Source organism: Aquarana catesbeiana, linkage group LG12 (assembly GCF_042186555.1).
Source record: "Aquarana catesbeiana isolate 2022-GZ linkage group LG12, ASM4218655v1, whole genome shotgun sequence".
Classification (NCBI taxonomy): Eukaryota; Metazoa; Chordata; class Amphibia; order Anura; family Ranidae; genus Aquarana; species Aquarana catesbeiana.
In genome coordinates this window covers 185514893-185659071 of record NC_133335.1, presented here as the reverse complement: position 1 = coordinate 185659071, position 144179 = coordinate 185514893, and the positions used below count along the sequence as shown (strand labels likewise).

Genomic DNA, 144179 nt, shown 5'->3' with positions numbered 1-144179 from the left:
GTGTTTACTATTTTTTTAATAAATACCAATTGATTTTACACTATGGGAGCCTTCTTCTGTTTCCCCTTTATGATGTCTACACTCCATTGAGGACCGAGTTTTGCCTTTTCCTGTGGATGCATTCGCAATACAGCTTTTACAGCATTACAGTCTCAGAGGTTCCAATCTGGTCATCATTCTGGTTCCCGAGCTGTCCGAAGCAGCAGGACTACAATGCCCATTTAGACCCTCTGTAAGCGGCCAGGCACTTCATTTATGGTGGTGGACCCACACATCTGGGATTTCATTTATATTGGACTTTTTTTGCCCCTTTTTTTGCATTATCACAGCACTTGTAGGGTGGTTTTTGTATATGGACTTTCCTCTTTTTTACATTTTTTCCTAAATAAGTTATTATTTCTTTTTATATACTGCAATACTTCACGGTTTTATGTATGAATTTGATTTGTTATTGAATATATTCCTTTAAGGGGAAGTGGGATCAACCTTCTAACCTAGTATTTAGTTGGTCACATTTATCATACATTTATATTTATTTACATCCAGGCTGAGTACTCCTCTTCAGTCATACATATGTTAGTTTCTTTTGAGCGCGAGTCAATTCTTCTTTTTTTCACTTGATTTTTGTGTGTTTGTGTCACATATAGGACTCTGCAGCATAGATGGTTTACATTATTTATTTTTGATGCGCAGTTATTTATTCAATTTTTCCTGCTACCACAGATAATCTGGTGAGGCCAAGTGAGATTTGCCCTCATCTGTTGCGAATAGTTCTTGTTGGAGTATCGCACTCATCCCTTCTCCCATCCAAGTTCCAAATAAATACAAAAACTCAAATACCTTGGACTGGTAAGGACTGGTAAGGAGTAAGGGGTAAGGGGTGGAAGAAGTAGGAGCCAACAGCAAAAGCAGGAATCCTTAACAACATAGAGGGTAAATTCTTAGCAACCCAATGAGAATCTCCCTAGCAACAGTGGAGACCCCCAGTAACCAAGCGGGAAAATCCTCTGCACATAAGTAGGAACCCTCAGCACCCATCTGGGGAGTCCTCTGCATCTGAGAGGGAATCATTGGCAAGCAGCTGCAGGTAACCAGGGAGAGACCTAAGAAGCCAACACTCAGCAAGCCCTACAGGGACAGTGCTACATAAATATGACGTTCATGGGAGGAGCAAGGAGTTCAAGGGTCACCAGAAACAAGATAGAAATTACATTTGTCCAAGGGATTAGGCAAGGAGCTGTCTAGCATCTCAGGTGGGTCAGCAAGAAGACCTACTGCCAAGCATAGCAGAGGTCCTGGTTCAGATCCAGGTCCTGAGACCCTCTTGGGTGGACTGGTCCTTTTATCATGTAGAACATGAAGAATCTCCACAAGCTTATAAAATAAATTACTTAAAAGAATAAATACACTAAGACTGAAAAAACTCAAAAACGAGTCATCTTCATAGAGGGGCACTTTTAAAATGATTACTACTAAGAGTCTGTGCAGAATAGGGACTAGGGATGGGCGAACGGTTCAGCCTGAGCATAAGTTTGGGCCGAACTTTCGTTGTTCAGTCATTCGGCGAACAGCCGAACAAATGGGTCGCTCGACCGTTTGTTCGCCCCCCCGAACTGACCACAGTGCATTGCGGCGCTGAACAGTGCATTGCAAGTCCTGATTGGCTGAAGCAGTGAAAGCTTCAGCCAATCAGGGCACAGAGCACTGTCAGAGTCATGATTGGACACTGTCATCATGGCTCATTCCCGCCCCACAATATAAAAGTATTCTTTCAATGGCAGCCATTTTCAGTGTGATTTCAGCATGGAGAGTGATAGAACAGGGCTCTGTTCAGTGCTATTAGTTAGTTAGTGTGCTATACTGTGCTATTTTGCTTCAATTGTCAGTGTACAATATTAGTTTAGTGTCAGTCTAGGGATAGTGTGAGTGTAGTGAGGAGGACCATCATTCAGCTTTGCATAGTGTGCAGCTAGAGTAGGGACAGCCCAGATAGTTACAGTGTAGTGTAGCGAGACCGTGTCAGTAATCTTTACATTAGTGTATAGCTAGAGTAGGGACAGTTCAGATAGCGTCAGTGTATTGACGGTTAAACATCGTCTATTTGATTGCTTACTGCCAGTTTAACGACATTTACTTCTGTGTGCGTTACTGCCAGTTTAACGCCATATGGTTTTGTGTGCGTTGCTGCCAGTTTAGCGCCATATCATTTTGCGTGCGTTTTTGACAGTTTAACGCCATATAGTTCGGTGTGCGTTACTGCCAGTTTAACGCCATAAAGTTCTGTGTGCGTTACTGCCAGTTTAACGCCATATAGTTCTGTGCATCACTGTACGTTTGGTGCATTATATTGCAGTAAATGAATGAATGCATGAATGATTTGTAGAGCGCTGCAAATGCAAACTGAATCGCCTCAAGGCGCTAGATGTGATCTGTGTTGTCAGCTTCTTAGAATAGGTAGGTCTTGAGTTTCTTCCTGAAGGCCTGATGGTTTTCTTCCAAGTCGGAAGAGCGTTCCATAGCCGAGGTCCTTGGACTGCGAATCTTCGTTCTCCCTTTGCTTTGTAGCAATATTTGGGAATGAGGAGGAGGTTTTGGTAAGATGATCGAAGACTGCGATTTGGTGTGTAGTGTTTTATTTTCTCTCGAAGGTATAGAGGAGCGTTTCCTTGTATGCATTTGTGGGTAAGGCAGAGGGTCTTGAAAGTGATCCGATTCCTTACGGTTAGCCAGTGTAGGCTCCTCAGGGATGGGGAAATGGATGGCAGTATGGCAGTATATTATAGTGTATCCATGGAGTGTGTCTGTGTAGTGTGAGTACTCAAATTATAGTGCACCAAACACCTCTTTACATTGATTAAAGTGCATCTACATACAGATTTCATCTTCTTCTTTACATTTGCTTATAAGCACCGCCCCGTGCCTCCCAATAATGTCTGGGAGGACAAGGAGAGGCAGACGTTCCCTTGGCACTGTAAGGGGGCCAGCAAAAAATGTGTCCACAGTTAAAGGTGGACCTGGTGGTCGGTCCTCAGGCAGGGCATCATTTCCTCTGTTTAGTGAGTTTGCCCGTGCTATCCAGCCACAGCATGCAGAGGAGGTGGTTGACTGGCTTACTAAACCTTCCTCATCCTCCTCATCCTCTGTCACGCAAGCAGAGACAAGTGTGCAGTCCCCTGCAGTTGCCAAAGTGGATAAATCTGCCTCCTTGTTCACATCTATTCCTGCCATAGCCCCAACATCAGCCATTGAGGAGTCAGCTGAGTTATTGGACCACAGCATCAGCCACCTGCTCCTTGATGATGCCCAGCCATTACTGGATTCAGATGTTGGTTCTGAGGTTGAGGATGACAGGATGACATGAGCCTAGAGAGAGGGAGTAACACTGGTAGAAAAATTGGCATTCATGTTCCCCAAACCGCAACATATTGCCAAGTTGTCTTCAGTGGTAATGATGAAGATGGAGGAGATGGAGATGATGATGAGGTCACTGATGTGACTTGGGTGCCAGATAGAGCAGAGGAGGAAACTAAAGGTGAGGCGGCACAACCCCAAGGAGGCCGACATCAAGAAAGAGTAGAGAGCAGCCAGCCCACTAGCCAAAGCTCAGCTGTCTGGGCCTTTTTCAGCCCACCTGCAGCAGATCGCACTGTTGCTATCTGCAAACTATTTCTCAGGCACATCAAACATGGCAAAAACACCAACCATTTGGGTACCACATGCTTAACAAGGCATTTAATGCCCAACCACTCAGCCCGTTGGCAAGAGCACCTAAAAGCCACACAAAAGGGGCACAAATCTGTCCGCCCTCCTCCTTACCCACTTCAGTCTGCCCCTGCGATACCGAGTCATTACAGCAGCCTCCACTGACAGGGATAATGGTATAGCACAGGGTGTCCCAGGTCCTAGCAGCACATCTGCCAGCAGCACACCACCAGCTGTAGACTGTAGCCGGCAAATTTCTTTGCCCCATCTGCTGCAGCGGACAAAAAAAATACAGTCCCTGCCACCCACATGCCCAGCGTCTGAATGCAAGCTTGTCAAAGCTGTTGGCTCTTCAACTTCTGCCTTTCAGCCTGGTGGATTCTGCCCCCTTCCATGAATTTGAATTTGAATGTGCTGTACCACAATGGCAGGTTCCCAGTCGCTACTACTTTTCACGTAGGGATGTTCCATCTCTCTATCATCACGTGGAAGGGAATGTTCCAGCATCGTTGGGCAAGGCAGTCAGCAGTAAAATCCACCATAATGCTGACACGTGGTCCAGCAAGCATGGGCAGGCACAATATATTTCGTTTATAGCACACTGGGTAATGCTGTTTGCAACTCGAAAGGATGCGTGGACAGGGCTCGGTGCTGCAGCTTGTTGTGCCCCCATGTCTCCATAAAGCTGGTGGTGATGATGCCAGACCTGTGAGCTCTACCCCCTCATCCTCCTCCGCCACCTCCATGCCCCCTTCTGCAGGATTGTCCTATGAACATCAGGTAACCCCTAAGCGTTCAAAGGGCTATTCCCAGAGTCAGGCTAAAAAGGTGCCATGCAGTGCTTCAGCTGGTGTATTTAGGCGACAGGAACCACACCGGTGCAGAGATTCTTGCAGTTCTGCAGGGACAGGCCCAGCGGTGGTTCACACCATGCCAGCTGGAGCCAAGAATGGTGGTGTCCGATAATGGCTCAAACCTCCTGTCTGCCCTTAGACAGGGAAAGTTGACACATGTGCCATGCCTGGCACATGTTATCAATTTGGTGGTGCAGCGTTTCCCAAGTATGTACCCAGGGTTGCAAGATGTACTAAAGCAGGCCAGAAGAGTCTGTAGCCATTTCAGGCAGTCATACTCAGCCAGTGCGCGGTTGGCTGAAATTCAGCGGGAATTCCACCTGCCCATAAACCGCCTGATTTGTGACATGCCCACCAGGTGGAACTCAACTTTGGGACTGCTGCAGCGGCTATACATGCAACAGAGGGCCGTCAACCAGTACCTGTGCCAGTATGTTATTGAGTTGTTGGGCTGCCCTGCATCCAGCATGCTTTCAGAATGGAAATTCAGTGCTGCAGGAGGTTTTGTTACTGATCATAGAACGCGTCTGTCCACAGACTCCGTGGAACGTTGACTTTTATAAAAATGAATGAGTCCTGGATTACCAGCTATGAAGCCCCTGATGCCGATGTCACTGATTAAGTCTTTTTGGGATGTGGAATCTCTGCAGGACTTCGAGGCTGCCTAACTTTGAGGGTGTTCAATCATTTCATCTGGAAGAATGTTTTTGGAATAGGTTTCATGGGCACAATTAACACCCAAAGACCAATTTTTCAGCATCTGTTTGACAGGTGCATATCATTGCAATTTTTTACAGCAAGGCCAATTTTTTCTTTCATCAAGATTACCTCTATAGGGTGACGGTGGGATGGCGCCACCGACACCCAAAGACCAATTTTTACGCACCCGTTACTTCTATCCAAAGTCAAAGTGACACCAGAATGTATCCAAAAAATCTCTAATCTTGTTCCCAGTGCACTACATTGATGGCCTCATGATACACGCTGGCTCCCCAGCTGTTGCTGAGCAAAATAAAGGCAGCTTGCAGGGAAAATTAAATTTTTTTTGGCTTTATAAATGCAATTATTGCTACAGCAGATTCTAGACATGGTACAGATCTGCCACTTTACAGGTAGACTAAGGGGACTCCTAGGCACTATATTGGAAGAAATTTTTCACTTTATGCCTTCACTTTAAAAATCAAAAAAATCACTGCTCATCTAAAAATTAAGTTTTTCACAAACTTTTTTTTTTATTGATACATGTCCCCCAGGGCAAGACCCTGACCCCTATAACCATTGTATGCCAAATTACTTGCATATAAGCCTTCAAAATGGGCACTTTTGATTTTGACATTTGGGTCCAATTGACTTTAATGGGGTTCGTTATTCGGATCCGAACTGTCGCGGTGTTCGAAAGTTCTGGTGCGAAATGAACAGGGGTCCGTTCGGCCCATCCCTAATAGGGACTGTACAGCATGGCATATGGAATGAGGCAGTATGGAATTAGGAATGTATAGCATGGCATATGGAATAGGGAAATCAGGAGGTGTCAGTAAAACTATGCCATTTTGGCAAAATGCGTTGGAGTAAATAGGGAAGATGAAATTAAGGTGATTTCTGGTTTATTTAAAGCGTACATTCAGGTCCATAAATATTGGGACATCGACACAATTCTAATCTTTTTGGCTCTATACACCACCACAATGGATTTGAAATGAAACAAACAAGATGCGCTTTAACTGGAGACTTTCAGCTTTAATTTGAGGGTATTTACATTCAAATCAGGTTAACGGTGTAGGAATTACAACAGTTTGTATATGTGCCTCCCACTTTTTAAGGGACCAAAAGTAATGGGACAGATTAACAATCATCCATCAAACTTTCACTTTTTAATACTTGGTTGCAAATCCTTTGCAGTCAATTACAGCCTGAAGTCTGGAACGCATAGACATCACCAGACGCTGGGTTTCATCCCTGGTGATGTTCTGCCAGGCCTCTACTGCAACTGTCTTCAGTTCCTGCTTGTTCTTGGGGCATTTTCCCTTCAGTTTTGTCTTCAGCAAGTGAAATGCATGCTCAATCGGATTCAGTTCAGGTGATTGACTTGGCCATTGCATAACATTCCACTTCTTTCCTTTAAAAAACTCTTTGGTTGCTTTCGCAGTATGCTTCGGGTCATTATCCATCTGCACTGTGAAGCGCCGTCCAATGAGTTCTGAAGCATTTTGCTAAATATGAGCAGATAATATTGCCCGAAACACTTCAGAATTCATTCTGCTGCTTTTGTCAGCAGTCACATCATCAATAAATGCAAGAGAACCAGTTCCATTGGCAGCCATACATGCCCACGCCATGACACTACCACCACCATGCTTCACTGATGAGGTGGTATGCTTTGGTTCATGAGCAGTTCCTTTCCTTCTCCATACTCTTCTCTTCCCATCACTCTGGTAAAAATTGATCTTGGTCTCATCTGTCCATAGGATGTTGTTCCAGAACTGTGAAGGCTTTTTTAGATGTTGTTTGGCAAACTCTAATCTGGCCTTCCTGTTTTTGAGGCTCACCAATGGTTTACATCTTGTGTTGAACCCTGGTATTCACTCTGGTGAAGTCTTCTCTTGATTGTTGACTTTGACACACATACACCTACCTCCTGGAGAGTGTTCTTGATCTGGCCAACTGTTGTGAAGAGTGTTTTCTTCACCAGGGAAAGAATTCTTCGGTCATCCACCACAGTTGTTTTCCGTGGTCTTCCAGGTCTTCTGGTGTTGCTGAGATCACCAGTGCGTTCTCTCTTTTTAAGGATGTTAACAGTTGATTTGGCCACACCTAATGTTTTTGCTATCTCTCTGATGGGTTTGTTTTGTTTTTTCAGCCCAATGATGGCTTGCCTCACTGATAGTGACAGCTCTTTGGATCTCATATTGAGAGTTGACAGCAATAGATTCCAAATGCAAATAGCACACTTGAAATGAACTCTGGACCTTTTATCTGCTCCTTGTAAATGGGATAATGAGGGAATAACACACACCTGACCATGGTACAGCCGAGCAGCCAATTGTCCCATTACTTTTGGTCCCTTAAAAAGTGGGAGGCACATATACAAACTGTTGTAATTCCTACACCGTTCACCTGATTTGGATGTAAATACCCTCAAATTAAAGCTGAAAGTCTGCAGTTAAAGCGCATCTTGTTTGTTTCATTTCAAATCCATTGTGGTGGTGTATAGAGCCAAAAAGATTAGAATTGTGTCGATGTCCCAATATTTATGGACCTGACTGTATCTAAACTCAAAAGCAAAACATTTATCTATTGCAGCTTACCAATCCTTAGATTTTTTTTCCTTTATTTTTGCTGGGTGATCTGGCCAGTAAAATAATACTAATAATAATAAAGTCCTCTTCTATCTATGGAGGTGCAATGGAGATGCCCTTGATCAGCAGCATTGTTGTAAGAGGGTAGTGTTAGGTGGACTAGTAGATTTAGATTGACTTTTTATAAGTGACTTGCAAATTAAAGCCGAACTCTAGCTAACACTTTTTAAGAAATGACAGAAATATTTTTTTTTTTTTTCTTTTGGGTTAAATGTTTTACATAAATGAATAAAGACTGACCATTGTAAGCACCCCTGGTACATGGCTTATCACGACATTCTAACTTTTTCTCCAAAGCTTGTTATGTTAATGGAAGTTAAAAAATAACAACAACAGTAGGATCAACAAGTTACAGGGGAGTTTAAAAAAAAAAAAAAACACAATATACGGCTGTGTTAATGCTGACTGCATCATAAATAATGTATGCCATTTTTGATCTTGTCTTGAGCACCACAAGGGTGCAGCGGGACTTTAAATAGCTCCTGAAACCCTCTTTCAACTATCTTGGAAGGGCTTGTGCACCAAACACCCCTCGTAGGCCTCATTAGTTATTTTTACAGAAAGAGAAAAAAGCGGTCAGAAAAACAAAGTTTAAAAATTTAAAATCGACAGTATATGAGTAATCAAATACACTAGAAAAGGAAAAAAAAAAACAAATAACACTAAATCAAATAAGCTAAACCATTCTAAGTACACACCCACTTTTTTATATCAAGAAATTTAATCCAAGCAGCTCAGTGTATAAAACTTTTTGCTAATTTCAAGGCTAAATTGAATTTAAACAAATACACTTATCTCATCCCTAGCTGAGAGGTATACTGTAACAAAATTGACCCAGGGTAGTAATTATAGGAACCGTTTGCATTATGAATAAACATATTCATGCTTCCCACAATTTTTCTTGCTTTGATCATGGTCACCGATATTTTTTGTTGTTGGTTTATGTTGTATCCCAGCAACACTGGGTGTATAGCCATCAACTATACATCATGATGACTTGTTTCGAGTTTATTCAATCAGAATCTCAGCCTTCTAATCACTTTGGTATTCCATGAAGATCTGGGTGCAAGTAATATCTATCAATCATAATGTATCACTGGGGTGTGGTCTTTACTGAAAAATCTACTGCTTGGTCTATTAATGCAGAACTCCAGCCAAATCTTCTTATTTGAGTTGGCTAGAGTGAGAAAATATTACAGCCTCTCAGATAGGGTGACCACATTTCCAAACTGCCATTCAGGGACAATTTTGCCAAGGACCGGGGGGGGGGGGGGGGTTATGTTGAATGTAGTCTATGGCTTGATGGGATTTTGGCGGCGGGTTATTGGCTGGTTTTAGCACTTATATCATCCCAATACCGCACTTGATATGTATTTCTATTACTACATTAAGTATAGACCTCGCTCCCTCAGTACACACCCCCCTCTCCATTAACTATAGATCCCCTCCCTCAGTACGAACCCCCCACCCCCCTCTCCACTAAGTATAGACCCCCTCCCTCAGTACGGACCCCCTCTCCACTAAATACAGACCCCCCCCCACAGTACTGACCCCCTCCCCTTCCACTTGTGCTTGTAGAGAGGTGGAGGTCAGAAATGTGCTGGGGGGGGCTGTTTACCTTTTTCCTGATCACTGTCCCTGTCCCCCTCCTCAGTCCATCTATATACATAACGAGAGAAAAAGAGAAAGAGGGCGCACCAGCCATGTGCATTATCTTTTGTAAAATATTTATTAAATGAATAATAAAAGGAAATTACTCACAAGCAGTAGTAGAGTAGGGCACAATGTGAAAATGCACCAAATAGCAGCATACAGTACTATGGTGAGCGAAACCTTCCAAGGGTCATGGAGGAACACACAAGCATCACTACCAGCTGACGCTTTTCGAAGGGAACATCCCCTCTTCATCAGAGCTCAGCAGTCATCTATATACATATAATAATATAAGCTTAACAACAGACCTCAGATCAGAGAACAGCACAGGGGGGGGGGGGGGGCGAAGAACAGCACGGGGGGGGGGGGGACATACAGTACTATGGTGAGCAAAACCTTCCAAGGGTCATGGAGGAACACACAAGCATCACTACCAGCTGACGTGTTTCGAAGGGAACATCCCCTCTTCATCAGAGCTCAGCAGTCATCTGGGGGGGGCTGGATAACAGCACAGAGGGGACCGGAGAACAGCACGGGGGGGGTCTGGAGAACAGCACGGGGGGGGGACCGAAAAACAGCGAAGGGGGAGGACCAAAGAACAGCACAGGGGGGGACCAGAGAACAGCACAGGGGAAGGGGCGGAGAACAGCAGGGGTGGGGGACTGAAGAAGAGCACAGGTGGGACCAGAGGACAACAGGGGGTTGGTGAAGGGGGGGTGGGGTGGGAGAGAGCAGAAAGTTGCTGAGGAAGATCACAGAGGGGCCAGGAGAGCATTGATGGACCTGTGGGCAGCAGAAGTTAAAAGCATAGGAGGGGCAGCATATAGAAGAACTGATGCCCTCCATGTTCTTCTTGCAGCCACTGAATGCCCGCTTTTCCTCCTTTACCACTTGCAGGCACTCAGTGGCTTCAAGAAGAACATGGAGGGCATCAGTTCCTCTATATACCACCCCACCTATACAGGTTTAGAGGGAAACTGCATGGGCCCCCTGGAGTATGAGGCTGGGTTGCAGTGGCTACCCCTGTAGTTACACCGCTGCAGTGGAGAAAAAAAAATTCTGGCAGGTTGAAGGAGCAATGAATGGAATGCTGGCAAGATTCTGAGATTAGAGATGGGCCACTGCTGAGAGGATTGCTTAGCATACAGAGGGGTTAAGAAGACTAGTAGGTTAAAAAGTGGCAGAACATGAAAGGCTGAGGATGAAGGGGGGGGGGGGGGGGCTGCAGGTGTAGTGAGAGGCAAACAAGTAGTGGGAGAGAAGAGACAGTGAGCAGCTGGACAGAAGGGCCGGGTGTGAGGAGTTGTTATGTGTGCAGTGATGCAGGAAACATCTTCAGCTCTGAGGGGGTTCATGCTGGGACCTGTAGTTCTTCACTTTTGGGGGGGTCGCATCCCCCAAAAGTGAAGGATTTCAAGTCCCAGCATGAACCCTGCCCTGATACCTTAGGATGTGTCCTCCTTTCATCCAGGGTGTAATCTCATCTGTTAGTGTCCTCTCCTGCCAACCCTTATCTGCCGACCCTTATCTCTGCCATAGGTGTGCGCAGCCTATTGCATTAGGGTGTGCACCCCTCAAAGCTCAAACACACTTGCATATATATATATATATATATATATATATATATATATATATATACACTGTATTACCAGAAGTATTGGAATGCCTGCCTTTACACGCACATGAAATTTAATGGCATCCCAGTCTTAGTCCGTAGGGTTCAATATTGAGTTAGCCCACCCTTTGCAGCTATAACAGCTTCAACTCTTCTGGGAAGGGTGTCCACAAGGTTTAGGAGTGTGTCTATGGGAATGTTTGACCATTCTTCCAGAAGAGAGTATGTGAGGCCAGGCACTGATGTTGGATGAGAAGGCTGGGCTCGCAGTCTCCACTTTAATGTGAAGGCCAGTCAAGTTCCTCCACCCCAAACTCGCTCATTCATGTCTTTATGGACCTTGCTTTGTGCACTGGTCCAAATCATTTGGTAGAGGGGGGATTATGGTGTGGGGTTGTTTTTCAGGGGTTTGGTTTGGCCCCTTAGTTCCAGTGAAGGGAACTCTTAAGACATCAGCATACCAAGACATTTTGGATAATTTTATGCTCCCAAATTTGTGGGAACAGTTTGGGAATGTCCCCTTCCTGTTCTAACATGACTGTGCACCAGTGCACAAAGCAAGGTCCATAAAGACATGGACTGAGCAAGGGTGGTGGAAAATTAACTTCAAGCACAAAAAAATCACATTATAATAGTAACTAAAACATACAAAAGTAAGTGTAACAATCTAAACAATAAACATTCCAAAGTGCTATAATGGTGTGAACCTGCCAACTAAAAATCTGTTGCACTTGAAGTTAATTTGTATTGCAAGTATCTGTAGAGGGGTTTCCACCATCCCTGCTAAGTTAAAAAAAAAAAGATGTCTTATTATCATTTTGATGTGTATTACATGTGAAATCACATATCACTGGAATTATTGCACTTGTAGTTAATCTGTATGGCAAATATCTATAGGAGGGGTTTCCACCATCCCTGCTAAGTTTCATTTTTTATTTATTTTTTCCGTTTGATGTGTATTATATGTGATGTTACATATCATCGGTATTGTGGTAATATTGACGTTTATTGAGATTTCCATACATTAGAGGGTTTCACAATTATTGTTAAGTTATTGATTAGTAAGTTAGCGCTGCACTTTTTTTTTGTGGTGTGGGAACACATAACAGTGCTTAGTGGCAGGCCTTTTACTGACACTTTTTTAATGTACCTCCAGTAGTTTATTGTAAATAGTAGTGTGGTGGTTACATATTATACTAAAGATCGGCATGGGGCATTAATAAACAGACAGATTTCAGTTGTGCCCCACCAGGCCAGCCCCCATAGACAATGTGTCTAGCTGCTGAGTTCAACTGCCCATCCCTGCACTCAGTGCACTGATTGGAAGCACTGATAGGCAGCACTCATAGGCACTGATAGGCAGCACTGATAGCCAGAACTGATTGGCATTGATAGGCAACACTGATTGGCAGCACTGATGGGCACTGCATGGGGGCTCTGATAGTTGGCACTGATTGGCACTAATTGGCAGCACTGATTGGCACTGATAGGCAGCACTGATTGGCGGCCCTGATGAGCATTGATAGGCAGCACTGATGGGCACTGATAGGCTGCACCGATAGGCAGCACTAATGGGCACTGATTGTCACTAAAAGATGGCACTGCTAGGCAACACTGATTGGCAGCACTTATGGGCACTGATAGGCAACACTAATGGGCACCGATAGGTGGCATTGATAGGCAGCACTGATTGGAAGCACTGATTGGCACTGATAGGCAGCACTGATTGGCACTGATAGGTGGCATTGGTTGGCATTGGTTGGCACTAATAGGCTTCACTGATTGGCAGCACAGGTGGGCACTGATAGGCAGCACTGATGGGCACTGATTTATGGCGTTGGTTGGCACTGATAGGTGGCACTGATAGGCAGCTCTGATGGGCACTCATTGGCAGCACTGATGGGCACTGATTGGCACTGATAGGCAGCACTGATGGGTACTGATAGACAGCACTGATGGGCACTGATAGGCAGCACTGATAGGTGGCACTGATTGGAAGCACTGTTGGGCACTGATTGGCACAGATAGGTAGCATTGGTTGGCACTAACTGGCAGCACTGATTGGCACTGACAGGTGGCACGGATTGTCTCTGATAGGTGGCATTGCTTGGCACTGACATGTAGCACTGATGGGCACTGACAGGTGGCACTGGTGGGCACTGATTGGCACTGACAGGTGGCACTGATGAGCAATGATTGGCACTGACAGGTGGCACTGGTGGGCACTGATTGGCACTGACAGGTGGCACTGATGGGCACTGATTGACACTGACAGGTGGCACTGGCGGGCACTGATTGGCACTGACAGGTGGCACTGATGGGCAATGACAGGTGGCACTGATTGGTGGCACTGATAGGTGGCATTGGTTGGCAATGATAGGTGGCACTGATGGGCACTGATCTAGGAGAGGGGAAGTTTTCCTTTGAGCAGTCAGCTAGGCATGTAAGAGCCGCTCAGTGCGTGAAACTGTAATGTAATGTCACTGCTTGCAGAGAGGAGCTGTCAGAACTCAAAGCTGATGTCGGGGGTGGGTGGGAACGAACAGCTACCCTATCAAACAGAAGCCAACGGGATAGGGGCTGGGTGGGCCGCTCCGTGTATGTGGCTCCGCCCCTTTCTATCAGCTATCAAACACCAGCCAAAGGAATAGGGGCTGGGCGGGCTGCTCCGTGTATATGGCTCCGCCCCCTTTTTTTAAGCAGCCAAATCACTGGCTGGTGTTTAATAGCTGATAGAAAGGGGGCGGAGCCACATACACGGAGCAGCCCGCCCAGCCCTTGACATCAGCTTGTTTGATAGGCTAGCTGTTTGGTCCCGCCCACCCCCGACATCAGCCCCGAGTTTTGACAGCTCCTATCTGCAAGCAGTGACATTACATTACAGTTTAAAGCATTAAGCGGCTCTTCCATGCCTCCCTGACTGCTCAATAGAAAACTGTCTCACAGGCAGCTCCCTATACAGTCTCTTGCAGCATCTTACAGCAGATCTCCAGACACACATTAGGGTGTGCCCAGGCACACCTGGCACACCCCCTGCGCACGTCTATGAATTCTCTGCACAGTGCACTGAGAGGCTTGCTCACTCCAGCCTGACACACACACACCGAGCTCCTGTGAAGTGCTGAGAGTTCAGCACAGAACTCTGGCTGCTGGGGGAGAGCTGACAGGATTTTAACCCCGATGGATCTGTCATATTGGTGAGTGTTTAGCATTTTACTTGCCTTTCTACCGTCTCTCCTTTCGTTTGTGCACTGCAGTCTGTCTTAGAAGTTTCTTCTGCATGCCGCTGCCTGGCTGGACTCAAGAACATGCAGGGAGGAGGTGGGTGGAGCTAAACAGTAGGCGCGGAGGAGGAAGTTAAATCTCCTCCGCTGTGATGGGTCTCTGCCTCTCTCCTGTTCATGACGTCACTGGTTGCTACACGCCAAGCGGGCAGCAGGTAGCAACCAGTTTGGGCATTAAGCCAGCGGCGGTGATGAATTAAGTAAAAAGGGTCTCTGCCAGCTAGGGGTCCACCACAGGCTGAGACAGTGAGAGACAGACTATGCAAAGGCTATTTTAGGGGGCATTAGATTGACCCAGGACAATTCCCGGACACTGTATTGTCCCAGAATGAGGGTGCCCGGGACCCGGGACAGACCTGCTAATTGCAGGATTGTCCGGGGCAATCCGGGACACGTGAGCCCCCTACTCTCAGATTGTCCCTGATTTCAGAGGAAATAACCCTAAAAAATTCCACTATTAGACCCCTTTCACACCGAGGACGTTTTGCGGGCTCTATAGCGTTAAAAATAGCGCCTGCAATCCGCCCTCAAACAGCTGCAGCATTGTCTCCAGTGTGAAAGCCCGAGGGATTTCACACCGGAGCGCTGCGCTGGCAGGACATCAGGAAAAGTCCTGCCAGCAGCTTCTTTGGAGCGGTGAAGGAGCGGTGTGTTTACCGCTCCTCCACCGCTGCTCCCCATTGAAATCAGTGGGGCAGCGCTGGGATACTGCCAGCAAAACGCCTTTATTGCGGTGCATTGCGGGCGGTTTTAACCCTTTCTCGGCCGATAGAGCGCCCCGCTAGCGGCCGAAATGCGTTTTACCGCCGACGCTATAGGCGGCTCGGTGTGAAAGGGGTCTTAATATAATAATTAATGCATTGTACTGGTGGATTGTTCAGTTATCCATTAGATTAATACATACCAATAATCTTTATTTATACATAAACCAGCTATTCAATATATTACATTATTACCACCCCACCCCCCAAACACACACACATACAGTGCATCCGGAAAGTATTCACAGCTCTTCACTTTTTCCACATTTTGTTATGTTACAGCCTTATTCCAAAATGGATTCAATTCATTATTTTCCTCAAAATTCTACAAACAATTCCCCATAATAACAACGTGAAAGAAGTTTGTTTATTAAAATTTTATTAAAAATAAAAAACAAAAAAAAAAATCACATGTACATACAGTAAGTATTCACAGCCTTTGCCATGATAATCAAAATTGAGCTCAGGTGCACCCTGTTTCCACTGATCATCCTTGAGATGTTTCTACAAATTGATTGGATTCCACCTGTGGTAAATTCAGTTAATTGGACGTGATTTGGAAAGGCACACACCTGTCTATATAAGGTCCCACAGTTAACAGTGCATGTCAAAGCACAAACCAAGCCATGAAGTCCAAGGAATTGTCTGTAGACCTCCGAGACAGGATTGTATCAAGGCACAGATCTGAGGAAGGGTGCAGAAAAATTTCTGCAGCATGGAAAGGTCCCAATGAGCACAGTGGACTCCATCATCCGTAAATGGAAGAAGTTTGGAGCCACCAGGACTCTTCCTAGAGCAGGCCTTAGTCAAGGAGGTGAACAAGAAACCGATGGTCACTCTGAAAATTCTCTGGTCTGATGAAACAAAGATTGAACTCTTTGACCTGAATGGCAAGCGTCATGTCTGGAGGAAACCAGGCACCGCTCATCACCTGGCCAATACCATCCCTACAGTGAAGAATGGTGGTGGCAGCATTATGCTATGTGGATGTTTTTCAGTGGCAAGAACAGGGAGACTAGTCAGGATTGAGGGAAAGATTAATGCAGTAATGTACAGGGACATCCTTCATGAAAACCTGCTCCAGAGCCTTCTGGGCCTCAGACTAGGGCGAAGGTTCATCTTCCAACAGGACAACGACCCTAAGCACACAGCCTTGAACCAGTCTTTTTTTTGTTCAATCATTCCCCCCCCCCCCCCTTAAGACCATTGGGCATCCAATGGTATGGAGCGCCGAGTGGGGCCATCTTTCCCTCACTTGACTCCATGCCTCAGAGGCGAAAGGACCAGATCGTCTCCGCGCCTACCGACGGCTGCAGTAAGCGTCAGAGACCACCGGGGAGCGGAGGGCGTGGGGGGCACCTCTCCCACCGCCGATAAAAGTTATATCTCGGCGAATCCACCACAGAGACCACTTTAATCTGAAAGTGGACCGCCCCTTGTTTAAAAAGATACCAGGGTTATTGCAGCTATCTGCTGCCATAACAATGGTATTTAACCTCAAACAGCCGACATATAACAACGGCCGGCGGTCCGTAAGTAGTTAAACCCAAAAACAAAAATGTAATATACAGTATGCTGCTTACCACTCCTTGTATGTGATAGCTACATTCATTTTCTTTTTTGAGCGTTTTTTTCCCTTTTTGTTTCACCTGGTGATCTAGTGAATAACACATTTCCATACTTGGGTAGCTATGTTTACTCATCAATTGTATCTATGGAGGGAGCCATTGTTGCCACCAAGGCAGAACATCAAACATATTTGCAGGGCTGGTGCAAGGATTTTTGACACCCTAGGTGAAACTTAATTTTGCCACCCCCCTTGGCCCCACCCCTAACTCCACCTCCTTTGCTCTGCCCATGTATACCCCACCTTTTTAATGAAGCGCCCATCAAATGCAGCCTACCAGCGCCCATCAAATGCAGCCTACCAGGGCCCATCAATACAGCCTACCAGCGCCCATCAAATGCAGCCTACCAGCGCCCATCAAATGCAGCCTACCAGCGCCCATCAAATGCAGCCTACCAGTGCCCATAAATTAATGTTTGCTTGCTTCCATTCATTCAAGAGTTGGGACACAGACACAGTCCTCCACCTCCGCCTGCTGATGCTGAGACTTAGTTGCTTGTTGCAGAGAGAAAAGAGTAGGGACACCAGTGGCCGGGCGCCCTAGGCAGCAGTGCGCCCTAGGCGGTTGCCTAGTGGTACAAGAAAAAGACAATTCCATAGCTCAACTCACCAACCAGTCTGCTGACCAACCAAATTTACCTGTCTAACCGTATGTTAAAAGCAGGGGTTTAGTTAGCACACATTTGCAAACGCATGTGAAAGCTGCAAGGCCTCGTCAAGGCACCCTGTATTACTTGCAGTCCTAACACTAAATTTATAAGTGTCTCCACAGTGGAAGCACATGCATTGAATGGATAGGTGTGAGACAGGTGAGCCAGGAGGCCGCCCTAGCCCCCTTAAAGGGACAGGACACACACTGGACACCCAGCAATAGCAGCAGAGGCGTCCAGTGTGTCCCCGACCCAAATATACAAACGGTAACAAGACACTGGTCACCGCCCACACCCATAACTGGCCTTCACAGTAAGGAGCACATGGAGGGCATATACATACAAGAAAAAGACAATTCCATAGCTCAACTCACCAACCAGTCTGCTGACCAACCAAATTTACCTGTCTAACCGTATGTTAAAAGCAGGGGTTTAGTTAGCACACATTTGCAAACGCATGTGAAAGCTGCAAGGCCTCGTCAAGGCACCCTCCTGGCTCACCTGTCTCACACCTATCCATTCAATGCATGTGCTTCCACTGTGGAGACACTTATAAATTTAGTGTTAGGACTGCAAGTAATACAGGGTGCCTTGACGAGGCCTTGCAGCTTTCACATGCGTTTGCAAATGTGTGCTAACTAAACCTCTGCTTTTAACATACGGTTAGACAGGTAAATTTGGTTGGTCAGCAGACTGGTTGGTGAGTTGAGCTATGGAATTGTCTTTTTCTTGTATGTATATGCCCTCCATGTGCTCCTTACTGTGAAGGCCAGTTATGGGTGTGGGCGGTGACCAGTGTCTTGTTACCGGTTGCCTAGTGGTAGCACCGGCCCTGCATATTTGTACTCAGAAACCAGTGTACTAGAATCGATCAATAAAAACTCTAAATTCAGCAGCTGGAACTGATCTGCCACCCCTAGCAGAACCAAATCAACTCTACATTCAAAACCAGCTCTTGCGAACAATACTCCCAAAGAAGTCCATAAAGTGTACTTTATGTAAAAACCAAAATGTAAATCAATTGCTCTTATGTCCCAATAAAGTGCATAAATGCAAGTTCTCAAACTTCTCTTGCTTTTTAAATGTATATTTATATCTCACATGAAGGAACACCAGTTTTACATGATGGTCTCTCCTTTTTCTTGGTGGCAGTCTACAAAAAAACTGAAAACTATATAGTGTGTACTGTAGTATGTTTCTTCACAAACTTACCATTAAAATAATACTATATGTGCTCACATTATAATTAGGTGTCAAAAAACATTTCTATATAATCCACTTGTGTGGTCTCTTCCGATATACTCTTACCCTCCACCATCATAAGAAACCCTTCAGTGTAACCCTCTTGTTTTTAGTGTGTTCTCCCAATTGTGTATCCTCCTGGGAATGTTTCTCCATTTCCACTCCAGAGTGAGCATTTATTGTCAAAAACCGTCTCTTGTCTTTTTTAACATTTTTGACACTTTTTTTGTGAAATGGTAGGGGTACATTTGTACCCCATTACCAATTCACACAGTGGGAGCAGGATCTGGGGGTCCCCCTGTTAAAGGGGGCTTCCAGATTCCGATAAGCCCCCCGCCCGCAGACCCCCACAACCACCCGGCAAGGGTTGTGGGGATGAGGCCCTCCTCCCCATTAACATGTAGCCCCCCAAAGCACCCTCCCAATGTTGAGGGCATGTGGCCTGGTACGGTTCAGGAGGGGGGGCGCTCTCTCTTCCCCCCTCTTTTCCTGCGGCCTGCCAGGTTGCGTGCTCAGATAAGGGTCTGGTATGGATTTTTGGGGGGAACCCACGCCATTTTTTTTTTATTTTGGCGCGGGGTTCCCCTCAAAATATATATACCAGACCCTTCAGGTCTGGTATGGATTTTGAGGGGACCCCACACCATTTTTTTTTTTAATTTTGGCGTAGGGTTCCCCTTAATATCCATACCAGACCTGAAGGGCCTGGTATGTAATTTAGGGGGACCCCCACGCATTTTTTTTTAAATTTTGGTTCAGGGTTCCCCTGTGGGGGAATCCCATGCCGTTTTTATCAGTCAACTTTTATGTGTATTGCCGGACCGACAATTCATTATAGCCAGCACTAGGGCTAGCACTTTCAAATGATTTTTTATTCCCCTTTAGAAATGTCATTTTGCTGTCAGACTGTTCTAAACACGGGAAACATGCGCCACTTTACAGGCATACTATAGACACACCCCCCCCCCCACCGGTACGAAATTTAAAGGAATATTATACTTTTATTGTTTCACTTTAAGCATTATTGCTCCCAAAAAACTGCTCCCAAAAAAACGGCAGTTTTTAAAACTTTTTTTTGCATTGATACATGCAGGGCCGGACTGGGCATAAAAACCAGCCCTGGAAATAATTTCATAGCAGCCCCAGTGGCGTAGCGTTGGTTGTCCGCACCCAAGGCAAGTAATTTGCGCCACTAACCCACGGACATTTAGCACTCAGAGTCCCTTCCACTCATATAGTATATTTAGCATAGGGTACCCTTATGGTACCTCTTAGGATGTACCGCTTTTTCTCTTTGTTCTCCTTTCTTTCCCTTTTATTACTCTCTATCCTAATGTCTTGCTTTTATTCCCTATATATCGCTCTCTATCCATCTGTCATGCTCTTTCTCACCCGCTTTCTTTGTTCCTCCCCCTATTTTTATTCCTTCTCCTCCTCCTCTTTGTTTTTTTTCCCTCTCTCACCTCTATATCTATACACACACATACACTGTATGTATTTACACCTATATGTATATTGCACCTAATGAATAATTGTCTTTTGGGAGAGGGTGGATTCCAATGTGAAATGTGCCTTGGCCATAGCGCCCACTATAAAGCATTCTCCCTCTGTACTGGTCCAGGACTGGGGGATGTAATATACTTCTGCTGTGGCAGATGGGGAAGTGTATACAGTGTGTGTGTGCATCATGTGTGTGTCCTCTCCTGCAGGGATTGCAGACACATTACAGGAGATGGTCAGAGACTGCAGACATAGTACAGGAGATGGTCGGAGACTATAGATATAGCACAGGAGATGGTCAGAGACTGCAGTCTTACCACAGGAGATGGTCAGAGACTGCAGACATATTACAGGAGATGGTCATAGTCTGCAGACATAGTACAGGAGATGGTCAGAGACTACAGACATAGTACAGGAGATGGTCAGAGACTGCAGACATATTACAGGAGATGGTCAGAGACTGCAGACATAGTACAGGAGATGGTCAGAGACTACAGACATATTACAGGAGATGGTCAGAGACTGCAGACATAATACAGGAGATGGTCAGAGACTATAGATATAGCACAGGAGATGGTCAGAGACTGCAGTCATACAACAGGAGATGGTCAGAGACTACAGACATAGTACAGGAGATGGTCAGAGACTGCAGACATAGTACAGGAGATGGTCAGAGACTACAGACATAGTACAGGAGATGGTCAGAGACTGCAGACATATTACAGGAGATGGTCAGAGACTGCAGACATATTACACGAGATGGTCAGAGACTGCAGACATATTACAGCAGATGGTCAGAGACTGTAGACATAGTACAGGAGATGGTCAGAGACTGCAGACATAGTACAGGAAATGGTCAGAGACTACAGACATAGTACAGGAGATGGTCAGAGACTACAGACATAGTACAGGGGACGGTTAGGGATTGCGGACATGATTGATTCAGGAGATGGTCAGAGACTGCATTTAAAGCTGAACTCAGTGTACAGGTATATAGTATCGCAGGGTTGCTCCACTCTATTTAAACCATCTCTGCAAGAGAGAGAGAAGAGAGTCATTTTCCTTTGAAAGTACAACCAAGTGACAGAAGAAAACATCACACCCAGTTTCCAAAATACAATTTTTCTTGCAAACACTGAACTGCTCATGATTAGATGAGGACAGTAACCATTTAATGGGTCTGTGAAGATTTTAGCCTGATCCAGCAGTAAATCCTCCAAAACAAACCCATCAAACAATCTGTGCAGCACACACAGAGCTCTGGCTAAATAGCTGATTATAAGCTGAAATGGTTAACAGCCATGTGTCCCTGGTCTCATAGAATGCTGCTGCAGAGTCTTCCAGAGATCTTATCAGTGTGATCAGACAATGTGCAGATAAAAAAAAGTAACCATCATGTTGACCTGGTTATTGTTGCTAACTATGAGATGCTATGACAGAACATATATCTCTATGCTGACATGATACTAGTAGAAATGTATACAGGGGTTCCCCTTTTCCCTCCCCTCCTTACCCTTCCCAATCCCCCCCCCTTTCTTCCCTCCCCTCTGTTCCTTACAACATACATTATTCCCCCTGTACAAGTCATTCCTAATGCTATCAGTTAAAGTGGAGTTTCACCCAGTTTTACAACTCTTCAGCATCCCTCACTAAACTGTGCACTGTAAACAAATTGGATATTTTTTTATTTTTTTTCTCAGCACCTACTGTATATCTGCTGTATTCATTTTTCACTTCCTCCTCCCTGGCCGCGGCCCATGGCATCATTTCCTGTTTGCAATGCCTTCTGGGAAGGGGCGGCAACTTCCTCTGAAACTGCTGTTGCTATGGAAACCTGACCTGAAACCTATTACACTGCTTGTGCTGCACCGAGCATGTGCGAGATTTGCAAGGATGAGATCCAGGAAGAAATACAGTCTGGCTTCAGATGCCCACATTTAAAGCGGGGGTCCACCTATCTATCGTTTTTTTTTTTTTTGAGTTCATTCAAAAACTTTTCTTCTCAGCATTACATACTGACATATTGTGTGTAATATGTCCGCCTGTGTCAGATTTCGTTGGAAAGAATAACTTATATTATTCACTGCAGGCGGTTTCCATCTTCATTGTGGGCATTTGAAGCCCACAAGCATTTATTTCCTGGATGTGGTGAATGCTGTGCTCCCAGCATTCACTGCTCGTTCCCGCACATGCTCAGTGGCATCCTGGGAAGCCTGAGACTAGCTCCCAGGAGTCTGGGAGAGGCTAGAAACACGCCTACTCCCTCGGGAGGAGAACCAGGAAGTGCAAAGAAGAATAGAAAAATAAAAGGTAATTACGGCGATTTAAATTTTTTTAAACGGCATGTCAGCATCTAGGCAAGGAAGAGAATACATACAGATATTGTTCAAAATTTGGGTGGAACCCCGCTTTAAGATGGCCACAGCCTGCTGTAAGTTTATAAAATAACAAACTACTGCTATAAACTAACAAAACAGACCTTAGTTTACAGACTAACTTTACTAGAATACATTAAGCTTGTGTATTATAGGGGTATTTTTATCTAAAAAGTATAATTTCGGCCGGAACACCACTTTAAAGTAGCTTGAGTCAACCTGTAACCGGTCCCTACTCGGTTAGAAATGTATTATTTTTTCTTTTCATTTGATTCTACAGTGAATGACCTAATATTTTGGGCTATATATTATGTTACATGGTTAAGTTAATTGGCATTTCCGCCAAACACATTTTGCATTAAGTTTGCTCTGTTTATTATCTAAAAAGGAGCACTATTCGTGGGTGCTCGATACTCATTCCTGTTTTTGTCACTTGTGCTTTATACAACATTGATACTTCAATAAAAATATTGAAAAAAATAATAAAATAAAACAAATTAACCAGGGAGACAAGAATGAGGGGAGGCTGATCGGTAACCTGCACACTGCCTGATCACATAGATATCTGGAATACTCTGCAGCTGGCCAGCAACATGTCACTGTGCTCCAGACGATCCTGTTTTTTCCATTCAGCCAGAGTTGTGTGTCCTGAAGCACTTGCATTGTTGTAGTCATACCTCCTTGTTCCTTGTAGCTCCCTCCTGGCGTCCCCATTCAGCCTCACTTCAGCACTTGCAGTCGATGTGAGTGGGGGAGGACTACACTGCCTGCTGATTGGCTGTAGATGGATGGGAGGAGGAGCAAGTCCTCCCTTGTACTCCCCTAAGCAGCGTTATTGGCTGTGGGTTCCCTACTAAACCTAATACGAGAAATGATCAGTCCACTGCCCAGAGAACACACAGTGTCCATGGTCCCTCCCACCTGCATTATCCTCCTGAACACCCTAGACCTGCCTGCCGCATGATAGCCACATGCTCCTCTGTCCCTCTGCTGCTAGAATTCATTTCCTCAGCCAGCCCCGCCTCCTCTTCAGAGCTCCTAGCTGATAGCGGCCACAGGGCAGCCAGCCTACCAGGAAATCTCCCGCTATCCCGGTAGGCCAGTCCGGCCCTGGATACATGTCCCCTGGGGCAGGACCTGGGTCCCCAAACACTTTTTATGACAATAACTTGCATATTAACCCTTAAAATTAGCACTTTTCCGCTAATACTTCATGACTTTTTTTCCCTTTAGAAGTGTCATTTTGCTCCCGAAAAGGCAGTTTTTAAAACTTTTGTTTGCATTGATACATGTCCCCTGGAGCAGGACCCAGGTCCCCAAACACTTTTCATGACAATAACTTGCATAATAACCCTTAAAATTGGCACATTTGATTTCTCCCACAGACAATTCACTATAGCCGACAATTCACTATAGCCGCTATTACTTCATGACTTTTTTTTCCCTTTAGAAATATCATTTTGCTGTCAGACTATTCTAAACACGGGAACAAAGCGCCACTTTACATGCATACTATAGACACCCCCCAGGTACGAAATTTAAAGGAATATTTCACTTTTATTGTTTCACTTTAAGCTTTATTAAAATCACTGCTCCCGAAAAAACTGACATTTTTAAAACTTTTTTTTGGATTGATACATGTGCCCTGGAGCAGGACCCAGGTCCCCAAACACTGTTTATGACAATAACTTGCATATAAGCCTTTAAAATGAGCACTTTTGATTTGTCCCATAGACTTTTAAAGGGTGTTCCGCGGCTTCCAAATTTGCCGCGAACACCCAAATTGTTCGCTATTCGGCGAACGGGCGAACAGCCAATGTTCGAGTCGAACTCATGTTCGACCCGAATATAAAGCCCATCCCTGCTTGGAAAAAGTCTATTGAACAAAACACATCAAGAAGTGATGTCAGACTGGAAATGACATCACCAGAAGTACTATGGTGGCCATCTTAAGTAAGGTTTATATGCTTATTAATATACAGTGGAAATAAAAAGTCTAGACCCCTGTTAAAATTCCCCTGGTAAAGCCATTCTTTTGTTGATTTGGATGTACGCTTTGGGTCGTTGTCATGCTGAAAGATGAAGTTCCATTTCATGTTCAGCTTTATAGCAGAAGCCTGAAGGTTTTGTGCCAATATTGGCTGGTATTTGGAACTGTTCATAATTCACTCTACCTTGACTAAGGCCCCTGTTCCAGTTTAAGAAAAACAGCCCCAAAGCATGATGCTGCAGCCACCATGCTTCACTGTGGGTATGGTGTTCTTTTGGTTATGTGCAGTGTTTTTGCGCCAAACATATCTTTTGGAATTATGGCCAAAAAGTTCAACCTTGGTTTCATCAGACCATAACACATTTTCCCACATGCTTTTGGGAGACTTCAGATGTGTTCTTGCAAAATTTAGCCGGGCTTGGATGTTTTTCCTCGTAAGAAAGGGCTTCCGTCTTGCCACACTACCCCATAGCTCAGACATATGAAGAATATGGGAGATTGTTGTCACATGTACCACACAGCCAGTACTTGCCAGATATTCCTGCAACTCCTTCAATGTTGCTGTAGGCCCCTTGGCAGCCTCCCTGACCAGTTTTCTTCTTGTTTTTTCATCAATTTTGGAGGGATTTACAGTTTTTGGTAATGTCACTGTTGTGCCATATTTTCTCCACTTGATGATGACAGTCTTTACTGTGTTCCATGGCATATCTAATGCCTTGGAAATTCTTTTGTACCCTTCTCCTGACTGATATCTTTTAACAATGGGATCCTTCTGATGCTTTGGAAGCACTCCGCGGATCATGGCTTTTGCTGTAGGATGCGACTAAGAAAATGTCAGGAAAGACCTACTAGAACAGCTGAACTTTATTTGGGGTTAATCAGAAGCACTTTAAATGATGGCAGGTGTGTACTGACGCCTATTAAACATGTGTTTGAATGTGATTGCTTAATTCTGAACACAGCTAGATACCCAGTTATAAGAGGGTATGCACACTTATGCAACCACATTATTTTATTTTATTTTTTTATTTTTACTCCTTCCCACCCCAAAAGATTTCAGTTTGTTTTTCAACTGAGTTGTATAGTTTATAGGTCACATTAAAGGTGGAAAAAGTTCTGAAATTATTTTCCTTTGTCTCTTTTTTTACATCACAGAAACCTGACATTTTAACAGGGGTGTGTATACTTTTTATATCTACTGTAGTTTATTAGTGAGTGCATTTTAATGGAATAAATATTGTTTTTTATTTAAAATAATGGAAACCACCACTCAGGTTGAAAAAAGACACAAGTCCATCTAGTTCAACCCCCCCAAAAATATATATATAATATAACACAATCCCCTATACACAATCCTTCACCCACAGTTTATCCAGAGGAAGGCGAAAAACCCCAGCAAAGCAAGCTCCAATTTGCTACAGTTGGGTAAAAAAATACCTTCCTGATCCCCCGAAAGGCAATCATCCAATTATCCCTGGATCAACTTTACCTATAAATGTTAGTACCCAGTAATATTATGTACATTTAGGAAAGAATCTAGGCCTTTTTTAAAGCAATTTACTGAGCTTGCCAGAACCACCTCTGGAGGGAGTCTATTCCACATTTTCATAGCTCTTACTGTGAAGAAACCTTTCCGTATTTGGTGATGAAATCTTTTTTCCTATAGATGTAAAGAGTGCCCCCTTGTCCTCTGTGATGACTTTAAAGTGAATAACGCAACACCAAGTTCACTACCACTTATGCATTTGTACATGTTGATCATATTCCCCCTTAATCTCCTCTTTTCAAGAGAGAAGTTCAGTTCCTCTAATCTTTCCTCATAGCTGAGCTCCTCCATGCCTCTTATCAGTTTGGTTGCCCTTCTCTGTACTTTCTCCAGTTCCCCGATATCTTTTTGAGAACTGGTGGCCAATCTTACTAATGATTTGAACAGGGGCAAAATGAACTCTCTCTCTGGAGTCCATACCTCTCTTAATACAAGAAAGGACTTTGCTCGCTTTAAAAACCACAGCTTGGCATTGCATGCTATTATTGAGCTTATGATCTACCAAAATCCCCAAATCCTTCTCTATGGATTCCTCCAGTTGTACTCCCTCTAGTATGTATGATGCATGCATATTCTTAGCCCCTCAAGTGCATAACTTTACATTCATCAACATTAAATTTCATTTGCCACTTAGTTGCCCAATTAAATGGGTGCAGTGAGGTCATCTTGTAAATTGGAGACATCCTGTAAGGACATTAATCCACTGCATAGCTTGGTGTCATCTGCAAAGATAGAAATGGTACTTTTAATCCCAGACCCTATATCATTTATAAAGTTATTAAAAAGTAAGGTTCCCAACACTGAACCTTGGAGTACACCTCTGATAACCTTAGACCATTCAGAGTAAGAATCATTAACCACTACTCACTGAATTTGTTTTTTTGCCAGTTTGCTATCCATTTACAATCTTTCCAAGCCTGTAGACTTTACCTTACATATTAGCCGTGTGGGGAACTGCGTCAAGCACTTTTGCAAAATCCAAGTATACCACGTCCACAGCCACCCCTTTGTCCAAGGTTTTACTTACCTCCTCATAAAAAGAAATCAGGTTTGGCTTGTACGACCCAGCCACTTCAGGTTAGGCTTATCAGACTCCATTAAGGACTCCTTATTACAATACCATGAACCAAAGTCATTAAATGAAGCCATGCAAATCACCATCTGTATAGACAGACGTTATAGGAAAGGTGTATTGAGAGATTTGTTCCTCTGGCCCCTAGTACTCTGCCCACTTCTTCTCTATCAGCAGGGCCAGATTAAGAGCATCATGGGCCTGGTGCTGAGGATTTTGGTGGGCCTTTTTATGGAAACAAAATGAAAATGCAAACAATTTTTCACTAAAACAAATTAAATATACTCTCACCAGTAATACCAGCCATGCAGCCTTTGAGCAGCAGCAACACCACCAATACCACCTGCTATGCTGTCTCTCACCAGCAGCAACGTAGGGAGACCACATTTCCTAACTGCCATTCAGGGACAACCCCCCTTCCCAAAAAAAGATGAGGGTGGGGGATGTAGTCTCGGGGTTGATGGGGAAATTGGCAGTGGAGGTGATTTGTCAGGCAAATGGAACGTGTTAGCACTTAAAATCATCCTGACACCATGCTTGATATGGTGTCAGGATGATCAAATTTCATTATTTCTATTACTTCATTGTAATATATAGTGAAATAGTTTAACTCACCATCATGCAGAATCAGTGGGAACCAGAGCTTGTCACTTCCCACCAGATGCAGCTTGTTACTTGCCACCATTGCTTGCCACCAGATGTAGCGTATCACTTTCCACAGTTGCCTGCCACTAGATGCAGCATGTCACTTGCCACCAGTAGCCTGCCACCAGATACAGTGTGCCACTTACCACTAGCAGCCTGCCACCAGATACAGCGTGCCACTTGCCACCAGCAGCCTGCCACCAGATACAATGTGCCACTTGCCACCAGCAGCCTGCCACCAGATACAGTGTGCCACTTGCCACCAAAAGCATGCCACCAGATACAGTGTGCCACTTGCCACTAGCAGCCTGCCACCAGATACAGTGTGCCACTTGCCACCAGCAGCCTTCCACCAGATACAGTGTGCCACTTGCCACCGACAGCCTGCCACCAGATACAGTGTGCCACTTGCCACTAGCAGCCTGCCACCAGATACAGTGTGCCACTTGCCGCCAGCAGCCTTCCACCAGATACAGTGTGCCACTTGCCACCGACAGCCTGCCACCAGATACAGTGTGCCCCTTGCCACCAACAGCCTGTCGCCAGATACAGTGTGTATTTTTTTAAATGTCACTGCCTACTACCAAACTGTCATTTGAAGAAAAACACATAGCCAAGTATTATTCTCCACAATTTTTTTATTGTGCATTAAAAAAAGAAAAGAAAATTAGACATGCTATCTGCCAATAGAACTTAACCAAAAAGTGCATCCTATGCATCCAAAAATATAGAAAATATAACAAATCAAATCATTATTATTCAACCAAAAAATAAAATAAAAGCCTCATGCATGTGTCCTGCTTCTTAATATAGGAGGTCAACAATGCCAAAAGTTGGTGAAAGCAGGGGTCCGTCATCCGGAGATAATTCCGTAAAACATCTGGATTATTCTCCTGGAGCTCCCGCAGCAAAGGCATATAACATAATTGGTCACGATTAATAAAGCAACCAAGTTTTGGTCCAAGAAATCCTCCTCTTACTGTTCCTGGACTGGACTTGGGTCAAAGCAGTAACTCCAAGGCCAATAATAAATAACACGTTATCTCCTCCGATTCCGCAACATGTCTGGTTTGACGAATGGCCGTTCAGAAACTAACTGAAAAGCGTGTCATGAAAAGCGCGAGTCAACAATCAAACTTCTACTAACGCGAAATTAGCAGAAGGAGCCCAAAGGGTGTCGCTAAAGAGCTGAAAAACCATGTAGTACGTCACTACGTTCGTGTTTGTTGGCCAACTCCTTGCCATTTGTATGCAAGACAAAATCCAGGCACGCGCCTTCAGACAAGAGTCCAAGGTCTTGCCTGCGGAAGATCCGATCGTGTGTACGAGCCTTAACTTGAATTTTCCCTAAATGTCTTTGAGGACAGCACCTGAGAGGATAGCCAAGACCTACCCCATTAGGGAGGGACAACAGCTTGCAGGACGTTTCTGCCGAAGGCCTGATCACTTGCTGATAAAAGATCCAGCCTGGAATGACAGGCAAACACCAAAAAAACTTGACCACATGGCCGCTTTGCAGTTTTGTTCTGGGGTGGCAACAGCTTTCTCTGCTCAGGTGGTTGCAAGAGCTCTAGTAGAATGCACTCTGATCCCTGGTGGAGGAGACAATTCCATCTTTGAATATGCTTCCGAAGTTGCCAACCCAAGCCACCTGGTTATCGATTCCTTAGATGCTCAGTGACCTTTTTTTTACCAGCAAAGAGAATAAACAGTGAATCGGATGACCTGAAACCTTTTGTTACCTCTAGGTAATACAAAAAGCGTCCTTCTTACTTCTAGATTTTGAAACAGTCTCTCTTTTTTTTTTCCCCTCGAGGGATTTGAACAGAAAGTTGGCGGGACAATGTCTGGAGAACGGTTCTGGGCTGTTGCCACTTTTGGCAGAAACTTTGGATCCATTCTGAGGACAGCCCTATCAGTGAATATGGATAGAAAACTTTCCCTCACCGAAAGAGCATGAAGCTCACTAACTCTTTGTGCGGATGTAATGGCCACTAGGAAAACCATCTTGAGCATCGGATTCTTCAGGGAAATTGATTCCAAAGGTTCAAATGGTTCTTTCATCAATGCTTGAAGAACTAACGAAAGATCCCATTTTGGAAAGCTCTTCATTTGGACTGGCCTAGCCCAGGCCAAAGCCTTAAAAAATCTTGCAACCAAAGGCTCTGAGGCAATAAATCTTTCCAAGCCATTTGTTTGCGCCAGCCTGCAAAAATTGCAGAAATGAGGTCAAGTCTTTTAATGGTTGACCTTCCAAATGACACCATGAATTGAAAACCTTCCATGCCTTTGCATAAATAGCCCTAGTGACCTTTTTTGTACTGGAAAGCAGGGTGGCTATAAATGGTTCTGAAAAACCTTTATTTTTCAGCAGCTGTTCCTCAGATACCAAGCGGTCAGCGTTAGCCTAGCTACATCCAGGAAGTTTACTAGGCCCTGAGACAGTAGATCCTTCCTGAGAGTAAGATGCCAAATCGGTTTGACCGATAAACAAAGAATCATAGAAAACCAGGCACTCTTTGGCCAAAAGGGAGTAATGAGAATCACTACAGCTTTCTCCTCCTGTACCTTTAACACCCTCGGAATTATCTGAAATGGTGGGAAGCGTACCCTAGCCAAAACTCCCAGGGATGCGCCAGGGCATCTGCCCCTAGGGATCCATTTTGTCAGTGAAGAGAGAAGAATAGAGGGAGCTTCATATTCTCCCTGGAAGCAAAAAGATCCACTTGGGGCTTCCCCCATTTTTCAGTAATCAGGGCAAATAGCTCCAGGTTTAGGGCCCAGTCTGCTTCCTGTATTACCTAACCTGACAGTACTTGAGGTGATAGTAGCCAAATTAGTGCAATTTTTTGTGAAAACTTTTTGAATCAGTACTGCGTGGACCTTGAAGAAGGGGACACACCCCGAAAGCTCATCCATGAAAAATTATATGTTAGTGCAAAAAAAAAAAATGTCACAGACAGTACTCAATTTTCTCTAACTGGACAGGAAATCCGCTACCTCGTTCAACGCGTCTTTGAGGTGGACTGCTGACAAGCATAGTAAATGACTCTCTGCTCATTCCAGAATCTCTGTGGCCAGTAGTGGCCAATAGTGTGGCAATGTGGGCGGACAGATGGGACACTTTTGACAATCTTTGGGGACCATTGACATTTATACAGCAAACAGAGCTAAAAATAACCACTGATTACTGTATAAATGTCACTGGCAGGGAAGGGGTTAACACTAGAGGGCGATCAAGGGGTTAAGTGTGTCTTAGGGAGGTGTTTCTAACTGTGGGGGGAGGTAGACTGACAGGGAGTAGAGAGAGAGATCGCTCTTCCTGATCACTAGGAACAGCAGATCTCTCTCTAATTCCCTGACGGAATGGGGATCTGTCTGTTTACATTGACAGATCCCCGTTCTGCCTCTCTGAGGAGTGATTGCGGGTTGTCGGCGGACGTTGCGGCGGCCGGCCACGCGCATCGGCTCCGGCATGCCCCCTAGAGCCCTTAAAGCAGCTGTTGTACAGCTACAGTGATTTGCGCAGGGGAGCCAACCTGCCGCCGTATAACGACGGCGGCTGGTTGGGAAGTAGTTAATCTATGACATCATATGATATTTGATAACTCCTTCAAAAACCCATTGCTTGCATCAGGTAATAGGGTTTTTGGGAGTACTGAGGCAAAGTGATGTCATTTTTGCAGGAAGCTATATATATAGTGCCCTCCTGGCCCCTCCCACTAGCCATGATCTGTATGCATTGCATAGAGAACCACAGAGACCCCATCACTGGGTCTAAAATAAGGTATGTAATGAAAAAGGAAAAAGTTATATTAAAAATGTCATGAAGGAGGAAGAAAACAGGCAAGACAAAATATAAGACAAAACCAGAGAAAATTCATAGCTCAACTCACCAACCACTCTTACTGCTTACCAATCAAATTAACCTGTCCAACAGTATGTGTTAAAACAGCACACATTTGCAAACGCATGCGTAAGCTGTAAGGCCACTTCACAGCACCCTGTATCACTTGCAGTCCTAACCTTCTAAATTTATGAGGTCTCCACAATGGAAGCACATGCATTCTAATGGATAGATAAGGGGCAGGTGGGCCTAGAGGTAGCCCAATCCTCCTTAAAGGTACAGGGGACACATTGGACACCCAGCACATAGAATAATGGCATCAAAAGGTGCCCAGTGTGTCCCCTGACCAAATTTACACCAGTAACAAATAGATGGCAAAATATAAGCAGATTTAATTATGTTTTCTTAGTAATATTGACCCCCCCAGTGTTATCTGTATATCAAGGCACAATAATTAATATACAATCCCATTATTTGGTGTCAGCTCTGCTTTACTGCACACATGTTCTTTTATGTGTTTTTCCAGTGGCACAAAGCCTTTTTGTTCCACTGTTGGCTGATTGCAGCATTTTAAAAACAAACTCTTAATTGTATAGAAAATGATCAACAGCTCTGGAATGAATAACAATTTACATAAAACACTTGTGGCTTTTCATTACACAAATTATAGGCTATGAATTTACAATGTATACTTTATTTTTACAAGTGCTTTTGTCATAGCATAGCACTTTCATGTGAGTTTCACAATTTTCTTGTTTTAGTGTCCGATATACAAACCTATTTGGTAAAATGTCTTCAATATTTTTGAAATGGGTAAATGAGAGGCAACAGTTATAAAATTATTTTTCATAAAGTATCCCCTTTATCTTCACAAATCACTGTTATATAGAAGCAACCTAATATTTTTAACCTCGATCCTCCATTTCTCAAGTGGTGTGCCACACTGACTATACTGTTTGTTCCTTGTTTTGACATCTAAATGGATAGTTAGGTCAACTACGCTGTATGTATGTGAGAATGACTTTTTGAGTTGCCGATGATACGTGGTAGAGTTTTTTTAAAAGCTGATCAACTCTTGGAGGAGACTGGTAAGTAGGGCAAGTCAGTATTTACAATATACATAGTTTATGTAGGTGAGGGGCACCAGAAAGTCCAAAGGTAAAAAACTTTATGAAAAGTTCTATTTTTTTATGGTATCAAGCAAGTGTCTTGACCCGGGACTACTATGATAGTATCTTGCAGGCAAGATATTAATGATGCTGTCTGCTGACTTGTGGAAAAAATTGCCAACGATAGAAATGTAAAAAAAAGTTTTAAACAAGACCCCTCGGGTCTAGTATCATACCAAGAATGTTTACGGATGTGAGAAAGTGGCACATGGGAGAAATCTGCACTATTTGGCACCGTGTGCCTTTTACAAATGGCATTAACTCACTTCTTAAGTGTTCCCTTATGATGTTTTGGCTTTTTTTCCAGCTCTGGAAATCAATTTTCAGTCATTGCATAAATCCCCAGCACATCACATGCTTCTCTTAAAATTTTTAATAATTACATTTTTATTAGTAAATATCATCACTGTTTGCCTGGGGAAGGGGCTTGTGTTGGCCAATGCCATTAAACATTGCAAAAAATTCCTTGTGATGGTGGTTGATCCAATATGTGGATTTGTATACAATACCATCCATTGGCAACAACTGAAGCACTGACATTTTATGGTTGTACATCTGTTTGAAGTGCACCATGCTCTCTCTTCTTCAGTCTTCATCCTTCTCTGGAGTGCACCATGCTCTCTCTTCTTCAGTCTTCATCCTTCTCTGGAGTGCACCATGCTCTCTCTATTTCAGTTTTCATCTTTCTCTGGAGTGCACCATGCTCTCTTTTCTTCAATCCTCATCTCTCTGTGGATTTTGTCATGCTCTCACGACTTAAGTCGTCATCTATTTCTGGCATTCACCATGCTCTCTCTTCTTCCGTAATTGTCCTTCTCTGAAGTGCACCATACTCTCTCTTAATCCTTCACTAGAGAGAACCATACTCGTTTTACATTAACTTCCTTCTGTGGAGTGCACCAACACTTCACACATAAAATAGATATTTTTGGTATGTCTATTCACACGATTTCAGAAAAAATAAATTTCAAATGCTGGCATGATATAATTAATTGTCTCACATTGACCAAGCTTGCAGTACGAAGGGTAAATTCTAAAGTTCTCCTTGGTTTAATAACCTTACAGTAGAAGATTACTAGAGAGGAGGAAGGGTAGGTGGAAGTATGATCACATTGTTTCATATACTGTATATTGCCTAATATTGCTCTTTAATTTAAAACACATGGCAGGATTGCTGCCATGCGGAAGCGTGTAGTATGGGAAATGTTATCAGCAATATAGGCAAAGAATTTAAAAAAAATAAAAAAAAACAACACGCTAACCAACAATGTTAAAAATACCACTTAATTCAGTGATCTACTCCTAAAAAGTATTTTATATACATCTAGTGTAAATATTTTAATATGTACAGCTTTGTTCCATGCACATTTTCACAGGAAGAGCAGAGAGATAACCTCATGAGTCTACCCCTTTATTGTCTAATCCCAGTCTAGGGAAGGCTGGTGACCAAGCCGTATTGCTTAACTGCAGCAAAGAACAGTGGGGTCCAGCCTAGCGATAACATCTAACAGGGTTAAAGAGATACTGTCACCTTCCCCATTTAGAAGAAAGTAACAGAGTTTTTGTAAATGCTCCTAGCCCCCTTGAACCCCTGATACTTACCTTGCCAGTGGCGGAAGTACCAGGGTCGCAACAGTCGCAGTTGCAACGGGGCCCCGCATTCCGCCACTGTGGGGGGGGCAGCGGGGTTGCTCTTCACACACGGCTCTGAGCGGAGATCGTGTGTCATAGAACAATAGCACAGAGACACCGGCGGCATTAACGTTCTATTTGCCCGTCCGTCCTCTCCGTCCGTCCCCTCTGGCAGGGGATGAGAGAGGACACACAGCTGATCTCACGGCTCCCCCTTCTCCACCCTCCCTCTCCTGTGTGCTCTGCGGGCAGTCAATTGTGAAGCTAAGGAGCTCACATTTCCCACGGAGCACACAGGAAAGGGAGGAGGGATAATGGGGAGCCGTGAGATCAGCTGTGTGTCCTCTCTCATCCCCTGCCAGAGAGGACGGACGGGCAAGTAGAACATTAATGCCGCCGGTCAGGGGCGTTGCTAGGTCTGCAAAAGATCTGGGGCTAGAGCAGTGGTTACCAACCTTTATGCATGCCAGCGGGGGGGGAGACCGGTGGTAAGTAATTTTTCACAGGCGATGGCTGGTGTTGGCGCTTCATCATGGCACCATGGTTGATATGGTGTCAGGGTAATTGAAGTGCATTATTTCTATTGTTACATTATAATATATAATGAAGTGGTTCAACTCACCATACTGCAGAATTAGTGGGAGCCCTGGGCGTATCACTTGCCACATCTCCCACCACCAGATGCAGCGTGTCACTTGCCACCATCACCTGTCACCAGATGCAGCGTGTTACTTGCCACCGTCACCTGCCACTAGATGCGGATTGTCACTTGCCACTTTCACCTGGCAGCAGATGTGGATTGTCACTTGCCACATCTCTTGCCACCATTTGCAGATTGTCACTTGCCACGTCACCTGCCACCATTTGCAGATTGTCACTTACCAACTGATGTGGATTGTCACTTGCCATGTCAGCCAGGGCCACCAAATGTGCACTGACGCTGCACTGGTGGCAGGCTGACAGCACTGGTCCAATTAGTGAGAGCAGGGGAGAGGTGATGCAGGGCGGGCAGTGAGAGATGATGTCATCTCGCCGCTCCCCACCGCACCTCCGACATTGAAGCAAGGGGGTCTGGCTGCAAAGTGGAGCTTGACAGGAAGCAAGTGACTTCCACTCCACCATGCTGTGAGGGAGCGCTGATGTGTGACGGGCAGTGAGAGATGATGTCATCTCTCTGCTGCTCGCCGCACCTCTCTCCCAAATTGAAGAGGCCCGGCTGTGAAGAGCGCTGATGTGAAGCGGGCGGAGAGAGATGTCATCTCTACTCATCCGCCTGCTAGCTTCTCTCCTCTCCTCCGCCTCTCTCATGCAGCCAGCCCACCCGCCGCAGCCCGCTAGTTAGGCAGGGACCCTGCTGCAAGAGACTCGGGGCTATAGGCCCCAGATTCGGGCTGTTGCCCCAATAGCCACCCCCTAGCAACGCCCCTGCCGCCGGTGTCTCTGTGCTATTGTTCTATGACACACGATCTCCGCTCAGAGCCGTGCTGTCCTGAGAAGGCAGACGGCACTGATGGAAATTAATAGCAGGCACTGATGAGCACTAATAGAAGGCACTGATGAGCACTAATAGAAGACACTGATGAGCACTAATAGAAGGCACTGATGAGCACTGATGAGCACCAATAGAAGGCACTGATGAGCACTAATAGAAGGCTTTGATGAGCACTGATGAGCACTAATAGAAGGCACTGATGAGCACTGATGAGCACTAATAGAAGGCACTGATGAGCACTAATAGAAGGCACTGATGAGCACTAATAGAAGGCACTGATGAGCACTAATAGAAGGCACTGATGAGCACTGATGAGCACTAATAGAAGGCACTGATGAGCACTGATGAGCACTAATAGAAGGCACTGATGAGCACTAATAGAAGGCACTGATGAGCACTGATGAGCACTAATAGAAGGCACTGATGAGCACTAATAGAAGGAACTGATGAGCACTGATAGAAGGCACTGATGAGCACTAATAGCAGGCACTGATAAGCACTGATAGAACGCACTGATGGGCACTGGTGGGCACTGATGAGCACTGATAGAAGGCACTGATGAGCACTAATAGAAGGCACTGATGAGCACTGATAGAAGGCACTGATGGGCACTGATAAGCACTGATAGAAGGCACTGATGAGTACTGATAGACGGCATTGATGGGCACTGATAAGCACTGATAGAAGGCACTGATGAGCACTGATAGACGACACTGATAAGCACTGATAGAAGGCACTGATGGGCACTGATGAGCACTGAAAGACGGCACTGATGAGCACTGATAGAAGGCACTGATGAGCACTGATAGAAGGCACTGATGAGCACTGATAGAATCCACTGTTGGGCACTGATGAGCACTGATAGAAGGCACTGATGAGCACTGATAGACGGCACTGATGAGCACTGATAGAAGGCACTGATGAGCACTGATAGAAGGCACTGATGGACACTGATAAAAGGCACTGACGGACACTGATAGGAGGCATTTATGGGCACTGATAGGAGGCACTGATGGGCACTGATAGGAGGCACTGATGAGCACTGAAAGGAGGCACTGATGAGCACTGATAGGCCACATTGATGAGCACTGATAGACAGCACTGATAGGAGGCACTAATGTGCACTGATAGGCTGCACTGATAGGTGGTACTGATGGGCACTGAGGAAGACTGATAGGCAGAACTGAAATGCAGTATTGATGGGCTTTGATGGGCAGAATTGAAGAGTACTGATAGGTGGCACTGATGGACGCTGTTAGGCGGCATTAATGAGCACTGATAGGTGGTGCTGATAGGCAGAATTGATGGCACTAATAGGCGGCATTAATGAGCACTGATGGGCAGCACTGATAGATGGCACTGATGATTGGGGCACTGATTATCAGTGTAAACAATTTACTGACATTCATGACAGTTAACGGCAGTCCTTTCCTAACACAGACACAGCGTGTGAGGAAAGGGCTGTGGATAACCGCAAGTCTGTTTACAAGTGATCAGCTGATCACATGGTAAAGGGCCGATGTGATTGCACTGGATGCATGTCCCAGGGGTCATGCAGGAAGCACGGTTTTGGGAGGATGTCCATGGACACCCTCCTAAAATTGGAAGCCTGGGGCTCAGAAGGAAGGGGGGCCCATCATGGTTTCTTGCACCGGGGCCCTGAAGGTTCTAGTTACGCCTCTGTACCTTGCCAGTGCTTCCTTGCCACTACTCCTGCATCTGTTACAGCCTGCAGTAAAATCCCTAGTGACAGTTGGTGTTTGTCATGTCTACCTCAAAGCAAGTGGTCAGTCACTGTAGCTGGCTACTGTGTTCTTCACCTATAGCAGCCCCCTTTCCCATAAGACAAGCAGGCCTACCGGTACTTGGTTGCCCCCAGGACTTATACACAATGCCATAATCCCTGGCTATCACAACCGGGCAGGCACAAAGTAAGCAAAGAAATCCAGTACTTGTGGTAAGCAGGCAGGTAGCGTGGTTCAATGACAGTCCAGGTAAAAGACAGGCTGAGTTCAGGGAATAGCCCAAAATCCGGTCCGAGATCATATACAGGGAAATCCAATCTAGCAGAGCAGGGCAGACAGACAGGGGGGCTTGATCAGGAATAACACACCTATCACTCTCTATCACAAGCATCCAAGTGAGGGTTTAGCTGGCTTATAGCAGGTTTGAGTTTCCACCCAGAGAATGACCACATCAATCAGCTTGCAGGTGGTCAAAGACAGGGAGAATGCCATAGCCAAAACCCGGATGCTGGAAGGGGGAGGAGCAGGAGCGCTAGTTGGGTGCTAAGAGTAGCTGTGACATCACTACCCCGATCATGTGACAATGCTTGGGTCTAGCAATTGGATGCTAGACCCTAGCATTGTCAAAGGGTTAGAGTCGCTGAACAGAATTACAACTATATGGCATGTAATATCCTTCAAATATTTGTTTTTCAGCTTAGTATGTAGCCGTTTCCCTAGAGTTTATCCATAAAGTAATATTGTGCTTGTGCGGCACGTTGATACAGGAATGTGACTCACACTTGTATTTTTAGTTGCTCTGGTGCGGTTTTAAAAGGCGTTCCCTCACAACACAATAGCTGCATTCATCACAAGAAGGAAGAAGGGGCACAGAAGAACTTCCATGATTCATTGGGAATGGATACACTGCATGAAGATAGGAGGTGAGTGCTAGATTTAACACACAACACAATCAATAAAATGTGCAATGAACTTTAAGGTAGTCAGAAAACAAGCACAGCATGTCTGCATGACATGATTTTATAATCTTCAACCCTGCCCATCAATATGTAAAAACTAGCTCTACAAAATTCCTTACCAGGAAAGATAATAATCATATAGTAGAATATGTTAAATTTAATAAGGTTGAACTTTTTGAGAGCTATGAAATGTGACTGTTGAATTAATCATGGTACAATTACGAATTGCCCTTCATATGAACTTGATGACACGTGCTGATCTTGTGGAACATACATGCGTCAGGTTTTATGTAATTTACATTTGCAACACAAGTCGTTGCATACATCAACCTTATAATTTTTTTAAAAATTCTTTATTTTTGGTGACAAAATAAAGAATTTACACAGAATAGGAGAAACCATCTTCAAGTCACCAACAATGGTTCGCATACAAAGAAGTTGCATAGTAATAGTTGTATAAAATGTCACCTCAGAGAAGTAGGAAGGAGTACAAATGAGTGTGCTGCTTTAAGGAACAACTGTCCGAGGTGGGACCGCCCATCATAGGTCTGCAAAGGGGAAGTATGAAGTTCCACTTGTGGACTGAACGCATGTCAACGGAGGGGAGGCTTAATGCCCTCTGCCAAAAAATCTCCCTAAGAGAGAACTTAGAGATATGTGAAACTACAAAACTGGGAAAGGGGAAAAAGAAGAAAGATAGGGGAAAATAGGGTGTGGGAGTGGGGGGGGGGACTACCCCCTTGGTCTAGTACGGTGTAGCACTCAAGGAGCTCTTTATAATTATCAGAGAAAGTGAATTGGGACCAGGAGAACTATGTTTTTTTGAAGTGGGCCTCCTGTCTCCTCAAAGAAGAGGTAGGGCGCTCCACCTGCATAATACTGATATCAGCCATTGATCTACAGTGGGGGTGTGGTTGATTTCCAGTGTGCCAATATACAGGGCCTGGCTGCACTGACCAAGTGTTGCATCAGAGAGTGGTGATATTTCTGTTTACAAAGCGTGCTAAGATGCAGTAGACAGACGGCTGGGTCCTGGTCCAAAGTTAGGGTTGTGTGGTTCTGGGTTAGGGCGTAGAAATCGTCCCAGAAGGGGCAGATCCGTAGACGTGACCGAAAAACTTTGAGTAAGGTGCCTCACGAGATTCTGCACCTCCAGCCAGTAGGATCTACATTCGGGAACATGTGATACAGTTTCACCAGATCCTTATACTATCGGGTTAGGTGCTTATAACCAGATTCTTGTAGTCTCAAAGAGATAGAGGACTTGCAAGATAAACTCCTTCCGGTCCATAGCGGAAGGAGTCTCCTAGTCTGAGATGAAGGTAGGAGTGTATCCATCCGGAGAGGTGCGGAGCATAAAACAAGGGGAGTGAAACACTGTGTCGAAAGCCCGAGGTGTGTGTGTAAAACTAAGTTTGAAGGGTGTGCAGGGATGACCTTCTGCAAATGGAGGGATGAGGTGGTGTATGACTTGAAATGCCTGCCATGAAGGTAAAGAGGGGTCCACATCAACTGTATGGCTTGAACAGGTTTCCATGTGGCATCGGCATGAAAATCTTTCAATTGAAAGTGGTTTGCCATAAAAGTTGGCTGAAACTTGAGGTCACTAAGCCTGGGTGGGAATTCTGGGTTTCCTATGATGGGAAACATAGGCAAGGTGACATACGCATTATTCACTTTAGGGTTGGTTTAAAAAAATGACTTTGAAGGTGGCTCCAATGATCGATTGATCTCTGAAGGCAGTGGGACAAGAATCTGACAACCATGAGAATGCTTGCAGGGGAACAGGAGACAGAGCTCTTAAAGTTTGCGTGCTTGCATCAGTCTAGAACCCTGACCAAATGGAAAAATTAAAAGTAAGGCACTGGGTAGGAAATGCCCATTCCTTCGAATTGTTTCGGCATACTGAGGTTATCTGCCTTGATTGGGGCTGGGCAGTCCGCCCATAGAAACTGCAATTCCCTTTAACCAGGTGTGCAACGCCAGTTGCCACTTTCACAAGTCCTTACGAATAGAGGAGAGCAGGGGAGGAAAGTTTTCTCTGAACATTGTGGCCAGGGTTTGGGTGAGAAAAATCCCCAAATATTTCAGTTTCCCCATACCCCTTTTAAATGGAAAGTTTGATTGCAGGTTGCTTAATCAGTGTGTGTGTGTTGGGGGGGGGGGGGGGGGGGGGGTGACCATAACATTCATAGCCTCGGATTTTGAAAAGTTAATTTTATATAGTTAGAGAGTTGGGCATATACATCCAGTTCTTTAATAGGATTTGGAATCGACCAACCTTATTATTTTCAGCGTGAAAGGTTTATGGAGCTTTTATGGAGAAAGGCAAGCCAAATCAAAAGGGATAATTTCAGAAATTATAGATTGTTCCATAAAAACGTTAATGTTGGCTTGGAAATAGTTATTTGTTCAAAATGGTAATGGTTTAAAAGCAGTGATCCTAGTGCACTATGGCCAAATGTGGAGCTAACGGTTCTGCAGTTTTATAGTGACAGACTTGCAGGGATATTAAATTAGCACTGTGGTTTAATAGTGACAAGCCTTCAGTGAATGAAAGGCAGAGCGGGGAAGAGGCTAATAGCTGCAATGGTATAACATTGGCACAAACATAACCTTAACCAAATATGAAGCTAACAGTGTTGCAGTTTGGTAGCGATAGGCCTGCAGAGAATAAAATTGTGGAGTCATATGGTCCTCCAAGCACATATAGCTAAGTTGACAATATGAAAGAAAAAAAATAAATAAAAAATGAAGGAGACATTCTTGACAAAACTTGGACTACAAACGAGCAATTATTTGAATATGTTGCACCAAATAGACCATAGTAGCTATACATGGGCAACAAATGGGCAATCCTGAGAATATTTGGGCAAAAAACAGGCAAACTTAACAGCATCAACTGAGCAATTGTAACAATATGAGAGACAATAACAGTGACAACTGTGACAATAAGAATGACAATAGTGATAATAATAGTGACATTAATAGAATAACTCAATAAGCTCAGTCTCCCCCCTCCCTCCTTCACTTACCTTTACTCCAGGCCAATACTCATTTCATGGAGATGCGGCAAGGCTGCATGGACCACTCATGGTCAGAGGAAGGAGCTGGCGGAGGACTGAACAAAGCCTGCATCTCTCTCCAGCTCTCTTCCCCTCCCCACTGCTTTCTAACCACCTCCAGCTCCTAGTTAGCAGGAGAAGTGACACTGCTATCGCCACTCTTATCATCCAATAGTGGTAAAACCAAATGGAGCCCTTAACAGGCAAAGATTCGCATGGCCAGAACTAGAGAGTGCCCAGCCAGGGCCATTAACAAGGGGGGACCATCAGTCCACCTGTAGGGGGTCCGGGCACACAGGGGGGCCAGGTGTGACATTACGGGAGGGCAGTTACAGAATGATACACTGTCTCTCCCTCCAGCAACTGGAAGCCGATTTCTCCCCCTTTCCCTTCCATCAGCTTTCAGCTGCTGGTGGAGGAGACACAGAGTGCATTGTTCTGTAACTGTCCTTTCGACCTGCCCCACAATCCCCATCCCTGTGCTGCCCACATTCCCCCCTATGTGCCCAGGCCATGTGTTTACTCTGCTTCAGTTTATGAATGAACTGGAGACTCTGTGTATTGTTAATTCATCTTCAGTGCAGCTGAGGCTACAGAGAAAGGAACTGAAGAATCTGTGTCCTCAATTTTTATCTCTTGTTCAAAGGGGAGATGTCAGAGGTCTAATTCCCCCTCACCCTGTAAAAAAAGGTTAAAAAATGTAAAGGTAAATTTTTAAAATACATTTTAAAAACATTGTAAAGAATCATTTAAAAACATTTACAGTGTGAATGAGAGATTTGTTTGCGCAGTTGGAGCCGCCTGTTGTTCTATGATGATGCAGTGGCTGCATGAACACAGCCACAGGTCCTAATTTGATAAGTGTGCAGATGTGGCTAGTTAGTGGCCCCAAGTGCATACCCGTGGCTGTGTTTGTACAGCTTCTGCATCCCCATAGTGTAACATAGGCTGCATGCACACAGCAACAGCCAAATAAACCACTCAAGCCCCGGAAGGATTTACCCCCTAACAACTTCCAAACCGCCCGCCGTCCTCCACCCCTTACCGGAGCCGTCGGTATCAGCGGAGGCGATCGTGTCCTGTCCCTGGCATGGCATAGAGACAAGTGAGGGGAAGATGGCCCCCACCCATCTCCATACCACTGCATACCTCTTAAAAGATTTTTTTATTGCATTTTAGTGTAAATATTTAAGAGGTCCTGTCATGCTTTTTGTCTATTATAGGGATGATTACATTCCTTGAAAAAGGAATAAAAGTGACACCATTTTTTTTTAAAAGAACAGTGTAAAAAATAAAATAAAAGGTAAAATAAATAAGAAATTTTTTTTTTTTAAAAGCGCCCCGTCCCGCCGAGCTTGCGTGCAGAAGCGAACTCATAAGTGAGCAGCACCCGCATATGAAAACGGTGTTCAAACCACACATTTGAGGTATTGCCGCAATCGGTAGAGCAAGAGCAATAATTCTAGCCCTAGACCTCCTCTGTAAATCTAAACATGCAACCTGTAGAATTTTTTAACCACTTCAATACCAGGCACTTAGACACCTTCCCGCCCAAGCCAATTTTCAGCTTTCAGCGCTGTCGCAATTTGAATGACAATTGCGCGGTCATGCTACACTGTACCCAAACAAATTTTTTTATCATTTTGTTCCCACAAATAAAGCTTTCTTTTGGTGGTATTTGATCACCTCTGTGGTTTTTATTTTTTGTGCAACAAATAAAAAAAGACCGATAATTTTGAAATAAAACAAGTTTTTCTTTGTTTCTGTTAAAATTTTTTGTAAGTAAGTACGTTTTCTTCTTCAATGTTGGGCACTGATATGGCTGCACTGATGGGCACTGATACGACGGCACTGATGGGCACCGATGAGGTGGCACCAATGAGGTGGCACTGATGGGCACTGATGATAGGCACTGATAGGCGGCACTGATCGGCACTGATAGGCGGCACTAATGGGCACTGATAGGTGGCACTGATGGGCACTGATAGGCGGCACTGGTATGCGGCACTGATGGGCACTCATAGGTGGCACTGATGGGCACTCGTAGGTGGCATTGATTGGTACATATGGGTGGCACTGATGGGTACTTATGGGTGGCACTGATAGGTGGCACTGATGGGCACTGATGGGCACAGATGGGCACAGATGGGCACTGACAGGTGATACCGATGGGCAATGACAGGTGGCACTGATGACACTGATTGGTGGCACTGATAAAATTTATTGGTGGCATTGCTGGGCATAACTGAAACATAATGGTGCCAATCAGTGCCCATTTGTGGGCACTGATTGGCACAGTATGGGCACATTGGACACATGTGAATGGCCATGGGGTACATACCTGGCCATCCACATGTTGCCCCTTCCCTGGTGGTCCTAGTGGCGATCCCTGGTGGTCCAGTGTGGTGATCTGAGGGGGCTGCGCTGATAAACAATCCCCCCTGTCAGGAGAGCCGCCGATCAGCTCTCCTCTACTCGCGTCTGTCAGACGCAAGTGAGGAAAAGCCGATCAACAGCTCTTCTTATTGTCATCGTGATCAGCCGTGATTGGACACGGCTGATCACGTGATAAAGAGCCTCCGCCACAGGCTGACACACCGATCCACCGATCGCCGCGATGCGCGCCCAGGCTCGCGGCGGCATGTTATCCTGCTGGACGTCATATGACGCCCAGTCAGGATAACGGAACCACTTCCTTGACGTCAATCCGCTATAGGCCGGGCGGGAAGAGGTTAAACGTTGCTTATGGAGGTTTTTAAGGGTAAAAGTTTGTCGCCATTCCACGAGCGGGCGCAATTTGAAAAAAAAAAATTGGGCTAACTTTACTGTCATCTTATTTTTTAATTCAAAAAAGTGCGTTTGTAAGACTGCTGCGCAAATACGTTTTGACAGAAAGCATTGCAACGACCGCCATTTTATTCTCTAGAGTGTTAGAACAAAATATATATAATGTTTGGGGGTTTTAAGTAATTTTCTAGCAAAAAAAAAAAATGGTTTTAACTTGTAAACACCAAATCTCAGAAAGAGGCTCGGTCCTTAAATGGTTAATGACCAGGCCATTTTTTGCAATACAGCACTGCGTCGCTTTAACTGACAATTGTGCGGTCGTGCGACGCTGTACCCAAACAAAATTCATGTTTGTTTTTTTCCCACAAATAGAGCTTTCTTTTGGTGGTATTTGATCACCTCTGCGGTTTTTATTTTTTGCGCTATAAACAAAAAAAGAGCGACAATTTTGAAAAAAAAAAAAAAAAACATTTTTTTTTTTTTCTGCTATAATACATATACAAAAAATATATATATAAAAAAAACAAAAAATGTATTCATCAGTTTAGGCCAATGTGTATTCTGCTACATATTTTTGGTTAAAAAAAATCACAATAAGCGTATATTTGATTGGTCTGTGCAAAAATTATAGAGTTTACAATATAGGGGAAAGATTTAGGGACTTTATTTTTTTATTGTTTTTACTAGTAATGGCGGCGATCTGCGATTTTTAGTGGGACTGTGACATTGCGGCAGACACATCTGACCCTAAGTAACACTTTTTGGTGACCAGTGACACCAATGCAGTGATCAGTGTTATAAAAATGCCCTGATCACTGTGTAAATGACACTGGCAAGAAAGGGGTTAACACTAGGGGGAGATCAAGAGGTTAAGTGTTCCTTAGGGAGGTGTTTCTAACTGTATGGGGGACGGACTGGCTGGGAGAAGAGAGATCGCTGTTCCTGATCACTAGGAACAGCTGATCTCTTTCTCCTCCCCTGTCAGACCAGGGATCCGCCTTGTTTACAAAAAGAAGAAAACCAAACTAAGACCCCTTTCATATGGGCTGGACTCCAGTTGACTCTGGTTTGCTCAGCGGGGATCTGTCCACTGATCCGCTGCTAAGCAGAGCAGAACGGGCGGATGACAGGTCCTTTTCCACTCCTTTTCTACACTATGAGTGGCCGGGTGTAAGCAGATCGGCTGTCCACCGATCAGATCTTCTAGATGGAAGGGGAACGGATCCCCTTCTTTTTTATTTTAGCGGACTGGTTTGGCTTGGAAGTAAGTGGGTATAAATTGACACAAGTCCATTTACATCTGCCTCTCCATAGAAACGAATGGAAGGTTCGATCAGGTCCACCTGAAAAACAGACAGGTGGATGCAATTGGACTGATCACGTGAAAGAGGCCTAATGCAGGCCATACATGGTCAAATTTCAAACAAGTTTTCTTTTGAAAATCTGAAAGCTTTTTTTTTTGTGATCCGATGATGCCACCATTGATTTTCGAAATTTGGCCGACCAAGCCTTCAATTTTACCTCATGTAGCTACAGAAAAGAATATTTGTGGGTGGGAATCTTCTTTTCTCTCTGTACATTTTATTTTCTTATGACATTTCTCGAACGATTCACCCACCATTGATTAGAAAATGGTTTGTTTTTCAAAAAATTTCCAACATGTCCGATTCCTCAAATTTGATTGCGGCACGAAAATTGGCCGTTGTTGCAGCCCATTATTGGTGCGAAATTTGTACGAAAATTCTTTGATACGATTTTCGAAAGAAAATTCTTTCGAAATTCGAACCGTGTATGGCCGACATAAGGCTGCAAGTTGGGTGGAGAAATCCTCCCTGCCGCGCCATTGTATTCTGACAATGGGAACTCCTCCGTCTGAATACACTGATCAGCGGTGCAGCCAATTGCCTGCAGCCACAGATCAAATTAAAATTTTCCAACATTCCCATTTGACAAAAGTAATTTGTTAAGATCAATCTCTGTCAAGCAGGGCCAGCCAAAGATGGATCAAAATTTGCTCAGCCATTGTACATACAGCATCATGAATGCATCTAATAAACTTCAACACTGAACTCTCAACAAGATATGGAAAGCCAGTATGTGATTCAATAAGACTATTTCATCTGAATTAAAAAAGTTTTGGGTGGACTGTTTTCCATTTCAGAGATTTCAATCGGTGAGGTATATAAACTATATTATTCATAACAAATCACAGCAACAACAAAAAGGATTTGAGATAGATGGATCAAAGCATAAGAACAATATCGCAACCAGCCAATTCATAACAACAACTGAAATTTAGGTTGGGCCAGCAGCTTTTTTGAGACACACAAACATATTTACTGAACCCATGAAACTCTTATACACCAGTATATTCTGTATTACCTTACAAAGAACATTGCACCATTCAATTCCTAACCAAGAAGAAGCTTACAATCTAATATTCCTACCAGGGGCGGACTGATAACTCATGGGGCCCCCGGGCAATAGGAGATCATGGGGCCCCCAGGCAATCAGAGATTATGGGGCCACACAGTATACACACACACAGTATACAATCACACAGTATACACATACATGTACACACAGTATACACAGACAGATGTAAAAAAAACACAGATTTATACATACTGTCCCTGGTTTTACTGAGGCTGGCAACCCTGATGGGGCCCTCTAGTGACCCAGGGCCCTCGGGCAGTGCCCGAGTGGCTCAATGGTCAGTCCGCCACTTCTACCATATACACAAGGACACTCACTAAGAGAGACAATCACACTGATGATCTTCGGCTGCATTCGGCCCTTTTGTTCCCTCAGTCAATTTAGGAATTTAAGTAGTAAAACACAATACACCTGCGCTCATAATATCCTAAAACACTCAAGCAAAAGCAGCTAGCAAGGTTTTCCAGGTATAAAACAACAACAAAAAAAGCACTTTTGCATTAAGAACGAATGAAGTCCATATCTGTAGGAGATTAAAAAGTTCAAGGATAAGGCCCCGATGACATCTGTGTATGATGAAACGCATTGGATGGAACTTGATCACGTGACATCACCATGTATGGTAGTCGGCCATTTTGTTGGTTGGTTTTACCCAATACAGTTTGTGAGTACTTTGGTGGTTTTTATTAAATGTTATCATTATTACTGCTCAATGAAGTGTCTTATTGCATTTCCTATATCCTGCATGATCTGAGGCCCTGTCTTTGATGGAGTGTGCCATAGCCTGAGGAATACAGACACCAGGAGGTCTTGTGGATATTGAAATTTGGAGTTGATTGTAACTAAGCATTTTTGACTGATTTTGGCAAAGTGGTCCATCATATAGGGTAAGGGTCAGTGTGTACTTCTGCTATTGGTGGTGGACATCTCATAGCACCTTTCTGTGTGGAACTGCACTTACTGGATCCTTATCCATGAACTCTTTCATCTCCAACAGATATGAACTTCAAAAGCGCTGTATTTATATTTTATCAGGAATTTAAGTGACACTAAAGGATATCCTTACTCTCTAAAAATAACCCAACCACATCCACTAGTTATAGAGGAGCTCCAGTCCCCTATGTAATAATTAAAAGCCAGCAGCTACAAAAAATTGTAGGCGGTTGGAGCAGAAGTGGGAGCGGGTACCTGTCAAAATCGAGTACACGCTCCCTTCCTCCTCCCCAAAAGCTCCATTTCAGAAAAAGGAGCTGAGGAGGACTTAAAGCGGAACTTCCTGTTTTAGGTTGAGCTCCACTTTAATGGGCCTGTGTTTTCATGGAATTATTTCTTACTGTGTTTTTCTGTCTCCTTGCAATGTCTTCTGTGAGCACCCAAACCTCTGCTTTTCCCCCTCTCACTTCTGTTTATTTGTAACAAGCAGTGCATGTGTAAGGGACCTGGACAGGAAAGTGCTTCCCACCACGCTGTCCCAGGTCCCCACTGCTTCTTCCTTGGACAGAGCAACCACAAACCTGTCGTATAGAAGCAATTTCACCATCTTATGTCAGATTTCTCCCATCCAGAGACCCACATACTATCACATTACCAGCCAGAGGCATGTTACCCTGATTAACCACTTCAGCCCCAGAAGGATTTACCCCCTTCCTGACCAGAGCACTTTTTACAATTTGGCACTGCGTCGTTTTTAACTGCTAATTGCGCGGTCATGCAATGCTGTACCCATACGAAATTTGCGTCCTTTTCTTCCCACAAATAGAGCTTTCTTTTGATGGTATTTGATCATCTCTGCCATTTTTATTTTTTGCGCTATACACGGAAAAAGACCGAAAATTTTGAAAAGAAATTATATTTTGTACTTTTTGTTCTAAAAAAAATCCAATAAACTCAATTTTAGTCATACATTTAGGCCAAAATGTTTTCGGCCACATGTCTTTGGTAAATAAAATGTCAATAAGTGTATATTTATTGGTTTGCGCAAAAGTTATAGCGCCTACAAACTAGGTTACATTTTCTGGAATTTACACAGCCTTTAATTTATGACTGCCTATGTCGTTTCTTGAGGTGCTAAAATGGCAGGGCAGTACAAAACCCCCACAAATTACCCCCTTTTGGAAAGTAGACACCCCAAGGAAATTGCTGAGAGGCATGTTGAGCCCATTGAATATTCATTTTTTTTGTCCCAAGTGATTGAATAATGACAAAAAATTTAAAAAAATTACAAAAAGTTGTCACTAAATGATATATTGCTCACACAGGCCATGGGCATATGTGGAATTGCACCCCAAAATACATTTAGCTGCTTCTCCTGAGTATGGGGATACCACATGTGTGGGACTTTTTGGGAGCCTAGCCGCGTACGGGGCCCCGAAAACCAATCACTGCCTTCAGGATTTCTAAGGGCGTAAATTTTTGATTTTACTCCTCACTACCTATCACATGTTTGAAGGCCAAAAAATGCCCAGATGGCATAAACCCCCCCCCCAAATGACCCCATTTTGGAAAGTAGACACCCCAAGCTATTTGCTTTGAGGCATGTTGAGTCCATGGAATATTTTATATTTTGACACAAGTTACGGGAAAGTGACACTTTTTTTTTTTTTTTTTTTGCACAAAGTTGTCACTAAATGATATATTGCTCACACAGGTCATGGGCATATGTGGAATTTCACCCCAAAATACATTTAGCTGCTTCTCCTGAGTGTGGGGATACCACATGTGTGGAACTTTTTAGGAGCCTAGCCGCGTACAGGGCCCCGAAAACCAATCACCGCCTTCAGGATTTCTAAGGGTGTAAATTTTTTATTTCACTCTTCACTGCCTATCACAGTTTCGGAGGCCATGGAATGCCCAGGTAGCACAACCCCCCCCCCAAATGACCCCATTTTGGAAAGTAGACACCCCAAGCTATTTGCTGAGAGGCATGGTGAGTATTTTGCAGCTCTCATTTGTTTTTGAAAATGAAGAAAGACAAGAAAAAAAAATTTTTTTTCTTTTTTCAATTTTCAAAACTTTGTGACAAAAAGTGAGGTCTGCAAAATACTCACTATACCACTCAGCAAATAGCTTGGGGTGTCTACTTTCCAAAATGGGGTCATTTGGGGGGGGGGGGTTGCCACCTGGGCATTCCATGGCCTCCGAAACTGTGATAGGCAGTGAAGAGTGAAATCAAAAATTTACGCCCTTAGAAAGCCTGAAGGCGGTGCTTGGTTTTCGGGGTCCCGTGCGCGGCTAGGCTCCCAAAAAGTCCCACACATGTGGTATCCCCACACTCAGGAGAAGAAACAGAATGTATTTTGGGGTGTAATTTCACATATTCCCATGGCATGTTTGAGCAATATATCATTTAGTGACAACTTTGTGCAAAAAAAAAAAAAAAAAATTTGTCTCTTTCCCGCAACTTGTGTCACAATATAAAATATTCCATGGACTCAACATGCCTCTCAGCAAATAGCTTGGGGTGTCTACTTTCCAAAATGGGGTCATTTGGGGGGGGGTTTGAACTGTCCTGGCATTTTATGCACAACATTTAGAAGCTTATGTCACACATCACCCACTCTTCTAACCACTTGAACACAAAGCCCTTTCTGACACTTTTTGATTACATGAAAAATTTTTTTTTTGCAAGAAAATTACTTCGAACCCCCAAACATTATATATTTTTTTAAAGCAAATGCCCTACAGATTAAAATGGTGGATGTTTCATTTTTTTTTTTTACACAGTATTTGCGCAGCGATTTTTCAAACGCATTTTTGGGGGAAAAAACACACTTTTTAAAATTTTAATGCACTAAAACACACTATATTGCCCAAATGTTTGATGAAATAAAAAAGATGATCTTAGGCCGAGTACATGGATACCAAACATGACATGCTTTATAATTGCGCACAAACATGCAGTGGCAACAAAATTAATACATTTTTAAAAGCCTTTAAAAGCCTTTACAGGTTACCACTTTAGATTTACAGAGGAGATCTACTGCTAAAATTACTGCCCTCGATCTGACCTTTGCAGTGATACCTCACATGCATGGTGCAATTGCTGTTTACATTTGACGCCAGACCGACGCTTGCGTTCGCCTTAGCGCGAGAGCAGGGGGTGACAGGGGTGCTTTTTTTTTCTTTTTTTTTTCTTTATTATTTTTTTGCTTTTTTATCTTATTTTTAAACTGTTCCTTTCATTTTTTTTTTTTTTAATCATTTTTATTGTTATCTCAGGGAATGTAAATATCCCCTATGATAGCAATAGGTAGTGACAGGTACTCTTTTTTGAAAAAATTGGGGTCTATTAGACCCTAGATTTCTCCTCTCCCCTCCTATAAAATGCTTCCCCAATTTCCCAATGGCGCTGTTTACATCCGGCGAAATCTAAGTCATAAAATGCTCGTAGCTTCCGGTTTCTTAGGCCATAGAGATGTTTGGAGCCACTCTGGTCTCTGATCAGCTCTATGGTCAGCCGGCTGAATCACCGGCTGCATTCTCAGGTTCCCTGTTGAGACAGGAGAGCCAGAGAAAAACACGGAAGACGGTGGGGGGGGCATTCCCTCCCACTGCTTGTAAAAGCAGTCTAGAGGCTAATTAGCCACTAGGATTGATTTTACATGAAAGCCGACCGCTGGCTGAAAATAATGATACCAAGATGATACCTAAACCTGCAGGCATCATTCTGGTATAACCACTCAAAGTCGTGAATGGCGTACCTGAAGACAAAAAAATGGTTAACAATAAAGCACAGTAAACGGTAAAGTATAAAAAATTGCATACCTGAAAAGCAAACATGATAAAACATAATAACAATAAAACATTGCAGAATAGAATACAGTAAAAAAGAGCAGAACAATAGAGAGAGAATAGAGAGAGAGAGAACAATAAAACGACAACTATTTTTTTTTATTTTATATTTTTGTTTGGGTTTTTTTTTTTTTTTTTTTTTACACTTTTTTTTGTAACTGTAACTTTTATAACTGTAACCAGTTCCAGGTTCGGGTCTCTCAAAATGCGATGGCATCTTGGGAGACCCTGTGAAATGGCACCTAGTCTGTGGAATGCTGTACCCTACGCTAATACTCAACTAGTGTATGGTAGCGTTCAAAACATTCACCAATGCAAAGACCAGGATTGTCAGGACAGGAGGGACGATAATAGCGGGTGTCACGCCTATATCCGCGCTTGCTGCAGACACAACATCTTTTTTGGGGGGGTTCGTTGGGTAGGGGTACTCGGGAGGACATAAAGAAAATGCCTCTCATGCAGCCGACTGCATTTGGTTGGGGATGTGAATGGGGGAAGTACGGGTGCTGCAGAAGCGGTGGGTTGGTTGGGGATGTGAATGGGGGAAGTACGGGTGCTGCAGAAGCGGTGGGTTCCCAATTCGGATTGGCGAATGCAGCAGGAAGGGCATTATGGGCACGACGGGCCTTTGTTTGTCTTTTTGGTGGCAGCGGGACACTACTTGTGCTTGCCACCTCACCAGCTTGAACTGCACTTATGGGACTCTCCACATCACCAAGTGTTACTGCAGTGCTGGTTTGACTACGACCGGGGTGTACTAGGCCGCTGGTGCTTGCCAGTTCACCAAAACGCTACCAAAAAAACTGTTAGCGATCACAGGGATCAGGCCTGACTCTGCGAACGCTGCAGTTATGCGTTTAGTGTTTTGTAAGTGTCAGTGATCAATCGATACTGCACTTGGGTGGGCTGGGCTGGGCCGGGCGGAGGGGCAAAACGCAGGTGCTAGCAGGTATCTGGGCTGATCCCGATAACACTGCGTTTTTGGGAACCCTAAACTACTGGGGACGCCAGTAAAGATCTGATCGGATCAGATATTGATCCGCTCAGATACTATACCACTAAGGGAGGTGTACGGTGCATGCGTGCGTGGGTGTTAGCGGTACTGGCGCTAACCTGACGCTGCCTGGGGCTGGTGCTTGCCAGTTCACCAAAACGCTACCAAAAAAACTGTTAGCGATCGCAGGGATCAGGCCTGACTCTGCGAACGCTGCAGTTATGCGTTTAGTGTTTTGTAAGTGACAGTGATCGATCGATACTGCACTTGGGTGGGCTGGGCTGGGCCGGGCGGAGGGGCAAAACGCAGGTGCTAGCAGGTATCTGGGCTGATTCCGCTAATACTGCGTTTTTAGGAACCCTAAACTGCTGGGGACGCTAGTATAGATCTGATCGGATCAGATATTGATCCGTTCAGATACTACTGTATACCACTAAGGGAGGCGTATGCTGCGTGCGTGGGTGTTAGCGGTACTGGCACTAATCTGACGCTGCCTGGGGCGACGCAGGGGGCTAAACCTTTATTCGGTAATAAACGGCGGGTGCCCTGACACTATAAAAAATAAACGAACTAACCAGCGTCACCCGTAACACTTATACGGTGATCAGTGGTGAAAGGGTTAACTAGGGGGCAATCAAGGGGTTAAAACATTTATTAGGTAGTATATGGGGGTCCCTGTCGCTATAAAATGCTGACGGCGAACCTAAATATTTACATCCCTAACTAGCGTCACCAGCGACACTAATACAGCGATCAGAAAAATGATCGCTTAGTGACACTGGCGACAGGGGGTGATCAAGATGTTAAAACTTTATTAGGGGGGGTTAGGGGGGTATCCTAGACCTAAAGGGGGCTAACACTAACTGCCCTAACACTTCTAACTGTCACAAACTGACACCATGCAGTAATCAGAAAAAAAAAAAAAAAAAACTGCTTGGTGTCAGTGTGACAGGGGGGGGGGATTGGGGGGTGATCAGGGGGTGATCGGGGGGGGGATCGGGGATGTAAAGTGTGCCTGGCATGTTCTACTGTGTGTGTTTGTGTTTTACACTCACTCAGATGTCTTCTCTCCTCGGCGCCGGTCTCTTGTTGAATACAGTCCCCTATCCAGAAGTGTCCGCCCTGTACTGCGCAGGCGCAGTACGGAGGACAAACGAGACGCTGATCATCAGCTGTACACGGCGCCTGCGCATTTATTCTTACCCTATGTCCAGGATCATTCCCTACTATCCAAGTGGACATAGAGTTAGAATAAATAGTTGCCGAGCGCAGCGAGGTCGTGCCCGAAGCGTGGCGAGCGAAGCGTGGCGAGCAAAGCGAGCCCGCGAGGGGCCCTCTTACACAGCCATCGCTAACAGGTGCCCGAGCGCCGTGTACAGCTGATGGTCAGCTGATCAACTTCGGACATTTTCGGCATCTCCTGCTGCTCCGTACTGCGCAGGCGCTGCGCCTGCGCAGTACGGGGCGGACACTATCTGATAGGAGGACACTATATGTCAGAACACCGGAACGGAAGCGAGCCGAGGAGAGATGTACTACACACAGGCAGGGGAGGATTCTCATTGGCTGGGAGCGATCGCGAGGGGGGGGGGCCACGATCGGATGGCCTCCCCTTCATCTCTGAATGCTCCCAGACCAAAGCTGACCGCCGCTGGCACCGGGGGGGGGGGGCTGATCGGACCCCCTGCCCGTGGGAAGGCAATCATGTACCAGGTACGTGATTTTGCCTGCCCGTGCCATTCTGTTGACGTATATTGTCGTTAGGCGGTCGGCAGGTGGTTATAGGAATGTCCACTCCATTGCATTTTAACGGTTTACTGCATTCATTAAGCACTTCTTGTACATATTTCCATTGCAGATTAATATCACATCCGACTAAAGCTGGATACACCCTATACATACAATCTTCTTTAGATTTTTTCCTTTAGCTTTACCAAAACCATATAATATAGGGTCAAACCTAAACACTTTTAATTTGTATGCAATCAGGCAGGCCCTTGCACTACATAGTTGAAGGTAAATCTAAAGCAAATCGAACAACAAAAGTTTTATAGTGCGTATCCAGCTTTACTGATAGTCTTGCAGTGAAGAACACCAGTTTCACAAAATTACATTCTGATAGCAGTCCTTAGACAGTGCAGAACACTAGTTATCTGATTTCAGCCATCTTCACACTTTTTCCTAATAAGTCCCACAATACTGGTTCAGCTCACCATAGTGATTCTCAGTCCTAGGCCCCGAGGCCTGCAGACCTGCAGTTATAGGTCAGAGGTGGCAAGGTCTCTCCATCTGCACCCTACATTGTGCCAAATTGTCCCACTTAGCAGTCCTTCCTAGCCGAGCACTCTCACTCTCTCCTCCAGGATGCTGCTCTACATGATGCTGCACAGGGGTAACCTGCTCACATAGCCCACTCCACTCAACCCCCATTCACAGCTGGCATTTATAGGGGCACCATCTCCACCCACTACATCACTAAAGGAGGGGCAAAACTTAAATGGGCACTAACAACTGCCAACAGTCCCTCCCCCTGTCTCTGTGACAGTGGTTTCCCATAATAGGGAAGATGGCTTATATAACCCATAATAAACAGCAGTAAAGTGTATATAATTTTTTTTTAAAACAATAAACAAAACTCTAGGCATGGAACATCATGCACCTGGCACATGCACAAACAGTTACTAATCAGGACATTGTGTAAACAGCATATGCAAATAGTCAGGCATGAAAAATCAGCAAACTACCATCCAAAGTGACATACACAGTATGCATAAATGCAGTCTATACATAGTAACAACATAAACTTGGAGAAGCAACAGACTGCCAGGAGCAAAACTACATCTAGTAGTTAGGGTCCAGGAACTCTCACCTCTCTCCCATTCCCAGAAGTAGTGGGATATTAATAGTGCACGCTATTTGGCCTGAACACCACCACTTTGTCCAGTTGTATGTGTGTATGTGGCACTCATAGTTCCATTCAAGATACACACGATAGAACTCACAATGGAAGAGCAGCCCTCCAATGACCGAAGCCACTTGCGCACCTTTAAGATGCTTCCAGACCACAGTCTTGTATGCATTGTATGTTGCTGCTCTGCTTCAATCACCATGAACAAGGTCTCAGGGCTGTATGGGAAGTCCAGTTTGTACAATTCCCAGACATGTTTTAGTAAGTTTCTGAAGTATCTGTACCAACAGGACAGCTGAGTCACTCCTTTTTCCATGTCCCTAACCTTAAGGTAAATATAGGACAGGCCATTAGGCAGCTTTGTGCACACCAGCAGATGCTCCTTTTTCTTCATCGTCCTCACTGGGACACCATTCCTCCCAGGGATTGGAGACCTTTTGGTACCAACCCTTCAATCCACCAATGCACATTGCATCTTTTACAACCACCCCTACTGCCGCTGCCTCCCTCAGAGCAGCCAACAATGCCCCTGGGCAGTTTTGCCACACTTGTTTCCGTTTTTTTTCTCACTCATTAAAGTGATTCTAAAAGGTGTGTTTTCTTTGTTTTGTTTTTTTTTTAAACAAACATACTTACCTGCTCTGTGTAATGGTTTTGACAGAGCAGCCCAGATTCTCCTCTTCATGGGTCCCCCCTGGCGGCACTCCTGGCTCCTCCTCCTTGACCAGTGCCCCAATAGCAAGCTGCTTGCTATGGGGGTACTAGTGTGTACTCGTTTCTTTATAATTTGTTTCATGTGTCTCAGGGAAATAAACTTTTATTCTTAGTTTTGGAAGAGCAGGTTTTTACTGCTATCCAAGATTACATTAGAGTAATTTTTTGTATAAGTACCTCCCTTGTATCGACGGCGCAGAAGGCAGCTGGTCTGTCTTATGGAGTAGGAGCACACAATCTCATCCACGGCTTGGTGCTATTAAGGCATGCTATAGAGCAGTGCACTAACGCACCAGACCCATGTGAGTACCCTATAATAGGGCTTTGTTTGCAGTAAATAAAATCTTTTAAAACGGTATCACACTATGGAAGTTTCTTTTTGATACCTATATATGAGAAGGTTACATCTTTGAGCAGTGTTTGGACCTTGCAACCTGACCTGGAATCCGTTTTGATGATTCCAAAAATTGCTAGGTGAGCGGTCATTACCTTGGGGTGGGGGGTCACCTGAGTATAATCACTGCTGCAGATCGCTATATTCACAGTCACCTATCAAATCACGTTTATTATCTCTGTATTAAGGACACTGAAAACTGATCCTGGGTGGTCAGAGTAGTACGGACTTATATGCACTTGAGCACTTTGTGTGTATATTCACGCTATGTGATGTTGTAAGCTGTATGACAACATTAGTCGCTTATATATTATTATTTCAGCCTTGGATTTGATTTTATAGGCACATCACTTTTGTTAACAAGTTAGTTTTTTAGGTTTTTGCTGCAGGTTCAGCAGATCATTAAGGTGATAGAGCAAGGGACAGTACACAAATAATGATCAAGCACACAAAAAAAACACTAAATCAATAATCTAAACTACCCTAAATAAAAAAAAATAATGAACAAAATTGAGAGTCTCCACTTAGTCAAAATCAGTCAATTCATGGCAAAAATAGCATACATGATGCGGTCTGTCACGAATTTTAACACAGCAGGTTTGGTTTTTCTGAGTCCCTTTATTTTTTCCATTTCCTGCAATAGGTTAACAACTCTGGTGGTCACCCAGTCTTAGGTGCACTTTAAATAATAGACAAACAAATTAAAGCCCAACTGCAGCCAACACTTTCTAAGTACCGTATTTATCAGCGTATAACACGCGCCGGCGTATAACACGCACCCCAAGTTTAGGAGGGAGTTTTAAGGAAAAAAACTTTTAGGAGGGAAGTTTAACCACTTGACGACCGCCTCACGCCGATTTACGTCGGCAAGGTGGCACGGACAGGCAAAATCACGTACATATACGGTGCCCGAGGCGGTCGTCTTTTGTCCAGCGGCGATCAGAGGTGAGGGGGAGACCCCCCCTCGCGATCGCCGCCGGCCAATCACATCATTCCTTTGCTGCTGTATGCTAAACAGCAGCAAAGGAAATGATGTCATCTCTCCTCGGCTCAACACTACACACACACAGTAGAACATGCCAGGCACACAAAACACCCCGATCCCCCCCCCGATCGCCCCCCGATCCCCCCCGAATCACCCCCCCCCGTCACAAACTGACACCAGCAGTTTTTTTGTTTTTTTTTTCTGATTACTGCATTGGTGTCAGTTTGTGACAGTTACAGTGTTGGGACAGTTAGTATTACCCCCCCTTTAGGTCTAGGATACCCCCCTAACCCCCCCTAATAAAGTTTTAACCCCTTGATCACCCCCTGTCACCAGTGTCGCTAAGCGATCATTTTTCTGATCGCTGTATTAGTGTCGCTGGTGACGCTAGTTAAGGACCTAAATATTTAGGTTCGCCGTCAGCGTTTTATAGCGTCAGGGACCCCCATATACTACCAAATAAATGTTTTAACCCCTTGATTGCCCCCTAGTTAACCCTTTCACCACTGATCACCGTATAACTGTTACGGGTGACGCTGGTTAGTTTGTTTATTTTTCATAGTGTCAGGGCACCCGCCGTTTATTACCGAATAAAGGTTTAGCCCCCTGATCGCCCGGCGGTGATATGCGTCGCCCCAGGCAGCGTCAGATTAGCGCCAGTACCGCTAACACCCACGCACGCAGCATACGCCTCCCTTAGTGGTATAGTATCTGATCGGATCAATATCTGATCCGATCAGATCTATACTAGCGTCCCCAGCAGTTTAGGGTTCCCAAAAACACAGTGTTAGCGGGATCAGCCCAGATACCTGCTAGCACCTGCGTTTTGCCCCTCCGCCCGGCCCAGCCCAAGTGCAGTATCGATCGATCACTGTCACTTACAAAACACTAAACGCATAACTGCAGCGTTCGCAGAGTCAGGCCTGATCCCTGCGATCGCTAACAGTTTTTTTGGTAGCATTTTGGTGAACTGGCAAGCACCAGCCCCAGGCAGCGTCAGGTTAGCGCCAGTAGCGCTAACACCCACGCACGCACCGTACAGCTCCCTTAGTGGTATAGTATCTGAACGGATCAATATCTGATCCGATCAGATCTATACTAGCGTCCCCAGCAGTTTAGGGTTCCCAAAAACGCAGTGTTAGCGGGATCAGCCCAGATACCTGCTAGCACCTGCGTTTTGCCCCTCCGCCCGGCCCAGCCCAGCCCACCCAAGTGCAGTATCGATCGATCACTGACACTTACAAAACACTAAACGCATAACTGCAGCGTTCACAGAGTCAGGCCTGATCCCTGCGATCGCTAACAGTTTTTTTGGTAGTATTTTGGTGAACTGGCAAGCACCAGCCCCAAGCAGCGTCAGATTAGCGCCAGTACCGCTAACACCCACGCACGCACCGTACACCTCCCTTAGTGGTATAGTATCTGAACGGATCAATATCTGATCCGATCAGATCTATACTAGCGTCCCCAGCAGTTTAGGGTTCCCAAAAACGCAGTGTTAGCGGGATCAGCCCAGATACCTGCTAGCACCTGCATTTTGCCCCTCCGCCCGGCCCAGCCCACCCAAGTGCAGTATCGATCGATCACTGTCACTTACAAAACACTTAACGCATAACTGCAGCGTTCGCAGAGTCAGGCCTGATCCCTGCGATCGCTAACAGTTTTTTTGGTAGCTTTTTATTGAACTGGCAAGCGCCAGCGGCCTAGTACACCCCGGTCGTAGTTAAACCAGCACTGCAGTAACACTTGGTGACGTGGCGAGTCCCATAAGTGCAGTTCAAGCTGGTGAGGTGGCAAGCACAAGTAGTGTCCCGCTGCCACCAAGAAGACAAACACAGGCCCGTCGTGCCCATAGTGCCCTTCCTGCTGCATTCGCCAATCCTAATTGGGAACCCACCGCTTCTGCAGCGCCCGTACTTCCCCCATTCACATCCCCAACCAAATGCAGTCGGCTGCATGAGAGGCATTTTCTTTATGTCCTCCCGAGTACCCCTACCCAACGAACCCCCAAAAAAGATGATGTGTCTGCAGCAAGCGCGGATATAGGCGTGACACCCTCTATTATTGTCCCTCCTGTCCTGACAATCCTGGTCTTTGCATTGGTGAATGTTTTGAACGCTACCATTCATTAGTTGAGTATTAGCGTAGGGTACAGCATTGCACAGACTAGGCACACTTTCACAGGGTCTCCCAAGATGCCATCGCATTTTGAGAGACCCGAACCTGGAACCGGTTACCGTTATAAAAGTTAGTTACAAAAAAAGTGTAAAAAAAAAAAAAAAAATATATAAAATAAAAAAAAAAATAGTTGTCGTTTTATTGTTCTCTCTCTCTCTATTCTCTCTCTCTTGTTCTGCTCTTTTTTACTGTATTCTATTCTGCAATGTTTTATTGTTATTATGTTTTATCATGTTTGCTTTTCAGGTATGCAATTTTTTATACTTTACCGTTTACTGTGCTTTATTGTTAACCATTTTTTTGTCTTCAGGTACGCCATTCACGACTTTGAATGGTTATACCAGAATGATGCCTGCAGGTTTAGGTATCATCTTGGTATCATTCTTTTCAGCCAGCGGTCGGCTTTCATGTAAAAGCAATCCTAGTGGCTAATTAGCCTCTAGACTGCTTTTACAAGCCGTGGGAGGGAAAGCCCCCCCCACCGTCTTCCGTGTTTTTCTCTGACTCTCCTGTCTCAACAGGGAAACTGAGAATGCAGCCGGTGATTCAGCCAGCTGACCATAGAGCTGATCAGAGACCAGAGTGGCTCCAAACATCTCTATGGCCTAAGAAACCGGAAGCTACGAGCATTTTATGACTTAGATTTCGCCGGATGTAAATAGCGCCATTGGGAAATTGGGGAAGCATTTTATCACACCGATCTTGGTGTCATCAGATGCTTTGAGGGCAGAGGAGAGATCTAGGGTCTAATAGACCCCAATTTTTTCAAAAAAGAGTACCTGTCACTACCTATTGCTATCATAGGGGATATTTACATTCCCCGAGATAACAATAAAAATGATTAAAAAAAAAAAATGAAAGGAACAGTTTAAAAATAAGATAAAAAAGCAAAAAAATAATAAAGAAAAAAAAAAAAAAAAAAAAAAGCACCCCTGTCGCCCCCTGCTCTCGCGCTAAGGCGAACGCAAGCGGCGGTCTGTCGTCAAACGTAAACAGCAAATGCACCATGCATGTGAGGTATCGCCGCGAAGGTCAGATCGAGGGCAGTAATTTTTGCAGTAGACCTCCTCTGTAAATCTAAAGTGGTAACCTGTAAAGGCTTTTAAAGGCTTTTAAAAATGTATTTATTTCGTTGCCACTGCACGTTTGTGCGCAATTTTAAAGCATGTCATGTTTGGTATCCATGTACTCGGCCTAAGATCATCTTTTTTATTTCATCAAACATTTGGGCAATATAGTGTGTTTTAGTGCATTAAAATTTAAAAAAGTGTGTTTTTTCCCCAAAAAATGCGTTTGAAAAATCGCTGCGCAAATACTGTGTGAAAAAAAAAAAAATGAAACACCCACCATTTTAATCTGTAGGGCATTTGCTTTAAAAAAATATATAATGTTTGGGGGTTCAAAGTAATTTTTTTGCAAAAAAAAATTACTTTTTCATGTAAACAATGAGTGTCAGAAAGGGCTTTGTCTTCAAGTGGTTAGAAGAGTTGGTGATGTGTGACATAAGCTTCTAAATGTTGTGCATAAAATGCCAGGACAGTTCAAAACCCCCCCAAATGACCCCATTTTGGAAAGTAGACACCCCAAGCTATTTGCTGAGAGGCATGTCGAGTCCATGGAATATTTTATATTGCGACACAAGTTGTGGGAAAGAGACAAATTTTTTTTTTTTTGTCACTAAATTATATATTGCTCAAACATGCCATGGGAATATGTGAAATTACACCCCAAAATACATTCTGCTGCTTCTCCTGAGTACGGGGATACCACATGTGTGAGACTTTTTGGGAGCCTAGCCGCGTACGGGGCCCCGAAAACCAAGCATCGCCTTCAGGCTTTCTAAGGGCGTAAATTTTTGATTTCACTCTTCACTGCCTATCACAGTTTCGGAGGCCATGGAAAGCCCAGGTGGCACAAAACCCCCCCAAATGACCCCATTTTGGAAAGTAGACACCCAAAGCTATTTGATGAGAGGTATAGTGAGTATTTTGCAGACCTCACTTTTTGTCACAAAGTTTTGAAAATTGAAAAAAGAAAAAAAAAAAAGTTTTTTCTTGTCTTTCTTCATTTTCAAAAACAAATGAGAGCTGCAAAATACTCACCATGCCTCTCAGCAAATAGCTTGGGGTGTCTACTTTCCAAAATGGGGTCATTTGGGGGGGTTTTGTGCCACCTGGGCATTCCATGGCCTCCGAAACTGTGATAGGCAGTGAAGAGTGAAATCAAAAATTTACACCCTTAGAAATCCTGAAGGCGGTGCTTGGTTTTCGGGGCCCCGTACGCGGCTAAGCTCCCAAAAAGTCCCACACATGTGGTATCCCCATACTCAGGAGAAGCAGCTGAATGTATTTTGGGGTGCAATTCCACATAGGCCCATGGCCTGTGTGAGCAATATATCATTTAGTGACAACTTTTTGTAAATATTTTTTTTTTTTTGTCATTATTCAATCACTTGGGACAAAAAAAATAAATATTCAATGGGTTCAACATGCCTCTCAGCAATTTCCTTGGGGTGTCTACTTTCCAAAATGGGGTCATTTGGGGGGGGTTTGTACTGCCCTGCCATTTTAGCACCTCAAGAAATGACATAGGCAGTCATAAACTAAAAGCTGTGTAAATTACAGAAAATGTACCCTAGTTTGTAGACGCTATAACTTTTGCGCAAACCAATAAATATATGCTTATTGACATTTTTTTTACCAAAGACATGTGGCCGAATACATTTTGGCCTAAATGTATGACTAAAATTTAGTTTATTGGATTTTTTTTATAACAAAAAGTAGAAAATATCATTTTTTTTCAAAATTTTCTGTCTTTTTCCGTTTATAGCGCAAAAAATAAAAACTGCAGAGGTGATCAAATACCATCAAAAGAAAGCTCTATTTGTGGGAAGAAAAGGACGCAAATTTCGTTTGGGTACAGCATTGCATGACCGCGCAATTAGCAGTTAAAGCGACGCAGTGCCAAATTGGAAAAAGACCTCTGGTCCTTAGGCAGCATAATGGTCCGGGTCTCAAGTGGTTAAGGAAAAAACTTACATTTAAATGCCCATCAATGCAGCCTTGTCAGTGTCCATCTGTAGCCTTGTCCATCATTGCAGCCTTGTCAGTGTAGCATTGTCAGTGTCCATCATTGCAGCCTTTCAGTGTTAGTGTAGCCTTGTGAGTGTCCATCTGTAGGATCATTGCAGCCTTGTGAGTTTCAATCTGCAGCCTTGCCCCTGTGTTTGCAGTGCTGCCGTTTAAAAATGGCGCCGCTCTCGGCGGTTTACAGCCGCTTTCGGACATTCTCGGCCGCTCTCGGCAGCTCTCGCCCATTCTCAGTGTGTCTCGGCCGCTCTCGGCGGCTTTCGCCCATTCTCAGCGGCTTTCGCCGGCTCATGCGGGACTGTGAGAGCCCCTGAAAGGCGCCGAGAATGGCCGAAAGCTGCTGAGAGCGGCCGAGAGTTGCCGAAAGTGGCCGACAGCGGGCGAGAGCGGCCGAGAGCGGCCGAGAGCTGCGAAAAGGCTCACAATCGGCGGGGGATCGGCGTAAAACACGCACCCGCAATTTTCCCCTGATTTTAGAGGGGAAAAAAGTGCGTGTTATACGCCGATAAATACGGTAGTTAGAGCAATATTTTTTGTTTTAAAGAAAAGGTTATAGACAAGTTAATAAAAACGTACCATAATAAGCACCTCTGGAAATGTAATATGTGTTATCCCAACCTTTCCATTTGCCATTTTTGCTGGACAGCCTGGTCTGGTATAGAAAGACAAAAACTAAGGGATCTACTGTCAGAATCAACACGTAATAAAGCTAGGTTTGGGGGGGGGGGCTCAAAAAAACAAAAATGCAAAGTTTTGGATAGAATGGGGAAGGATTAGACCCTCTGTAAAATTGATATTGCTGTGTGTCACCACTGCGGAGATTTGCTCCCCTGTTGGTACAGATAACCATTGTCACCGAGAAAGAAAGTGAGGGGAAATTCAAAATTTTAGAGTTGTCCCTAGAACAGGAGGTAGGGGAAAATCTTACAATGGGGACTCCTGTTTTGTCTTTCCAAAAGGGGAGTTTAGGAAATTTCCTATACCTTCCTTTTAGGTCTTTGGAACAGACAGTGAAGGGCAATTTCCCCAATGGTACATTGAAATAAAAAATAATCTGGCAGTATTAACACTTCTCTACTATATCAAAAATGATAAAGAAATTGACTATAATACACATTATTTTATAGACTCAGAAATATAGAAAAATCAAGAATGATGAAAAAAGTTATGGAAAAAACATACCAAGTGGTCCATTGTGTTTAGCCCTCTTTTGATTTTTCTTTGTAGTTTTTAATATATATACATATATATATAATTTAACCCTTTTTTGTATAGATATACGTTATATTTGTCCCCAGAATGAATCATGTATGTCATTTTACATTTTACAAATATTTTCACTGTAAAGGAGTGGTGGCAGGAGGAGTGTGTAAATGACTCCAAATTACCCATTTGATTAACTTCCTACAGTTTACAATCAAAATATAAAATATATATATATTTTTTTATCAAATCTTTGCTTATGTACATGATAGGTATGCTGTTTTTATACATGACGTCATTATTACTGAATTGAATCAAAGTTTACAAAGCAGATCTTACAAGCACATATGATACATTCCAAAAACCACGTAGGGAGGGAAATGAACTCTGAGCGTATGTTCTAGATCCCATCACATACTAGAGTTTCTGGTTAAACAGGGCGTGTTTTGGCTCACTAAAAGATGTTCATCTCTGACTAACGTTTATAAATTTGTTACTGATTGAGATGAGGACACCTAAGAAGACAAAGGTTTGAGTCAGCCAGGGCTTCACACTTGGATCTGTCACCAGTTCCCAAAACACGTCCATAGGGTTATGCTGGATAAATAAGAGTTTACACCTTGAAGCAGAACTATAAGGTAAGAACAAAAATGTATTTGCGTTGTAGTTTGACTATTTGACATATCCATTAACTTATGTGCATTTTTCAACAATTTTCAAGCGTATATTTTTTAATTGTGGTATTGATAGGATTAAATATATAAGTATGTTATGTGTGCAGTTGCATTTATGCAAATATTTTTTTATGGGCATACCAATGAAGGATGTAAACCAGGGCCAAAAATGTCATCATATATACAATATCTAACAAAACATGCATACTTCACACAATATAATTAATTTTTAGCATTAAAAAGCTTATTTCAGCTACCAAATACCTCCAGGTAATGCTTCAATGCTTTATACTTAAACTAATCCAGCTGGGACTACTCAAGGTTATGGACTTGGTAGCTATGGTTGATGCATCGCTAGTGCTGTGCTGTCAACCAGGGTTGGGACGGGGGGCAGAACGGGCAACTGGCATAGTTTCTTCATGTAGAGTATGGGTGTACTCATATGCATTTGCCAAAGGATTTGCATTATAATGAACCACCATCAAATGTATACATGAATGAATCACCATCGATACACAAATAAATGAGCCACAGCAACATGCTGCATTCTTCTACACTGCATATCACAGCTGAATTTTGGGGTAAACTGGGCACGTAGTAAATAATTGTTTTCTAAATGCCCTTTACATTTTTTTTTCTTATTTATTTTTCTCTGTCACTTTAAATTTATTTATTTTTTATCACTTTTATTTTTATTACAAGGAATGTAAACACTCCTTGTAATAGAAATAAGCATGACAGAGCCTCTTTATTGAGAGTTCTGGGGTCAAAAAGACATCAGATCTCACATTTACATTTAAAAGCAAAAAAAAAAATAAAAATAAAAAATTAGCATTTAAGAGGAGAAGAAAAAATCATCCCTTTAAGGCCAGAAGGCGGAAGTGACGTCAGACATCGCTCCGGTCCTCCAAGGGCAAAGAGCTGAGTGGGGACAGCTTGCCCTCACTCGGCTTCCTGCCCAGGCACCTGACGCATCAGATTGGCTCCGGGCTAACCAACAGGTACAGTAAGCCTGGAGATGACCGGGAGCGGCGGGAGGGGGGGACACCTCTCCCACCACCTATAAAAATGATCTCATGGGGAATCTGCCGCGAGGACCACTTTTATTAGACACAGAATCACCCTCAGTACAAAAAAATACCAGGGTTATGGCAGCTAGCTGCTGCCATAACAACAGTATTTAACGTAAAATTAATGGCGTAAATGTACTGTGGGTGGTCTTGAAGTGGTGAGCCCTTGAACATTTTTTTGTCTTGAACAGACACTTACTCATGCAATATAATGCGGCGTACACACGAGCGGAATGTCCGACAGAAAAAGTCAGACGGAAGCTTTTCATCGTCTATTCCGATCGTTTGTATGCCTCATTGGACTTCTTTTTTCAAAAATTCTGATGGACCTAGTAATGGAACATGTTCTAAATATTTCCAACTGAACCAATTCCTATTGGGAAAACCACTCGTGTGTATGCTGTTCTGAGGGACCAAAAACAACGCATGCTCTGAAGCAAGTACAAGACAACAGCTATTGGCTACTTGCTATTAAACTTCCATTTTCTAGACCCGTTGTACGTGTTGTACATCACCTGGTTCTGGACAGTCGGACTTTGGTGTGACCGTGTGTATGCAAGAACGCTTGAGCGGAATTCCATCGGAGTTCCGTCGGAGAAACCTTTGGAGTTTATTCCGACGGCAAAACCGGTCACGTGTACGCGGCATTACAGTATGCACAGGGTTGATCACTGCAGCCCTGTACCATGTGATAGCTGTAGCCAATCATAGTGATCACAATAATACTCAATGGCTGCATAAATGCAGCTGAACAGTATCAAAAACGATTGCCAATACAGCCATCATGGCTGTAGTGTACTTCTAGCCAAAACTTTTTTCTTTTTTTTTTAGCTTTGGATACAGTAGAAAGGATCAAAACCCCTGCCAGGTAATTGTTTGCTTTCTGTATACCATTGGGCACATTTCCCTTTACTTCCTGTCCCAAGTGAGGGCAAATCCCTTTTTAAGCCAGCCATAAGTGGATTAAATCTCAGCCAGCTTGGTAGGGACTGGTGAGATCTCATCCATCTATGGGCAAGTTGGTTGTACTGAAGTTGATCCAATCGATCAACTTCAGTACAACCAGCCTGTCATATTTTTTTTCATGCAATCATTGCCAGCGGCTATAGCTGCCAGCAGTGACCATTGTTTTCTCTCAGCAGGGAAGGCTCCCCACAGGCAATAGTGCTGTGGGAAGTATTTGCCCATGAACATTGACTGTGTTGATGGGGGAATCAAGCAATTTTCGTAATCTTGCATAATCTATGGACTGCTTTAGAGAGCTGTCACGAGAACTGATTTCCTCGTTGAAAGATTTTCCCTCATCTTTTGTTCTGGTGCCAACTGTACTCTGCTCTTCTTTCTCAGCGACAATGGTTAACAGTACAAACAGAGGGGCCAATCTCACCAATGGGGACACAGACAGCATAAAAAAACTTGACAGAGAGCCTAACTCTTCTACACTCTATCCAAAACATAAAAAAAACACCTAGAGATACACTTTTTTAAATCACAAATAGAGATGCACTTTAAGGTAAACCTGTGGACATGAAATAATAACGTAGCTCCAACATTGCATAACAAGTGTCTGTACATGGACCAACCCGCTATTTTAGAGCGCACCAGGAGATACGAAACCTTAGCCACTCTGGTATGCAAATAGCAACAAAAGGTCATGGTCTATGGTCAATCAGCTCCAAGTTCAAATCCCGCACTACTGGCCAATAACTGTTATGCCCCGTACACACGGTCGGACATTGATCGGACATTCCGACAACAAAATCCATGGATTTTTTCTGACGGATGTTGGCTCAAACTTGTCTTGCATACACACGGTCACTCAAAGTTGTCGGAAAATCCGATCATTCTGAACGCGGTGACGTAAAACACGTACGTCGGGACTATAAACGGGGCAATAGCCAATAGCTTTTGTCTCTTAATTTATTCTGAGCATGCGTGGCACTTTGTCCGTCAGATTTGTCTACACACGATCGGAATTTAAAGGATCGGATTTTGTTGTCGGAAAATTTGACAGCATGCTCTCAAACTTTGTGTGTCGGAAATTCCGATGGAAAAAGTCCGATGGAGCCTACACACGGTCGGAAGTTCCGACAACAAGCTCCGATCGCACATATTCCGTCGGAAAGTCCGACCGTGTGTACAGGGCATTAGGGGAGGCCTCACTGACTACTAATGGGATGCAAAAAGTTCAGGGCATTCTAGAAAAAAGCAAGGGAGATGTGAATGCCCTTGAAGGTACCTTTTTGCTATTTCATGCCTACAGATATCTTTACAAACAAATTCAAAAATGAAAACAGTAGGTCAAACTAAGTATAATAAGTATAATTCACACTAGGTCTACAGAGCGTCACACCTACTTCATTCTAAAAAAAAAAGTATTATAGCACTCACTTCAATGAATATTATAATAATCATAACTACCACTTTCAACATTTTATTACTGTGAAAGGAGCCAAGAAAAAAAAGCTTTTATTAAGCACGCAACATAAAAAATAATGTAAGGAAGTGTAGTGCTTGTGAACTACAGAGCACTCTAGGGCTTCATTACATTTTAGGTCTCAAAACTGGCCAAAGGAAAAAAGAATAGGGAAGCGGCTTGTACGTGGACCAAGAATACGTCTGACACATCTGCTTTTTACAGAGCACAAGTAGTTTTCTAAAGATATCAACAGCAAAAGTTGTTTGCTTTTAGCCTCTTACTCTCTCGAATTAAAACTCTCTATGGGTCCCCTCTGAATGACGTAGGGGGAACTGGGGGGGTTAGTCACTGTTCCTATACAGGTCCACTGCAATGAGAAATTTTTTACATTTTCGGGAAAAGCCATTTAAAGAGGACCTATCCTTAAAATATCTCTAGACAGAGTTTCTACTCCAAACCTATTTATGTACTAATATGGACTCCAACTTGCAACTGCTGGGTGTTCTTGGAACATAGATTTACAATTAAAGATTATACCTTCTCCTGGTACAATTTGGAACTGAGAGCTAATAATATAATAAAATGGTTCTGTACATGAATCACTCTATTTCAATGGCCAGTTTACCATTCATTAGGCAATTACTTTTTAGAAGAGGCCTACTAAGTATGTGAATTCTATTTTTAAGTGTGGCAAAAACCTTGTTTTTTAATTTTGGATAGAGCGGGGAAGAATTAGAACCCTTCTTGGGTTACTTGGGCTCGATTACAGAGATTTTCCCTCATTTTCTGTTTAGCTAACAACATTTTACCAGTCAAGAATTGAGGGAGCACTTTACTACAGCAACATATATGAAAAAGATTTTATTTATTTTATAGAAGAGTAGAGGAAGACTAGATATGCATTGATGTGTGTGCCAATATTGCAGGCCTTCCCTTACATTCTGTCTAGTAAATCAAGAGACACCAGGACAAAAAAGTGGGGGGAAAAAATCTCTAATGATGTCCTGGATAGCAAAGGGTTTTAATACTTTTATTTGTTTTATAGCTTTTATTAATTTATTTCAGACAAAAAAAATACTTGGTCCCAAAAGGCAAAAAAAAACTAGCAGTGACTGATTAAAACTGGTATTAGCCATGTGGCTTTTTGACCTTCACATTTGTTGTTATGCAACATACTCACCCCTGAAAATGCCTTAATTTAGGGCGAAACATGTTGGGTTTTGGGGTTATTTTTGGGATTCCGTTAAGGACCATGTCAGAACTCAGTAGAGACTGAACTTAAGAGATATTATTGGATAGTTTCCCCTAGAATATATTTTGCTCTCCCTGTAGGTATTGAGCCATGTGAGAAATGTTGGTTACATTGTAGTAAAATGTTGTAATAAATGTTATATTTTAAGCCTAAGTGTGTAAGGTCTGTGGTGATTGGAGCGTATCACCCACATTCAGATTTAGGTCCCTTTCACACAAGCGTACCATTGGGGTCAGGGGGACCCAATCGGACCCTCCATTCTCCTCTATGGAGTGGCGGGTTTAAACAAATATGTGTGGGATGAGGATCCGTTCGCCTTCCATCAGTGGATTGGATCGGATGGCAGTCAGGTGTAAACGGACAGGTGGTCTGTTTACATCTGACCGCCCATAGAGGAGAACGGGCTGTGTCTGTGTCTGCTTTGCTTATGCAGAGCAGACATGGACCAGCCATCTGCCTGCTCAGCAGGGATCAACGGACAGATCCCCACTGAGCAAGCAGACTCCTACTGGAGCACGCCCCGTGGGAAGGGGCGTTATACTGTTAGGTTTCCACAATGTGGCTATTTGAGATTGTTTGTTGAAAATGAGACAATTGCATTATTAAAAGTAAACAGATTGTAAAATCTCCTTTAGATTTACTATCAACTATTTAGCTGAAGGGCCTGCCTGAGTTAGTACAAATTAATGGATTAAAACATTAGTTTAGGGGTTTAGTTATGCTAAAGAGTATGGTGCAGAAATTGTACAATTAAATTGTTAGTAAAGTCTCTTAAAAAAAAAAAAAAAGGGAGGAAGAATAGTCACAATGTGCTAATATGCACCAGATATTAGCACATTATGATAGACTAACCTCTATAGCGGATCCCCCCAACGGCACGCTGATAGGGTTTTCATCTTAACCTGGTCTTTTTGGGTTCACGCCAGTCAGAGTGCATTGCACATGTGCTTGCGACGTCACTAGCTGCTACAAATGTAAATATCTCTTAAATGTGCACCGTGCCTTATTATTGGCTTATCTGGAGGTACAAGTGAAAAAGGGGACCTTTCTACCGCTTTAAATTGTATATGGACAACTTTAGGTTAAAGAATAATTTTACTTTTACAGCAGACCCCTGAATTCTTACCGGTTCTCAATTTTCTGAGATCTTCAAAGTTCAGCAAAGAAAAATAAATATGTTGTTTTTTCAGGCGAAAGATCTACTTTAGAATCATATGATATATAGCACTTTTTTATGTGAACCTGCATTGACTATAAAAGCTATAAACTGTTAGTTTTGAGGGCCTATTGATGCTTGTCCGATGTGAAAATGCATGCCCAGTAGAAATCCCATTCTTCCCTACATGGTTGGTTCATATCTACAGTGTGCACTGCAGTTTAGCATGAAAAAAGGGAAACTCTATGGTCCCATTCACATCTACATATGTGTTACCATGCATTCTGCATACAGACAGAACAGTGTAAATCCACCCTGAGAGTCCAAGTTCTATCCTCAATGTCAGATTAAACTCTGTGGAGTCTCCTAGGCAGTCGAAGCATTGGGACCCCCCCCCTCCCCCCCAGGTTTCTGGAGGTTTCTCGTGTGCACGTTCTAGTGGGGTAACATTGAATTAAATAGTGTGCACATCAGCCACTAGATGGCGATGACCATCACTACTGTATGTTACATGTACGTAGATTGAACCACGTTTGTTTTTTTAAACTAACAGCTGAAAGAAGATGAGCTTTTAAGAGACAAACTGTAATGTGAACCTGATGTCTATGGCTTATGTACTTTAGGTTGTTATTGGGTACATTAGATTAATATAGTATTTTCTCTATAGAGTCTTGAATGTAAAGTTTTTGTTTCTTTGAGTGGATTCTTTTTTTTCTACCTTTTATAAACAAATTAAGAAAGGTTTATTGTAATTTTCTTTCCAGATCAAATCAATTATTATTTGATCCATTATTTTGGGGCCTTTAACCATCTCAATAGAGTGCACCTTCACCCCCTTCCTGCCCAAGCCATTTTTCAGCTTTCAGCGCTGTCACATTTTGAATGACAATTGCACGGTCATACAACACTGTACCCAAATGAAATTTGTATAATTTTTTTTCCCCACAAATAGAGCTTTCTTTTGGTGGTATTTGATCACCTCTGCGGTTTTTATTTTTTGTGCTATAAACAAAAGAAGAGTGACAAGTTTGAAAAAAAAACACAATATTTTGTAATTTTTGCTATAATAAATATCCAATTTTTTTTTTTAAAACAATTTTTTTCCTCAGTTTAGGCTGATACATATTCTTCCACATATTTTTGGTAAAAAAAAAAATCGCAATAAGCGTATATTGATTGGTTTGCGCAAAAGTTATAGCGTCTACAAAATAGGGGATAGATTTATAGCATTTTTATTATTTTTTATTTTTTTACTAGTAATGGCGGCGATCTGCGATTTTTATCATGACTTCGATATTGTGGCGGACATATCGGACACTTTTGACACATTTTTGGGACCATTCACATTTATAAAGCGATCCGTGCTATAAAAATGCATTGATTACTGTATAAATGTCACTGGCAGGGAAAGATTTAACACTAGGGGGTGATCGAGGGGTTAATTATGTTCCTAGGGAGTGTTTCTAACTGAAGGGGGAGGGGACTCACAAGGGGAGGAGACCGATCGGTGTTGCTCTATACTGAGAACACACATCGGTCTCCTCTCCTCTGACAGGACGTGGATCTGTGTGTTTACATACACAGATCCACGGTCCTACCGTATTACCAGGCAATCGTGTGTGCCCAGCGGACATTGCGGATGCCGGGCACGCGCATCAGGTGCCCAGTGACACGGTGGGCACGCGCGTTTGCCGCCGGCGGCGCGCGTGTCCCCTGGTGGGTTTGGGAAGGCGAGGGCGTCATATGACGCCCTCCCAGAACGAGAGCTGTGCCGCCTGGCCGTCATATGACAGCCGGCGGGCGGCAAGTGGTTAAACAGCATGGGGCCTATAGGAAGGTGTCTGTCTATTGCGCTACTCACTACAAGACTAGGCTAGCTACAAGATCCCCTTTACTGCACCCTAGCTTGGTGGGGATCCCTATTGATGCTCCCCCCCCCCCAATTACTGCCCGAATAGTTAACTACCCTACGGAGAACAGGCAGAGCACTCCATGATTTTAAGTACTATATGCATTTTAACCAAAGAGGGCACCAAACAAAAGTTTGCACTTTCGTAAAAGTGGCATTTTATTTATTCTTCAAATGATAAGAGGATAAAAACACCTGGCAGCCAACACGTTTTGAGGTTCAACACTTTCATCAGGGTTTTAACACATATCAGTTGGACCCAAAGCAAAGCTCCTGCAAAAATTCAAGCCAAACAAGGAGGATAATCTTTAAAAAGGTGCCTTTGTTAGTGGCAGAGGAGCATGCTGACAGCTGTGTATGTTTAAATCACCCTAAAAGGACACAGCTGGCAGCATGCTGCTCTGCCACTGACACAGGCACCTTTTTTAAAGTTTATCCTCCTGGTCCAAATTCGATTTTTGCAGGAGCTTTGCTCTGGGTCCAACTGATATCCAGTTTATTTTACAGCCCCGATGAAGGGAGAGTGTTGAGTCCCCAAAACGGGTTGGCTGCCTGGTGTGTTTTTTTTTTTTTTTACTGCTGTCATTTGTACAATCAAAAAACTATCACTTGGGACTCCAGGAATTTATGTTTGGCACCCTTTGTGATTGAAATGCATATGAACTTCTCAAATCGAGTGATCTGTTTCTTGACAGGGGTCCCTGTTTTGTGGAGAACTGATGAAAACAAGGTATTTAGCTTTATAATTACTCTTTTCATTATATATTAGGGATCTTTTTCCAGCACCTCAACTTCATCCTCCTTCAAAGATCCTCCATGGTAAAGCTGAAATTAGAAGCTGCTGAGCACCAGCATTAATGCCTACCCATTCATGTCTTGCACTTGGTCATGTGACATTTCATATTACATAACCAAGCTTGATGGATTTGAGGGGAAGCACAGCTACATGGATGCCTTCAGCAGGATCCAAGGATGATCTTCTGACAACTCATCTCAGTTCAGATGCCCAAATGTAAGTCCACTTCAGGGCAGTAAAATGTACAGGGACCAGACTGAGTTCCTTCTGAACCAAGGGCCTTCTAATGCTGCATACACACGGTCGGACTTTCCGGCAGGAAAAGTCAGACAGAATCTTTTCATCGGACATTATGATCCCGTGAGGGCCTCATCTGACTTTTTTTAAAAAATTCTGACGGACCTAGAAAACATGTTTTAAATCTTTCTGACGGAATCAATCCCTATCGGGAAAACCGCTCGTCTGTATGCTGTTCTGACGGACCAAGAACGACGCATGCTCTGAAGTACGAGATGTCAGCTATTGGCTACTCACTATTGAACTTCCTTTTCTACTCCTGTCATACATGTTGTACGTCACCGCGTTCTAGATGGTTGGACTTTGGTGTGATCGTGTATAGGCAAGACAGTTTCAGTGGAACTCCGTCGGAACTCCATCGGAAAAACCTTCAGAGTTTATTCAGACGGAAAAACCGGTCGTGTGTAAGTGGCATAACAGTATTTCCCTGGTTTGTATTGCCATTGGCTACATGTGTTTAATTTTTACCTCTACTAGCACCAGTCAGTACAGGTTTACTTCAAACAGAAGATTACATGACCATGAGGGTTACACAAATGACTGCTTTCATCATTGACTGCAGGTTATTGAAGAAGATATAGGTCAGATGGCAACTGGGTGTATAGATAGACATGATTAGTTTAAGGCTAGCAGTAGTTGCTTAAAAAGTTGGTAAGGCAGGCAAGCTTTCCAAAAAATGAACAGATAATTCCATCTATCAACATTCTCAATTCTGTGTGGCAAATCTCCAGCCATGAACTTGCCTCTGGGAAAATATTTTATATTTTATTTAATTAATAAGTACTTCTCATTTGGGCAGTTATAGTAATCATCATAATCACATGTCCTTCTGGATTAGATGACAGGCTATGCCAATTATAAAAAAAAATGCAGCTTGTAAACCTCAACAAGGTCTGTAGATGCCATGCTGCACACAATTATACAATCATACAGCTGAAATAAGATTCCTTCATGCATTCATTAAACACTGTCATAGTTGATTGGTGCATAAATATCTGCAAACCTGCATACTTATATGACTATCAAATTCTTAGACAATCTATGAATCAATATATATTGATTGAGTGAGAGCTAGCATCAACAGAAGAGCTTCAAAAAAGGTAGACATGTGCAATTAGTTTCGTTCCGAATTCGTTTTTTAACGACTTTTGACAAATTCGTTAATTTCAAAATTTCCAAAATTTTCGAAATTACGAATTTCTGAATTTTGAATTTCCAAATTTCCAAAATTCGAATTTTCGAATTTTGAATTTTCGAATTTCCGAAATTTCAAATTCCTGAATTTACAAATTTCCGAATTTCGAATTTCCGAAATTACGAATTCCTGAATTTACAAATTTCCGAATTTCGAATTTCCGAAAATTAGAAATTTTGGAATTTCGAAATTTGGAAATTCGAAATTTCATAAATTTCAAAATTCTAAAATTTGAAAATTTGAAAATTTAAAAATAAGAATGAAAATCTGAAAATTCAAAAGAATGAAAATCTGAAATAATAACTAACTAATAATATATATAAAATTATAGGTATTGGAATTTCCTTTCAAATTTGGCTGTTAGTGACCGTAACGAGTACGAATTTATCTGAAGTTACGAATTATCTGAAATAACGAATGCCGAACAGCCAAATTTGAAAGGAAATTCCAATACCTATAATTTAATAGTTAGTTATTATTTCGAACTTTACTGATTTTTCTTTCTTTTTTTCAGATTTTTCCATTTTTTAATTACTGAAAATTCGGAAATACGAAAATTCGAATATTCAAAAATTCGGAAATTTGAACAACCAAATTTTCGTTTTTCCGAATTTTCGAATTTCCGAAAAAAGCAAGAAAAAGAATAAAAAGAAAACAAAAATAACACATTTTTTGTTAGTGCACATGTCTAAGAAAAGGACTCTTTTAAAAGCGAAGTTCCAGTAATTTTTTTTGTTTATTAAAAGTCAGCAGCTACAAAAAAAGTGTAGCTGCTGACTTTTAATAAACAGCCACTCACCTGTCCCATGATCCAGCAGTATACTATGGGCACCCGGCTGTGACAGCTTGCGGCTTCAGAGCCGGGTGCCCACTGCGCATGCAGTGTTGTGCTCTGTGACTGGTACCAAAGTCTTCTAGGACCTGTCATGTGTCCCAGAAGAGTTCGGGAAGGAGAACTTCCATTTTCGATTGCCTAAGGCGACCAGAATGGAAGTGGGAGCAGGTACCTGTTAAAATTGGGTACCTGCTCCCCCCCTCCTCCCCAGAAGCTCAGTTTCACAAACAGGAACCAGGGAGGAGGCCTTACAGTGGAAGTTCCACTTTTGGGTGGAACTCCACTTTAAGGGCTTTTACTTGCCCAATTTTATTAAAAGAAGTTTCAGAAAAAACCACAATGGGAGTTTCCCATGCAGGGATATTCAGCATTTGTCTTCCATCCAAAAACAAAAATTCAACCCTTCTGGCTTGCACTTGCAGCACTGCTGCTCTGGCCTTACACTTCAGGCCACTGTTTGTTACACTCCAGGCCACTTCTACAGACTACTCACCCACCAACATTTGGACAGCCCCTTTGCTGCTCTGGCTCCCACCTTTCTCCTTGGTGGAGCTCTCCTGACTCCTGGGCCAGACCTCCTGACTGCTGGGGTGGAGCCCAGAACCATGGTTGGTTCACACTAATAGACCAGCACACACCTGACTAATAAGGCCAGCCATAAACGGTTTAACTCTTGGCCGGTTCAGCAGGAATCGGTCGAGATTCAAACTGTGTGTGGGCAGGCTAAATGTACCAAGTTGATCGATCGGTCAACTTAGATAAATCCAGCCCTCTCGGATTTGCTTGCGATTATTGCTTGCGGCTGCTTCTCCCACCAGGAGAAAACAATTGCTCGGCAGGAGGGATACCCTTGTCCACACTGTCCGTGTTGATGGGGAAATTGTGCAAATTTCTTTCCTGCAACCCGTGCGCTGCAGTCCCTCCATTCAGCACAGCAGAAATTGTGTCCGTTCCACTGTTAGAAACCAAGGCCTTTTCAATAAAGCCAACAGGCTTGTTGCTCATCTGTCCCAGTCTATTTTCTCTGTGCTCTCATTAGAGGTACTACGCAGTACTACTCCAACTGCCGGAGGAGACACAGAGGGACTAACTGGCTCTGCATCAGACCCATTAACCGGTTCCCAAACATGTCACGCAGATATACTGAAGCAGAATGGCTCTCCTGGGTACGCCCTACCCTTTTTCGGCCCGCAAGTGCCCGCTGCACGGCGGGGGACCCGATGCGCGTGGCCGCCGGGCCACACACAAATCCCTGTGCTATCAGAGGAAAGGAGCCATATCGGTTGTTCCTACTAAGTAGGAAAAACGATATGTCTCCTCTCCAAGTCACTCACATCCCCATACAGTTTGGACAAATTGAGGGAACACACACTTAACCCCTTGATCGCTCCCTAGTGCTAACTCCTTCCCTGCCAGTGACATTTACACAGTAATCAGTGCATTTTTATAGCACTATTCGCTGTATAAATGCCAATGGTTCCAAAAATGTGTCAAAAGTCTCCGATCTGTCCTTCGCAATGTCGCAGTACCGCTAAAAATTGCAGATCACCGCCATTACTAGTAAAAAAAAAAAAATAATAAAAATGCCAAAAATCTTTCACATAATTTGCAGACGCTGTAACTTTTGTGCAAAACCAGTCAATATATGCTTATTGCGATTTTTTTTTTACCAAAAATATGTAGAAGAATATATATTGGCCTAAACTGATAAAGAATTAAAAAAAAAAAAAATTGGGGGATATTTATTATAGCAAAAAGTAAAAAATATTGTTTTTATTTTTCAAAATTGTCGCTCTTTTTTTGTTTATAGCGCAAAAAATAAAAACCGCAGAGGCGATCAAATACCACCAAAAGAAAGCTCTATTTGTGGGGAAAAAAAAGATGCAAATTTTGTTTGGGTACAGTGGGGAATGAGCCACCTCTGTGGCCTTATATACTGTTGCTAGGGGAGATAGCACATCCTCAAACATACTCATAGCAACATTTTTATCTCTAGCCAATTGCACTAGCCCATTAGCAATTTTACCACCAGCGTCAGTCAACTCAATATCAGTATTGTCATACTCCTTAGTAAGTCTGACATTCAATTTTAACACTGTCTCCCCACCGGACAGAGCACTGCAGTGAGGCAAGTTCTTTTCCACAGAGATGGTGAATGTCCTATTTGGGGGTCACTTCCACTGCAGTATGAGTAGGCACACAGTCAGTCTTTCTCATGACTTTACCAGCAACCGTCTTACCAAACAACATAACAGGTGCTGCCATCTTCATTTGAGTATGTTGACTTTCTTCTGCTGCACTTTTCCTTTCCAACTCCCCCAGGTGGCCATAGGATGAAGTTAAAGCAGGCATCTCCTGTTTAGCACCCCCTTCAAGTGCAACAGGTTCCTCACTGTTGCCAGGGGTAACAGCAAACACTTTTAAACTAGAAACTGGGCTTGCGGATAAAGACTCTTGTCCAGTAGCATCTCCCGCTGTATTCCAAAACCTGGGACAGGAAAAAATGTTGCCAACTTTTTTATTAAGAGTTTCTCTCCTAGCACCTCCCAACATGCAGAAACCCACTAGCATCTCTATGGGGATGGTGAGCCTCCTCACCCCTATAGCTCCTCCTTCTGGTCGTCCCACTGCTAAGGGAGATAGCACTCTCCCAGCTGCACTTTGCTGGCTCTCCCAAACATGATGATTTCTCAGTCCTTGAAGCATTGTTATTTTCCACTTGCTACAATCCTCTGAATGCAAACCCATTCTCATGCGGTCCGCCATTCTGACATCACAGGCGTTGCTATGGACAACTGTACTCCTCTCAAACCTCTGGGCAGTCTGTTGCTCACTCCTTCCCAAATGCACACACAGATCTTTGTCTTGCTGTGCCACCTTGTACTGGAAGCTGAAATAAAGGGAACTTGGAGACAGTGTGCCCCCACTCACTGCACCGCAAACAGTGCTCTTACCTCAGAGCCTTGAACGAACTTCCCATACTGCATCCTTTTCCAAGCGGAGGACTCTGCACATCAACAGCTGGCGAACATGTACCAGTGTTGCCAGGAGCAATAGCATGCACTTCCATACCTCCCAACTGACCCTGATTTTGAGGGACTGTCCCTGATTTGGAGCAATGTTCCTCTGTCCCTCATTCCTCCTCATTTGTCCATCATTTTGGTACTCTAAATATACGTGCATATAAAATGCACTTTTTATCTTTCAAAAAGTGTTTCTCAGTGCTAAACCTTTCATCCAATTTCTAAATTGCTGCATTTCTACATTTTAAAAGCCAATATAAAGGAATAGTAGTGGTAAAAAAAACACTTGCGGATTTAACCACTTCAATACCAGGCACTTAGACACCTTCCCGCCCAGCCCAATTTTCACCTTTCAGCGCTGTTGCAATTTGAATGACAATTGCGCGAACATGCTACACTGTACCCAAACAAATTTTTTATAATTTTGTTCCCACAAATAGAGCTTTCTTTTGGTGGTATTTGATCACCTCTGCGGTTTTTATTTTTTGCGCAACAAATAAAAAAAGACCGAAAATTTCGAAAAAAAACAAGTTTTTCTTTGTTTCTGTTAAATTTTTTTGTAAATAAGTACGCTTTCTCCTTCAATAATGGGCACTGATACGGCTGCACTGATGGGCACTGATACGGCGGCACTGATGGGCACAGATGAGGTGGCACCAATGAGGTGGCACTGATGAGGTGGCACTAACGGGCACTGATGATGGGCACTGATGGGCGGCACTGATGGGCACTGATAGGTGGCACTGATGGGCACTGATAGGTGGCACTGGTATGCGGCACTGATGGGCACTCATAGGTGGCACCAATGGGCACACATAGGCGGCACTGATGGGCACTCGTAGGTGGCATTGATTGGTATATATGGGTGGCACTGATGGGTACTTATGTGTGGCACTGATGTGTGGCACTGATGGGCACTGATAGGTGGGCACTGATGGGCACAGATGGGCACAGATGGGCACTGACAGGTGGCACCGATGGGCAATGACAGGTGGCACAGATGGGCAATGACAGGTGGCACTGATAAAGCATTGCTGGGCAGATCTGGGCATTGCTGGGCAGATCATTGACATAATAGTGCCAATCAGTGCCCATTTGTGGGCACTGATAGGCACAGATTGGGCACATGTGGATGGCCATGGGGTACATACCTGGCCATCCACGTTGCCCCTTCCCTGGTGGTCCTAGTGGCATCCCTGGTAGTCCAGTGGGGTGATCTGAGGGGGGGCTGCGCTGATAAACAATCAGCGCAGACCCCCCCTGCCAGGAGAGCCGCCAATCGGCTCTCCTCTACTTGCGTCTGTCAGACGCGAGTGAGGAAGAGCCGATCAACGGCTCTTCCTATTGACAGCGTGATCAGCCGTGATTGGACACGGCTGATCACGTGGTAAAGAGCCTCCGCCGGAGGCTTTTTACCAAGATCAGTGTAGCGGTGTGTCAGACTGACCCACCGATTGCCGCGATGCGCGCCCCCGGGGGGCGCGCTGCGGCATGTTATCCTGCTGGACGTCATATGACGTCCAGTCAGGATAACAGAACCACTTCCCGGACGTCAATCCGCTATAGGGCGGGCGGGAAGTGGTTAATTAACCTTTTTTGGGGGGTTATTTCTCCTTTAAAGGGGTGTAGCAGGGGGCGTGTCCTATGCCTACATACATTTGCTAGTAGGTGTCCCTCATTCCCATCTCAAAATGTTGGGAGGTATGTGCACTTCCCCTTTAACTGGGGTCACTGCTGCCAGCAGGCATTGACACCACTCCACAGCTGACACTGGGGGATTCTCATGCCTTAGAGTAGTGTCCTTTCTCTTTGTATGCCTCATCCTTAGTCAGTCCAGGGCGGTTTTGCACAGTTCAGAAACAAATTGGAGCACTGTGTCTTTAAGGCTAGTTTCTTTCCTATTGCAGGTTCCCTCACCTGCACACACAGATTGTGCAGTCTCATACACAAAACACAGTTTATATAACAGATGTACTTACATTGCCGGGATCTCCAGTTTTGCCCGCTGCATCCACCACCATATAGTGCCTTGAAAACACCCCTTGAAATTTTCCACATTTTGGCATGTTACAACCAAAAATGTTCATGCATTTTATTGGGATTTTATGTGATAGACCAACACAAAGTGGCATATAATTTTGAAGTGGAAGGAAAATGGTTTTCAAAATTTTTTGCAAATAAATATCTGAAAAGTGTGGCGCGCATTTGTATTCAAATTCTGATACCCCTAACTAAAATCTAGTGGAACCAATTGCCTTCAGAAGTCACCTAATTAGTAAATAGAGTTCACTTGTGTGTAATTTAATCTCAGTATAAGTTCAGCTGTTCTGTGAAGCCCTCAGAGGTTTGTTAGAGAACCTTAGTGAACAAACAGCATCATGAAGGCCAAGGAACACACCAGACAGGTCAGGGATAAAGTTGTGGAGAAGTTTAAAGCAGGGTTAGGTTATAAAAAAAATATCCCAAGCTTTGAACATCTCATAGAGCACTGTTCAATCCATCATCTGAAAATGGAAAGAGTATGGCACAACTGCAAACCTACCAAGACATGGACGTCCACCTAAACTGACAGGCCGGTCAAGGAGAGCATTAATCAGAGAAGCAGCCAAGAGGCTCATGGTAACTCTGGAGGATCTGCAGAGATCCACAGCTCAGGTGGGAGAATCTGTCCACAGGACAACTATTAGTCGTGCACTCCACAAATCTGGCCTTTATGGAAGAGTGACAAGAAGAAAGCCATTGTTGAAAGAAAGCCATAAGAAGTCCCATTTGCAGTTTGCAAGAAGCCATGTGGGGGACACAGCAAACACGTGGAAGAAGGTGCTCTGGTCAGATGAGAAAAAAATTGAACTTTTTGACCTAAAGGCAAAACGCTATGTGTGGCAGAAAATTAACATATAAAATCACCCTGAACACACCATCCCCACCGTGACACATGGTGGGGGCAGCATCATGTTGTGGGCATGCTTTTCTTCAGCAGGGACAGGGAAGCTGGTCAGAGTTGATGGGAAGATGGATGGAGCCAAATACAGGGCAATATTAGAAGAAAACCTGTTATGCCGCATACACACGACCGGACTTTCTGTCAGAATAGACTCCGACAGGCTTTCCGATGGAGTTCCGACGGAGTTCCGCTGAAGCGGACTTGCCTACACAAGATCACACCAAAGTCCGATCATTTAGAACGCGATGACGTACGATGGGACTAGAAAAAGGAAGTTCAATAGCCAGTAGCCAATAGCTGCCCTTGCGTCGTTTTTGGTCCGTCAGAATAGCATACAGACGAGCGGTTTTCCCGATAGGAACTGATTCCGTTGGAAAGATTTGAAACATGTTCTATTTCTAGGTTCGTCAGAATTTTACAAAGAAAAAGTCCGATGAAGCCCACACACGATCAGAATGTCCGACGGAATGATTCCGTCTGACCTTTTCTGCCGGAAAGTCCAATCGTGTGTACGCGGCATTAGAGTCTGCAAAAGACTGGGGCGGAGGTTCACCTTCCAGAAGGAAAAACAACCCTAAACATACAACCACATCTACAATGGAATGGTTTAGATCAAAGCATATTCATGTGTTAGAATGGCCCCGTCAAAGTCTAGACCTAAATCCAATTGAGAATCTGTGGCAAGACTTGAAAATTGCTGTTCAGAAGCTCTCAATACAATCTGACAGAGCTTGAGCTATTTTGCAGAGAAAAATTGGGCAAAAATGTCATTCTCTAGATGTGCAAAGCTGATAGAGACATCCCCAAAAAGACTTGCAGCTGTAATTGCAGAGAAAGGTGGTTCTACAAAGTATTGACTCAGGGGGGCTGAATACAAATGCACACCACACTTTTCACATATAGATTGAGGGAACCCCACTAAGTTTTTTTTTTAATGTTTAATGTGTGGAATCCCATGAGTCAATGGTTGTTAACGACACTGCAGCTGTCTGCTCCTTAACCATAAGCCGCATCCAAGCTGCACCCATCCAAAGTCGCATCAAAGTAACATCAAAGACGCAACAAAGTCACAATGGAAAGTGGCACTGGAAAGTGGCATGAATTTTAAGTCATGAATGGAGCCTTAGATACCTTTAGGGAAAAAGGAAAGGAGCTTGCAGATATAAGGGAGATAGATGAAACCCATGGCAAAGTGAGTTGTAAAAAATACATTTGTTTTATATGAATATTCTGCAGAATATTAGCGATGGCCCCGCGGGGTTGCTACGTGTTACAGTATCCACACATTTCACCCTGCTGCCAGACATCCATTGGACACACTTCTCAGTCAATGAACAGTCTCTTGCTTGTTCTTGTTGTTTTTATTAGGGGATTGAACTTGGTTGGGGAAAAGGGACATGGGATGCCCATAGGATGAATATTGTTTGGCAGAAAGTAACTGCATTACACTTCTCAGCAAAACAAGATAGTTGACATCTAAACTTGACAGTCCTTTACCTCAGAACACTTCCTCCAGCACACTACTCAGGAGCTCTTACTTCACTGTCCAACTTTAGTACTCCTGTCACACCATCAGCACATGAATAGGCCTCACTCTGAATAAGTTCCAGTGTCTTTACTTGATAGCCCTTTGTAGGCCAGGGTCTGCAGTACCCCCTTGTGGTAGCAACCGATTTGATAGAGAAGAATAAATGTAGATGGACTACTGATCCCAGCAAGTCTGATTGCAAATCCTGCCCACCCTCCTGGCTGCAGCGACTTGACACAAAACTCCCACAGTCTCTCCCTCTGACTCTACATCCAGCTCCCCTGGCATGTCTCTTCCAGAGCTTTCCACTGTGCTTTGCACTCACCGACACCTGCCCTGGATCCTTCCTGAATGACTTTACTCCGGACGTGCTGACCAACTGTCTCCTCCAGCTCCTGTTCCAGGACACCTCTCCATAACTGTGTAAGGAGAGGCTCCCGAGTTCCCCGCCTGAGGTACACCCCCCCCCAGGTACCCCCCCCCCCCCCAGAAAGGGGGTTCTCTCAGACATGACAGTCTAACACTCCATCATCCAGTTCACCCAGCCGACAACTCCTCCCCCAGCAAGATGACCATGGGTATATGTAGGAGCTAAAGCACATGTCAGTCACCTACTGCTATACTAAACCGCTCCCCTGCCCCCAGATCAAAACAAACAGGCCCAGTTCACAGCATAGGCCTGCCTAAATTTGCCTGCGCACGCAGCTTACACAAAACCTACACCTAGCACCTACCTACCTAAGGTAGAGAGCGCTACACGCACAATAAAAACCTATGGGAAATTTAGAAGGGTGGTTCCCTTTTCAGGAAGTGAAAGACAGCTTCGCAAATTCAGATAAAGGGAGATAGCATTGTCGGTGAAGAACAGGAAGAAGCTGATTGTCTAGTTTAGATAAGACTTTCTAAGCCAGACAATCAGCTAGCCAGAAAATTATTAATATCAAAGATAAAGATATTTAACATACTGTTAATAGGAAAATTTTCATTTTTGACTGGATCTACCCTTTAAGGTGTCATACCCCTATTGGCCACACAACAGGTTTGATTATTGTTTAAGACACACACTAGAGTTTGTATAAATACACCTGTCACAAGCAGCGCCACACCCACTACAATCTCTACTATACAATAAAAACCTACCCAACTCATAAATTCTTTACCTACTTGCTACCGAAATGGTACATGTTAAAAAAAAAATTTCAGCCCTTTTTTTTGGGCTGAAAGTGCCCCCCTCGACTTATACTCGAGTGTGATAATACCGTTCGGAGGCTATTCCAGCTTTCAAAAGCCGCGCCTCCTGCTCTTCTGTGATAGGCTGAACACTCCATTTCCCAGCAGTCAGTGTACAGCCTATCACGGACATTTTCTCATCCTCGTCCGTGGTATGAGAATGAGAGAATGTCCGTGATAGGCTGACCGCTGACTGCTGAGTGTTCTGCCTATCACAGACGAGGAGGAGGCACGACTTTTGAACAGTGGAATGGCGCCAAAGTGTATTATTACACGCTGATCGGAGGATGGAGATCGCCACAGGGAGGTTGCACAGGACACAGGTAGGCTGCACAGGGACACAGGACACAGGACACATGCACACAGGACACATACACATGTACAGGACACAGGACACATGCACATGTACAGGACACAGGACACAGGGACACATACACATGTACAGGACACATGTACAGGACACATACACATGTACAGGACACATGTACAGGACACCTGCACAGGACACATACACATGTACAGGACACAGGACACGTGCACATGTACAGGACACAGGACACATGCACATGTACAGGACACAGGACACATGCACAGGATACAGGTAGGCTGCACAGGACACAGGGAGGCATGCAGCTGCAGATGGGCATTGTTGACCCTCTTTTTCCACTTACAGTAGCTGCTGCATTTCTCACCCTCGTCTTATACTCGGGTCAATTTCCCAGTTTTTTGTGGTAAATTAGGGGCCTCGACTTATACTCGGGTCGACTTATACTCGAGTATATACGGTATGTAAACCCAACAACTAAAATCGAATATAAAGCTTTAACAAATAATTTAAAAAGTAGTTAATATTTTTTTAATAATCTTTTATTAAAATACCTGGTGATTTTGCCATGAAGGATATAGTTCAGTCAGTTACTGTTATACAACCCCAATTCCAAAAACGTTGGGATGCCATGAAAAACCTACATAAAAACAGAATGCTGTATATTTGCAAATCTGATAAACCCATATTTTATTCAGAATAGAGAATAGAAACCATATCAAATGTTTAAACTGAGAAAATCTACCACTTTAAGAAAAAATAAGGTAATTTTGTAATTAATGGCAGCAACACGTCTCAAAAAAGTTAGTATAGGGCCATGTTTACCACAGTGTAGTATCCTCTCTTCTTTTAACAATAATCTGTAAATGTCTGGGAACAGAGACCAGTTGCTGGAGTTTTGGGGGAGGAATGTTGTTCCATTTTTGCCTGATATAATATACTAACTGCTCAACAGCCTTGGGTCTTTGTTGTATTTTTTGTTTCAAGATGCACCAAATATTTTTAATTGGTGAAAGGTCTGGACTGCAGGTAGGCCAGTTAAGCAGCCGGACTCTTCTACTTCAAACCCATGCTGTTGTCATAGAAGCAGTATGCGGTTTAGCATTGTCTTTCTGAAATATGCAGGGCCTTCCCTGAAGAAGACGTCATCTGGATGGGAGCATATGCAAGCTGCCCATTCTATTGACACCAGTGAACCCCCATACTATCAGAGATGCAGGCTTTTGAACTGAGCACTGATAACAAGCTGGAAGGTCCCTCACTTCTTAAACTGATTGTAAAGGCTCATTGTTTTTTTTTGTTTTTTTATTAACAAACATGTTATACTTACCTCCTTTGTGCAGTTGGTTTTGCACAGAGCAGCCTGGATCCTCCTCTTCTCAGATCCCTCTTTGCTGCTCCTTGCCCCTCCCTCCTTTTAGTGCCCCTCAGCAAGCAGCTTGCTACAGTGGTTACCCAAGCAGCTCCGTGTATCCATTCAGACCTGGCCCCGCTCCCTCTTTACCCTGATTGGCTGACTGACTTTGATTGACAGCCACGGGAGTCAAAAGCACCGCTGCTCTGTCTCAGCCAATCAGGATTAGTGTACTGGATGGCTGAGGGGATCGTGGACATTGCTGGAGAGAGAAGGAGCTTAGGTAGGTAATCGGGGGGTGCTGGGGAGGCTGCTAGACACAAAAGGTTTTTTATCTTAATGCATAAATGCATTAAGATAAAGAAAACCTTCTGCCTTTACAACTCCTTTAAGTCTGGAGGACGCAGTGCTCATGGTTGCCAAAAAAGAATGTAAAATTTCAGTTCGTCTGACCACAGAACAGTTTTCCATTTTGCAACAAACCATTTCAAATGAGCTTTGGCCCAGAGAAGACAACAGTGTTTTTGGATCATGCAAGCTTTAACTTACATTTTTGAATGGCATGGTAAACATGCAAGCATGTGTTCACAGACAGTGATTTTTTTAACCACTTAAGGACCTCAGATCTCATATTTACACTAAAATGCAAAAAAAAAAAAAATGTATGGGCGGAAGTGACGTTTTGACGTCGCTTCTGTCCTGCAATGTTATGGAGATGGGTGGGGGCCATCTTTCCCTCACTCGTCTCCATACCCAGCAAGAGGTAACATCGGATCGCCTCCGCCGCTGCCGATGGCTCCGGTAAGCGGCGGAGGGCACTGGAGAGCGGCGGGAGCTCCTCACCAGCCGCCGATAAAAGTGATCTTTCGGCGAATCCACCACAGACACCACTCTTATCAGAAAGCAGACCGCTGGCCGAAGAAGAGGATACTGGGGTTATGGTAGCTAGCTGCTGCCATAACAACAATATTCCTCTTCAAACTTAGGATGTATATTGGCGTGCGGCGGTTCGTAAGTGGTTAAATTATTTCTGAGCCTATGCAGTGAGGTCTGTCACAAAATCATGCCAGTGTTGTCTGAGGGCCTGAAGGTCACGGGCATCCAATATTGCTTTTCAGCCTTGTCTCTTGCGCACAGAGAATTCTCCCGATTCTCTGAATCTTTTGATGATATTTTGTACTGTAAATGATATATTTAACATTTTTGCAATTTTACATTATAATTATTTTACAACATTATTCTGAAATTGTGATAACATTTTTAGATGCAGCTTTTTACAGTTTGGTGAACCTCTGCCCTTTTTTACTTCTGACACACTCTGACTCTCTAATGCTGCATACACACGATCGGAATTTTCGTCGGAAAAGGCTTGGATGTTTTTCCGACGGGATTCCGCACAAGCTTGTCTTGCATACACACGGTCACACCAAATTCCGACCTCCAAGAACGCGGTGACGTACAACAGGTACGACGGGACTAGAAAAGGGAGGTTCAATACCAAGTGCACCATACTTTGGGCTCCTTCTGCTAATCTCGTGTTTATCTCGTGTTAGTAGAAGTTTGGTGAGAGATGATTCGCGCTTTTCAGACTTGTGCTTTTCCGATCGTTGCTTCTCTTCAGTTTGTGCTTGTGGGTTTGTATCTGTTCTTCAGTGCGTGTAGTCAGTTTGCATTTGTTTGTCAGTGCGTGCTATTTATAGTACTGTATTTGATCTTCAGTGCGTTCTTGTCCGCTCATTTCTGATTTTCAGCTCGTTCTTTCAGGCCTTGCTGTTTTTCAGTGCTTTCTGTTTAGTTCGTTCTGACCAGCCGACCGTTTTGAAGCCATGTTGCGGGTACGTCCTCGTCGTGGAGTTTGTGCTGTGCGGGGACTTGGTGTTGGGGTTCTTACTGTGACCCAAGCCCAGTCCATTAACAGGGTGGGGAGGAGTTCATGGACCAAGAATTGGTTGCTCCAGCGTGACCAATTCTCTCACATGCCTTTTTTTTGTGGGAGAACCAGGAGAATAACCCTGATGATTTCAGGAATTATCTCCGCATGACGGACCCCATTTTTCACCATTTGTTGGCTTTGCTGTCCCCTTATATTAGCAGGCAGGATACCTGCATGCGGCAAGCCATCACTCCTGAACAAAGGCTAGTTGCCACATTGTGGTACTTGGCGACTGGGAGTCTGCAGGACCTCAAGTTCTCGACAGGCATCTCCCCTCAGGCTCTGGGGATTATTATTCCAGAGACCTGTTCTGCTATCTTCAGGTCCTGCAGAAGGACTATATTAGGGTAAGTTTTCTCCTTTAACATCACATTCTATGTATTTAATGTTTGCTAATGTATTGTATTTCTTTCATCATTCCCTAATTACCATGATTGTAATATGCTGGGAATGTCCCCTTTGTGCTCATGCATGCTGGCAGTTTTTAAACTTCCTTTTTTGTCCTTCATGCATATTTGCCTTCTATAACCTCCCCAGCATGCTATCCTGGGCCCATATCCACCTAGCCTAGTCACTTAACAATGTTTTTTGTCAGCTCAATAGTAGTGCTTTACCCTAAACACTCCCTATACAAATGTGTACAAATGTTATTTGTGTCCTTAAAGAAATTCAGGCAGAGTGCCAGAGGCTTTTTTTGGGGTCCCAAACTCATTTGGAACCCTCCCTCCCCCCAACCGCTAAGTCAACCGATAACAATCCTCTATCTGCTGACTTTGCCAAACCCATAGACACTATACCCACCTCTTTTGTGGTCATATTTATGGATGAATTCCCCAAAGCATGTAGTGCAAGGGCCTGCCTGAATACTTTCAAATGGTACTGTTTAAAGTTTTGTTCCTCTATTATCTTGCTAGTTAATTGCAGAATGTAAAAATGTGCTTCAGTTTGTACAGTGTGTATTCATATTTTTGTATTATGACACTTCTTATCTGTCCAGTGGGCTGCCAATAGTGTAAGTAAGGAGGGGCTGGCCAAAGTAACACACATTATTTACAGTATGCATTCAGCTCTCAATGAAGTGGAGAGGGTAACCTGTCCAAAACATCTCCCCCCCCCTAAAATTTTTACAGTGGGCCATCAGAAGGGGGGAGGAATCTGATAAGTGGACCTCATGATTTTTGCGTTTAAATACTCCTTCAAAAAATGTTATACTGGTGTTGGCCAAGAATGTTTGTGTCTAATCTGCTTGCAATGTTTATGTGTAAAATGACTAATTTTTATGTTTTTGTTTGACTCCACAGTTTCCTTCAACGCCACAGGAATGGCAGACTGTGGCATCCCACTTTGCCGACCGTTGGGACTTTCCCAACTGTGGAGGGGCAATTGATGGAAAACACGTCCACATCGTACCACCACCCCATTCGGGGTCATACTATTATAACTATAAGGGGTTTCATAGTATCGTGTTGATGGCGGTGGTGTCAGCGATATATGAGTTTCTGTATGTGGACGTGGGGAGGAATTGCCGGATGTCGGGTGGTGGAGTCTTTGCCCGGACCGAGTTCTATCAACGTCTCCAGAAATGTGGCTTGGGATTGCCACCTGCGGAAGAGAACGTTGAGGGACTGCCATTTGTGTTTGTCGCAGATGAGGCATTCGGTCTGGGTGATCACATGATGATTGCATTCCCCCAGAGGATCCTCACCCCGGAGAAGAGGGTTTTTAATTACCAGCTGGCCAGAGCCAGAAGAGTCGTGGAAAATGCGTTTGGGATAATGGCCAGCCAGTTCCATCTATTTTTAACTGCCATAAATATGGCAGAGTACAAACTAAATCACATTGTGTTAGCTTGCTGCATACTGCACAACTTTTCTAAAAATTAATAATCCTAGTTATGTTGCCTCAGTTGGGCCTGAGGCTGGACTTTATGAAACACTCACGGCCCTGGAAGCGGGCTGTCCTGGCTTGCCCCCCCAAAGCACCCGTGAAGTGCTGGAAAAATATGTAGAATATTTTACGGGTAGGGGGGCCATTGCTTTGCCAGCCAATTTTGAATAAATTTTCTATTTTATCAGATAAAATCTTTATTTTCATTTACTGCTTGTGTTTCTTTTTTCTGTCTCCTAGGTTCTCCTTATACACTTGTAGCGCCAAGTGGTTTTTCCATTATTAAATAACACACATTGTCACTGTAAACACCAACTTAATACAAAAACTGGTATTGAGCATTGAAAGAAGAAGCCACACATTGTTGAGTATAAAACTTTTTACTCCGTGCATATGCACATGTGCGTTTTAAAAATAAAAAAAAATAAAAAAATATGGGTTTCTTAAAGTTTTACCTTGAATCTTTTTTTAGGGTACATAAACAGGCATGTTTCAAAACATAACATACACAACTCAGGAACATACAAAGTTCAACACTGAAAAACTGAAGGCAATATCAGACATTATAGTGTCCAAAATGTGTTGATATTGCCTTCATCAGATGGGGTGATGTCACCCCTGTAAAAGCCAAATTTTGAAGATGCACACAAATTGGGAGTTAAACTGGGGATTTTCCTCCAGATCCCATACCTAATGTCAACATTTGCTATCTCCCATCATGGGGGATCAATGGACGTGTTTTGGGGGTGCAACCACTTCCTCTCAGTTACTTGAGTTGCGAGGAAGGGGTTGCAGCCACAAAACGCGTACATTGATATCCCCTGATGGCAGATAGCACATATTGACACACTGTGTGCATCTATAAAATTTGCCTTTTAAAATGCATAAAAACATGTTAAAAACAAAAAAAAAAAGGTGTCATTTTTTGGGTATTTATTCTTCCTAGTACATCAATCATGTTCTTCAGTTTGACTTCAATTTCATGTGTTTTTTGCTTTATAAAGTCTAAATCCTGACTACAATACATAATGTCCTGGATAAGCCTTTGGGCACTGTCACTGGTGAAATGAGGAGCTTGTTCTTCAGCAACATGCACATCACCTAAAAGAAAAAATACACACCATGTATTATAAATATGCTGGCATATGTCTATTACCTGAATCTGTGGTATCAGACACTCACCTGTTGTGGTGACAATTTCCACCACCTCTCCTTCCTCCACATCCTCAGCTTTTGGTGTTCCTGGTCCCCTTCTTCAGGTAGTGGGGTGGTTCCTGGAGTCCTCAGATGTCCTGAGTCTTTTCTCCACTATGAGAATGAAACAAAAGGTATACTTAGCACACAGATATTTGAGGCCAGAAATAGTAATATGAAACATTGCTTGGAAGTGGGGTACAATTGCCTGTTTGGGCAGAGTTCCAAGTTGAAGACATGATTTATTCTCTTAACCAAGCTGGGATACTTCCCTTTTTTGGACAAGTTTCACACATGGAGACACCCCAAGTATCCACTGGAGCACCTGAGTGGGACACCCTAAGTTTGTTCTTGTGTCCCACACTAGTGCTCCTGAGCCCAGATGTGTAAACAGCTGCTGAGTGTCCTCTCCTTACATTACACTGAATCAAGTTTGCAAATCCTTCTAGTTTCAAACACATCTAGACAACAATGTCCTAAACTTCTTTTAATACAAATTATCATAACCAAATGTAGTTAACCCTGTATCTGGCAAAAACATTGTATTTAGTTGGCAAACGAACGATGTTTACTACGCCCGATTACTTAGCCCATGAACATGAAAGTCACCATTTTAAACTGTCCAATAGTAAAGAAAAGCACACGGAGTAGCATGCAAGTAATAATAATAATCGTAACACACGACAACTACTTACTTTTTAGAAGCATTTTCTTGATCCTTCTATACTGATCCTGCTCCCTCAGTTTCAGGTCTGATTAGCGTTTCCTCAGTTGCTCCTTGGATCTGCGTACCCCAAAATAACTGTGCAGACTCTTCACAACTTTAATCATGATCTTGGCCTTTCTCTGATTAGGGTTGGTGTTCGGTCCATACTTTCTATCATAGTCGGCCCTCTTCAATATGTCGACCATCTCCACCATCTCGACAAAGGCCATATTTGAGGCCTTAAATCTCCTCCTCCTGGATCGGGACGTTTCTTGCTCCGGGCTTTCCTCCTCGTTACTGCTATTATCACACACCTGCTGTGTCTCCGCCATGTCGTCTCCCACTCTGCACCGAAAGAGAAGGGGCGGGAAATACTCTAGAAAAAACGTCAGGGGCAGGCGACGCGTGTGTAGTTTTACACATGCGCGGTGTACATAAAGCTAACACGCGTGTGTCATACGTACGTTCTGTGTGCGGAAGAACGGAAGTGACAAACGTAATAACGAAGGTAACATTTTAACTTGGGACATGAGTGGCCTATACTGATTTTAGATTGAGGCCTCTATTGGGATAAGATTAGGAGAGTTTAGCCTGATATTAGTGTTTTTTTGATCTTGCAGCAAAAACGAAACAATTTAAAGACCCGGAATTCATGGGCCAGTTCATTGATAAATACAGGGATATGTACAATTTGTGGGAGGTGAAAAACCCCTTATAAAGAAATAAACCAGCTAGGAAAGCATCGCTGGAGAAACTGCTGGAATTTGTGAAGACGCAGGTTCCCAACGCAGACATCGACTTTGTGGAGAGGAAAATTTGTAACTTGGGAAGCTCGTATAGGAAGGAGCTTCAGAAGGTCCATAAGTCCATTAGGTCAGGAGCAGCAGCAGAAGATGTGTATGTACCCAGTCTGTAGTACTACAACAAGATGCGGTTTCTGGAAGACCAGATGGAAGCCAGGGAATCACTTTCGACTCTTCCGGCCCCCCTTCCATCCACCCTTCCCTCAACCCCAGCTGAGGCTTTCGAGGACCAACCTGGGCCTTCCATCCAGGAAGAAATTGAGGAGCCCAGCTGGAGCCAGGTATATTATTTTTAAACATTTTTTTTTTAAATTAGTGTTGTTAACTAGATGTTATTATTGCTAAGAAATGAATGATTTACCAAAAAGTGTTTCACATATCAATAGACAGTAGGGGCCAAAAATGATTGGGACAAGAATGAAAAATGCTGGGCTCAGAATGATAGTCTTTTCTATTTATTAACACTCAGTTTGCAACAGTCATGAGCTGAAAATTGTGTGTGATTGATGAACCAAAAACTAAAACTATGCCCCTTTTTCATACACAAGAAGACTTCAGCCAGGACGAGGCTCTGGAATGTGGAACACAGGAGGAGACGGGGAAACTGTCAGCCAGGAGGTGGTGGGGCCCAGCCTCACCCAATCCCAGGTCCCTCCCCTCCGCCTTCCAACCAAAAGGCCCAGGAAGGGGAGGAACGTGGAGGAGGCAGCACTTGTCCTCATTAAGGAGGCTAATAACGCCCTGAAAGCCCCCCTCGACGCTGGAGAATCCTATGGCTACTATCTAGCCTCAAATTTGCACAAGATGGAGGAGGGCCAATGCCTCAACTGTGAAAAGATTTTTTTTTGAGGCCATTCACAGGGGGTTCAGAGAGCAAATGTCTACTTATGTACCCTCGCCCATCCTCCTCCTCCTCCTGCCACAAGTCCACCTCCAGAGCCTCAGCCTGCAGGGAAGGCTGCATGGAAGGCTGCAGGGAAGGCGGCAGGAAAGCGTGGAGGGAAGGCCGCAGTGAAGAGAAGAAAGTGATGGCCTGGGTTCAGTCTGGTCTGACAGAAGACGCAGGCTGTTGTAGTACCACAGTCTGGGGGCATACATGTCATCTGCTACTGTTCCTGATCTCTGGGAGTCCTGGACCAGATTGTGCTCCTTATATATGGACTTCTCAAGCTACCAATTTTTTTTGCCATAGAGTTGATGTCTGCCCTGGGGGCCAAAGGCTTCGCAAATTCCATCTGTTTCTCCAGCATTGCCTTCCCTCTTTATTTTGTTATTATGAGCCAGAATAAATGGAGATTTTTTTATATGAATATACTTGCCTATGTGTTTTTCTTCAAAGAGGACAGTTTTTTGTGAGTAGGCAGGTACATTTCAAAAATACAATGTCTAATTAACAAGGGACACCAAGCAACCTCCTTGAGGTTTACAAATACAAGATAATAATGTTGTGGAAACGTGACATACAAAATAAAAAATATGGAGATCACTATAAAATAATTTAAAATAAAAAAAAACAACAGGAGATCTTGATTAAAAAAATTAAATAAAAATGACTATAAAAAAATAAAAACATTATTATGGAGATCTGGCTTTAAAAACAAAAAAGATTAATCATGAGAGCACGAGAAATAATAAAGAAATCAGTTTGTGAGAACTCTGTGTGAATATGAGCAGCAAAACAACTTCATTCTTCTAGCATTATAAAGAAGAAGAGAATGCGCTGCATTAAACTATTTAAAACATTTCAGCGTGACGAATGTGCCATCCTCATTACGAACGGTAGTTTTACCATACCAAGTGCTTCCGTCTCGTACTTGATTCTGAGCATGCGTGATTTTTTGGTGCGTCAGAATTGCATACAGACGATCGCATTTTCGGATAGGAACTTTTCCCAACCGAAAAATTGAGAATATGCTCTCAATCTTTTGCTGGCTGGAATTCCGCCAGCAAAAGACCGATGGAGCATACACACGGTCGCATTTTCCGACAAAAGCTCTCATCTCATCGGTCTTTTGCTGGCGGCATTTCTGATCATGTGTATGCGGCATAAGATGCTCTTTTTGTACTCAATCATGTTACTGACCTGTTGCCAATTATCCAGAATGCAGAATGTTCTTCCAGCCCTTCCTTGTTAGAACCACTTGCTTTGCCAGCTTTTTGTTGCACTGTCCCAACTTGTATGAGACATATTGCTGCCATCAATTACCTTTTTTTTTTTTTTTTAATGGTATATTTTCTCAGTTGAAACATTTGATGTTTTCCATTTTCTATTGTTAATAAAATATGATATTTGCAAATCGTTGCATTCTGTTTATGTAGGTCTTACACATCCCAACTTTTGGAATTGGGGTTGTAGTTTGTTCCTGTCCCCCAATTATTTTTCCTGTGTTGTCACCCTGTCACACAATCTGCCAGTGGAGAAGCCACCATGAAGTTGTTCAGTTGCGGTCCACATCTTGTAACCATTAGGAAACCCTCCCTCAAAAATAAAAATGACATGCAGAAATTGCTTAAAGCGGAGTTCCACCCGTTTTTTAATTTATTAAAGGTCAGCAGCTACAAAAAGCATAGCTGCTGACTTTTAATAAACCGACACTTACCTGTCCCACGGTCCAGTAATGCGGCCACCCGGAGCCTCGCTCCTCTCCCCCTCCTCTCCTCTATTGATACTGTGGGCACCCGGTCGTGACAGCTTACGGCTTCACAGCCGGGCGCAAGTCGTGCTGCGCTCTGCTATTGGCCAGCCAATCTTCTGGGACCTGTGTTGTGTCCCAGAAGTTCGCTGGCAGGGAGGGGCCGCCCAGGGCGAGTGGAGTCACCTAGGCGGCCGAGAACTGGAAAGAGGAAGTGGAACAGGAAGTCCCACTAAAAAGAGGGTACACACTCCCCCCCCCCCCATATGTGGCATGTCAGGAGGCGAGGAGTGCTTAAAGCAGAAGTTCCACTTTTGGGTGGAACTCTGCTTTAAGTGCATGCAGTCAGAGACCGCCTAGAGGTTGCAAGAGATCAACAATAAAGGATAAAAAAGGTGTAGCAGTACCCCCGTAGGAGCTGCTGAGTATTGTGGTCCACCCTGCCCAGCCCGGCATTCACCTCCCAGACACTATGAGACATAGAACAGTCCATGTACTTTGTTTTTATGTTTTATTGAGGGGATTGAACTTGGATGGAGTAAGGGAAGTATGGGATGCCCAGTAGAATTGGTAGAACTTGCTTGGGACAAAACTACTGTATATACACTTCTGTCTCCACTCCAGCACAACTCTTGCTGCAGACTATCACTCCTAAGCTCCTCCAGCACTTCACTTGCTTGAACTTTTAGGGAAAGCTAGCACAAAGTGGTTAGGCCTGACATTTTCTCAGCCAGGCCTTAGCGATTGCCCTTTGCAGGCAGGGAATATGGGCCCCTATAGTGTAGCAAAACGAGAAAGTTCCTGGTGCTAGCTGTCCTACATGTGACTACTGAGCCCAGTAACCCATCTTCAGGCCCTGCCAGCCCTCCTGGCTGCAGCTGCCCATGACACCACAGTCCACTCCTCTTGTTCTGCACCCATCCCAGACTGCACTCTTCCAGTCCTCTCAGGCGTGCCTCCCCAGCCCTCTCCTGCCTGTGCATGTCACTCACCAGCCCTCCTGCATGCTACCAGTTGTTCCTCTCTCTCTGGAGACTTGCCCGGCAGTGCTCCCTCCTGCTGTCCTCTCTTGCTCCTCCTGTGCCTCCAGGATATCTCTGTGTGTTTTAGAAAGGTCCTGTCTGCACCTGCACCCAAGGTCACCCCCCTCCAAACTGGGGAGCCCCCTCAAAGGCCCAGACAGCCTAGCACTCCATCTCCAGCTCTTCCACCCGAACAACTCCCTTCCACTGGGCTGACCCTTAGTATTTAAGGAGGCCTGTCCCCTGCCAATCCAAGTTGGGGATTGGTTAGGGCTCCTTAGAACACCCCAGGTGGCTCCACCTCCCACCCAGCCTCTCTTTCCAGAAAACACTGGAACATTCTAGAAAGAAGTAGAAGGTCCTAGTGATGCCACCTTTGAGTCACCCAGCATTACCCTGAGCCTTTCCTCTGCCCAGATCTCAAAATCACACCCAGGCTTGGCAAGCCTGGTAATTTACCTACCAAAACAAAACCTCACTAGCACACTAGAGGGTGCTACAAAGGTGAAGACAAGAATTTGATTAAAAAAAAAATATGTTTATAATACTTACAGTACTTGCCTTAGCAAACTTAGAGTGCCTGACTATGTACACTGTATAGCAGAACATGTTTGCTGCCACTATCCCCTCCATTCCTCTGTCACTGGTTGGGTTCAGAGCAGACACTGACAGTGGATTGAGCCTGATAGGGAAGCTGAGGGACTAATTCCCCATCAGGTCCACTCTCTACTTGTGATCAACAGCAGGCAGATTTTATAGCCAATAGCAGTCTGTCTATTGGCTTTAGAATCTGCCCATTGTTTGCTATCAATCACAAGAGAAGTGGACCAGAGGGGGAACTAGTGTACCTGAATCCCCATCAGGCTCCATCAAACCTGAGGAAAAACTTCTCTGCTACTGCTCTGTATATGTGACAGCTGCAGCTGCACTAAGGATGGCATGTCTTTATGGAAACTCCCGCTGTTGTACACCTCTGCATGCGGTGCTTGCCCCAAATTCATTTCAATCTGTCACTCACAGAATTCTATGAATTCCCCAATACTGTATGTAATATGTAAAATCACAAAAGTGTTTATTCTGATATAGAAATTGGTCTATGGTTTCCATCTAGTGGTATAAAGTGAAAATTACATTGTCTAGACGTTACCCTTTACCACTGGATGAATGGCTCCTGGCCGTTGTCATTTGAGATAACCAACCTTAAACCTGCGTTCACACCGAATGCGGCTTTGAAAACGCGCTATTTCAGAGTGATTTCAGAGCCGCCAGTCAGTTCGATTTCATGTGCGGCTTGTCGACATCTGCAATTTCATGCACAGATTTCAATGCAAGTCGCACATGAAGTTGCCAAAAATAGCGCAGGAACTATTTTTTAAATCACGCTACTTCAAATCGCACCTATTATGACAGTGCCATAGAAATACATTAGATGTGACTTCAGGTGTGATTTTTAAATTGCATGTCGCACCTGCAGTCGCACCGATTGTGAATGAGGGCTAAAGGTTAAAGTGTGTGTTCTTCAAATGTACTCAACCACAATGGTTACCTGGTACAAATGTCCTACAGCCAGCGCTGCCAAGGCTGTTTAACCCAAAGGGTTAAGTGGCTTTAATTCCCAATTTGAGGTTCAGATACACCAAGGCTACACTTATCCCATGAGACACTTTTGTTAGCCAAAGACACTGATAACTTCCTTACTTGATTAAAGTTCCCTTTACTGATGACCTTGAAAATTACAGGTACATCTCACATCAATCACATACATGTACAGATGATGCACATAATTCAGCAGAGGTAGAACAGGCTGTGCTGCTGAACATATCCCTGTCCTTAGTGGTTTCCCCAACACATATGGTGCATAAAGAATATAGTGGGGATAATACCTGTATGGGAGAATGTCCATAGCAACAAAATCCATTATAAATGTAGGCCCTGAAGATGGGTTCTTATAAAGGAAGGCCCAGAGGTAGGAGGAATGAATGAAGCATAGGGCTGACATGTCAGGGTGGAAGGGGAACCAAACAACTTAGAGTTAGTTAATGTGCCAAAGAGATAGGTGGGAGTGTTACGTACGTGATTGGTGGAGCAGGCGGGGTGATGGGGAGGAGCATAGGAGAGAAGACTGGAGGAAGGGGTGGTACTGTAACAGTCAGATTTGGGAAGCCAATGGATGAACGTCCTGCCTTTCCTGAGATATGGCAAGTCGGTTTGAGAGTGTAGGTATGGAAATGGCTGTTGGGACCCCTTGGTTTGTGGGGTATAAGTGTTAATGACGCGTCAGTGTTTTGCGGCTGGAGACATCTAGCTTTGGTTTATGTTACTGTTATTAAATTGTTATTAATTACTTATGTTGTTTAATAAAAGGCCGGACGGCCATTTAATTTCACCTTGTGTCATGTGTTGTAATGGTAAAAGGGTTGGCATCTAGGGTTGCCACCCCATCCCTTTAAAACCAAACACATATTAAATACACAGGTTCTGAGGCTGATTGAATGCAGATAAGGCACCAAGTGAGTTTAATTACCACCTTAATTAGCCACCAAACCTGTGTAATTAATATGTGTTCGGTTTAAAGGGATAAGGCGGCAACCCTAGTGTCATTTGGTGCAGTAAAACAGGGTGGAACCTTCAGGGCCCTGGTTAGGGTTGCTACCTCATCCCTTTAAACCCGAACACATATAAATTACACAGGTTCTGAGGCTAATTAAATGCAGATAAGGCAACGAGTGAGTTTAATTACCACCTTAATGAGCCACAGAACCTGTGTAGTTAATATGTGTCCGGTTTTAAAGTGATGAGGTGGCAACTCTAACCCCGGTGCATGAAACCATGAAGGGCCCCCACCAGGGGTGTTGCTGGGTCTACAAAAGATCTCGGGCTAGAGCCCATAGCAGCAAAGTAAAAAAAGTCACACTTGGGTGGGCATACACATAATAATAAGTGTATGTATATGTATAATATATATATATATATATATATATATAAAAAATATTCATTACATATCTGAGTGCGCACCCCCCTCATTACATTCGTATCCCCAGAGAGCCCCCCTTACATTAGTGTCCCCAGAGAGCCCCCCCCTTAGATCAGGGTCCCTAGAGAGCCCTCCCCTTAGATCAGGGTCCCTAGAGAGCCCTCCCCTTAGATCAGGGTCCCCAGAGAGCCCTCCCCTTAGATCAGGGTCCCCAGAGAGCCCCCCCTTACATCAGGGTCCCCAGAGAGCCCCCCCTTACATCAGGGTCCCCAGAGAGCCCCCCCCTTAGATCAGGGTCCCTAGAGAGCCCTCCCCTTAGATCAGGGTCCCTAGAGAGCCCTCCCCTTAGATCAGGGTCCCCAGAGAGCCCTCCCCTTAGATCAGGGTCCCCAGAGAGTCCCCCCTTAGATCAGGGTCCCCAGAGAGCCCTCCCCTTAGATCAGGGTCCCCAGAGAGCCCTCCCCTTAGATCAGGGTCTCCAGAGAGCCCTCCCCTTAGATCAGGGTCCCCAGAGTGCCCCCCTTACATCAAGGTCCCCAGAGGGACCCCCTCCTTACAGTAGTGTCCCCAGAGGGCCCCCCTTACATCAGGGTCTCTGGAGAGCCCCCCCCTCTTACTTTAGTGTCCCCAGAAAGCCCCCCTTACATCAGGTTCCCCAGACAGCCGCCCCTCCTCTCTCCCAGAGTGCCCCTGTACCTGGCTAGTCTCCGCTGTGCACCTCCAACCCTCAGCACATCTCTGTACCCCCCCCCCCACCTGGGGTGAGTCGGGAGACGGCGATCGGCAGCTCTATGGTGTCCATGGGCGGCGGGATCTCCCTGGGGCTTGTAGTTCTCTTCCCCGAATATATACAGTGGAGAGGGGAGGGGCCTCTAACCCAGGCATGTACTGTATCTGCAAGAGTGTACAAGCAGAGCAACTCACTCTGAAGAGTGAAACTGATACATGCCCGAGTCAGAGGCCCCTTCCCTCTCCACTCCCGGTGGAAAAAGACGTCCATGGAAAAAAAAAAAAACACTGGGGAAGAGAACCACTAGCCCCAGGGAGATCCCGGGCAACATAGAGCTGCCGATTGTCCCCTCCCACCTTCCCCCACTGCATTCTAAACGGACAGCCAGAGGTGCAGGGGGAGATGCCAGGTTTTAGGGCCCCCCCCCACAGCGGCAGAACAGCAGGGCCCAGTCGCAAGTGCGACTGCGACCCTGAAAGTTCTGCCACTCTGACAATTGCGCTGTCATGCAACACTGTACCCAAAAAAACGTTTTTTCCTTTTTTTTCCCACAAATAGAACTTTCTTTTGGTGGTATTTGATCACCTCTGCTGTTTTTATTTTTTGCACTATAAACAAAAAAAAAACTGATAATTTTGAAAAAATATATATATTTTTTACTTTCTGCTATAAAACACATCCAATAAAATAAATATAAAAAATCTAATTTCTTCATCAATTTAGGCCAATATGTATTCTGCTACATATTTTTGGCAAAAGAAAAATCCTAATAAGCGTATATTAATTGGTTTGCGCAAAAGTTATAGTGTCTACAAACTATGGGATATTTTCATTACATTTTTTTAATAAATAAAAATAGCGGGACTGCAATATTGCGGCGGACAAATCAGACACCTAACTGACACTTTTGACACTTTTTTTGGGGACCAGTGAAACGAATACAGTGATCAGTGCAAAAAAAAAATACTGTGCCTGTACTATTGACACTGGCAGGGAAGGGGTTAACAGGGGCAATCAAAGGGTTAAATGTGTTCCTAGGGAGTGCTTGCTAATTGTGGGGGATGTGCTTGTACTGTGGGAAGGCAGAGATCTGTGTTTCTGCTTAGCAGAAACACAGGATCGCTACCTTTCTTTCTCACAGAACGGTGATCTGCCTTGTTTACATGGGCAGACTGCCGTTCCGCTTCTGTCAGGAACAATTCGCGGGTCCCCACTGATTGGCTCCCGATGTGTCCAATCACAGCGTGAGCGGGTTGCCGGCGGCGCACGCTCCCCAGACCCAGAAGTGATTACGTACTGTGATCTAGCACAGAGTGGCTGCCCAGTATGTGTGCGTGAAGGGGTCAGCAGGTGGTTAAGTGGGGAGGGGTACGCCGTATGTCTGTTATGGTATCAATCAACCCCCGCACCTGCTGTCAGTCATGCGCATGTGGTGGGATGACATCACATGCTACGCAGCCACCAGCGCGTCCAATAGTTGGGTGGGATGGACGAAACTTGATGGTGTCACCCCTCATAGCGACGCCACTGCAGCGTACTTCTGCAGAAGTATTTATACCCTGGCCTCTCGCTGCATGCAGTTACATTACATGAACGTGTCACACAGTTTCACTAAGCGTCAATATTGGCTCAGTGTGAAACTCCCTCTCCTCTGTTAGTGCCACCAGTCAATGCCAATCAGTGTTTCCAATCAGTGCCACTTATCAGTGCCAATCAGTGCCGGCCTAATATCAGTACCAATTAGTACGTCCAATCAGTGCCAGTCAGTGTTAATCAGTGCTTCCAATCAGTGCCACTTGTCAGTGCCGGCCTAATATTAGTACCAATTAGTGCCACCTACCAGTGCCAATTAGTGCTGCCAAATAGTGCCACTAAATGCTGCCAATCAGTGCTGCCTATCAGTGCCAATCAGGGCCCATCAGTGCTGCCAATCATTGCTCCCTGTCAGTGCTGCCAATCAGTGCACTGAGTGCAGGGATGGGCGATGAACTCAGCAGCCAGGCACATTGTCCAAGAGGGACCTGGCCTGGTGGGGCACAACTGAAATCTGTTGATGTTTATTAATTCCACATGCCGATCTTTAGTATAATAGGTAATCACCACACTACTATTTACAATAAACTACTGGAGGTAAAATAAAAGTGTCAGTAAAAGGCCTGCCGCTAAACACTGTTATGTGTTCCCACACCATAAAAAAAATTGCAGCGCTAACTTACTGAATGAATGAATGAATGAATGATTTGTAAAGCGCTGCAAATGCAAACTGAATCGCCTCAAGGCTGATCAATAACTTAACAATAATGGTGAAATCCTCTAATGTATGGAAATCTCAATAGGCTTCAATATTACGACAATATCGGTCTCCGATACGCAACTTCACATATAATATATATCAAACTGAAAACTTAGCAGGGATGGTGGAAACCCCTCCTATAGATATTGGCCATAAAAAAATGACTTCATCAGTTTAGGCCAATATGGATTCTGCTACATAATTTTGGTTAAAAAAAATCGCAATAATTGATTGGTTTGCGTAAAAGTTATAGCATCTTCAAAATAGGGAATAGATTTATGGGATTTTTATTCATATTTTCTGATAAATTTATTTTAGTTATCATGATATAAAATAATGAATGTGGGGGCCTTTTGGTGGGCCTTATTTTTGGGGGGGGGGGGGGGGGGCAGCATTTCATTCTTGTGCCCAGGCAGCACAATGTCTTGGGCCGGCCCTGATGAGAAGACAGTAATATTGGTAACTCTATATGCTCTGCTCATGTTGCTGTAGCGCTGGTAGGTTTGCAATCTACCGCATGTTAGGTAAATTTAGTAAATTGTGCGTTAGGAAGGTTAAAAGTTCGCCTCTGTTCCAGCTTGGCTGACGTTGTGGGTGTTTCCGTGCTGACCGGTGGGTGTCGCTGTTACCACTGGTCAGGGTTAGAAAGGCAACGTGTTGAAGCGAATAGATGCTACTCTGTCCCGGAGGCATGCTTGGTGGAGGTGGTCCTCCGAGTTGCATTCTGGGCGAGGGTATTTATGGGACAGACGCCATATTTTGGGGTTCGTTTTACAGCCACCTGCTGGCCCTCCTGGCCGACAGGTATGCGTTAAGGAGCTACCTCGTGGTCCTCTGATCGGGAGGCCCATGATACAATGGCACAGGGGTGGGTCCAGAGGCTTGTCTGGAGCCTACCACCGCGGCTGAGGAATGGTCCTGAGCTGTCGGTCCTGTGTGACGAAGCTAGACAACCGAGGAGATCCCAGGGGAGGACCCGTCTTGGAGAGATCACCCAGCGTGCTAGTCTATAGAGGGGCCTGGTGACTCGGTTGGAGGACGTATCCAAAAGTAACTATACAGCATAGTATTCAAATTCTACCAGGACATTTTGTCAAGAGAACCCTTTCAGAGAATATTTGAGTTTCTCTTATTAACATAGATATGAAAATTCTGACTAAAATTCTAGCTAATCGCTTAAATTCTTTCCTTCCGTGTGTCATGGTTATGCAATAGAGTTTGTCGATCAGCATACCTGTCTCCATGTGTTCAGCTCTAGAAACCAGCTGACCCTCACCTGACTGCTTTTGTAATCTCTCCTCTAAGCATGGCCCCACCCCAGGCCCTATCAGGGAACCCTATATTAACCTGTGCACTGAAAGCCAGCAGTGCTGATCAACCATTGTGTGTTAGCCTCTGTGTGTACTTGCTGTGTTACCAACGTCTGATTCCTGTTACCGACTTTGGCCTGTTCTTAACTATTCCTGTCTGCTCGTGACCCTGACCTTTGGCGTGTTCCCGACCATCCCTGTTTGCCTGTGACCCTGAACTTTGGCGTGTACTCTGTTGTCCTTGTCTGCTTGTGGCCCCGACCTTGGCTTGTCCCTTACTTTCCTTGTTGTTCCAGCCTGCTGCCTCCTTCCTCTTCTCCTGTAGTCTACCGTGAGCGTGAGCTGTGAGTCCCTGGGGGCCGCGACCTGGAGCCAGACTGCAGCTCAGTCCATCCTTACCATTAAAGGCTCTGGTGAACACCTGCTGGCTCTTAGACTCCGTGCCCTGGGGAATCTATGCTCTAGCTCCCAGTGGGATCTGTGTCAGTGATCCAGTAGACCTGCTTCCTGAACCTCCCAGGGTTCAATCCGCAGCAGTCGGCCGTGGGGTCCACTACCTTGCGGTGCACTCCTGATCCCAACGGGTGCATCTGTCACCTGGATACAGGTGACCTGACACCGTGCTTAGTCAAAAAGGATCAAGTTGGCTTTGTTCTGCAGAGGCAAGCCATGGAATTAGGCGAATAATACAGTTAGAACATTTAGCCCACAGCTGTTGTTTAGAATCAATGCTTTTGTCCTCTCAATGTGAATAAGGCATTTAATACTTTGTCATGGCCTTATCTCATGTCCCTACTCCGCCATTATGGTTTTGGAGCCTCATTATTGCAATAGATGTCAGCACTATATTATTGGCCACCTGGCAGTTCAACAACCTGACTGAGCTCAGGTGACTCCAATCAGACAGGTAAACCTCTAGGAGCAGAGAGGCCCCATCAGAAGATCTGGAACACAGACATCCCACCAGTCATCCGGGTTTTTCGTGTTGAATGGCGACATGAGGATAACCTAAGGGAGCCTGGAGATTTACCCCCCATAGGAACACCGGGAGCGTCAGCAAGCTAAAAGGCCTTGGCTAGGCTAAAGCCACTTGCCCTTTTATGCTTGCCATCTGGTAAGCAGGCTCTACTACTAGGGTGGATTGTCACTACTGCTTAGAAGTGCACGGTGGTGGTGTTTTCACTTTGAAATAAGGACTTGGAGAAATCCCCTTGATGTCATTTATATGAACTTTTAATAATTTTAGCGCAGCTTTTTACAGGACTCTAGATTTTGGTGTGATCGCACTATATGCTGCTGCTTATATGTTTTTGTGTTAGCGCGGTTCTTCCTATTTTACAGCACTATATGACTCCCCTTGGGCTAAAATTAAATATTACGTATTTGAGTCATCTGTTTTCAATAATGGGAGGGGTACCCTTCAAGGTTGCCCACTCTCACCGCTCTTTTTTATTCTGGCTTTGGAAACATTGACCATCCACTCTCTATAAAAGGTATTGATGTTGAGGGCTCTTCCCATAAAATACCCTTATTCGCTGACAATATTTTGCTAACTCCAATCTCCCCCAGAATCTCTCTACTGAACCTACCTATCTACTCTAGACACTTTTGCATCCCTCTCGGGACTTCGTGTCAACTGTTCCAAGTCTAAAGCAATGTTGGTCAACCTATCTCTTCCAGTATTAACAGATCTGAAAACTGTCTCTCCATTTTATTGGCTTTCCTCTTTGCCCTATTTGTGAATTTGCCTCACGCCATCATATGCCGGATTGTACCAGGCCAATTTTCCACCCTTGTTCAAAATATTTGTTGTCCTCCTGGTCCCGCTTATCATTGTCCTGGCTCGGTAAAATAACTGCAATTTGCATGTCTTATCTCTCAAAATTACTTTATTTTTTTTCGAGTCTTGCCCGTCTTAGTCCCTCCACATATTTTACGCATAAACCAACGCAAGCTTTTGAAGTATATGTGGGGATCCACCTAAATCAGTAAGCAAGTTTTATACACCCAAAGGATCAATGGTGGCCTTTCGATTCCTAATTTACAGGCCTACTATACTGCAGCGAACATAGCTCCGCTATCCCATCTCCACAAAACATACCAAATACCGCTCTGGGCCACAATTGATCTTGTAGACTCCGATCCTATACCTATCTCTTCCCTGCCCTGGCTCCCTCCTATACATCGCCTGACCACAATAGGGCCATGCTTAGCCCACTCCTCCTTCTCCAACTTCTTCACTGCCCATTATTCCCTCCAGTTTGCAAAAATCCAGCCCAATTATCCTGGTGTTGTTATTAAAGTAACACGGCCCCCCTCTACTTCACTTACCACCACTGCGCCTTGGAAAAAATATAATAAAACAAAACTTAATCCCGCAAAAAAATTAATTAATTCTTAAATGTAAAGCTACTTTAAAAAGTAAAATATGTATATGGTGTTTTTTAGCTGTAACGTGCATATAACCTGAAAATCAACAACAGTGAAAAAACATTACATTAAAAACACCATTAAACTGGTTATACTATTTTACACTATTGGAGCACTATTTTTATTTGCATGTGGAACGATTCCTGCACACACTTTTGGATTTTTGGTTTGCCGATTTAACCTTTCTCGTGTGGTTATAAAAAGCACTTCAGTCTTACACGCGAGTGTAGGCATTTGGAGTCAGTGAGTGGATTTCTTTAGGGAGTGGGCTCACTCAGCACTTGGGTGTGGTGGAAGCTGCTAAGAAGACATCACCATTCAAAGGACTTTTCAAAAACATCTAGTTTGGACTTTTTTTGTACTTTGTATTAATTTAAATCACTTGTCACTTGGTGGTTTAATTGTTGATTTGAATATTCACACTTATTTGCAGTGTTACCTTAAGGGTATATTTTTTCAGGATAGCGCAACTGTTTTTTCACTGTTGTTGATTTTCAGGTTATATACACGTTACAGGTAAAAAACACCATATACAATTATCCTGGTGGACTGCGAACGGATTCATGGACATTCACTCCATTTACCCCTACTAGGGTACTGACATTTGATGCCTTACAGTCTTCAATCTTCTCATGATGTTCCCCTACAAGAACACTAAAGCTAATTACAACTTAGGCATTTTCTTCAACAACCCCTATATAATCCCGCCCTACCCCATATACTCTGACCCCTAATATCGTTGATATATTCATATATAATCTCTGCAAAAAAAGCCTCCGTTGAGACCCTATCATCTCCAATGGGGAAAAAGGACTGGGGGGGGGGGGGGCATTAGATCCGGAGGACTGGCAGATTATGACTATAGCCCTTTCCAAGTGTTCGAGAAATGTTCTTCTATTAGACAACGCCTATAACGTGTTGTATAGGTGGTATTATACGCCAGATAGACTGGCTTGTTTCATCCCAACTTACTATCCCCTCTGCTCGGGGATGTTCACAGGAAGGTTCTATGGCACATATTTGGTGTTCATGTCTGAAAGCATGCAGGTTATGGGTTAGTCTATACTTTTTTCCCAAACTTATTTCACGTTAACCTCAAAAGGGACTCCTATGAAGCCCTTCTTGGCAAGCCAATTGTTGGATTGCTTCGCCCAAAATGTCAATTTGGCTCCACATCTCTTTACTGCAACTAAATTAACCATTGTAATGGTGTGGAAAACCCCTGCGCTTAGCTTTGAGGTGGTCAGAAACTGTATGAGCGATGTCATGGTGAACGAGAAGTTGATGGCCATTCTCTCGGATATGCACAACAAATTTCTTTGAGTTTGGCAACCATGGATTATGTATACCCAGCCCTCTCAGTTTGACAGTATGCTTCTCTAGATTTAACGCTCCTTCGGTGCATAACCCATGGACTCTTCTTCTTTTTCTTTTCTCCTCGTTCTCTTTTCTCCTATCAGGTTTCCCTCCCTTTTCCTTATTTTCCGTTCTTTTTTCTGTCCTTTATGCCTTCTGAATGAAATGAATGTGTCTAGCAGGTCACCAGGTATTGTCCTGATTGGGATGGTTATATTGATAAAATTTTGCTTTCCTATATTTTAATTTCTCACATTGCATTCTCCATAATAGGGAGACTCTCAATTACAAAAGCTTTTCTTTAGATATGTTAGGTTCTATGCATGGATATTCTTGTTTTCAGGTATCATATGACACCCCGGGAATACCTCGGAAAGCTCACACGTAAAACTTGCATAATCTTCTTGTACATGTTTCTTTTTTAATATTATTTATTTGTATTTTTTGCTTTGTTTGTTCATTACACAATGTAACCATCTAACTGCTGACCTGGTATGTTGAATTGAATATTAATAAATCCTTTTGTAAAAGAAAAAGATGAACAGTGCTAGTGGTACAATGAGAGTTACATTTTAAGTAATCGACTGAACCCTTTGTTTATTGGAGTGAATGGAATTAATGAAGAGGAAGGTGTTTGGTTAGGACAGTTTTGTGATTTCTCAGGGGATCTTCACAGGAAAAGGATTTAGTGTCTGGGAGCAGAGGAGACTTTTACACAGTCACGGCTACAGGAGGAGACTCTTATTGTAGAGCTGTGTACAGCCAGTGTTAAACCCACCCTCTACCCAATAGGAAGGCACATGGGATATGGACTGCAAGGCTTGTGGGAGGTGTAGTTCTGACACACTGCACCTGCTTGGCGACCTAGAAGAAGAAAACTGCAGATACCACAAGGCACTCGGGCAAAGAGAGGCTGTTTTCCCAGGCTGAGGAGAAGAGGTGTGGAGGCTGTTCTGAGAGGACTGTGTGCACATTTGTCTGCTCACAGCCCGCTAACCCTGCAAGTGAGAGGGAGAGAGGCACAGCAACAGGTATTTGGGGACATTGGAAGGAACCATGGATGTTGTTGGGGCCCACTGCATGATCAAGGGAAAAGGACAATGATGACAAAGACTGGCTGTGTTTCACCTAGTGTACAGAGGGAGACCACCTGCTAACAGAAGAAGTTGGTGAGAGGCAGCTGGCCAAATCCACATTAGACTTTGACCAAAGTGGGACAGTGTGTCCTGTAAGTATCACAGAGCCAGTGACATTATCATTACATAAATGGATCAGAGTCAGTGTCATCATCAGTGCTTAAAGGGACTTTATCCTGAGCGCTCCAACATAACAGTTGGTCCCCCAACAAGCTGGCCAGGAGAAGAGTGTATTACAGACTGCCGAACTGTTAGAATGGCATAATTCTCCCTTACATAATGCCTTATAAATCTTTAATTAAGATCCTCATGTTATATAGTTTGAATACCATGGCACAGATCTATTATTTATCATTGTAAAAGAACATATTCCACACTTTTTTGTTTTTTCCCAATTTTTCCAGAAAAAAAACGCTTTGAGAAATAAAATGTCTTTTATTTTATTTATTTATTTTTTTCAGGCCTACCTATCTCTAGTGTTGACACCCTATAACAGGAAGTGTCTGAGTAAAGAAATCAACAACTGCATACGGGTGGAGAAGGACACCTATAACACAAAACCATTCATCCTAGGACAAAATAAAGTTGCCCCTGTAATAGTCTGTCATACTGTGAAAAGCCAAAGCAACAGCCTTGAGTAGGATTACAGTAAGTGTTATTACAGCCAGGTAGCATAGATACTCGATTAGAATTAACATAGTGACTGCGACATAGGTCTTAGTCTCTTGTATGCAGCATGGCATATCCCTGTTTGCCCAGAGAACATTTGACAAGGCATTCTAAAGACTGATAAAGCACTCTACATGCCATAGAAAAGAGCATAGAGAATAAGAAATGGGAAGGGGAAAGAAAGAAAGAAAACGCAGATTGCGATACACGTTACATATCGCCACACACCCCGGAGTTAGAGCAATATTAATAGCACCAGACCTCCTCTGTAATGTATAGGCAGGCTTTTAAAGTGTCATCTGTGGAAAATATAGGGTACTGAAGTTTGTCTCCATTTCAATAGCGCACGCAAATTTAGTATTTGACATGTTGGGGATCTATTTACTAAATTGGGTAATTTATTGCATTTGTGTGCCCTAAAATTAGCTTTAGTGTATTTTTTACTGAAATGTTTAATTTCCTAGACCCTTGTGGTAATATTGTGTGGCATAAAAAAATGGAATGATCACTATTTCATTCTCTAGGATGTCTGCTTTAGGAAAATATATAATGTTTTGGGGGGGTTATGTAATCTTCAGGCCTAAAATGATTTTTTAAGCATGTGTGCAAAAAATGCAAAAACAGTTCTGGCAGTGAAAGGGTTAAAAATATCTTACATTCATTTTGAGTTTGCATTAACATGTTCACCATTATATGATATACAGTAGAATATTTGGTATTTTAAGCTTTTTAAATCTCTAAATTTTTTGGGCTTACAGGTAGTCATGGCAGAAATGATAATTCCAACATCTCCTTGCATTGAAGAAGTGATATCAGGGAATATTAAAGTGGTTGGTAAACAAGCTATTGGCAAAGATGTCACTCTTAATCTAGTGATCAGAAACATGACAACCAAGTCCAAGGTTATTACTGCTGAAATCAAGGCATCTTCAATCCTGTACACAAGGCAGGAGATTAATGAAATATACAAGGAGACCAGAAAAATACAACTCCGAGGTTGTGAAGGTAACATACTCTATGGAAATGTTCTTTTTTTAATTAAATACTACTGTATATACATAAATGTGACAAAGGCTTGCCTATTGTACAAAAATGAATTACTGTGTTTAATTTGCACGAAAAAAAAAAAAAATTAAGTAGTGATCTTGCACAGTTGTACAGAAATTGCTTACCCTGATTTCTCTGCATACTGAGAGGCAATGAGAACCAGGGAAGGCATAATATAAGCAGGAAAAAGGTTTGTTTTCCACAAATATGTTATCATGCCAACAGCACCAAGCTTCGGAAATATCCAATATATTTACCACTTTTGTGACCACAGGCCATTGATGTATAGACAAAATTTAGCAGCATTAGTATTTGTAGGCAATAGCTTTGTGACTTATTTGCTGACCTGAATATTTTTTACATTAAAAAAAAAAACAAAAAAAAAACATACAAGACTTTTATTTGATATGGTGTTTTTATATAAACACCTTACTCAGGTAGGGAAAAATTAACAGAAAATGTAACATTTTAAATATATTATACAGTTTTGTTTATTTTATACTTATTTAAAAACTTCTGTTGAAATATGAAGAAGCAATAGTAAGAGGATATCTTCTCACAGAGGGGGGGATCCCAATTTTGATAGTTGTCACCAGAACAGGTGTCCCTATTAGAACATCCTCTCTACTGCTATTTCAGTGACAACTGTAAAATGTTGGCTTTCTCCACACTTTCTCTCCTGGGACAATGCCCCTACCTTTCCCAAACTGGCTGCCACTGTGCAAGGGATGACAAAGGGTAATGACAAAACAAATTCAAGTGCTTAAGACAGTTGTATGTAAAGATACATTTTTTTATTTTATACACAACTGCATTGCTTTATTGTACTGCAGGGTGACAACAGTGATCAGAATGTAAGCAGTATATCAGCTTGAAAGCCCTCATTGCCTTCTGTAGCCGGATGCACTGTGGAGTAATTTATCCTCAAAATTCACACAAGAAGCACTAAAGTTGTTTTCCACCCTCCCCACACTCAATATTTAAAGCAGCCTCAAATCTCTTAAGTAAACAGAGCAGGAGGTCTGGGAAGGGGGAGCAGGGAGAACTGAGCTGCTTAGGCCAGCCATAGATACAGTACAAGAATCAAAATTCAGTAGGGACTGTCCAAATTTCAATCCATGTATGGGCAGGCTGGTTGTATGTAAGTCAATCTATCAATCGACTTACGTACAACCAGCCTGTTTGAAAATGTTCTAGCAGCCTTGCCGGCTATAGCTGGATTTGCAGATGAGTGTATTCTGATGGCAGTGATATCTCCTCCCAGTCAGGATACAATGGCGCAGTAGGAGGGATTCCCCCATACACATAGTGTGTGAATAGGAGAATGGAGTCATCATCTTTCCTCCAACCAGCAGGTTGAAGGAAATAAATGACTTGCGTATGGCCAGCCTTAAAGAACAACTTGAATGACTTAAGTGCTTCTGCTATGAAATTTAGGAATGAATTGCTTCACATGCATGCAGCTACAGAGGTCAACCAGTTATTGTGTTAAAATTGCTTACTGCTTGTTAAGGATATTTAAACACTTGAATGTCCACATCCTGACCACAGGTTCACTTTAAATTCATCCTTTCAAAATACACTAAAAGCTTCATAACAGAAAAACAAGAATGATGTCTATGTTCCCTACCTTGCTTCTTTTCAGTAAATTGCCTCAAAATAATTAAAATTACTTTAAAGGCAAAGTGAAAAGATAGGATGAACGATGTATCTGCTAAATGAAATGTATCAGTAAAATGTTTCCAAACCCAGAAATGAAATATATTGCAGATTTCTAATTCTTGCTTGTGACTGCATTCATTTTCGTTTCATTCAAGCTTTTCCTGCTTTATTTTCACCTGGTAATCCTGCGAACAACACAATTCCTGCTCATGGGTGGATATGTTAATGCTCCACTGTATCTATGGATGGAGCCATGGTTGTCACCCTAAGCTGCTCTCCTGGGATGCACTACAAATGTGCCAGTATCTCTGTCTCCATTACATAGGGGGCAGGGCAATTGGTAGTTTACAAAAGATTGCTAGGAAGAAAGATATATTCTTTGATGCAGTTAACAGGAAGTGACACGGACACTGCATTTTTTGCAAGATCAACCAATCTTATTGGTGTTTGCAGAAAATGTTCTTAGCTGGAATAAAAAAAGAAGACTAATGCAGCTATCACATTTTAGGATTGTAAGCTGCAATATATTACATTTTGTTCTTGGGTTTCGTTATCCTTTAATGTGCTTTATTTTTGTAGGATAATTATAACACAATTTTATTGAATATACTAAATATTTTTTTTGCTTACCCAGAGAAAGAAGAACCATTGACCATACCCTACGCTCAGTATGATGGCCTCCTAACTTCAGATAATGCCATAGAGGTGACATTTCTCTGCTCTTATGAACCAGTCGAAGGGACACTCATTATCCAAACCAACGTTGTGCTCGATAACCCAAAATTCGAAATTAAGGTAAAATACAACATGATTAAATTACATTACATTAACATAAAAGATTTTTTATATCTATAGATTAAGTATACAGTAGATTTATATTTGTCTCAACTCACTACCTCTGCTGGAAGTCTGATCCAAACAAGAAGTTTGCTTGCTTCCCTCACTTCTCCCGGTTGACACCGGGGTCTGCAGGTGGGATAGCGGAACCCTGGAAACATGGCGGCAGGGGGCATGAATATACCTGGGGTCTGTGGAAGCTTCCACCTGAAAGTGGCTTATCTGAGTTACACAGTTAAAGGTTTTAATTATGTCCCCTATTTCTATGTTTTCCTTTCCTCAACACCACTGCACATATTATATTCCTGAAAACTCCCCTAATATGTTTTATCCCCCCAACCTTTCACCATTTTTGTTGCCCATCTCTGGACTTGTTTTATCTTATCAATATCTTTTTGTAAGGTCTCTAGAACTGGACACTATATTCTAAATGAGGGCTAATTAAAGATCTATATAGTAGAATCCGGACCTCCTTCCTCCTGCTGGTGATCCCTCTAGTGATATTTATGTTGGAAGAACAGCAAGTTGCTTATGTACTTGGACTATATATACATTATACCTGTCTATTCAGCAGGTGGCAATGTAATGTTAGTGTAATGTGCATGTAAATCTATTGTATAATGCAATGAGAGGAAGTGCTTTTCTCAGTGTTCAGTTGTGTTCCTGTTTCCATGCTGTTAAGATATGTTCTGCTATCCTCCATGCAAGTAAAGTTGTTTTCTGTATTAAAGAAGCTTCCAGCACATCATATTAATACTCAACCAACAAATTATGGGCCCAGGCACTGGAGAGAATACTACAAGTCAGTGAGTACTATACACAAGCTGCTCAAAGATGGCAAGCGGTTCAGATGTGAAGTTTGCCATCGCAAAGGCGAACAATGTCAATTACCAGCTGTGGAAGTTCAAGCTAGAAATGCTTCTCAGCAAGGACGACATATGGAAAGTGTTGAATACAAACAGACCCACAAACGGAGGGACGGAGGAATGTGACAGGAAAGACAGGCAAGCAAAAGCAAACAAAGAAAGCAGAGCCTATTTTCGCTGTAAAAGTACTGGTCACTTAAAAAAGGACTGTTCTATCTGGAAAGCCGAGCAGCGAAAGCTAGAGCTATAGGAAACTGCAGACACATCTTTAAAGTGACACAGAGCAGCAGGCCACATGGCTGGAGCATAGACTCAGATGCGACAAGCCACATGACTAGCAATGAGACTTTCTTCACAAACATTGATTACAGTGCAAAAGACAACGTTTTCCTAGCAAACGGGGAAAAGCATCACTGCAGAAGGGTAAAGGCCAGGGCTTCCGGAACTACATTACACCACAAGGATGCAAGCACAGTATGCTTGTAAAGAAAGTGCTGTATGTTCCAGAACTAGAAGGCAGCCTTCTATCAGTGAAAAGTCTTGCAAACAACGGTTTCACAGTTAAGTTGCAGGGTGATGAATGCACAATTGAAATGTAGCGCTACCCTCGTGAGGGCCGCTGGTAGAATCTGTACCCCATTGGTTGCCCCGACTGTGCAAGTCCTCCGACACCTCTGACACCCTGGGTTCAGTCACTACCCATTGACACAAATAATAACAGACTTACACGGTACTGATGAAACAGCTTAACTTTGTTTACTGTAGCAAGAATGGTATATCAAAGTGAACAACATAAACTGGAACTATATGTGAGTATCTTAGGTAACAAATCACTAGTAATGAATTCAATTTTGCTGGCTAAGGATATTTGTTAGTAAGAAAAATGCAAAGAAGCACAATGTAGTTAAATACAGTCAAACTCTTGTTCACTCAATTGATAACTATGTGAACAGGCAGTAGAAAGCTAGGGGACTGGCTTTTTGTCAGACCACTCATTTCTGTACCTCAGGCCACAGGCACATAACACTAGAGCAAAAAGCAAAACATTCAGCAAATTGTTGGATTTGTAACTTGACTGGCTCCATTAAACAGAGTCCCCAATAGCTGAAAGAAAACCCCTTTAGGTTCAAAAACAACAGTCACTTACAAAGTTTGAGGGGGAGAAACAAAAGGGTTAAAGGTAGCTCTGTATTAAAGATGAAGCCTTTAGGTCTTCAGCTAGCACCTAAGGAACCGTGAATGAGGCAATCCTGCATGGTAGAGCAGAGAAATTCAGCTGGTATGGCTTAAGCAAGCAGAGGATGCAGAATCTTCCTGTGTAGTTTGGGTACAAAGTGATCACTGTGACTGTCTGCTTAAAGGTAATGTATCCTGCTTACTACAGGTGCCAGCAATAATAATAAATGCAAAGGTGTCTGTATACAGTGTCTATGTAGCTGGATGGGCTTGTATCCTGTGTAGGGATGAGCCGGACACCCCCCTGTTCGGTTCGCACCAGAACATGCGAACAGGCAAAAAATTTGGTCGAACACGCAAACACCGTTAAAGTCTATGGGACACGAACATGAATAATCAAAAGTGCTAATTTTAAAGGCTTATATGCAAGTTATTGTCATAAAAAGTGTTTGGGGACCTGGGTCCTGCCCCAGGGGACATGGATCAATGCAAAAAAAAGTTTTAAAAACGGCCGTTTTTTCGGGAGCAGTGATTTTAATAATGCTTAAAGTGAAACAAAAAAAATGGTAATATTCCTTTAAATTTCGTACCTGGGGGTGTCTATAGTATGCCTGTAAAGGGGTGCATGTTTCCCGTGTTTAGAACAGTCTGACAGCAAAATGACATTTCAAGGGAAAAAAAGTCATTTAAAACTACTCGCGGCTATTGATGAATTGCCGGTCCGACAATACACATAAAAGTTAATTGATAAAAATTGCATGGGAATTCCCCACAGGGGAACCCCGAACCAAAATTAAAAAAAAAAACTGGCGTGGGGGTCCCCCTAAATTCCATACCAGGCCCTTCAGGTCTGGTATGGATATTAAGGGGAACCCCATGCCAAAATTAAAAAAAAAAATGACGTAGGTGTCCCCCTCAAAATTCATACCAGACCCTTCAGGTCTGGTATGAATTTTAAGGGGAACCCCGCGCCAAAATTTTTTTAAAAATTGGCATGGGGTCCCCCCAAAAATCCATACCAGACCCTTATCCGAGCACGCAACCTGGCAGGCCGCAGGAAAAGAGGGGGAGACGAGAGAGCGCCCCCCCCGATCCGTACCAGGCCACATGCCCTCAACATTGGGAGGGTGCTTTGGGGTAGTCCCCCAAAACACCTTGTGCCCATGTTGATGAGGCACGGTGGTTGTGGGGGTCTGCGGGCAGGGGGCTTATCGGAATCTGGAAGCCCCCTTTAACAAGGGGACCCCCAGATCCCGCCCCCCCCCCCGTGTGAAATGGTAAGGGGGTACAAAAGTACCCGTACCATTTCACAAAAAAACTGTCAAAAATGTTAAAAATAACAAGAGCCAGTTTTTGACAATTCCTTTATTTAAATGCTTCTTCTTTCTTCTATCTTTTTTCTTCTTTCTTCAATCTTCCTTCGGTTTCTTCCTCCATCTTCTTCTTCCTCCGATCCTCTGCTTCTCTCTCTGGTGTTCTCGTCCGGCATCTCCCTCCGTGGCATCTTCTTCTCTTCATCTTCTTCTCTTCATCTTCTTATCTTCATCTTCTTTTCAGGCCGCTCCGCATCCATGATTTGATGGGAGGCTCCCACTGTGTGACGCTTCTCTCCATCTTTTTCTCTTCATCTTTTTCTCTTCATCTTCTTGTCTTCATCTTCTTTTCGGGCCGCTCCCCATCCATGTTGGCATGGAGGGAGGCTCTCGCTGTGTGACGCTTCTTCTCTTCTGACGGTTCTTAAATAACGGGGGGGGGAGCCACCCGGTGACCCCGCCCCCCTCTGACGCACGGGGACTTGACGGAGACTTCCCTGTGGCATTCCCGTGACGTCAGAGGGGTGCGGGGTCATGAGAAGACGAGAAGCGTCACACAGCGGGAGCCTCCCTCCATGCCATCATGGATGTGGAGCGGCCCGAAAAGAAGATGAAGACAAGAAGATGAAGACGAGAAGATGAAGACGAGAAGATGAAGACGAGAAGATGAAGACAAAAAGATGAAGACAAGAAGATGAAGACAAGAAGATGAAGAGAGAAGCGTCACACAGCGGGAGCCTTCCATCCAATCATGGATGCGGAGCGGCCCGAAAAGAAGATGAAGAGAAGAAGGTTAAGAGAAGAAGATGAAGAGAAGAAGATGCCGCGGAGGGAGATGCCGGATGAGAAAACCGGACAAAGAAGCAGAGGATCGGAGGAAGAAGAAGATGGAGGAAGAAACCGAAGGAAGATAGAAGAATGAAGACAGAAAGATGGAAAAAAGAAGACTTTAAATAAAGGGATTGTCAAAAACTGTCTCTTGTCATTTTTAACATTTTTGACAGTTTTTTTGTGAAATGGTAGGGGTACTTACCATTTCACACGGGGGGGGGGGCTGGGATCTGGGGGTCCCCTTGTTAAAGGGGGCTTCCAGATTCCAATAAGCCCCCCGCCCGCAGACCCCCACAACCACCGGCCAAGGGTTGTGGGGATGAGGCCCTTGTCCTCATCAACATGGGGACAAGGTGCTTTGGTGGGCTACCCCAAAGCACCCTCCCAATGTTGAGGGCATGTGGCCTGGTACGGTTCAGGAGGGGGGGCGCTCTCTCGTCCCCCCCCTTTTCCTGCGGCCTGCCAGGTTGCATGCTCGGATAAGGGTCTGGTATGGATTTTTGGGGGGACCCCATGCCAATTTTTTTATTTTTTTTGGCATGGGGTTCCCCTTAATATCCATACCAGACCTGAAGGGCCTGGTATGGAATTTAGGGGGACCCCCTACGTAATTTTTTTTTTTTAATTTTGGTTCGGGGTTCCCCTGTGGGGAATTTCCATGCCGTTTTTATCAATGAACTTTTATGTGTATTGTTGGACCGGAAATTCATTAATAGCCGCGAGTAGTTTTAAATGACTTTTTTTCCTTTGAAATGTAATTTTGCTGTCAGACTGTTCTAAACACGGGAAACATGCGCCCCTTTACAGGCATACTATAGACACCCCCCAGGTACGAAATTTAAAGAAATATTACACTTTTATTGTTTCACTTTAAGCATTATTAAAATCACTGCTCCCAAAAAAAACGGCCATTTTATAACTTTTTTTTGCATTGATCCTTGTCCCCTGGGGCAGGACCCAGGTCCCCAAACACTTTTTATGACAATAACTTGCCTATAAGCCTTTAAAATTAGCACTTTTGATTTCTCCCATAGATTTTTAAAGGGTATTCCGCGGCTTTCGAATTTGCCGCGAACACCCCAAATTGTTCGCTGTTCGGCGAACGGGCGAACAGCCAATGTTCGAGTCGAACATGAGGTCGACTCGAACTCGAAACTCATCCCTAATCCTGTGGTACTACAGGTACCAGTAATGTGAATAAAGACAATGGTGTCTGTATACAGTGTCTATGTAGCTGGATGGGCAGGTGCCTGCTCACCGATACTGTAATTGATGATGCTGACGATAATGATGGCTTTACAGGATCTCCCTCAGGGTCCTAGCTCAGGGGATGGCGTGGGACCTCCGTCACACCGAACAGCGGCCCATCCAGATTTTTGAAGATGCGGAGTAAATGGAGCAGGAGCAGCCTCAGGGCTGCTGCCAGACAGTAAGGCGATGCTGTTTGCAGATGCCCCTTTGACTACCCGCTTGATCCTTTCTTGCAGCAGGCTGCAACTTGGCCACAACACACTCAGACACACAGTCCCTGCTTACAGATCCAGGCCGGGGGGCCCAAGAGAGCGATCTAGGCCTAGACCAGCCTTTTTGCTCACCCAGCAGTCTGTTCTTCTCTCTCAGTCAGCTGGTAGTTGTAGTTCAAACCAGCCCTACTAGAAATAAAACCCCAGCATACTGGACTACACATCGCATGATGCTTTGCTCTGCTCAGTGCTCTACCTTTGGGAAATGACAACATGGAGTTCAGGCCAACACTAGGGGGAAACAACTCCACAACGACTGCACTGCACTGCACATTGTCCTTTGAATTTGCAGGCAACCATATCCGGCTCCTGGCTACAAACAATAATAAGCGATTCCTCGCAAAAGGAAAACTGATCACCTATACAGGCTCATCACCACCGACCAGCGAGCCAATATAGTCTCTAATGACCTACACAGCAAATGTATTCACTTTTGCCACAGACAGCTGGGACACAGAAGTCCAGAAGCTATACAGGACATTCTAAAGCGCGATTTATCCAAAAATTTGACAATAGTGCCTTGCAAAGTGCTCATGAAATGCAAGTGCTGTATAGAAGCAAAAGCCACACATGCTTCCACAGACCTCTCAAAGAAAAACTACCCACCCTCTGTGACTCATACACAATGATGTATGCTGTCCAATGAAAACTGCTTAGTTAGGTGGGAACAGATTTCTACTGACTTTCATTGACGATTATTCCAGGTACACAACTGCTTATCTGATGAAACACAAGCATGAAACATCAGAGAAACTTCAAGAGTTTGTTGCCATGTCTAGCAACAAATTGCAACGGAAACCAGGGATAATACACACCGACAATGGGGAGAATACATAAGCAAAGAAGTGGCCCCATACCTGAAGAGAAAATGAATAGTACACCAGACAACCGTACCATACACACTCTAAAACGCACTCTAATGCCCCATACACACGGTCGGACATTGATCGGACATTCCGACAACAAAATCCATGGATTTTTTCCGACGGATGTTGGCTCAAACTTGTTTTGCATACACATGGTCACACAAAGTTGATGGAAAATCTGATCTTTCTGAATGCGGTGATGTAAAACATGGATCGGATTTTGTTGTCGGAAAATTTTATAGCATGCTCCCAAACTTTGTGTGCTGGAAATTCCGATGGAAAAAGTCAGATGGAGCCCACACACGGTCGGAATTTCCGACAACAAGCTCCGATCGCACATATTCCGTCGGAAAGTCCGACTGTATGTACAGGGCATTATAGAAATGGCCAGATGCACGTTGTCGGGTGCCAAACTACCTCACAAGTACTGGGGAAAAGCAATCATGACTGCAACCTACCTACAGAACTACAGAACAGACTACCCTCAAGAGCCGTTAAAAGTACTCCATTAAAAATGTGGCATGATTTAAAGTAGACATGTGCAGAATGGAAAAATTTTTTTGGTTTTCGTTTTGGAAAGATTTGTTATGTTACTAAATTAATTTCATTATGGAATTCGTTTAGTTTGGATTTGGAATTTGTTTCATTTTTGTAAAATTTCTTTTAGTTTTTGTTAAAATTAGTTTAATTCATTAATGTTCTAACAAATTCCAACTTATCAGAATGATTAGAATTCAGATCGATCGAAAAACGATTGACCAACCTGAATTCTGTGTGAAGAATTTGCTGGTTGTTAAGCAGCGGGCTGGGGTATACATCCTTGTCTATGTTGATGACATAACCTGTTTTGAACATGAAGGGGATTACAATCGGATAGTTCACAAGCTTAAAAGAAAATTTGAAATCAAAGAGCTAGGGAACATTAGCTACTATCTGGGAATCCAAATAGAAAGAGAAGAAGATGAAATGGATGTTATCTCCGAAAATCTCAGAAATCTTGGAACAATTACATATGCAAAATGCAAAGGAAGTGAAAACTCCTATGGAACCAGGCTATAAAAAGAGCAACGAAACAGAAAACTTGCTACCCAACAATGACTTGTATCGCAGAGCAATTGGTAAGCTGCTATATGTTGCCACTGTGACAAGACCAAACATAGCTGAAGCAGTAGGCATACTATGCAGGAAAGTTTCAGCTCCCTGTCAGCGCGACTGGAATGCAGTAAAGAGTGATACAGTACCTCAAAGGAACAATTCGGATGAAATTACGGTTACCACCAACATTAAAGCCAAAACTGGTCAAGTATGTGGATGCTGAACGGATGGGGGACTGCACAGACCACAAATCCACAAGTAGATTCATTTTCCAGCTTGGGAAAGGAACCATAAGTTGGTCTAGTCGAAAGCAGGTAACTCTCGCTCTATCTTCAACTGAAGCAGAGTACATTGCAGCAGCACATGCGTGTCAAGAAGCGATATGGATTCATCACCTTTTTATGGACATTGGGGTAGACATGTCAGAACCAATTCCCATTTTTGAAGGCAACCAGGGATGTATAAAGCTTACACATTCAGAAATGGTCAATCCTAGGACCAAACACATCGACGTCCAGTATCACCTACTGAGGGATAATCAAGAGCAAAGTGTTTTTGACATTCGATACTGCCTGTCGGAGGAGATGAGTGCTGATGCACTCACCAAGCCTTTGTCAATGGAATGTCAGTCATATCCAGAAGAAGCTGAATGTAATTTGACAAAGCACATGCTGTTGAGATGGGGTGTACCTGTTTCCATGCTGTTAAGATATGTCCTGCTATCCTCCATGCAAGTAAAGTTGTTTCCTGTATTCAAGAAGCTTCCAGTGCATCATATTTATACTCAACCAACAAGTTAAAGATCTATAGAATCAGGACCACCATCCTCCTCCTCCTGGTGACCTAACTCGCATTCATGCATACTATGGTCAATTTAGACAGGATCCAAATGACCTGCCGACATGTCTTTGGGGTGTGGGAGGAGGCCGGAGAAGCCCATGCAGACACGGGGGAGAGCATGCAAGCAGGCAGGTCGTGTCACGGTTGGGATTCAAACCAGCGACCCTTTTTGCTGCTGGGCAAAGGTGCTAACCACTACACCACTGTGTCGCCCATTTAATGTCTTCACATTTTGATTATGGTGTAACACATCGTATGGCTCATGTGATCCCTCAGTTAAGAGGAGTGTATCCTTTAGCCGTTTGTGTATGTATGTATGATTATATATATATATTTATATAAAAATATTTGGCATCGCTTTACCAAATTTATTTTTCTGTGTGTGTGTGTACATATATATAATATATATGCAGGGCTCAAAATTTCAAGTCCTGAGCTACTAGCCAGGCCTTAAAGGTTACTCGCCACCAGTTGCCCCACCCAATCCCTACCATGCACCGCCCCTAATTCTACCCCTATACACACCCTCATAAATGATCTCATGAAATTACACCTAAATGTTCTAAGCAGAATTAAGTTACAAAAATAAATATTAACAACAACTTTATCAGTTCCCACCATTGCAGCTTCACCTGTGCCCACTAGTGCAACCTCACCTGTGCCCACCATTGCAGCCTCACCTGTAACCACCATTGCAGCCTCACCTGTGCCCACCATTGCAGCCTCGCCTCACCTGTGCCCACCATTGCAGCCTCACCTGTAACCACCATTGCAGCCTCACCTGTGCCCACCACTGCAGCCTCGCCTCACCTGTGCTCACCATTGCAGCCTCACCTGTGCCCACCATTGCAGCCTCAGCTCACCTGTGCCCACCATTGCAGCCTCAGCTCACCTGTGCCCACCATTGCAGCCTCAGCTCACCTGTGCCCACCATTGCAGCCTCAGCTCATCTGTGCCCACCATTGCAGCCTCAGCTCACCTGTGCTCACCATTACAGCCTCAGCTCACCTGTGCCCACCATTGTAGCCTCAGCTCACTGTGCCCATCATTACAGCCTCAGCTCACTGTGCCCACCATTGCAGCCTCAGCTCACTGTGCCACCATTGCAGCCTCAGTTCACCTGTGCCACCATTGCAGCCTCAACTCACCTGTGCCACCATTGCAGCCTCAGCTCACCTGTGCAGAGGATCATCACAGGGAAGAGGAAAGCAGCCGGATCACAGAGCGATAGCCTGCTGTTACAGCTTACATTGCAATTGCCTCCGCTCGTGATTACACACAGCCCAGCCCTCCTGACCCCGCGCCTGTGATAGACACTGTGATAGACAGAACACGTCCCAGAATTGTACTGGCATTCTGTCTATCACAGGCGTGGGGTCAGGAGGGTGGGGCTGTGTGTAGTCACAAGCAGGAGCAATTGCAATGTAAGCTGTAACAGCAGACTATCGCTCTGTGATCCTTGCTCTCTTCCCGCGGGGTGATCGATGGTAAAACGGCTCCCGTTCAACCCCGCATGCCGGCGGTACCCCCCACTCCCTGGCAGCCCAGCTCCTCGCCAGAAACAATGCTCCACTCGCAAAATGCGAGTGGAAAATTTGAGGGCTGTATATATATATATATATATATATATATATATATATATATACCGTATTTATCGTGTATAACGCGCACTTTTTTCCCCTTAAAATCAGGGGAAAATCGGCGCCGCCGAAATAGACAGAGCCGAGTGTACTGTGTACTTGGCTAGGCTTGGCTCTGCTCGCAGTCACGCCCAGTCCCACCTCCTAGCCTTTACGTCCCTCCATTGCACCGGTGCTGTGTCTATCATAGGAGTCGGGCCAAGGGGTGGGGCTGGGCGGGACTGCGAGCCGAGAGGAGCCGAATACACAGGACATCCGGCTCCCTCTATCTCGGCAGGGCAATAATTTAAAAGATCATGTTGCAATTTTGGGCAAGGCTGCAGATGGACACTTGGGCAAAGCTGCAGATGGACACTGGTCAAGGCTGCAGATGGACACTGATAAGGCTGCATTGATGGGCATTTAAATTGTAAGTTTTTTCCCTTAAACTTCCCTCCTAAACTGCCGTGTTATACGCCGGCGCGTGTTATACGCCAATAAATACGGTATATAATGCACTCAGTATTTTTATTGTATTCGTTTATTGCAATTTTATATATGTTTTTATACATTGCATGACTTATTGCTCCTCCTGCAAATTTGTTTTGTATGCTTAAGCCATTTGTATATTATTTAGGCAGCATCGCTATAGTAAATGTATTTTTTGTGCATGTATATACCTATCACTTACATGATGGTGTCTAGCAGCTAGAGGATCTGTTTCCTGTTGGTGCGTCTGTCCGGGGGCCCCTCCTCAGTCTCTCGCATCTGAAAGGTATTTCCCATGTATGGAACGCAGGCGCAGAACATGTTGCGTACCAGCAGAGTATTTCTGGGTTTTCGCGTCATTCTGCGGGTTGATTCCTCCGTGATTCGCGTCACCTGGTGACACACTTAAAAGTATATGCTTGTTTGGTAGAGCCACGCCTCTGATGATATCCACTTGGATGAAACATGTCAGGCTGGCTATGACACACAAGCACGCTGAATGCCGTGGCTGTTTTGTTTTATGATCGTTTTTTCTTCCTTTTTTTTTTTAATTTTTTAATTTTTTTTACAGAAAATTGTAATAACAAGTTATTTCTCACACACAGCATATGCATACTTGCAATGACACCCCAAAATCAATTCTGGTACTCCTCCGGAGTATGTTAATACCACATGTGTGAGACACACCAAGGCCATATACGGAGGCCCAACATCCAAGTAGCACCTCCAGGCGTTCTAGGAGCATAAATTACACATCTAATTTGATGACGAACTATCACACTTTTGAAGACCCTGGAGCACCAGGACAATGAAATTGCCCACAAAATCACCCTATTTTTGGAAAGCAAACACCCCAACATATAATCTATGAAGCATAATTAATTTTTTGGACAGTTCATTTTTTTTCCAGAAGTTTTTGGAAAATGTGGGAAAAAAATGAAAACACCATTTTTTTTTACACAAAGTTTACAATTTTTAGGATTTTTCCAACACATGGCATGTGCATAGCAAAAATGACACCCCAAGATACATTCTTCTACTCCTCCATGAGTATGGCGATACCACATATGTGAGACTTTTACACAGACTAGCCACATACAGGGGCCCAACATCCAAGTAGCACCTCCAGGTGTTCTAGGGACATAAATTACACATAAATTCCTGCCAACCTAACACATAGCATGTACTGTACATACCAATTACAAACCAAAATACATTCTGCTGAGCAAAGGGTAAACAAAATATTACCTGCGGCTTTAGTAGTGCAGTGGTCCACAGAGGAGAGCATCAGTGCAGGCAGCAGGCAGGAACGTGGACAGCAACAGCAAAACGGTCAGCAGGCAGGAATACTGTCCATAGTCAGTACGTGTAGAGATATTGTCAGCACAGCCAAAGCATTGTTCCAGGTATCAAGCAGGGATTTGGTCAGCAGCAGCAAAAGGATTGTCCATGCAGCATTCAGGAATACTGTCCATAGTTAGTGCAGGCAGAGATATGGTCAGTACAGCCAAAGTATTGGTCCAGGCAACAAGCACATGATCCATAATAAGTCCTCGGTCAGTGCAGGCATAGATATTGTCAGCACAGCCAAAGTATTTGTCCAGGCAGCAGGCAGAACCATCAAGCTTAGGGCCTCAGTCAGGAAAGAATGGGGACAGGGGTAGAGGCTTCTCCCACCCAAATCGCTCTGAAGCTTCCAGACCCTGTTCTGGGAATAACAAAACAAAGAGAAAACCAGTAACTGTTTTTCTCAACTACGAACACTATTCTGGAGCCCCTCGAATATGTGAGACTCCTGTGTAGCAGGGGGAAAGATCAGTCCAAGGGGCAGGTAAAAACATGGTCAACAGGCCAAGGTCAGAGCAAGTAAAAGGCAGAAATAGACGGTAGGCAAAGGCATAGTCGATTCAGTCCAGGGTTAGTTCACGTGAAAGGCAGAAACATGGTGGATAAACAATGCAGATGTCAGGCAGAGAAATAGTTCATAAACAGGACAGGTTCACATGGAAGGCAATGGTATGGTTGGTTAAGGCACCAGGAAAATAATCAGCATAGAAATTGAAAATGGGGAAATGGCAGTCTATTTGAAATATGAGCTAATAGTTTACAAGAGTGTGATAGCGTCTGAAGCATTCTCCGATGCAAAGGCCAGGTTGGGAGGGACATTGGGGACAATAGAAACTGGTGTCTTTCCTAACTCCTCTTTTGCTGCGCACTGACATATATATATATTTTTTTTTGGCATCTTCTTCCGGTTGCTGATGGTGGAATATTGTCAGGAAAATGACGCTCATGCAGTCTGCTGAGACAATCGTAGTGAATGCTTTCTGGGGGGATCCTTGTTTATAGATCAGGGCAGTGACAACGTCTTCAATAAATTTTAGGAAGGTGTTGGGTATTTCAGTAGATTTTTGATAGGTGATTAATGCGTTGTAAATGGCCAAATGAAAGAAAATTAAATTGTGACTTTTTTATACCAGAAGAGGGACTTTCTTGTTGATAGGGCTCAAAATAAAAATAAAAAAGTGTAGCGCTATATACATTGAACAAGAGGTTTTACGTGCCTAGAGACAGTAAATAAAACCTAATCAACCCTTATAAACAAAGGTATAAACTGTGTAATAAAGTGACACTATATGATTCAAAACAACAATTAAAATACAATATAAATATTAGTGACCAAATTATAAAATGAAATAAATACAATAAATCTGAAAAACTGTGAAAGTATGGCAGGTCAGCTACTCAAATTCATATAAAAAAGTCCAAAATATGAATAAATAATAAATTGTGGAAAAGAAAACCACCACCGAAAGTCTATGGGGGTTGTGCGTTTGAAAATGGTGGAAAATTACTTCCAAATTCACACGTAGATGAAATATGTCACATCCAACAAATTGGTGAATAACGAAGGAACCAAAGGTGAACAAAGGGTCTAGATGGGTGGCAATACCATCACCGAAACATCAGGAGGCTTACCGGAACTTAATGACTTGAAAAGACCTACGTCTTACAAGTCAAAAAGGCTTGTTGACCAACCAGTCTGGACAGGGTAACTCGTCAACAAGCTTCAACTTGCGATTGGAAGAGGGGTATCAGCAAAGCTTTCCACATCCACCAACGATCCAATAGGGCCAAGCGGAAGTTTCATATGCCATGCCATTTTCAAACGCACAACCCCCATAGACTTTCGGTGGTGGTTTTCTTTTTCCACAATTTATTATTTATTCATATTTTGGACTTTTTTTATATGAATTTGAGTGGCTGACCTGCCATACTTTCACAGTTTTTCAGATTTATTGTATTTATTTCATTTTATAATTTGGTCACTAATATTTATATTGTATTTCAATTGTCGTTTTGAATCATATAGTGTCACTTTATTACACAGTTTATACCTTTGTTTATAAGGGTTGATTAGGTTTTATGTACTGTCTCTAGGCACGTAAAACCTCTTGTTCAATGTATATAGCGCTACACTTTTTTATTTTTATTTTGAACCCCAACCTAAGTCTATAGGTGTGTTAGCTGCTAATCGATATATACATTTTTTGTAATTTTTGGCGCAGTGCTGTACTTACCTTCATATTTGTTGATAGGGCTGCAACATTTGATAATTTAAACCCACCCCCCCACCCCCCCCCCCCTATTAATTTATTGTATTTGTGGATACAGCAAGGCTTTCGAACAGGACCTAGGTGTCGTCATGGATGGTGGACATGATGCACACATCTTTCCTATCTCCCACTTCACGACCAACACTTCCTCGTTCCGCAGGCTTTCCGATTCCCCCTTTGTAGCCTTGTGGTGACTAGACGCTGTGGGAAGCCCTTCCTGTTTTTTTCTTGCTGTACCACAGGCCAGACAGTGTACACTCCCAGACAATTTACCCGCTTATTCCCATGTACGTTGGTCACTCACGGGGCTGAAGCTGGGAGTCTTTGCCTTTGTACACACGAAAGGCGTGCACATACCTGGAGAAGCTTTCACAGAGCTTGCTGAGCTTCAATCCATACCTGGCCCTCTTACTGGGGATATACTGCATGAATGCCAGCCGGCCGGCCTGTGAAATGGACCAGGGATTCGTCCACAGAGATGTTCTGGTCAGGGATATAAAGTTTGGCAAAAGAAAAAATAATTTAGGGGGCAAATTTTATATAATTTTATCAAAGTCGGGATTATTTTTTTTGGGGGGGGGGGGCGGCACTGCGAGTTATCACTGAAATGCAGGAAGCACATTATCTTGTCATAACAGGACCTGGACATGACAAGTGAAAAAATTTGGCACGTGGTGGATGGGGTTGGTAGACCAATATGCATGCACTTAATTTTTTTTTAGTAAGCCCCATGTTGATTGTACGGCCTAAAAACTATTTAAGCTCCTCCACTGTTAGGGGTCTCCATTCGAAAGGGCGGGCATAGCTTGAGCTGGGGTTGTTTTCTATAAATTGACGAGCAAAAAGATTTATTTGGTCCACGATGTTTTGAACTAATTCATCAGGGAAAAATACATTTAAAAATTACATTGCAAAGAAACCTTCGGTGTTGACCTGCACACCTGGCTGTGCTGTGAAAGGGCGGGATTGTGGCTGGCCCTGTGCTAGAAGGCAGCCACAATGGGTTTGCCAAGGCATCCAGAAAGTGGGTTTGAGCCTTAATTCTTTGGTGTGAAAGTCCAGCGCTTGTACTGGACATTTCTTCCTGGGGTCTTGCGTCGTTGGCATTTGCCAATTTGCCATTGGGGTGTCTGGTGCTGCTGGTAGCTGCCTGGTCTTCAGACTGTCTTCTTTTAGCATGGACTACTTCCTCCTCTGATTCAGATGCCGATGTATTGCCTTCAACAGGCTTTTATTCCGAACCAGAATCGGAACTGTAACTGGGCGGTGAGAGCTTTCCGCTGCTCTCATCGGTCGGGCTTAGTATTTGATATGCCTCTTCTGGAGTGTATACTTTTCTGGACATGGTGGCTGTATGACGGGTGACACTGATGGGCTGCTTGACAGGTAGTGATGGGCTGTACATCAGGGACTAATTGGCTGCACGTCAGGGACTAATGGACTGCACGTCAGGGACTAATGGGCTGCACAGACAGGTACTCCTGATGGGCTCAAGGGACAGGTACTCCTGATGGGCTCAAGAGACAGGTACTCATGATGGGCTCACGGGACAGGTACTCCTGATGGGCTCACGGGACAGGTACTCCTGATGGGCTCACAGGACAGGTACTCCTGATGGGCTCACGGGACCGGTACTCCTGATGGGCTCACGGGACCGGTACTCCTGATGGGCTCACGGGACCGGTACTCCTGATGGGCTCACGGGACCGGTACTCCTGATGGGCTCACGGGACCGGTACTCCTGATGGGCTCACGGGACAGGTATTCCTGATGGGCTCACGGGACAGGTACTCCTGATGGGCTCACGGGACAGGTACTCCTGATCTGCTCACGGGACAGGTAACCCGTGATGGGCTCACGGGACGGGTACTCCTGATGGGCTCACGGGACAGGTACTCCTGATGGGATGACGGGTACTCCTGATGGGATGACGGGTACTCATGACGGGTAGTCAGATGGGATGATGGGTACTCTGATGAGCTCAGACAGATACTCAGATGGGATGATGATAACAGGTCCTCTTTATTCAGGGCGGGCAATCTGGGAACAGTAATATTCACAGTAAAGTGGTAACTCACTGTTCCCGCAATCTCTTCCTCACACTGGATCGGTGTGTGAGGAGGAGAACTCGGTAACAGGCAGTTACCTGTGTTTTGTTTACGTTTGTGACCGGCTGTGATTGGACACAGCCAGTCACGTGGTAAAGAGCCAATTTCATTGGCTCTTTACCCTGATCGGGGCTTGGCTTTGTCCGAGGGACAAGCCTCAACCCTGATCGCCACGCTGCGCGCCCCTGGGGGTGCACATGAGCGGCGTGCACACAGAATGCCAAAGTGACCTGCTGTGATTGGATACAGCCGGTCACATGGCAAAGAGCCAATTTCACTGGCTCTTTACCCTGATCAAGGATGGGCTATGTCCCGAGGGACACGCCCGATCCCCGTTCACCACGCTGCAGGCTCCCGGGGGCCCATAGTAGTGGCAAGAGGCAGAGGACATCATATGACACCCAGGATGGCAGAGTGTTCCTGCCGGCATTATTTGTCTATACGCTGGTATGGAACTGGTTAGAAAGCAATTAATGACAGCTCCAGCATTTCTATCACACAAGTTCTCTTTAAAAAGGAACAGCCCTCTGGAAGCTGTGCCAAAAAAGGCAGGCAGAGGGGACTAGTCACCAGTACTGCCTGTGGTCTCCCTGCAGCTGATCTTTTCCCCATTACTGAATTACCATATCTTGTTCTGTACTGTGTCTGTGTGGAAGAGGCCATCTTGGTAAAGGCAAGGTTTTGCTTCCTCATGTCAGAGCCTTCAGAAAGGAGATCAGTGAGCAGCACAGTAGTGACATCACCAAATCTCACTCTAAAGCTCGTGAGACTTTAGGTCAGAAGCAGCAGTGCCTTAGATCTCATACTGCACCTATCAGGAAATGAACTGCTATTTTTCCGAAAGAATTTCAGGGATACTTCTTAGGCACAAGTAACTCTTCTAGATGTTTCCTATAACATTGTAAATGTTTGCTTTTTGAGCTCTGTTCTACTTTAAACACAATAACAATTATTTGAATCAACTTTTTTTTTTTTTTTTCAGATGAAAGGACCAGTCCAAATGAATAAGCCTGTTGAGGCTGAAGTAGTATTCACCAACCCCCTGAACCAAGTTGTATCTGATATTGTGGTGACAGCAGAAGGCAGTGGTCTTCTTCGAGATCCAATCACAGTCAAGTACGCTAAATATTTTCCATTCCTTATCCAATCCTATTTCTTATACTGTATGGTTACATCTTTACCTTTCTGCTGCTTGCCTTTTTTCTTTTTAAATCTAAAGTTGACCATAATTGTTACAATCTGATGGCAACATTTTTTTTGGATCTACTAACAACTATGTAATCTAATGCCGCGTACACACGACTTTTCAACTGGACTGGCCCAACGGACCGAATCTGAGGGAAATCCGACCGTGTGTGGGCTCCATTGGACCTGCATCTGACTTTTTCGGTCGAAAATCTGACGGACTTTAGATTTGGAACATGTTTCAAATTTGTCCGACGGACTCGAGTACGGTCGAAAAATCCGCTCGTCTGTATGCTAGTCCGACAGACGAAAAACAACGCTAGGGCAGCTATTGGGTACTGGCTATCAACTTCCTTATTTTAGGGTCTGTCGGATTGGAGATAAACTGCATAAATTGTTTTGGTTGGCCCTCGTATTTTATGATTTTGGTAGATCAAAACAAGATTGTACAATCAGGTTACAATGTGTATGACTAGCTTGAAGTGAAATTTAAGTCTGTGTTACAAAGGTGGCTGGCAGGTAGGGTTATTAGAGAGGAGACTTTATGTCTCTTCTTCAATAAAAGTTTCCTTTCTGTCCACTAACAATGTTCTTGTAATTGTTCACTGATGCTGCATTCATGCCTGCACGCTCTGGGAATGCGCAAAAAATGTGTAACAAGCACAAGGCCATGTGAATGGGGCCTAAGCGAAACATAAATGGCTAAATGCACAATTGGGTGCCAGGGTAAGTAATTCCTGTGCCCACATGCAGAGATAAAGTGGTTGTTAACCCACTTATATCACTTTACATAATCCTGCTGGTTCCCTAATGGCAGCGGCTCCTGTCTGTGTTTTATTTTTTTAAAAATGCCTCCTTTACCGGATTTCAGAGAGAGTCCTTGAAATCACTTCACCGATCGTCTCTCTCCTCTGTCTGGCTGACAGATGCAGTGGGCGGGGGCCGAGTTTCCCCCACTGACGTCAGCCGGGCTGCGAGGAGGAGAGGAGAGAGATGACCGATCACGTTATCGCGGGGAGCCGCTCCGAAAACCGGTAAAGGAGGCTTTTTTTTAATATAAATCACAGAGACAGGAGCAGCTGGCATTAGGGAACCAGCAGGATTATAAAAATGTTAAACAGTTATGAGAGCATGAGGAACAGAGGCACTAACGCAGGGGCAGACAGCCAGGGAGGGGAGGGGGAGGAGGACACAGGAGCACAGAGGTGAGAAAGGAATGATGATGGCACAGATGTTGACCATGGTGTCAGGGCTCAGTAGCCATGATGTACCATGGTCAGTTTACAAAGGAGAGGGCAGAAACTGGCAGGATCAGCCAGGTATTTCAGGTGTTACAGGAGGCCAAATGACACTGCACAAGTACTGTGCTGTAAAAAATGCTTTAAAGGAGCAGGATCCATTTTTTTTGGGTTAACAAATGCTGTAAGTCATTCAAGATGGCCTAAGATGTTGAACCTGGAATATAACGGAGCGAAGATTAGACATATGCAGAACAAAAATTTGTTTTGTTTAGTATAGATTCGTTATGGTACTAATTTAGTTTTGTTGATTTGTTTCGGAATTAGTTTAGTTTAGATTAGTTTTGTTTCATTTATTCATTCTCTAAAGAATTCCAAATTTTCGGAACGATTTGAATTTGGATCAGTCGAATAATGATCGATTCAAATTCTGACATTTCTCAAATAACTAAGGGGTGGAGTCACCCGATAGCGTCATCAAGTGACCCCACCCCCTTGTAATGTCATCGACCCAGCATGCCTCGGTCGAAGATGTCGCAAGAAGACAGGGCCACCTGATTACCTCACCGGATGGCCCTGCCCCTTAGCTATTTAAGAACTGTCAGATGGTGAGGCCCTTGTCCCCCATCAACATGGGCATGTGGCCCAGTATGGTTCAAAGGGGGGGCGTTCGCTCGCCCCGCCCCCTCTTTCCTGGCCTGCATGCTCGGATAAGGACCTTGTATGGATTGGGGGAGGAAGCCCACGTTGTGTTTTTTGTTCAGAATTTTTCATTGCCGGCATTCTTTTGTTTATATTTCAACTGTCAGTGGGGAAGCCTGCTGACAGCTGATGAGTCATAGGCTGTTAAGGACACAGCGGCCGGCTTCCCGGCCTGCTCCTTAACAACAAGTTATTCTTTACACAGAGATTTAATCAGTCGATCATTTTTCGATTGATCCAAATTCAAATAATTCCGAAAATTTGGAATTCATTAGAAAACGAATGTACGTAAAGAAGTTAAACAAATTTCAACAAAATCTATTACTGTTTCATTTGGATATTCGGATACAGAGGCAGCTCTCTAATTAGGCAAATTAGGCGGTCGCCTAAGGCCTCGCACTCACAGGGGCCTCGCGGCCGCCTAATTTGCCTGTTCTCAATCACTGAAGTTGACGCCGGCGGCTCCGCCTACCCCCACTGGGACTCTGTGGCTTAGGAGCTGACGGACAAATCAGATACTGCCCGCAGCCTGAGGAATAGCGGCCTCATCACGGAGCGTCCCAGTCCGTGGGGCCTCATGTGTAAGTTTTGCCTAAGGCCTCACAAAGCCTAGAGCCGCCTCTGTTCGGATACATTCGTATCTCTGAATAACCAAAAATTTGTCTGAATTTATATTCAGAACGAAACGAATTGCACATGTCTAGCAAAGATGTTGGCATTTCTAGATGAGGACCATTGCGAGATAAATTTACCAAAATGTACTTTATGCTATATATTTACTCGCTAAAGCCCACCCACCATGTTGCAGACTTTAATGGTGCCAAAAGGCAAAAAAAGGGGTTGTCTATGTATCTGACCAGAAAGAGATGGCAACAACTATTTTCAAGAAGGTCAGCAATGGCCTCTTCTATAATTCTTTCAGTTCAGTATTTCTTTAAGAGCAGAACTCCATTCTTTCTTGTCCCCCAAAGTAAATTGATTTCAGTTCTGCATTCAGCTGATACTTACCTAACATTTCACAGCTGAAGATAGCAGCAATCCCCACGGAACCCTAGAGGAGAAAGTGTTTCAGATACAATGAATCCAATGTGATTCAGGGGAAGGGTGTGGGCAATGCTGCTTGCTGGCCTAATTTCTATTACATAAATGAAAGCACCACATTTAGGAACTGTATTCAGATAGAAATACATAAGTTAGAGTTACTGACCCACATGTGAAAATGCCAGTTGCCTGGCTATCATGCTTATCCATTGGCTTTTCTAAATTCTAAGTTACTGACCTGGAAGAGTGCATACTAGGTCAGTCACGTAGAAAGTACAGAAACCACTAAATCAGCACAATAAGCTAGAAAGCTAGTATTTTTTTAGGCGAGCAATTGCAATGTCAGTACTTCCTTAAAAGGGTTTCTTTCAGGAACCTTGTTTCAGAAAAAGAATATATAAAACACAAAGCGCTGTGATGCTAAATAGCTGATAATTACACATAAAACCAAGTGAGGCTGCTATCAAAAGAGAGTGTTTTCAGAGTCACTTAAAAAGAATAAATAATGATATTTGAAGCGCTTCACAATGTGCATAAAAATGAATATATATGAATAAATATAAATAAATATAAATACTCAAATAAATCCAGCGGTGAGTAAAAAATTCCTAAAAAATCCAGCAATCAAAATAGTGTAAAATTATAAAAAATTAGTGCCACCAAATGTGTAAAAAAATCCACATAAAAAATCAACATAAAAATAAATATATAGGGATGTATTCAGAAGGTTCAATTATACAAGTGTAGAATCCGATTGGTATAGAGCTTTGATCTGGTCCCACTAGCAAAGCTGTTTAAAACACTTGCTTAATTAAGGTGCTCATTGACATTTATAGTAACAATGTTTCTTTTGCTTCTGTTCACAACCAATGTGAGAATCATAAACAGATCTCATTTGACAGGCAGATAAGAGAAAAAACCAATCAGTGTGCAATAGTTAGGATACCAAGGTACACAGGCAAACTTCAATCCACTCACGTGTGCCTTATAATGATAAGGCATATGCAGGTTTTACTATAGCAGTCAGCCGCCTTAGACAGGAGCAGATTCACTGCAGTACACTGTGTGATACTGCTGATCTGCACAGAGAGTCCTTGGCTCCTCCCACGCGTTGCATCACAGTCACGTGACTGTCCTTGAAAAAGTCACTCCTAGTGGCCATTAAGATAACAGTTCTTCCTTGAATCCTATATTTCTCCAGCGGTCTCTGCCAACTCTGGTACCATCTGCATTTTTCAGGAGACTTCAATTCATTTGGGGTAAAACTGGTGAAATGGCAACTCACATTTCAGTAGATAAAAACAGGCAATGTACTGTCCCAAACAGCGCGACAAAAAAAATCTGCACCCAGAGACGTCTCCTCCCCCTCTTTTGTTGTTACAGTGTACTGGGAACATGGTTTCCGTTCCCCCTGGATGGCTGCCATGAACATGGACTTTCTTCCCTTTTAAAGCCCCCCCTTCCTTCCCCCCCCCCAACCTTTATTTATCTATTTGATTTATGGACTTCCTCTATGTACAATCACCTAGATTGTGGACTTGGGTTGTCATTGCTTGCATTTATTTTTATGCTTACTTAGCACTTTTATTTAACATTCAGTGATATATTGTCTTAGTCTTTTGCGCTATTTATTTGAGCATTTAAATCACCCATGGTTAACATCATGCTGGTGAAACACAAAATATCCTGGATTAGTATTAATGAAAAATTGACAAACCTTCTTAGAGGCAAACAAGCCAGATTTGAAAGTGCGGAATCCCTGGAATAAATACCTTTTATCCCTAGATACTGGGACACCTTGTGGTTGGGGGGGCCTGGTTTGAGGAGACCAATTCTTATCTTTCTTTCATAGATATGCCTTTATTCTGCTTCTGTAACAAGGTGATTACATTTACCGACCTTATGCCCTTGGGAAGCTGTCGCTTCATTTGGGGCCAACCTGTTAGGCTTGGTTCATTTGTATTTTGCCTACAATACTCGGTGCATCCATCTTTTGACATTTGCTTATTAAAGTACTTTTTTATTTTGTTAAATCTTTGAATAAAAATCTATTGAAATAAAAGAGAGGTAAAAAAATGAACACTGGTAAAATACAGTATGTATTTCTTCTACAAACAATGGGCACTTAAATCCAGCACAAGTATATGTACTCAGGTATACTGTAGAACTGTGTAAATGCAAATACCAATTGTTAATTTTTTTTGTTTTTGTTTTTTTTTTTATTTCAGAGGGGGCTCAGTGAAACCCAACGAGACCATAAATATTCCTCTCACAATAACCCCATATAAATTTGGTCAAAGACATTTGTTAGTCGATTTAAATAGTAACAAGTTCCAGAATGCAAAAGGATTTATAGAGGTGGAAGTCCAAAAGCCAGCCGAAAAAAATTCAGCATCATCATCTTCATCAATCTGACATTATGTGGTTATTTACCATTTATATTCTATAAGTATTTCAGTGTACCCAGCACGTAATGTTAGGATATACCCCTTCAAGCTGTCTTCAGTCTGGCTTATTGGGGTACTCTTGTGCTCCTTGGTTAAACTACAGTTCCCAGAATGCCATGCGGCACACCTTGGCTCTGTCCATTGCCCAGCTGATGTAGACATGTTTTATTCCCTGCCCAGTGGATCATCTTATTTACAAATTAATCACATACAGCTATACTACCTAAATGATTCTCCTATGGTTATGTTTATCCTGAATATTGTGTTTATTAAAATAAATAAATTAAACAAAAAATATGAATTACTTCACATCATCTTGGCTTTTTTTCCATGTCAGCTAGCAAAGGGTGCATGTGTTTGTATAATATATCAGATACTGCTATGCCATCACTGTAAGGCCCAATGAAAGTTCAAGAGACAAGCTGGACAGGCCATTTTAATTTCCAATTATATAAAATTTGCAAGCACACCACTACAATGGTGATGCCATTATACCTTACTCACATATACTCACTGAAGAAATGACACTTTGCTACAATGTAAAGTAGTGAGTGTACAGCTTGTATAACAGTGTACATTTGCTGTATCAACAACAGGAAGAGGAGACAAGGGAGTCCCCAGAAAGCAAAAAAGGGGAATGGTGAACTACGGCTTATGGTACAAAAATGCAAAAGGCTTTATTAAGGGTGGGGGGTGGGGGGTATTTATATATACAAAAAATTCCAAATATATGTAAGATAAACAATGTATCTAAATAACACATTCCGTCTCACTACACTAAACCAAAATTAAAAACCATGCTGCAACATTGATGAATAAAACTGCAGAGCGTGCCTGCAGGCCAAAAATGCATGCAGTGTCCATTTGAATCCAAAGAAAAAAGTATAGCACCAAACATTACTTGGGGTAAGCTACTGATGTGATATCGAGTCTTATGTGGTCTAGTATTGACTGTGCATCAGATTGAGCAGTACTGAAAAGAAACTACATATATCCACATAGACAAGACCTTACATAGCTGAATTAGGTGGGGTTTTTTAACCCTCTGTTAGAAAGAAATCCTCCACAAGCAGCTTCCAACCTCAGTGCACTAAATGTGTGTATACCCCAGTTGTTTTGGAAATAGAAAGACCAGCGTTCCTGTTACTAGGTATGTCCAGTGCACAAACACTATTTCCTCAATGCAGCATATAAGGAGCAAAGGACAGACCACTCCAAAGAAAGGGCTTAGTCTCTTTTCCAATCTAGACCAGAATGATATTTTCACAGTTCATCAGTTTCAAGTGTGTCAATCCATGCAGGAGGGTGAATGGCAAACAGATGCAAAGACTATTGATAAGCAGATAAGGAGGGAAAGAGAAACTGCCCTTTTGGGCTCTCACCACTTTCAATTACTGGGGATGTCCTCAGACTCTGCTGTCTTGCTGTTTGGCATGGAGCGGCTCACAGTCAGTTCAGAGCAACATTCAGTGTGTAGTCACAGCACACCATTCTCCTCAATAGTAGACACTGCAGACTGTGTGATCACATGACCGGTCACATGGTTAGGAAAAGACCTGTACCCTCAAAATAACTCAACACAGCCATTAATGTCTAAACCGCTGGCAACAAAAGTGAGTACAACCCTAAGTGAAAATGTCCAAATTGGGCCCTTAGTGTTACAAGGTCTCGGGTGTGAATGGGGAGCAGGTGTGTTAAATTTGGTGTTCTCGCTCTCACTCTGTTATACTGGTCACTGGAAGTTCAACATGGCACCTTATGGCAAATAACTCTCTGAGGATCTGAAAAAAAGAATTGTTGCTCTGCATAAAGATGGCCTAGGCTATAAGAAGATTGCCAAGACCCTGAAACTGAGCTGCAGCACAGTATCCAAGACCATACAGCAGTTTAACAGGACAGGTACCACTCAGAACAAGGCCTCACCGTGGTCGACCAAAGAAGTTGAGTCCACGTGCTCAGCGTCATATCCAGAGGTTGTCTTTGGGAAATAGATGTATGAGTGCTGCCAGCATTGCTGCAGAGGTTGAAGGGGTGGGGGGGTCAACCTGTTAGTGCTCAGACCATACGCCGCACACTGCATCATATTGGTCTGCATGGCTGTCGCCCCAGAAGGAAGCCTTTTCTAAAGATGATGCACAAAAAGCCTGCAAACAGTTTGCTGAAGACAAGCAGACTAAGGACATTGAACACTGGAACCATGTTCTGTGGTCTGATGAGACCAAGATAAACTTATTTTATTCAGATGGTGTCAAGCACGTGTGGCGGGAACCAGGTGAGGAGTACAAAGACAAGTGTGTCTTGCCTACAGTCAAGCATGGTGGTGGGAGTGTCATGGTCTGGGGCTGCATGAGTGCTGCCTGCACTGGGGAGCTACATTTCATTGAGGGAACCATGAATGCCAACATGTACTGTGACATACTGAAGAAAAGCATGATCCTCCCTCCCTTCGGAGACTGGGCCGCAGGGCAGTATTCCAACATAACGACCCCCAAACACACCTCCAAGACAACCACTGCCTTGTTAAGGAAGCTGAGGGTAAAGGTGATGGACTGGCCAAGCATGTCTCCAGACCTAAACCCTATTGAGCATCTGTGGGGCATCCTCAAACGGAAGGTGGAGGAGCGCAAGGTCTCTAACATCCACCAGCTCTGTGATGTCGTCATGGAGGAGTGGAAGAGGATTCCAGTGGCAACCTGTGAAGCTCTGGTGAACTCCATGCCCAAGAGGGTTAAGGCAGTGCTGGAAAATAATGGTGGCAACACAAAATATTGACACTTTGGGCCCAATTTGGACATTTTCACTTAGGGGTGTACTCACTTTTGTTGCCAGCGGTTTAGACATTAATGGCTGTGTGTTGAGTTATTTTGAGAGGACAGCAAATTTACACTGGTATACAAGCTGTACACTCACTACTTTACATTGTAGCAAAGTGTCATTTCTTCAGTGTTGTCACATGAAAAGATATAATAAAATATTTACAAAAATGTGAGGTGTGTACTCACTTTTGAATGAGCCCACAGTCACGTATGCAGATCAGCATTGAACAGCCTGCAGTAATAGTTAATCCATTATTGTTAATTACATTTTAGAATTGTTAAGTTACTAGCGAGTAGGTGCCTGCTTGTTAAATGGAATGAGAACAGAATTATTTAAAAAATTTAGTGGTGTAAATGTACAACATGAAGTACAGAGTTCCGCAGAGGGTTGAGCACCTTCAGTCACCTCTTGGGTTTCTTTCATGACACTTACCCCACCCTGAGAAATGAGCAAACCCCTGAAATTCATCAGAATCGGTGTTCTTACTTTGGCTATTTGTGCCTTTTTACCCAAGCCTTTGGGCAAGTCTGGAGGATACAAATCTGAAGGTGGATTACATTCGGTTCCCCCTTATTTCCTGCCCTCCTCTGGTTCCATTGCTAATCAACCAGATTTTATCTTACTGCAGCCAGCTTTCACATTACTTCTGGCTGCTATAAGCTTTTGGATTTGCACCTCATCAATACATCACAATGGCGTCTTGATCCTCTGCCGTCCAGCGGGACTACAGTGGCAAAAATAATTATTTGATTCCCTGCAGATTTTGTAAGCTTGCCCACTTAAAAAGCAATTAAGAGTCTATAATTTTTATCATAGGTGTCTTTTAAATGATAGAGACAGAATATCAACCAAAAATCCAGAAAAAACACGTTACAAATGTTATAAATTGATTTGCAATTCAGAGAGTAAAATAAGTATTTGATCCCCTACCAAACAACAATAATTCTGGCTCCCACAGACTGGCTACAGTATGTGCTTATGCGGTACACAGATTAGTCCTGTCAATTTAAGAAGGTGCTCCTAACGACAACTCGTTATGTGTATAAAAGACACCTGTCCACAGAATCTTTCTTCCATTCAAACCTTTCCAACATGGGCAAGACCAAAGACCTGTCAAAGGACAGCACGGACAAGATTGTAGACCTGCACAAGGCTGGAATAGGCTACAAGACAATCAGCAAGAAGCTTGGTGAGGAGACAACTGTTGGGGCAATTATTCGCAAATGGAAGAAATACAAAATAGCCATCAGTCACCCTCGGTCTGGAGCTCCATGCAAGGTTTCGTCTCATGGGGTAAGGATGATCATGAGAAAAGCGAGGGATCAGCCCAGAAAAACACAGGAGGAGCTTGTAAATGATCTCAAGGCAGTTGGGACCACAATCACCAAACCATTGGTAACACAGTATGCCATCATGGATTGAAATCCTGCAGGACCTACAAGATCCCTCTCCTCAAGATGGCACATGTACAGGCCCATCTAAAGTTTGACAATGAACATGTAAATGATTCAGAGGAGGACTGAAAGAAAGTGATGTGGTCAGACCAAAATTGAGCTCTTTGGCATTAACTCGCTGTGTTTGAAGGAAGAAAAATGCTGACTATGACCCTAAGAACACCATCCCTACAGTCAAGCACGGAGGTGGAAACATTATGCTTTGGGACTGTTTCTCTGCTAAAGGTACAGGCAGGGCCAGCGCTCCCACTAGGCGAACCTAGGCAGCCGCCTCGGGCGCACTGTTGCCTAGGGGGAGCAGTCACGGCTGCTGGTTTCCTTACTAGCCTGGCCACCACCCTACACTGGTGTGGGACCCGGCTGTTATCCCTCCGGCATACAGAGTCCAGCCTAGCCAGTATGAGGTGTGCGGCCCCTCCTCTCTCAGCGCCAAGTCCAACTACATGTGCAGCTCCTCGCTACTTTCGGGTTTCCTCACACTGAGATCGGTTCTAGGAATGGCGGTGGAGCAGGAGGCGGCGAGGAAGCTGCTGGCGGCGGTGCTGCGGGACCTGGTTGCCCCGGAGAGACACCCAAGAACAGGAGGCTGAGCTGTGAGAGGGCGGAGGGTGAGCTGAGCAAGGCCGTGCTGGGGGGAAGGTGAGGCTGGTGCACAGAGAGCTGTGTGTGTGACATGGGGTGAGCTGGGTGCTGGTGTGCAGTGTCATACCAAGTGAGGTGGGGTGGGCCGCACACTGGGGGGTGTCAGGCCGGTGCCCCCCCTCCCCGACTGAAGCAGTGACAGCAGGGCGGGTTTAGGCAGCGGTGCGGTGAAAGGGCAGTTTAGAGCAGGAAAAGGCGTTGCAAGGGGGGGTGCAGGGTGACACCCGTCGGCAGGGTCCCCTTCCGATCCCCTTCTCTCGCGGCCACAGGCTGTCTGAGCAGTCCTGGATGTCTCACACAGCCGAGCAAAGTGAAGCAGCCTCCCCCTCCTCTCTGTTTATGTGTACACAAGGGGAGGGGACGTGCTGTGCATATGCCACACTAATCTCAGGTACATTATGGGTCTGTACTGTACTGAATGGGGGGGGTCTGCACTGAATGGGGGGGTCTGCACTGAATAGGGGGGGTCTTCACTGAAGGGGGTTTTCACTGAATGGGGGGTCTGCACTGAAGGGAGGGGGTCTGCACTGTATGGGGGCTCTGTGTAACATGCAGAGGGTCCAGAGCTGTGGGGGGCTGTATAATGTAAAGGAGTCCAGAGGTACAGGGTGCTGTGTAATGTAAAGGGGTGCAGGGGGCTGTGTAATGTAAAGGGGTCCAAAGAAACATGGTGCTGTGTAATGTAAAGGGGTCCAGAGGTGCAGGGGGCTGTGTAATGTAAAGGGGTCCAGAGGCGCAGGGGGCTGTGTAATGTAAAGATGTGCAGGCTGCTGTGTAATGTAAAGGGATCCAGAGGTGCGGGGTGCCGTGTAATGTAAAGGGGTCCAGAGGTGCAAAGTGCTGTGTAATATACAGGGGTGTAGGGGGCTGTGTAATGTAAAGGGGTGCAGGGTGCTGTGTAATGTAAAGGGGACCAGAGATGCAGGGTGCTGTGTAATGTAAATGGGTCAAGAGGTGCAGGGTGCTGTGTAATGTAAATTTTCTACTGTTTTTAGAAATTTTAAAGTTTTACTCATTTTAGGGGGGGGGGGGGGGTTCCAGTAGCTGGTCTTGCCTAGGAAGCAGAATAGTCTAGCACTCGCCCTGGGTACAGGCCAACTTTGAGTATTGAGGGGCCAATGGACGGGGACATGTATTGTAAAATCTTGGATGAGAACCTTCTTCCCCCAGCCAGAACACTTAAGATGGGTCTTCCAGCATGGCAATGACCCAAAGCATACCAACAAGGCAACAAGAGTGGCTCAAGAAGAAGCACATTAAGGTTATGGAGTGGCCTAGCCAGTCTCCAGACCTTAATCCTATAGAAAATGTATGGAGGGGAGTGAAACTTCGAGTTGCCAAGCGACAGCCAGGAAACCTTAAGGATTTAGAGATCTGTAAAGAAGAGTGGACCGAAATCCCTCCTGAGATTTGTGCAAACCTGGTAACCAACTACAAGAAACGTCTTACCTCTGTGCTTGCCAACAAGGGTTTCTTCACCAAGTCATGTTTTGCTTGGGGATCAAATACTTATTTTACTCGCTGAACTGCAACTCAATTTATAACATTTGTATCATGTGTTTTTTTTTTTTTGGTTGATATTCTGTCTCTATCAATTATAGACCCTTCGTGTCTTTGTAAGTGGGCAAACTTACAAAATCTGCAGGGGATCAAATAATTATTGTCCCCACTGTATGTGAGGTGCAGTGATGATGTCACTGCTTCTTTTACAAGGTAACGACTGGGTTGGTAATAGCATTTGGTGCACAAAAACTGGATTCATAGGCTTTGTGACTTTTGAGGAATTATTTTAAAATGAATGCTTTTGTGCTGAGAGGTTCACATCCTCAATCTGCATAACAGGGGCATGCACAACCTATTTGGAGCACTGTAGCATCTATGTTCCCATAGCCAACCACTCTTGTATACCACACCAGTCATGCCTGGGTAATGGACAAGCATGAACAAGCGCTCCGCTTCTAATGCGTAGTGGGGGGAAAAAAAGCCATTTTCCCTATGCAAACTTGTGTCCACCAACTTGGCATACCTGGGCCTTCTCTTCACTTCTGCTCCGATATCCAAGGGCTGAGCCCAATCCCCCACCACTGATCACAAAGCCCTTCAGCTAGATATGTAAAGCGGTCCAGTTACCACCTTAACCGCTTGCCGACCAGCCACCGCAGTTTTACTGCGGCAGAATGGCACGGCTGGGGGAAACAACGTTGCCTTATGTTGCTTTGCCTTTTGGCCACTAGGGGTGCGTGTGCACGGACCTGATGCGAGTGCCCGGCAGGCGCGATGACCGCCGGGCTCCCGCGATCTCTCGTGACAGAGCGAGAACCAGGATCTGTGTGTTTACAGTTCTCTCAGGGGAGTAGAGAGAGAGATTGTGTGTTCATACTAAGTATGAACACCGATCTTTCTCTCCTCCTAGACAGTCCCATCCCCCCTTCAGTTAGAACACACACTAGGGAACACAGTTAACCCCTTGATCGCCCCCTAGTGTTAAACCCCTTCCCTGACAGTGACATTTATACAGTAATCAAGGCATTTTTATAACACTGATCGCTGTATAAAAATCGTCAATGGTCCCAAAAATGTGTCAAATGTGTCCGCCGCAATATCGCAGTCCCGATAAAAATCGCAGATTGCCGCCATTACTAGTAAAAAAAAAAAATAATAATACAAATGCCATAAATCTATCCCCTATTTTGTAGACGCTATAACTTTTGCGCAAACCAATCAATATACGCTTATTGTGATTTTTTTTTTTTTTTTTTTTTTTTTTTTTACCAAAAATATGTAGGAGAATACATATAGGCCTAAACTGAGGAAAAAATTATTTTTCTTGATAAAAAATGTGGGATATTTATTATAGCAAAAAGTACGTCACACAACCGCGCAATTGTTACGCAGTGCCGTATCGCAAAAAATGGCCTGGTCATTGAGCAGCCAAATCTTCCAGGGCTGAAGTGGTTAAAGGGTAACTCCACTTTCGTGGGGAAAAAATAAATTAAAAAAAAAATTGCAAAATATATATATATATATGTAGCATATACAGTATAAATTGCTACAGAAGTCATATTGTAACTAAATGTTATTAAAAATTACTTTTAATTTTCAGCACTGTAAACTTAGGTAAAATGCAATGCAATATGGCAATCTGGAGGCGTTCTGTACACAGTGTACAACGCCCCCCAGAAATGTCATTTCCTGCTTGTGTGATTGGCTCACTGATTTTCCCAGAAGTCTACACTAAGATACAAATCAAATTTGCATTTTTGGTGAGATACTTCCAAAGAGATATCACATCTAAAGGGATGCAGACCATGCCACTTTCCTCATTAGAACCCTGCAAGTGCAGCAGCTGATTGATAATTACAAAACCTCTCCCGTTAGATTCACTCATTAGTTTGCTCTGGGTCCAAAATTCAGAATGACC

General features: G+C 43.9%; 1 protein-coding gene across 4 annotated transcripts; it reads left to right on the top strand.

Moving 5' to 3' along the window:
• The first annotated feature begins 38534 nt into the window (after positions 1 to 38534).
• Positions 38535 to 136159, top strand: LOC141113281 (protein-glutamine gamma-glutamyltransferase E-like). 4 transcript variants are annotated; one of them, XM_073606309.1, is made up of 6 exons: positions 38535 to 38680; positions 109136 to 109322; positions 110102 to 110348; positions 112687 to 112847; positions 130215 to 130348; positions 135627 to 136159. In XM_073606309.1, exons 3-6 carry the CDS (start codon positions 110108 to 110110, stop codon positions 135811 to 135813), a joined length of 723 nt encoding a protein of 240 aa, XP_073462410.1. In that variant the 5' UTR covers positions 38535 to 38680; positions 109136 to 109322; positions 110102 to 110107; the 3' UTR covers positions 135814 to 136159. The 4 variants fall into 4 exon arrangements, with proteins under 4 accessions (XP_073462410.1, XP_073462412.1, XP_073462411.1 ...); XM_073606310.1 differs by lacking the exon at positions 38535 to 38680 and adding an exon at positions 64766 to 64898; XM_073606311.1 differs by lacking the exon at positions 109136 to 109322.
• The last annotated feature ends 8020 nt before the right edge of the window (positions 136160 to 144179 follow it).

Excerpts from the sequence above, each read along its gene's own strand:
- LOC141113281 (XM_073606311.1), top strand. The coding sequence starts at position 110,108 with ATGGCAGAAATGATAATTCCAACATCTCCTTGCATTGAAGAAGTGATA. Across the intron at positions 112,848-130,214 it reads ACCCAAAATTCGAAATTAAG|ATGAAAGGACCAGTCCAAAT; the intron begins GTAAAATACAAC and ends TTTTTTTTTCAG. Across the intron at positions 130,349-135,626 it reads CGAGATCCAATCACAGTCAA|AGGGGGCTCAGTGAAACCCA; the intron begins GTACGCTAAATA and ends TTTTTATTTCAG.